Source organism: Myotis yumanensis, unplaced genomic scaffold (genome assembly GCF_028538775.1).
Source record: "Myotis yumanensis isolate MYYU_CA2020_CCGP unplaced genomic scaffold, mMyoYum1.0.hap1 SCAF_11, whole genome shotgun sequence".
In the NCBI taxonomy this organism is placed as follows: Eukaryota; Metazoa; Chordata; class Mammalia; order Chiroptera; family Vespertilionidae; genus Myotis; species Myotis yumanensis.
Window position 1 is genome coordinate 41,744,204 of NW_027223762.1, and position 125,468 is coordinate 41,869,671.

Here is a 125,468-nt window from a genome sequence, read left to right on the forward strand (position 1 = left end):
AAAATCATGCTCCTTATGAAAAAGAAAACCCCAAGGATTTTACTAGCTTTGTGCTAAAACTGGGACAAAACCAAATATATTTTTTATTATACCACACCATTATTAAAAATGAGGGGTTGAAATCTCTAAGTATTATTGCTGAATTGTCTATTTCTCCCTCCAATTTCATCACTTTTTGCTTCATGTATTTTGGGGCTAAGTTGTTAGGTTCATTATATATATATGTGTGTGTGTGTGTGTGTGTGTGTTATTTCTTCTTGATGGATTATCCTTTTGATCACTATAAAATGTCCTTCTTTGTCTATAATAACAATTTTGGCCTTAACGTCCATTTTGTCTGATATTAGCATAGTCACTCAGGCTCTCTTTGGTTACTGTTTGCATGATATACCTTTTTCATCCTTTTACTTTGAGCCTTATGTCTTTGAATCTAAAATGAATCTTGTTTAGACAGCATATAGACACATCTCTATCTTTTTTTTTTTAATATTCACCAGAGGACATTTTTTCCATTGCTTTTTAGAGAGAGTGGAAAGGAGGAAGAGAGGGGGAGAGAGAAACATTGATGTGAGAGACACACCGATTGGTTGCCTCCCACATGCATCCCAACCAGGGCAAAGAATTGAACCTGTAACCTAGATACATGCCCTTGACTTGGAATTAAAACCACAACCCCTCAGTGCACAGGCTGGTGCTCTAACCACTTAGCTACCAGCCAAGGGTACATCTCTGTCTTTTAATTGGGGAGTTAATCTTTTTACATTTAACATAATTACTGATAAAGTAGAATTTATGTCTGTCACTTTGCTATTTCTTTTCTATATATCTTATGTCATTTTGTCCTTTTTTCCTCTATTGCTGCCTTTATTTGTGTCAGATATTTTTTAGTGTAGCACTTTAATTCCCTTGGCATTTCTTTTAATATATATATATATATATATATTCTTAGTAGTTGCCTTGAGAATTATAATTATCATCTTAATTTATAGCAGTCTAGTTCAGATTAATACCAATTTAATTTCTTTTTTGCTTTGATTTTTTTATTGTGGTAATAGACAGTGACCCTGCCCAATAACACACAAGGCCTGGCCAGGTTCCAAGGTTTTAACCAATCAGATTAGCAACTCTTTTCTGAAGGAAATAGGTTTGTAGACAGGTTGGCAGAAAAGTGGGTGGGAATGCAGATACAACCATACTCATGTAACTTGGAGCTGGAGGTTGTAAAACAATGCTACAGACCTGAACTGGACATGGGCATGAATATTTGAAAGGAGTAGGAAAATGGGATTCCTTTTGCGGCTAGACTAAGAGAATGGAAAAGCTATTACATTAAGTAGTCATTCTTTGTCCACATTTCAGTTGTTTTTTACAGTAAATTTCAGAGGCTTCAAAAGTTTTGGGGTTTTTTTTTAATCACAGAAACACAGTTGCTGACTCAAAGTGTGGGATGCAAGGATTTACAGAGGGTTTGGGCTCATGATTATGTGAGGCTGCCTTTTCCACAGGAAATGTCCTTTTTAAAAACTTTGCCAAATATGATAGCTAAAAATTAGCATTTCAGTATTTATTGTGTGTGTGTGTGTGTGTGTGTGTGTGTGTGTGTGTGTGTCTGAACAAGTGAAGTGAACAGAAGAGGGATTAAAAGCAAGGGCTTCGGAGCTAGAGCTGGCCAGGGCCCAGCTGCCATTCTTCTGCCCTGACTCATCTTTATCCAGGAGTGAAGCAGGGCCTTCCTCCCAGGACTGTGGAGGCAAAGGATGCAACACCTGGGAAGCGCTGTGGAGGGCTCTGAGCTACCAGCCAGGCTGGGTATCAAACACTCACGACGAGCACTCCCTTCCCCGCCTCTGGAAAGCGCAGTGCCTCTTGGGCTGTCTCAGTCCTTCCATCTGACACCACCTCTGAAAGCTGCCATAGGTGTCTTGTCTCCACTCTCCCGCCCACCTGTGTATGCACCCGGATCTTGAGAAGTCCAGCCCAGAGGGGAGTTCGGTCTCTCGCTCGCTCTCTCTCTCTCTCTCTCTCTCTCTCTCCTAATTCTGTGGCTCTTCATTTCATACTGCAGCTAAGCAGTGACCCTGGTGGGCTGGCCTGGCCCTGGACACTCTATGCACACCTGATGAGATCAGCCCATCGGCCTCAGTACTCAGCACCACCCCCTTACAGGTGGTCCAAGCACAGTTATCGCTATAGTCCATGTTTCCAGACTCCACCACCACAAGCTTTCCCCTGGGGTTTTAGCCTCTTCCCTTCAGATGTTTGTGCCCAGAGCCACTCCTTTTGAGGCCAGGCATATGGAGCAGTAAAAACTGCTAGGGAGAGGAGAATCGAAGATGGCGGCATAGGTAAACACCGGAGACTGCCGCCGTGGACAACCACTTCAAAAATACAACTAAAAGTCGGAGCGGACATCAACCAGAACCACGGGAAGGCTGGCTGAGGAGAGTCTCTTCAACTAGAAGCAAAAACAACAGCATTCCGACACTCAGCGGAGGCGCAGTGTGGAAAATTTAAAGGTACGGCGGTGCGGTGGTGAGGGTGCGCGCGCAAAGCGGGCTGGCGGCTGAGGGCGCGATTGTCGTTTTCAATCAGGAGCGAGTCTCAGACTCTGGGCTACAGATCCGGGCCAGTCTCTAGGGACCCAGACTCAAACGGGAGAAGCGGGACTGTCTGGCTACGGCCCCTCCGAGGTTTGCAGCGATTGCTGGGACAGAGAGGCAGAGCCCCTGGGGACGGACTGAGAGCGGCCATAGCTGCTCCCTCCCCCCGCCCTGTTGAGCCCGCCCCGCCCAAACCCTGCGCACAGCCATTTGCCGATCGCCTCAGGCAAGGGCTGGACTAGCGCCTCCCCTGAGGACTGAAGTTTTCCCACAGCTGATTTCCACCACCAGTCGGCCTGGTGGTCAAATCCCTCTAGTGTTAACTACAACAATTAAGGCTTGGCTAGAACAAGACTGCGCACAGAGACCACAAGGGGGTGCACCAAGAAAGCATAAAAGATGCGGAGACAAAAAAACATGACAGAAATGGAGGATATGGAGCTAAGAATCGCAATTTTGAGGGCTTGCCATAAATTTGTGCAGAGCCTCATGAAAACTAATGAGACCCTCGATGCTACGATAAAGAAATTAGAAAGTAAGCATACACGGACTGAAATAAAGAATATTATACCCAATAGCAGACCAGAGGAGCACAAGAATCAAACCAAAGATTCGACAAAAAACACCCAATTGGAAAAGCAAAATGAAAAAAGAATCCGAAAGTGTGAAGATAGTGTAAGGAGCCTCTGGGACAGCTTTAAGCGGACTAATATCAGAGTCATTGGAGTGCCAGAAGATGAGAGACAGCAAGATATTGAAAACCTATTTCAAGAAATAATGGCAGAAAACTTCCCCCACCTGGAGAAAGAAATGGACTTACAGGTCCAAGAAGCACAGAGAACCCCAAACAAAAAGAATCCAAAGAGGACCACACCAAGACACATCATCATTAAAATGCCAAGAGCAAAAGACAAAGAGAAAATCTTAAAAGCAGCAAGAGAAAGAGGCTCAATTACCTACAAGGGAATACCCATACGACTGTCAGCTGATTTCTCAACAGAAACTTTGCAGGCCAGAAGGGAATGGCAAGAAATATTCAAAGTGCTGAATACCAAGAACCTACAACCAAGATTACTTTATCCAGCAAAGCTATCATTCAGAATTGAAGGTCAGATAAAGAGCTTCACAGATAAGGAAAAGCTAAAGGAGTTCATCACCGCCAAACCAGTATTATATGAAATGCTGAAAGGTATCCTTTAAGAAGAGGAAGAAGAAGAAAAAGGTAAAGATACAAATTATGAACAACAAATATGCATCTATCAACAAATGAATCTAAGAATCAAGTGAATAAATAACCTGATGTACAGAATGAACTGGTGACTATAATGAATCAGGGACATAGAAAGGGAATGGACTGACTATTCTTGGGTGAAAAGGGGTGTGGGAGATGCGGGAAGTGACTGGACAAAAATCATGCACCTATGGATGAACTCAGTGGGTGGGGAGTGAGGGTGGAGGGTGGGGTGGGAGCTGGAAGGAGGGGAGTTATGGGGGGAAAAAAGAGGAACAAATGTAATAATCTGAACAATAAAGATTTAAAAAAAAAAAAAACTGCTAGGGAACAGGTTGGGACTGAGTCGAGTGAGCCAGGCTGCAGTGTCTCCCATGACACCCATCATACTGACGTGGAATTATTTAAGACCCAATAATTCACAATATACCTATCCCGTATCATTGTGTTCTAACATGACTGTCTGCTCAGGGCTCACTGCACAAGACCACACCCTTTGGTATGAGATAAGTTTTTCCCTAAAGGAAGCAGAATTTTCTATTGTCAACCATCTTGGGATAGGAAATGAGGAGGCAGCCCTCAGAGGGAAGAGATTCAAAAACCCATTCCTCTCTGGTTCTTGGGAGAGTTGGTTTGAACTTGAAGGTTCAAGTGTAGGACTGTGCTGAGAGAAGCTTCCTCTGCCGCACCGAGGCGTGATTCTGAGTCTGGGCCATAATTGGGGGCAGTTGTCCACTACTCTCTACATTGTCTCCCCCATCTGCCACATCCTATATCTGAAACTGTAGTTCCTGGCTCAGCCACTACTCCAAGGAATTAAGGGATGGCTGTATGCTCACACTTGGGAAAAAGTGGTTCATGCAAGAGCAGGAACAGATTTGGGGAAATACCAGCCAGTGAGCAGTGTGTTGTGGAAGGATCGTGTGCATCAGCTGACTGGAAGGAGACACGGGCCTGCAGCAATCAGCACCCGGGAGAGCTCTGTGAGACATGATCATCGCTGCTTGAGCCTCAGAAGTCTTGGGGGAAGGAAGACAGCCAGATAAACCCTGAACTTCCTGCAGGAAAGCATCATGGGGATGAAGGACCATTTTAATTTTGAGGATCAACAGAAATAGCCTCTCATGGGCTGAGAATGTCTGGGACATGCCAGGTACAATGATAAAAGGGATACTTGGAAAATGGATTTTTAAAGTGGTATATTCAAACAGACAAAACACGTTTGCAGCCAAACCTATGAAAGAAAGTTCAAAACCTCAAAAATTAATTTCTGGTAACGTGGAAAACTAGATATCTTGAAAAAATTCTCGTGGTATATTTACAATAGCGTTGAAAAATATTAAGTCCCTTGGAATAAATCCAACAAAAGGTATGTAAGGTATCTATGGAGAAGGTTATTAAATTTTATAGAAAGACACTAAAGAAGACCTAAAGAAATGAGGATTTAAAACACATTCATGGATGAGAAAACCCAAAATCATAAAGATTTCATATGCCCACCTAGATTCTATTATTAACGTTTTATTATATGCACTTTGTGCTTGTCTCTGCATCTAAGCATCTCTCTATCCATCCATCAATACATCTTATTTTTTGGGTGCACTGCAAAGTAAGTTGCAGGCATCTCTCTATATACTTCACCCTAAATACTATGCATATCATTACTTAGGAGGCTTGAGGATCTTTGAACTAACCAGATAGATAGTGTGATTTCAGGCCCCAAACTATATTCAGGCCAACTTTTATTTATAAATTCTTAGGGGAGAGAAAGGCCTTTTTTTTTTCTTTTTCTTTTTCTTTTCCCTCTACCTAGAGCCAAGGCTGACAGACCTATGTTCTTGCTGCCTTCTTTTTCATGGAATCAAAATTTTCTCTTGTTCTTTCTGTAACCAATGGTATGGCCCTTGGAAGTCACTCCTTTATTTGGGTCTCCAACATGATGGTCCAGCCCGGGGACATTCTGTCCTGCCTGTGGCCATACAAATGAAGTTCCAGGTCATGGGAAATTGTCATAAGCCCTGGGGCCGCCATAACTTGATTTCTCACCTCCCCGGATTCCTGCTCCTGCTCGTTTGGGGCCTCTGGAGGCTTTCCTGACAGCATGCATTTGAAAACATCTTAAATCCAGCACTTCATGACGATTTGCATTGTGCTTTGTGTTATACAGTAAGTTTGGTTATAAATTCATACACACTATCCATACAGCTGGGTCTATCCTAGGGACTGACCCTAGATCTGTCATTATTTCCATCTGTTGCCATCATGAGATTGCCAAGCTCCGGACCAAATTCTAGAAGCCTCTCCTTTCCTTTCCTACTTCTCTGTCTCTTCCCTCTTTCTTCATGTTGGCCTAACACACAGTAGCAGAGTGAATGAAACACATTCTAACCCTCTGCATAACTAACACTCACAGAACCCTTAGCTCCAGAAGGAGTTATGGGGTCAAATGACACAATGTCACCAAAACCTGCTCCTAATTTGTGTGGAGGAAGGTATCTGGCCCTTGAGTTGGTGTCCAACGACCTCCACAATGAGTTCACTCAGGCATTCAAACTGTACACTCCAGCCCAGCCCTGTCTATATAGACACAAAGTTGCCAACTACTTCACATCCTCAGCAAGGCTCAGGCATCCAGAGGTGGGAAGGACCCCAAGAATCCTTCCCTACCTGCATGTTCTGCTGATGACTCAGGAAACCCATACAGGGTATCGCCCAAGGCTCCCCAAACCCATAAAGCATAGTTACACACCTGAGCTGCTTCAGCTAAACGCTCTAATCCCACATTAGCTGAAGTCTGGTGACGAAGTTTGTGAAGGGCTAATTACTCATGGGGTTCTGCTCTGCCTAAGAAAGGTAGGAAAGAATAAGAGCAGGCGAAAGAAAGCTACCAGTAGGCACATGGCTTTCCATGAAGGTGAAATCTCTTCCCGGGTAGGCAGCCCTTGCTGAGCGTCAGGCTGGAGGTCAGGGTTCCCCTTGTTTCACTAACTAAAGGTAGAGGGGTCCTCATGGGGCACTTTCCTAGGGAAGGAGCCAGGTGTGAGCTCTACCTGGCTAACCACATCCTGAGGTCATGCGATTCATGTGGTGTGAAACCTCTTCTGGGAATTTTCTACGAACTCAGTGGAGTGGAAAGATTAGCTTGCTCTCAGATTGCCTGTCACAGCTGGACAGGTCAGCCTGACATCACATCTGGAAGCCGGGCAGCAAAGTCCAGGGCGTGTTGCAGCCTCCAGATTTGCAGCTGCAGCACCTGTCCCGTGTCCCGGTAGACAGAACGGGAAGTGCTGAGCCCGATACTCTGCATGGCTCACTCCCTGAAGCCAGGCTGGCCTCTGGGCATGGGAGGTGGTTTCACCCCCTTCTCTACGAAACTGGCCAAGCCTGCCTGTCAGCCACTGCACCCCAGGCAGGGCAGAGCATAAACAGGTGGCCTTGGGCACACCATCATGGAATGCATGGGGGAACTCCTTGGTTTGGGACCCCTGTGCTATTTGTTCTCTGAGAACAGATGATTCAGAAAAGGAGCCTTGTACTCTTCACAGAACGTGGGCATTTCCCATGTCTGAGCACCAAGCTCTATGGGCCAGAACCGGGGCCTCACTAGGATAGCAAGACCAAGCCTCCCTTTTCAAAGAGAACATTAGAAGCTGGAAAGAATGGCCTTCTAGTGTAGTAGTTACTGCAAAATGTCCAGGCTAAGTCTGAACATCAAATGTTGTGAACCACTCTCTTGAAGATCACATTTTCTGAAGCAGAAATCAGCAGATAGGAGCTGGCAGGTTATAATGTATCAATAGGTCACGAGGTCAGGGCTCAGTACATCAGCACCATCCTGGAAAATTCTGATACTATAGTAGCTGGCAAAGGAACTTTCTTGTCCATCGAAAGATGATAACTTGCTAGAGAGATCTGGGGAAAAGGGTGCTAACCTGAGGTAAGTCATAGGCTGGCTTAGGGCATCTGTTTTCCACCTCTTGGAAAAGGGCTTGATGATACCAACTACTTGGATGTGCACTGAAGTATTTAATTAATGTTTGCAAATCACTTTGAGATGCAGTTGTAGGGCCCACAGCCAAAACCAAGGCCAGCTTGTTTAGATTGGCAGTAAAAACGTTAAGCGTTCTTTACTAATTAACACCCTATTAGTATAACAGCAATACCCATGTAGAGTTACTCAAGATCATGTTTATTTTCAACATGCTGTTTAAGTTGGTTTCCAAGTTAAGGAAATCTGAACTTACCTGATGGTGTGAGGTAATGAATAACTGAAACCTCCCTTCAAGCCAAATTCAACCAACAAAGAAATATGCTAAGATGGGTGCTTGCCAGGAAATGCCAGTCAAACAGGTGCCTATTGGGGAAATATGATAACCAGAAATCCCAGGCTAATGTTTCTCAAACCAGAGTTCCCTTGGACTCCCGGAATGCACTTCCCAAAGAAGAGTGAACACAATGAGGGCGCCCTCTGCTGGAATCAAAAAGTATTTTTAATTATTTGCTTGCCAACTTGACTGGTGTACAGGAATAGAATTTGAGAGGATTAGAAAAGTTCAAAGGAAGCTTATTAGACTGCCTTCATTTTTATAAATGGCGATTAAATCCATCCATTATGATAAAGTAAAATATACAAATATAGGTCTCTGTTCTGTAGTTACTTGGAAAAATTTAGAGGGGAGCAGAGGTTGCTGTTTGAGGCTAAAAATCTAGCACCAGCAATGGCACATGGATCAATTGTACTTAATTTGGCACTTATGTTCTCATCTTATTCTATTTTGCAGGTAAATGTATCTTAATTTAAGGCAATGACCAATTAGAAATGTCTACTCTGGATTTGGCAGAGTACCAAATTCTGCTTACATCAATTTTCATCCTAATCCAATTTGGTGGCTTAAAACACTTTTTTGGTATAAGATAAACCCTAAAGAATTTATAAGATTGAAGGTGGGACTGTCAACATAGGCATAATCCAATAAGTAAGTAGCTAATCATTGCTGGACAACAAATGTATAAATAACCAAGCATTAAGAGCCACCTTCACACACACACACACACACACACACACACACACACACACACACCTCTGAATCAATCCATCCTCAACCAAGTCAAAGAAGGTGAGGAAGTGAGCCAGGCAGATACTTGAGAGAAAAATGCTCAAGTCAGAAGGAATAGTCATCATGCAAAGGCCATAAGGAGGAAGCACTCTTGAGATGTTGAGGAAGTGAAGGGAGGCCAGTGTGACTATAGCAGAGTGAGCAAGAGACACACGGAGCCATCCGGAACCCAACCAGAAGTCTGCAGTCCAACCTGGCCCAGCTGACCCTGGCGAAACCATAGCCACTCTATGGACTTGAGTGCAGAAATAAATTACTGTGGTTGTAAGTCACAGCAAGCATTGTATGGCAATAGCTGACGAATAGATTAATCAAGTAGTCACACAATTAAGCATAGTAGCCTATGGATTAGAGAGGTAATGAGGGGCCAGATTGTGTAAGATTTTACAGCCAATAATGGGGGAGAACAAAAGGAGAATGGTATTTTGAGCCAAAGGAAGAAAGTGTGTCTTAAGAAAGAGCAACAAATGAACAAACCAGAAAAACAAACAAACAAACAAACAAACAAACTCAAAGACACAAGACAACAGTATGGTGGTTACCAGAGGGAAGGAGGTGGAAGAGGTAGCAAAGGATAAAGGGAGTCAAATACATCGTGATGGAAAAAGATTTGACTTTGGGTAGTAAACACACACTGCAACATACAGATCATGGATCATAGAAATGTACGCTTGAAACCTGCGTAATTTTATTAACCAATGTCACCACAATAAATTTAATTTAAAAAATTGGAAAAAATGTAAATGGAGTGGTCTTGGGAAATAAACAAATAATTATTTTAAAATATTTTTAAACTACTGAAAGAAAAAGACTGTTGATCCAGAATTCTACCAGTGAAATTGTTTTTCAAAAACAAAGTCAAACTAAAAACTTTTTCAGAAAAACAACAGCTGAGAGAATCCATTGCCAACATATCTGTAGAAATGATAGAAAGTTCTTCAGTTAGAAATAATATGATACCAGATAGAAACTCAGACCCATAAAAAAGAAATAAAGAGCTCCAGAAATGCTAAAAAGGAAGCTAAAGTTATTCTTCTTAATTGCTCTAAAAGATAATTTCTAGAGCAAGGGTCAGCCAATGTTTTGCTGAAAGGCCAGATGTTACATATTTTAGGTTTGCGGGCTATCTGGTCTGTGTTGTAACTACTCAGCTCTGCCATTGCAGCATGAAAGTAGCCACAGACAATATGTAAACAAGTGGGCATGGCCGTGTTCCAATAAAATGTTGTTTACAAAAATGTGTGACTGACCTGAGAGTTATAGTTTGCTGACCTCTGTATTGTGGGGTTTACAAAATATGTAAGAGTAAAATGTAAGACAAAAATAGCACAAGGATAAGAGGAAGGAATTGGAAGTACACAGTTGTAAGGAGCTACACCATTCATGCAGTGGCATAATATTACTTAGAGGTAGACTGCAACAAATTAAAAACATACATTATAAATTCTAGGGCAACCATTAAATATTTATTAAAAAGAGGTATGTAACTAATAAGCCAATAGTGGAGATAAAATTAAATTATCAAAATACTCAGTCTCAAAGCAAACAGGAAAAGATGGGGGGAAAGGAACGAAGAACAGATGGGACAAACAGGAAACAACTGTCAAGATGGCCAAGTTAAACCTAACCATACCAATAATTAGATTAGATATAAGTAGTCTAAACAGCTCTATTAAAAAGCAGATTTTGTCTACAGGAAGTCCACTTTTAATGTGAACATATAGATGAGATAAAAGTAAAAGGATGGAAAAAGATATACCAGGAAAATACTAATCAAAAGAAAACCTAAGTGACTATATTAATACCAAAGAATTCAGAGCAAAGAATATAAGTAGGGACAATAAAGGGAAACATTACATCATGATAAAGGGTCAATTCACCATGAAGACATAACAATCCCCAATGTGTGTGCACCTAACAACAGAACTTCAAAGGATGTGACAAGAAACTTTAGCACTGAAAGGAGAAATGGACAAATCCACAATTATAGTTGGAGACTTGAACACTCCACTCTCAGTAACTGATGGAAAAAATGAGCAGAAAATCACTGACAGTCTAGAAGACCTGATCAAAACAAACACCCAACTTGATCTAATTGACATTGATAGGAAACTCCATCTGGCAACAGCAAAATACACATTCTTTTTGAATGACAGAGAACGTTCATCAAGACATAACATAATCTGGACTATCGAACACACTTCAACAAATGTAAAAGAATCAAAATTATAAATGTAACCTAAGTCAGCATGGTTTTCTGTTTATATCCAGCCTAAATCTGGTTTAGGTAAAGTAGGCAGAGAATTGGATTTACCTAGGTTTGGGATTTTTCCAGGTGAACAATGTGAAGAGATAGAGGGTAAGAGAGTTTTAAGGGATTTTAGCATTAGATCGTGACATTTACACCAGGTAAGACACAAAATAAGAACATGAGGAGCAGTGAAAAGATAGTAGGATCAATGGACTAGAAGATCTAAAAAGAATTATTGGAGTTTGAGTGCTAGAAGAAGTAAACTAGACATTTAGATGATGGTCACAGAATAAATTTATATTGTAAAAGAAAGTGAGAAAAGGACCATTGGTAGGAGAGAGGTTTGGCAAGTTTCTCATAGATGAAAAGAGAATGTAAATGGAGTGAAACAAAGCATCCCAGAATATGCAGGAGGAAACAGCAGCAAAGGAGAAAGCCAATGGCCATGAGAAACCCCAGAGAGGCTCCAGGAAGAGGCCATAGCTGGCAGGTATGATGGAGGGCAGGGATAAGAAGGAGAGTCCCAATATGAAAGGGTTAATTCAAAGTGGTCCCTTCTACCTTCCCCTTTCAGCTCTACTGCCAAGAAATAGATTGTAGGAAGCTCGGCATTTTCCTTCAGGCCAAAAACTATATGCCACTTTTCTAAAAATACTGAACTTACTTCCAGGGGCCAAATAGGACTGCCAGGGTGGGCCCCAGCACTGGAGAGTAAAGCCCTCCACAGATCATTAGGGGAATTTCAGCGTAAAGTCTGGCAATGTACATGCTAATCCAGTGAGTCTGCAGCTGGGCCTGCCAACACCACAGAGCAGCCAGGTAGCATAACTACTCCTAGGAAACAGCTAGGGAGAAAAATAACACGCCTCTACATAAGCAAGGAAACCCATAACCGCTCCAGAGAAAAATCAACACCATTCCCCATTATTAAGTAGGAGTTGACAATCATCAGGTAGAAGACAAACATCTGAGCATGAAATGACAAAGATATACAAATAGAACAAATCATTTCAAAAGAAACAGGTAACTCAGTGAAGAGAATTAAATATAAAAACAAACAACTCTCTTCACTGAGTTACCTGTTTCCTTTGAAGTTGAGCATTGACCCAGGAAACAAGAGGTCACTGGTTCAATTCCCGGTCAGTGCACATGCCAAGGTTGCAGACTCAATCTTCAGTAGGGGGCATGCAGGAGGCAGCCAATCCATGATGTTTCTCTCTCTTTGTTGTTTCTATCTCTCTATCCCTCTCCCTTCCTCTATCTCTAAAAATCAATAAAAGAAATACTTTTTTTTAAAAAAAATAACTCTCTAATAACTATCCTCAGAGTTTTTGAGATATTGTATGGATGTGGATAAAAACAAGAGCTGGATGCTATTATCAAGGAACAATCAGAAAATTAATTAGGAAAAACTTAATAGACTAGCTAGAAGATAAAGCCAAAGAAATTTCCTAAGACATAAGTCAAAGAGATGGAAACTTGGGAGGGGGGGGGGTTGGGGAGGGGGGAGATAAAAAGTCTTAAAGGATCAGTCCAGAAAGTGAGTTATATCATTGAAGTTCCAGAGGAAAAAACAGAGAAAAGTGGATTAAACAAATAATATGAAAACTTTCTGAGGGCTCAAAGGAAAGCATGGTTTTCAGATTTAAGAAGTTCACAGCACTGACAGCCAAACACATCTTTAACACATTTCTACACACTGAGGGTTGGGTATATCCTAAAACAGAGAGAGGGAGAAGAGAAGGGGAATGGAGAGAAGGAGAATAAGAGAGGATGAGAGAAGGCAGGGGAGAGAAAGTGACATTCTTTAAAAATTCAAGTCAGATTGACACCAGACTTCTCATCAACAACTGGATTCTAGAAGACAATTGACCCAATTCAAAGTTCTAAGGGAAAATGATTTTGAATCTAGAATTCTATATCTTGCTAAACTGTCAATCAAATATCAGGCTGAAATAAAATGTTTTCATAGATGCAAAGCAAAGAAAAGTGTATCTGTCACAAGAATGCATCTTGTACAGCTCTGATTATGGGGAGTATAACTGACATGGACCCCACTTTTGTGCCTAAAATCCATTGACCCATTTGTCAGCCAATGACTGAATGTAGCAGAGATATGAAGGCAGATCTGTTTCTGTAAGACAGGGAACTCTCCAATATCTCTGCTAAACCTATCCGTTGACTAAGTGGCAGTCTGGAACATTTCTACCCAACCTTCTCTTCCTCTCTCCATCACTCAAGGTTCAAACTGCATCATATTTGATAGCTCTCCAGGCCTTACACAGCTTCTTCCCTAGTTTTCCTAATACAGCAACATTTAATTCTATCCTAACTGAAATAAAGAATATTATACAGACTCCCAACAGCAGACCAGAGGAGCGCAAGAATCAAGTCAAAGATTTGAAATGCGAAGAAGTGAGAAACACCCAACCGGAAAAGCAAAATGAAAAAAGAACCCCAAAATATGAAGATAGTGTAAGGAGCCTCTGGGACAGCTTCAAACGTACCAACATCAGAATTATAGGGATGCCAGAAGATGAGAGAGAGCAAGATATTGAAAACCTATTTGAAGAAATAATGACAGAAAACTTCCCCCACCTGGTGAAAGAAATAGACTTACAGGTCCAGGAAATGCAGAGAACCCCAAACAAAAGGAATCCAAAGAGGGCCACACCAAGACACATCATCATTAAAATGCCAAGAGCAAAAGACAAAGAGAGAATCTTAAAAGCAGCAAGAGAAAGAAACTCAGTTACCTACAAGGGAATACCCATACGACTGTCAGCTGATTTCTCAACAGAAACTTTGCAGGCCAGAAGGGAATGGCAAGAAATATTCAAGGTGATGAATACCAAGAACCTACAACCAAGACTACTTTATCCAACAAAGCTATCATTCAGAATTGAAGGTCAGATAAAGAGCTTCACAGATAAGGAAAAGCTAAAGGAGTTCATCACTACCAAACCAGTATTATATGAAATGCTGAAATGTATCCTTTAAGAAGAGGAAGAAGAAAAAGGTAAAGATACAAATTATGAACAACAAATATGCATCTATCAACAAATGAATCTAAGAATCAAGTGAATAAATAACCTGATGTTCAGAATGAACTGGTGATTATAATAGAATCAGGGACATAGAAAGGGAATGGACTGACTATTCTTGGGAGGAAAAGGGGTGTGGGAGATTCGGGAAGAGACTGGACAAAAATCGTGCACCTATGGATGAGGACAGTGGGTGGGGAGTGAGGGCGAAGGGTGGGGTGGGAGCTGGAAGGAGGGGAGTTATGGGGCGAAAAAAGAGGAACAAATGTAATCTGAACAATAAAGATTTAATTAAAAAAAAAATTCTATCTTAAAATCCACTTCTCAGTGGACCCAGACTAATAGAAAGTTTACCTCTTATGCCCACTTCTTGAGAAAAAGCTAGCAGCAACAAGGAGAAAAAGGAAAAGAAAAAAAACTCAGAATGAGCAATACATGAGATATAAATGGAAGACTGACCAGAGTTCGGTAAATATGAAGTTGTGCAACAGGCCTGAAAAAGGTCTTGTTTGAAGATGGATGGTCAAAGCTACCTTTCCCCCTCGTTCCTCCTGGCATTTATCCAAAAGCAGCAAGGAGAATGAGAAACAAAGGTGTAAACTCCATTTAAAGGGAAAGTTGGAGATAACTAAACCACCAGGCCATATGATAGGTGAGAGGACTGCCATCACAGGGAGTGCGAGGAGGGTGTTTGGGATGCTGCAGAGAGAAGGTGCCTTGGCCACAGCTCTCAGAAAAAGCCAGCAAAGCACCCTTCTAAAGAAGAGAGGCACCCTTGACAGTTAACCTCAGGAAACAGCTATGCAGCAGGTCTAGAGAGCAACCAGACCAGATATGAGAAAGTAGGTCTTCATGAAGGATGGTTTCAACAGCAAAAAAGAACAAGTAGATTGCTTGATGTTGTTGACCTTGTAGAAAAACGTTCTGTTTTAGGAGTTGTGGGGTTAATTAGCAATTAAGTACCCACCCCCCAAAAAAGTAAATTAAAAAATCAAGACAATTATTATCTACATATAAAACAAAAATTAAGAAAGAAAACATAATCTCAGGGCACTACAATGCTCAGCTGTGAATAATATTTGTGTAGGCACATCATGTCAACAGCAAAGATCAATCTAAGAACTGTAAGCTAGCTACCTGGGGAGGTGCAGTGGACAGGAAACAGGACAGGATGGTGGTGTAAGAGATCTAGATCCTCATCTACCATCAGAGGAAGCCAGTAGACAACATCTAAAATTGATAAAGTAAAATATAACAGCAAATACTTGTTATTCAGAAATGTGGAGATAAGTAAACGCAGGAAAACAGCAGTTGACAGAAGAGGCCTTTGGGGAGAGAAGCATGTGGAATGGGGGACGTGGAACAGGGAATCATATTTTATTATAAATATTTTAGTCAATTTGATGTTTGAAACTCTGCTGTTAAAAATTAAATTAAAAAACTGATTAATTTCTCCTAGCACCCTTGCTTACAACTCTAGTGGCTGCCTCTCTATGCTGTGATACCTTTTCCTGGCTGCCCTGAACCAATGATAAGTCTTAGAAAAAACAACAATCCCACCTTCCTACACTCTCCCCCCCCCAAAAAAACACACCTCTTTTTCTATATATGTATGTCCCTTAAAGGGTGGTGTTATTTCAAAGAACTATGCCCTATATAAAATATATGGGGGAATGAAGAAAGGGATCTCAGACAAGAAAATTATAACTGTAATTATTGTTTGAAGGAAACACATGCAAGTTAAACACCTTCCTGAACATCAATCTTAATTTATCATGTAGCTAATTTCCTTTTAGTTTTCCCCACTCACATCTCCTGGACGGAAGTCCAGCTCTCAGTCTGTTGATGGCCTCCCGTCTCCTCAGGACCTGCTCTGGGGGACTTCGAGGGGCCCAGGCTCCTCCTGGCTTTAGCCCATGTCCAGTCCTTTCTAACACACTCATATTCCCTTGGAGAGACAAGGTCACACCATCCCCGAGGGCAGCATCCTGTTCAGCACCCAAAGTGAGCAGATGGGGCTCCCGACATGAAAGCCCACGGTCCATATCAGTTCTGAGCAGAGTTGGTGGGGGGTTAACTGGAAGCCCCCCCCTCATTCCCCCAAATCGCCTTCTTTGTACAAAGGCTTCGTCCTCCTTTGCCCCTCTCACTGCTTTGTTCTTTAAGAGTGCAAAGGCCCCTGGGAGGGGTGACACCAGTTAACACAAAGGCTTGGGCTATTGCTTTTTTTAAAATGTATTTTTATTAATTTCAGAGAGGGAGAGAGAGATAGAAACATCAGTGATGAGAGAATCTTTGATCAGCTGCCTCCTGCATGCCCCACAATGGGGATTGAGCCCGCCACCCGGGCATGTGCCCTGACCAGGAATCAAACTGTGACCTCCTGGTTCATAAGTTGACACTCAAACACTAAGCCACGCCGGCTGGTCATGTGCTATTGTTTTCAGAAGGACGGTGTAACTTATGACACCGGGGAAGAAAGGGAGAGAGGAGGGGGAAGTAGAGGCCTCAAGACAAATTTCTCCTCCCTCACAATTATGGGGAAGGCTGAATCATTAAAGATGTGAATCAGATTTGTTCTCGTGGCTTTAAAAATAAACACCAAATGGCCAGCATGACCTGACAGCCTGTTCTTACCCACAGAGGCCTGTGGTCTCAATTTTAAAAAAGACAGCACGTTTCAATCCAAAACATCATGTCATTCTGAAAGGGTGAGTCCATCATTCCTGCTCTGCCATGGCAAGAGAAGGACCCGTGACCCTGGGCTCCTGATTCTGTGTCACTGTGGGCCCGGTTGGGTCATAGTGGCAACTGGAAGGGAACAGGCCATTGGTGCAGGCCAGGGAGGCCCCGAATGACAGGACGAAGATGAGCATTATGGGAATGTTGTATTGCCACCTGCTTTTTCCAACCTCCCAGGCATAGCTGGGACCCTGAGATATTGGGGATGCTGAGGCATGGAAAACATACCTGTGCTCTTAGATGCAGATGAGTGTTTCTATCCTCCAATAGCCGCCTTCAGTCTGAACTCATGAGTCGAGGATGGAAACTCACAAAATGTGATGGAGGGATTTCAGGGGCACCTGTCTTCCACACTGCCCTTCACTGAATTTGAAACTCTCTCTCTCATTTATCACTTATTCCATTTATTTTACTCTCAAAGGAAGGGGAGGCCTGGGGGCCAGCAAGAGCCATGGTGAGGCCAGGACCCAAAGGCTGGCCCCCTGGACTAGATATAGGGAAACCGTCATGTTCTTCCATCATAACAAACTTCAAAGGCAGCGATAAGACAAAAATGCTGGGTAATGACATATCTGAGCTTCCTTTCATCTAAGCATCTGGGATCTACCTAAAGCATTAATTACGCCCTTCTGGTGGAGAAGGACCCATGTGGTTGTCCCCATGGCAGGACATCTCAGCTCACTGGGAAAGAGCCCTGGGCTGACTGGACCAGGAGATGGCCTCTGCCCTGTCAAGGTAGTGGTTTTTTGGCAGATTCCCTCACCGGAATCTTGGTTTCAGGATAAAAATAAATAAATAAATAAAATAATAATAGTAATAAATAGTTGTTTTTATGAAGCACTTGCTGGGACCAGGTATTATGCAAGAGCTGCCTTTTCCCGGAGGCAGGGACTACAATGGAGCCCTTTGCGCTGATGAAAAAGCCAAGGCCTGGAGAGAATGATTGACTGTGCTAGGAAGTTGAGATGCTGCTATGTGAAAGCCAGGGCTGATAGGCTGATAAGAAAACCTTGAGACACAGTATGTGGAAGTGTTTGGAAAAGCTCCACATTACACAGAGGTGAAGGGGAGTTTCAGGCCGGGCGTTTGGTCTGGGCTGCCCTCCTGCCTTCCACCCCAGACCGCAGACTTGTATCTCTGGGTCCAGCTTCCCTGATGCTGGTGTTTGTGCAAGATTTAGTCAGACTTCCAGTGGCTTATGTGGGAGGAACAGCCTAGAACGTCCTAGATTAAAATGTTTTGTTCCGTTCAAAACCCTCCATATGGCTTCTGAACCCTTCAGTCAGGGAAAGCCAACCCATTCTAGCCTTAATCAGTTCTGGAAAAGATATCGTCAAAGTGGGAAGATAATTAAAAAGGATTAGTATGCTGTGTGTTGCTTTCTACCCCTTCCCAGGGCTTGAGACACATTCTCTGAAAGTGGAAAAAATTGGGAGTGGGATGTGAAATGTCTCTTCTGCTTTTGTTATTGAAAAGATGGTTGATTGTGTAATTAACGATTTTTAATTAGTGACATCAAGATTCCACAGCACCTGGGTATTCGTTCTCAGCTGAATGCCTGTGAATAACCAGTTAGGAGAAACGTCTCCAGGGCCCATCGCACCTCCTGCAATGGAAAAGACGTACCTCTAAGCACTCTGGGTTCTCAGTTCTTCCTCCCTCCTCACAGGTTCCCTGGGCCCTGTGCTGGGTGCTGCAGTTACAGGGAACGGAGGATGGGGAGACCCCTGCTTTGGGTGGTGAAGCATAGAAGCACACATTTGCTCTGCGTATTGAAGGACAAGGTGACGAGTAGGTGAGGGGCCATGGGACCACAGGATGGTGTCCTGGAATCCAGCAGGTGATGCTGAAGACTCTGTTCGAGCCAGATCCAAAAGGTATATTTGGAAGTCATGTGTAACAAGTGGTGTGATCCATGGGGCATGGGCAGTTTCTCTCAAGCAAGAATGTAAATGAAGGAACTGGATCCACGTGTGGTAGGGCGCCCCCTGGAGACCGCTGGGCAGTATAGCGAGCCAGGGACTGGTGGGCTGCTTCCCCCAACCTGGGTGACAGGTCTTACCCAACTCACCTGGGACCCAGATACCTGTGCTATTTTTAACATTTTTGTCCAAGTTTCTGCAAAAGCAACTGCTGTACAACTTTCTGCAAAATCAACTGCTGGATATTCTATGTAGTTAGTGAGAATTTAGGATATGAAGCAAGATTTCTTCAAAAGTAAGTCATGCCCAGCCTGTGTGGCTCAGTGGTTGAGTATTGACCTATGAACCAGGAGGTCGAGGTTCAATTCCTGGTGAGGGCACAAGTCCACGTTTTGGGCTCAATCCCAGTGGGGGGCATGCAGGAGAAAGCCAATTGATGATTCCCTGTCATTACTCATGTTTCTCCCTCTCCCTTCCTCTCTGAAATCAATAAAAAAAACCCCAAAACATATGTTTATTCAAAAGTAAGTTGTTTGTGATTGCTATTAGGGTCTTGAATTGCAAACTTGAGCAGATGAAATCAAACATTCTTCATGGGATTTTAAAATCTTTTTTAAAACATATTGTTGATGCTGTTGTTGTTCATTTAGGGCTTCACTTGGTGATAAAATGACAACAGTGGATGCTTATAGAGAGCACTTACTACATGTCCTGCTGCGTCCTAGGAGCTTTCAACAAAACCACTCATTTAATATTCACAACAGCCTATGAGGTGGCACCATTATTATCTCAAGTTGACAAGTGAGGACGTTAAATAACCGCACAGAGAGTAAATGAAAGACCTGGGACTTGGACCCAAGCAGTCTGGCTCCAGTGCCACCTCTCAGCCATTTAACTGCCGGCTAATCACCTGACGTGTTCAACACAGACCAGCATTTAGGGGCACTAAATACAGGTGTGTTCTTTACCTGGGAGCATATTCGCAAGGTTTTGTGTATATGTGCATTTTTCGGGAGAGAGTCTTGACTCTTGGCACCTTCTGGATCTCCATCACTGAGTAGCCACGTGACCTTGGGCAAGCTGCTTCTCTGTGCCTCCATTTCCTCATCTGTAGAATGAGGGAGGGGCAGTAAACTGTGAGATCTCAGGGGCTGTTTCCAGCTCCGATTATTCCATTGCTCTGAGTTAGTGTGAGAGGTATCTGAACCTACATTACACGGGCTGGGCTGCTTTGGGGAGCCCTCGATCTCTGCAGGGGTTGGGCCAGTGTCAGAACACCTCTGCAGCGGTGGTCAGGCGTCCATCGGATCGTGTGGGATCTGTTTCACAGCCACACTGAGCTCAGTAAAGTCACAGCAGCAGAAGTGGATTCATGCCTGGCTTCCTAGTGTTTGAATGCTGGGCTCAGACCTAGTCCTCCCCTCGGGGCTGGGACAATTCTAGAGACAACTGGCAGAGGCCTGAAGAACAGAATGCTGGCCTTTCTGCCAACATGGTCCTAAATAGACCAAAAAATCAATGGGAAAAAATAAGAGACGTGATCACGTCTGTACCCCGAGCTCAGTTGTGGCTCATGGGTGGTATTTACAGACAATCCAGTAAGGCTGCCGGCCCAGTACTAGAGGCCAGGTCAGCAAATGCCATGGTCAGGAGTGACACTACCAAGACTTGTGCTGCAGAGGCTGGGATGAGAGGCCTGGAGCAGCCTCAGTGCTTGGGAGACGGTGCCTCCCTTCATGTCACCAGGAAGTGGCCACCTAACAATGCAATCTGTGGGGAATAAGCTGTCTTCTTCAGCCGGATCACTCCTGGGTGATCTGGTAAAGTCAGTTTTCTGGCCCTGCAACGGGGAGAGCCAGATGGATGGTGAACTAACCAACAGGTCAGTTTCCTATCTGTATTTATCATGTTTCAGTGGCCAAGAATGAGGGGGATAGACTAGACATGGCTCACTATTAAGATACACGGTGAGTGGGTTCCATGTCCCGCTCCATTCAGTATCACTGAAAGGCTCCTCCTGTGTTTAGATCCCAGAGAAGGCAAAGGAGGCTTTGGATCTTTCCGCCCCCATTAACTCGGCACATCAACCAGCCACCCAGGACCAGATCTTGTTAAGTGTTTGTCTTCCCTGCTTATAACAAAACATGTCCCACCCAAAGCCATGGTGAGCTTTTGTTTCATAGTTATTGTGCTCAGGAACTTCACAGAGGGGAGCCACTGCTTTCCAGCTCCTCCTTAAGACTTAGGACAGCAATACAGCCCTGGGCCCTGCACCACAGAGGGTCCTGCTCTGACCCTTTCTCTGGCTACAACCTCTATGGGGATGGAGTTAGCAGGGCCAAGGGGACATGCCCACCTGGTGCTGCCCCAAGCTCTGGCTATCCGGGACCCCAGGATGCTCTGCCCAAACAGCCCCTCACCTGCTTCTAGTATCTGTACAGGCTCTTCGTGGAGCTGATATTCCCAAGGACCCAGAGTGGCCCAAGGACAGCTGTTTGTATCGGGTGGATGGACAGAGCCTGGACATGAGTGCTGTCCATGCAGGTGCACACAAGGCCATTTGTGGCAGGGGTGGACCCCGCATGGGGAAGAAAAGGGTAACAGGACTCAGGATAGTGGTTAGAGCTTGGGAATCAGCTCTCCCGACACTGCCACTCTCCTCTGTGGAACTCCAATGAGACTGGGAATTCTAAATTTGAACCTGGTCTTCCACCTCCTTATGAATGTACTAGAGGCCTGGTGCACGAATTCATGCACATCGAAAGGAAATTAATTAGAAGAAATATTTTAGAGGCTGGGGAGGGACCATGGGAGATTGATTCCAGGGCGTGTCCAGCCCATCTCGCTCAGTCCCTATTGGCCGGAACCCAGCAGCAAGCTAACCTACCGGTCGGAATGTCTGCCCCCCGGTGGTCAGTGCGCATTATAGCAACTGGTTGAGTGGTCTGCTGAACGGTCGATTGATCAGTCGAATACTTAGCATATTAAGCTTTTATATAGAGAGATATTTGTAAAGGCAGGAGAATAGAACATACTTAAAACATTTAACTTGATTTAAAACGTGTCAGTATTTAGAGATACAGTATGTAAGCTTCCAAGTATACTCTGGTCCTGCACCCCCAAAGGTTTAGGCAGTCATGCTGGTCAGGGCAACCTTAGCTGCAGGCTGAGATTGTACAAGGCAAAGACACCCCCCCCCTCTAGAGGGAGACTCCTGTGCTTGCTCTGAAGACAGAATCTTTTGAACAGATCAAACACTGGAAAAGGAGATAATAAATTTTAAGTTTTTTTAGAATGATGCTGGGAGTGCATGAGTATGACTGTCTGTGTCTGGGGATGCATGTGGTTCTGTGTATGTTGACATGTGTGGTGTGTCTGTGTGTATGTTTGGTTATATGTTAAGCATTCGTTTTAAGAATAGACGTCTGAAGCAGTGAAAATTTGTATGGTATCCCCCCCCCCCCCCCCGCCCCCGCCCCAATGTACAATTCAAAAATCTTAAATAATAAAAAATTAGTCCCCCCAAGTTCTGATTTTTCCCTGATGATTGATTATTTCCTCATTTCACAGCTGAGGAAACTGTGTCTTGGAGATGTTAAGTGACTTACCCAAGGGCACAGAGCCCACAAACCCGGGCCAGGAGTCAGCACAAGCAGCACGGCTCCAGAGCCCTGGAACCCTGCTCACTATCTAGTATGATCTCTTGGCTGGGGGAACAGATCCCAATGGGCTGGCCATGGGGCAGGTTGCCCAGAGATGGGGACTCTGGAAACCAGGCCGGGAGTGCTGGATATGTGTTAAGGCTTTTGGATAGGTCCCTGGTCTTGGGTGAGTAAGGAGGCTCACTGCTCATCCTTGATCCCTTTGCTAGTGACAAAAAGAGACGAAAGTCCATGACAGCACTGCTGGGGGCCAAAAAATAGAACCAGTGCTGCTTGGGACTGTTTCTGCAAAGTGGAAGCAGAGAAGGGAAATGTCGCCTCCTGGTGGAAATCCTCGGGAGTGTCAGCAGGGTTCCTGCAGAGTGAATCCTGGCACCTGGCTCTTGAGGCCAGGATAGGTGCCCACCACATTTCCCCAGTGTCCCTGCCCCCTGCACCGCAGCCCACCCACTGCTACCAGCTGGCTCTGAGTGCCCGAGTGGGAGCTGGTCTCCACTACGCTATATACTCGGAAGAAATTCCTCAGCGTTTCTGGCAGGCAGAGGGGACCCTGCTCCCACGTTTGCATCACCACCTTCCAGGGCAGTGAGCTTTACACAGGGCGTCAGCACACTGCCTGGTCGTTGGCTTGGTCAGTGAACACAGCTGTGAGATTGCAGAGCTGAGAAGTGCTGTTTTCAGGCAGTTTTCTCGATGACTTCAGGAGAGAAAAGATTGATGGCTTTGGGGCAGGGGCGGGCCTGGGCTCCTTGCCCTTAGGCCCACAGGAGTCAGGGAGCTTCAGGGTGCAGGGTCCCTGGGTGCAGGGTTTCTGGGTGCAGGGTCTCTGGGTGCAGGGTTTCTGGGTGCAGGGTCTCTGGGTGCAGGGTCCCTGGGTGCAGGGTCTCTGGGTGCAGGGTCTCTGGTGTAGGAAACAGGTCACCTGGAAGCAGTGGGCTGGGAGTGATGATGGGGACTACGCCTGTGGAGCAGCGAGTGGGAAGGGTGGAATGAGTGAGGGGCTTGGTCACCTGGAAGATTTGGGTTTGAATTTGGGCTTCACCACATATTAACCTGTGGGGCATGAAAAACTCCTAGGACAGAGCCTTAACTGTAAAGCGGGTAATAATGACAGGACCACCCGCAGGGTTTCAGCGGGTGTAATAAAGTGCTGTGTATAAGACACTAACGCCTGACCGATATGTGTGGATCCACAGTAAGTCCTGGGCTCCTTGTGAAGAGCTGAGAGGGGCGAATGCGCTCTTTCTTCTTTGTTCTCTCTCCAGTATCTCCTTTCTGGGGGAGAGAGAGAGAACCCTTTGAGGGCTCTCCCAAGCCTCTGATTGTGGCCTGACACCCCTTCCCTTCCCACCCCCTGCCCTCCAATCTACCCCTGCTGCTTCCCCCTCGGGACCATCTACATGTATGTTTTTGCAACTCCTCCCAACCCTCCCCCTCCCCCCTCCCATCTAAATCCTCCTCCTCCACAGAGCTGTTTGCAAACCCACATAGCGGACCTTCTCAGGGGTCTGGAGCATTTTGTTGCCTCCCTCCCCCATCGGAACTCAATTCACATGTTCAGCTTTCCATGCGCGAGGAATGGTTTCAAGGATAAAGGTGTGTGATCAGATGTTTCCATGAATGGACCCCCTCTCTGGCTTCTGCTGCCCTGGGAGCTGGCAGAACTCATGGCCGACAGAGACGGGTCACACACCGGGAAGCCAAGCAAGGTAGATTTACTCGGGTCATATCTGTGGGTGAGATAACAGCACGTACATACAGAAGTCCAGGGGCAGAGGCACCGCCCGGCACACAAACACCAGAGATGGGGGAGGGGGTGGGGGTCCGGAAGTGGCTTTGGGGCATTCTCTTGAAAATCCAAGGGCAGCTTTGGTGCTCAGAGATTTAAACAGAAGACGATACAAAACCAACCCATAAATATATATATATTATATATGTGTGTTATATATATATAAAATTGCAAAATAAAAGCCCAAGAAACGAATCACCAATCTGCACATCAGTGGCTCAAAAAGTGTTAGCGCAGAGAAAGGCAAACCCATCCGTGGAGCTGCTGCGTGTGACCGGGGCTGGCATTTCCGTAGCAGGAAGGGCATGTACATGGAACCCTATTGGAACCGTCACAACACGAGGACAAGCTAAACACACACAATGTATGTACACGGGAGACGATTGTCAGACACAGACATTTCACCAAAACCATCCACAGCTTTAGAGAACACCAGACCATCCACAGCTTTAGAGAACACCAGACCATCCACAGCTTTAGAGAACACCAGACCATCCACAGCTTTAGAGAACACCAGACCATCCACAGCTTTAGAGAACACCAGACCATCCACAGCTTTAGAGAACACCAGACCATCCACAGCTTCAGCGTACACCGCACTCTCTATCCAGACCCCACGCCCCGGGCCAGGCCAGCCCAGGCTCTCCCTGTCCCTTCTCCCGGGGGAGGGTGACCACTACGCCCACAGATCCGGGGAATTTAAAGGTGGAGCCGATCACCGAGATCAAACAATTGCTCACAAAGCAGGCCCAAGAGGCATGAGGTGGAGTTGAAATGTGGGGGTGGGGTCCCCAAAATATATTTCCCTTTTTGTAAGGGCTTTGATGTATTTAAATGTGGCCCCTCCGTCCATGGTCCAACTGTGGTCCTCCTTCTGATCCACTTTGAAAGGGAAGATGTGGCCTTTGAGCTTCTAAACGTTATACAAGGTGATTTGCTGGAGGGGAGAAGGGTTTAGGGTTCTTCTATTGTTACTCCCTACCACCACCACCTAAGCCCTCACATTTTCTTTATGCAACGCAGAGACAAGGGACTTGCATGCGACAGCTGGCCTCATCCTGCTGCTGGGGAAACGGGTGAGCCAGGAGCCAGGAGCCAGGAGCCAGGAGCCAGGAGCAACTACACGGGGACTTTCTCACACCGAGGCTCTGGCTCTGGCTCTGGCTGCCCCTGAATCCCTCCCTGTGTCAGTAACAGTGACCATTTCTCCTTCATCTTCAGGCCCCAATTTCTCAAAGCCATGACCCAACTTTTGGGGGCATCTAGAAGGAAAATGGCACCAATCATCATTTTGACAAAACCTGATACCACTTAAGCATGAATCAATAAGAACCATTACCTCCGTATTCTTTTTTCAAGCTGGGGGTTCTTTCTAACTGTGCCTAAAAAGAGAAGCCTGTCTCCATGACAATGACGAGAGGAGCTTTCTCCATTGAAGAATGACTCCCCACCCCACTCCCCACGCTGACTCCTGGCTGGGGGTGGCTTCTCACTGTGAGAGGCTCAAGAGGGTTGGGTGTGCCTTGGTGACAGGGCTGTACATGTGGGCTCTTACTTCTGGCGATATATATATCTCCCACCCAAGTGGGTGTAGGTTGGTTAACGGGACATTTGGATATAAATACTCTAAAGTGTATGCTTTTTGTATTGTAGCGTGAGTGGACCCATGCAGATAAATAACCAAAGAGCACATTTTACTAGAGTCAGTTCAAGGCCTCTGACTTAATCTCACATTACATTATCCCTCCCGGGGTAGATGGGGGACACTGGCAGTAAGATGTGCCAGCAGGTTTTGAGTTGTGAGGTGCCCTGTCCTTTTTGTGGGTGTGCAAGGCATGGCTTTATCTCCTCCCTCATTTCTTCTCAGACTCTTTGAGTGCTGTTGTCTTAGACCAGCGAGCCCTTTCACAGGGGTCGCCTAAGACCATCCTGCATATCAGATATTTACATTATATTGCTACTGTTATGAATAGCAACATTACAGTTATGAAGTAGCAATGAAAATAATTTTATGGTTGGGTCACAACATGAGGAACTGTATTTAAAGGGCCAGAAGGTTGAGAACCACTGTCTTAGACAATTTGCTTGGGCTCTATTTCCAAAGTCAGCTGCAGCTGTGCCAGCCAGCTCACGGGCTTCTGCTGACCCGCATGAAAGAAGCAGGAGCTATGCATTTTCTCACTTGTCCAATAGTCAGAAACTGAATACTCTCGGCCTGGAACTAGAACATGAACTTCACACTTGTGCAAAAGATGGCAGACGTGTGGGCTATGTGTCCACCTATCTCTATATGTATCTGCCTAGAAAAGCCCACACTTCTTTTTCCTCTTTCAGACTTTCTGAAGTGAATTGTGCTCTTAGGCAAATGGTTCTTTCAAATCCATGTAATCAGAGAAGTGGCTTTCTAGCAGTTTCCCCCGTGCTGACAAAAGTGGTAGCCATCTGTTATGACACTGACAAATGACAGCTGAGTGACTATATTGCCATATTCAGGAACGAGTGGCCCAGTGTTAGACACAGGAAGCAGGCTTCCAGGCCTAGTATATATGCACGCCAGTGGTATAAGGACAATGCTTTCCAATGGAGTTCACCCAAACACACCCAGTCCTTCAAAAGTAACATCTCCGTTTGCAGAGGAACCCTGTTTTTGTACAGAGGGGTCGAGGAAGGTTACTCTTATCTGTGTGTAACCTGGCCAAAGTAGGACAGTTCCTTGGGCCACCTGCAGGCCAAGGGGCTCCTATGGAGCCCAGATCTGGGCTGTGGCTCCACCTTGGCTGCACTTTTGCAGTTTGAGGAAAGGTCACAGGGTGAGGATAGTTCTCCCACAGCACTGCTGGGTGCCAGCCACCGAGCACAGAGAGTGGCTGGGACTACGCTTATCTGTATCACCCCTCCCTCTGCCTCCCTCCCACTCTTGCCCATCTTTCCGTGGAAATAGCCTCAAACCCTCTCCACTTCCCATCTCAGCTGGCCACAGCACAGCAGACTGGTTCCATCATCTCATTCCTTTTCTGCGGCCTATCCCAACTTGAAATGAACTATTGCCTACCGATTCTGAGCTCTCTGTACATACATTTTCTCCAGACAGATTCTGGTCCAAAATTTCAGCCAGCTTTTAACTAGAGCCAAAGACAACATCCCCACCTGTCACCCTAAAAGCCTTTGGTTCTGTTTGGACTGAACATCTGCTTCAACAGCATCCAGTGCACAGCCACAGGCCTGGAGCTAAGCACGCCACATCAATACAGACAAGGGAAGAGCAACTCTACACAAGCCAAAATAGAACCGGAAACCGAGCTACTTGTTTGAATACTAGAGGCCTGGTGCACAAAATTTGTGCATGGGTACGGTCCCTAGGCCTGGTCGGCGATCAGAGCTGATCTGTGGGGTGACCGGAGGGGCAACTGGGGAGCTCCTGCTGGCACCCGCCTTGGCCGGCCTAGCACCACTTGCTCAATGCCCCGCACCCCGCCGCTGCTGCTGGTCGCCTCTCTCTGTGGGAGGTGACTGGCCAGGTGATGGGGGTGGGGGAACAGCGCCAACCCGCTTGCCGGCTGGCCCCACCCCCCAATCGCCCTGCCGCTTCTGCCAGTTGCCTCCCTCTGCAGGGCAAACAGTGGGATGATGGGGGTGACCCCCCCCCCTCTGACACCCACCTTGGCTGGCCTGGGGCCTGTGGGCTGGGGGTAGCTCCTGCATTGAGCATCTGCCCCCTGGTGGTCAGTGTGCGTCATAGTGACCGGTCATTCCACCGGTCGTTCTTCAGTCGATTTGACATATTAGGCTTTTATTATATAGGATTTCCCTCTTTTTGTCAAAAATCTTTCTTAAGATGCCTTATCCAAATCATTTGATGGAAATGAATTCTGTGCTGGAAGCTCACTTTTTGCTCTAAGGGAAAATGTAGTGTGAGGCAGGTCACCTAACATGGTTTAGTAGTGACATTCAGAAAGGCCTCCTTACAAGAAGATTGTCCATGCCTCCAGCCCTCTCCTCTTTAAGTCCATTCTCCACTCAGCCACCAAAGGTTTCCTAAAACCTGGGGCTGATCATGACTCTACCCTGATTAGAAGTCCTGAGTGGCTCCAAACCCCTTACATGATAGAGTCTGGTTCCTCCATACTTTCTACAAGTTTCTTTATGATTCGATCCTGCCCACCTGTGAAATGAACACCCCATCTCTGCCTCCCACCTTACACCTTGTGCTCAGTGTACACATCATGGAGTTTATGCTTCTGGGCCTTTACACGTGCTCTTCCCTCATCCTGGAATGGCCTGCCTAATCTTTTGTCCTCCTAGGAAATTCCTCTTTGTTTTGAAAATCTAACTCCACTATCATTCCTTTCAGGAAGGTTTCTCTGGTCCAGAGGACAATAAACCATTGCTTCCTAATGCCACCTCTGCACCCTTGCCTGTTTGTAACTTGTCTATGTGCCTCCCTTACTTATGAGGTGCCCTCAGGCCTGGCCCATAATCCAAGCTCATACATGTGTTTTCTTAATGTACAAGGAATGGACAAATGGATAAATATGAGGTGGACTCCTGGCATAAAGTCCAAGGACAATGCCCAAATTCCAACAAGCTCTGGCATATTCATCTGAATGAGGCCTCCCTGTTGTAAAGGGAATAAAGAGAATTTGTTGAATGCAGAGTCAATCAACATATCTCTAAGCTACAACCACTCACACATAAAAAGCTGCATCAATGGTTGTGTCCACTCCACCCTTTTCTTAACATTGCTTGCCACTTACTATTCTAGTCACAATGATTGTTTTCTTTTAACGTCAGCATAATGCCTGACATATAGTGGGTGCTTAACAAATATTGTGAAGGGACCAATGAATGAATGTGAAGTCTACTTTTATAAAGAAGGCATCAAAGGATTGGCTTTTAAAGGCATTTCCTATATCACAGACTTTTCTGAGGCGTCAGTGCCCCTGATCATTGGGTTGTCCATCACAAGACCCAATCAGAAAGCAGAATGGGGGAGGGGTACATGGGGGCTGGGGTAGCAGTTGGGAATCTGCATTGGAGAGACACAGCATTGGGTTTTCCTTAGTCATATCAGTTTTCTTTTTTCTCAAGAAATAACCCAACTATGAATGGTATTTCCTGCCCAACCAGAAGTTCCCTGCATCTCCTTTGTCAGAGGTCCACACTGGCCTGGCCACAGTCCACGTTAACCAGGAACTTAACGTGCACAGATGAGGGAGAACACGGGTAATTTCCTGTCTTCATTTCCCATACTGACATTATACAGTGGAGACCAGTCACAAAAATGGGGCCTGGACTAAAACCACCACCCCTGGGGATTAGAGATTTTTTGATCACCACGGCTATTAAGAGCAAAGGCTCTGGACTCAGGCTGACTTGGATTTAAGTCCAGGCTCTGAATCTTCCTAGCCAAGCCACCTGGAACATGTTAATTTTCCTTTTGGGGGCTCAGTTTCCTTTCCCATAAAATGGGACTAATCTTACCCATATTATGTGAGGGTTAAAGTATGTAATGTATATAAAGCCTACACAGTGTCTCTATATACAGTAAGTGCTCAAACATGGAAAACTATGATTAAGAACTTTCAAAAATACTTTTACAATAATCAGGACAAAGAGGGAAAATATCCTTTGAAGACACTGTGCTTTTAAAGAGAATGGATTGTCTATTTTTTTTTAGGAGCTAACAATGCTCATTAATCAATACCCCATGGAAGAATATGAAAAGACAGTGTTAGCATTTAAAACAATAGCTGTGGCCATTACTAGGCCCCAGGATGGACATAGTGACAGGGCCAAGGACACCTAAGCCTCTCTGATTAATCCTGAAAGGTTCATCACCAGAGTGACTGAGTTGGAATCCAAAGGACCCAAGGCCAAGGTGCCTAGGGTAAGATGCCAGTTCTAGTCCATGAACCAGTGCTTCTGGGTTTGAGGGAAAGTCAGGGGACCCCTCACTGCCAGGCAGAGTGAGGTGGGTAGAGCTGCATGTGTCATGCAAAGCTAGAAAGGGATAGCATTTTTTATCATCCTCATATAACCCAAAGCCAACCGAGGACCTACCTTCCCCCAAATATCTGCCCTGAGCATGAGACAACTGTTTTCTAAGCTAAATTTGGTTTTACTTTGGAAGCTCCTGAGATACACAATTTGAATGGGTCAAGCTCCTGGCATCTTACACTGATTAATTATCTCCCATTCCATGGACAGCTTGGCTTGCCCTGTGTCTGCCAACTTTTACAACTCTTCCATCCATAATTCAGGAGGTTCCATGAAGAAAGCTCAAGGTTAGTGGTTGGGGAAGCACAAGCTAAGCCATCAGTCCTTGGGAACAGGTCAATTTGTCTGGTTACTGTGAGCAGCAAGGCAGGGACCCTATGAAAAAGAGGAGAGAGATTTCTAAACATAGTGATAGCTCCGCCAGTAGGAGATCAGGTTCCCATGAGGAAAAGGACCTTATTCAGGGGAAGCCTTGACCTGATTTTTAGTCTGAGCCTGTGAGAGCTTGTGGCCCACTCTTGCCCTCTTGCCCGAGGTTCAGCTCAGTGGGCAGCACCCTCACAAAGGCAGCCCACAACTAGGCAGTGTTGGGTAGTAGAAAGAGCACTGGACTGGAAGGCAGGAGGCCTGAATTCCAGTGCAGGCTCTTCCACTAACTAGCTGTGTGACCTTGGAAAGTCACCTGATTTCTCTGGGGCGATTGTAAATGAGGGGTTGGTCGGGCGATCTCTATGTTCCCCATCAGCGTGTGGTCCAGGGTCCTGCTCTATCCCTCCTTGGCCCTGTGCTTCCAGGGGCGGAGATGGGAAGAAGGGAAGGTGGGAGAGAGAGGATGCAGATGGGAGCCCCAGGGTGCTATGAATCAGGACTCCACCTTCTCCTTCTTTTTGCTCTTTTTCAGGAAGGATGGGGTTCGGAATTTCTTTTTCTTCTTTGAGGGAGATTTGGAAGGTGAGCCCTCTGGGGACATGGGGCCGCTGGTGACCGACTCGGTTTTGTCCTTAGAGGTGTCAACTTCTGTGTCGGCATTGGTGGTCATCTGGCTCAAGCCTTTGCTGAGAATTTCCTCTGCGGTCTGCTCGTCCTCCCTCCCGTTGACCACCACCCCTTCTGGCTGCTTTGTTTCGGGCTCTGTGGTGGCTTTGCTTGTTTCTTTCTCCTTAGCACCTTCTGGAAAAAGATCAAAAGACATGACCCATAAGATGTCATTCAGGTAAGAGCTTCCACCTGGGGTTACCAGAACTTCTTCTAGGCAATTCTACCAAGTTAAGTCCAGGGCAGTGAAAGAGCAGGCTGATGTTGTAGGAACAGTGGGTAGGCAGGGCTCTCATTCAAACCTGCACCCTTTCCACACAGCCTGGCCTGAGAACAAGCCCTCCGCAGGTCAGTGACTCTGGGCTCTTGTTGACAAATGCAAACAGGTAATGGTGTCCAAATATGGCCCAGCTAGGGGCCTTTCTAGGCACAGACAGAGGAAACAGACACAGGCAAGGACAGAGGCTGTAGGAGCGGGGCGAGCAGTGTCCTGTACAACTCAGTGGAGGCATCTAAGAATTGTAACTGGTGCAGTTTCACCAGTAAATATATGGAAATTATATTTTTTCATACCATTTTATTTCCTACATGAGGGAGGAACTTTTAGAAGAATGGAGAGTTGCCTTCTCTGTAGGCAGAGGGGGGAAGGCAGAAGGAGGATGGAATTCCTGAGTGACATGAACCCTGTGTTTCTAAGATAAGGATTAACCAAAAGGGGAAGAAACTTGGTTGGCCCAGGCTAGCAGCCATTGCCCCAGTTCTTTAACCTTCCTGGAGGGAGCCTGTTAGGATTGGCACCATCTTCTAGGCCAGAACTGCCCAGACCCCATAAACAAAACCCTCCTGTGGCCCTTTCTCCACCCTCCCACTCTCACTCCACTCTGCTTCCACTGGGGCTCTGAAATACCTCAATGGGGAGGCAGGAGGGAAAATTACAAAACCATGGCAGGAGGGAAGTAGAGAATATAGGAGTCAAGAGCATTGGGGAACTCCGTAGTTATATAATGACTGAAAGTGGGCTGGACAGTAGGAATGGGAGCTGATGGCCAAGGCCTTTGCTCCTGAAAGAGAGGCAGTTCTCAGAAGTTACCTGGCAGCAAATCAGCAGACACAACCTTCTCCCCACCCACTTTCCTCACTTCACCTGCTATTCGGCCTTATCAATCTCTGGTTCCTTGACCCCTCTCTGTCACCCCGGCCTTGTCTCCCTCTGTCTATAAGGACCTTCTCTCTCTCCTGTGTCCCCAACCTTCACCGCATACAATGAATCAACTTGAGTGTTATCTTTTCCTTCAAGTCTTTCCTGATCCCTCCCTACTTCCAAGTAGAATTGATCACTTTCTCTTTTCTTCCCCCACTATATAAACTTCCACCATAGACACTGTAAAACAACCACACTTCCTTTTTTATGCTTATCTCCCCCTCAAAACTGAAATAAATTAGGGCAAGGCTGTGTCTAAATTATCTATGTAACTAGCTCATAGAAGGTGCTCAAAAAATGTGGAACCCATGAATGGTCAAATGCATGAGCTAACAAATGAATGTGTGAATGGTTTTATTCTAACCAAGCCAACACTGTACCTCATCTTTCTTTTCTGTCCCAGCCTGAGCCTTCTAAGCTGATCTGGACCAAGCCATGTATACAAACAGCAGCCCTGAGTGCTGGCCTTTGTCTCCTGGACCTAGTCCCCTGCCCCTCCTCCTCCTCCTCCTCCTCCTGGGCTCATGTCCTCCCATGGTTCTGCAACTTCAATCCAGTTTCTTGCTATAGTCCACTCTTTTGGATGACCCACTAGGACATGTTTCTCAAGCCTAACCCTCTCAGATGACTTTGATACTTGCCTTCTAGCTCTATGATCATAACTGTGGATAAGAGGGACACCCACTTTCTGTCCATGTGTGCTTTCCTTCCCTGGTGGATGGGTATCCTCACCCCAACAGTGCTCTTCATCCATGCCCTTCACCCATACCTACCTGTCAACCTCATCTATAGCCTCAGCCCCTGGACTGTGTCTTGGGTTAGGAGAGTGGCATTCAAACTTCTCACTATCCAGAAAATGAGGCCACGCCACACTATCAATTGTTTAGGGGAGGAACAGTAAATGAAAGGGGTGCTAGTGGAGGCACAGTGGGCCTTAGACTCCAAAATGAGGTCCCCAGTCCCTTGGCGACAAGGGACAGAAACCATTGGAGAGTTTGGGTGGCCAAGAGAAGGTGCAACAGGTCAGAGCTCCAGAAATAAGCACTTATTAGGCTCCATTAGGAAAGTATCAAAGACCAGCTCTGAGAGCCTAGACTCCTCCTCTGTTAACATCTCCAACGAGTTAAGGCTGGAACTACACAGAGCTCTCAATTGGTCTTCAGTGAATTGAGGACCAGGCTGGGAAGAGCCCCAAAAAGGAGGGGCAGATAGGAGCTTGTCTTCTAAGATCCCCTAACAACAATCACTGGCTTTCTCTCTTGGGTGAGACACTTAGAGCTCTGGGAGTAGGGGACAGATGTGAGGGTGGGTGGAGTGCAGCAGAGGCTGAAAACTGAAGGCTCTGTCCAAGGATGGTGTCCCCAGGAAGCAGGGGATGGGAAAGGGGATCCAGCGAGTGGGTAATTTGGAACAAGACTCATCTTGGAAGCCAAGGTCCACATCCAGACCCCTGTGAATGTGGAGACAAAGGGCTGAAAAGCTTGCAGAGGATGGAGGAGGGGAAGAGGTGCTTCTATAGGGAGGTCCTGAGCGTGTTTGGACATTCCATCTCTCATTCCATTTCTCACCATCCCTCAGCTTCCAGATACTCATTGTCTCTTGATCTTCCAGTGTCTCTTCCAGGATGTTCACTTCCCCAGCTTTCTAACCACAACCCCTGGATAGCCCACTCTACTCCTGTCTGCCCATCAAGTATACATCGTCCCAAGGTCTGGCTCAAGCCCCTCTTGACATTTGACAATGATCTTGCCCTCCTCTAAACCTACTGCCAATATATTCATTCTACACTTGCATGTCATTTATGTTTTTTTAAGAGCCCACACTTGGGTGTGGTCCCCTCCCACACTAAATCGGGGCTGGCCCTGTGGCTTGCCGTAACTAACAGAATGCAGAGAAAGTGCCACTGAATCAGCCTCACGCTGAAGACTTGAAAAAGCCTAGCAGCATCTGCTTTTATAAGTTGGGGAGCCCAGAGCCAACATGTATAAATTATGACTACCCTGATGGAAACACATATGGCCTACAACCACATGGAGAGAGACAGAGAGTAGGTATGCATGCCCCGAGGGATGCTGAAGACAGAAGTCAAGCCAGGTGCTCTATGCATCCCTATAAGATAGTAGTCCCTAGAGTCATGCAGACTCTGGCCCATAACCCCAAAAGCGGCCATGGCTCCTTAGAGGTGCCCATGCATTCAGAACAGGGATATATGTACTCGTGAGGGCCAAAAGCACCCTACTCCATGGAATGGCCAGGAGCTGACCCCACTGCCCATTCGCGGTGGGGCTTGTTTTTTCTGGGTGGCATGCTCTGTATACGTATCGGTGTGTGTTTTTGCATGTGTGTCCTATGTATGTATATCGTTCAGGGGAGTCTTGTTTAGGCATGGGACATATGAAATTGGTCATGACTTTTATAGCCAGGAAACCTCCCAAAGGCAGGATTGTGAGTTGCAAAAAAAAAAAAAAAAGAGGGAGGGGGAATAGATTTCTTTTGAAAAAGTCCTCCCTCCCCCATTGCAAGTGTGGAGTGGGTTAGTAAGCAGCCTCTCTATACTTACTACAGAGACAAGTATTCAGAATCGGAGGAAACTCCTTTGATGAAGGCACAAATGGGAAGAGAAAGGAAGACATTGTGGAGACAGGTTGACAACACCAAGATGAGACACAACGAACACAAACAGCTGGGGGACATCCACTTGGGACTCTGGCCTCAAGCAGATGGGTTTCCTCTGGCAACCCTGGGCCTGCACTTGGGCAGCCATTGGCCTCTAGAGGGTGCTAAGGGGTTGGTGCATTCTAGCAGTTTCCACAACGTGGACATTCTACCCAGGAGGGAACAGATTCCAGCAGGTCACCAAGCTGCCACTCCCTGCATGGTGGTCCAGCCCTCTGTGGTGAGGACTCTGGGGGTTCAGGGAAGAGTGTTCATGCCCAGGTGTGATTCTGGGAGCTCATTAAAGACACTTTTATAACCAAGGTGGTATGGACTGTTAATACTATTACTATCTGTCATATATATTATTAATCATAACCACAATTAAATCATAACCACAATTATTATCTGTCATATACAGTGGGGCCTTGACTTACGAGTGTCCCGACTAACGAGTTTTTCGAGATACGAGCCATCTCTCGGCTGATTTTTTGCTTTGAGTTTCGAGCTAAAATTCGGGTTACGAGCCAGCTTCAGATACCCCACCGCTAGTTGGCGCAGTGAACGTCACAGTGAATGCCACAACATCAGCCCAGCATCACGTGTCTCACTCGTTCACTTTTTGATTTGACATACGAGTAATTTGAGTTACGGGCTCCATCACGGAACAAATTAAACTCGTAAGTCAAGGCCCCACTGTATATTATTAATCATAACCACTTTTACTCTTTCAAAGTATTTTTCATCTACAACTTCCCTTACACATATAAGAACCTTAAAAAAGGGAAATAGTAGCCCCATTTGACAGACAAGGAGACTGAGGCACAGAGATGACCTGATTTTCTAAAGTTAGTAGTTGAATTATTATTAGTTAGCATTGGAGTTGGGCCTAGAACTCATTTCTCTAAACTAGTAGCTAGTGAAATGGTTCTCGACCTGGGCTACACATTAGATTCACTGGGGGGATCTTAAAACCCCAGGCTTCCCTCCTTCCCACCCCTAAGCTATTTAACTCAGAACCTACGGGTGGGACCCAGCAGGCATCAGGAATGTTAAAGTTCCCCAGAACCCCCATGATTCCCAAGTGCAGTCAAGGTAGAAAATGACCTCATCAGCCTCACCTGGGAGCTCCTTGAAAATGCAGTCTCAGGGCCCACCCCAGTTTTGCTGCACTAGGATCTTCATTTTAACAAGATCCCTAGATGGTCCCTGGGCACATGAAAGTCTGAGCCCTGGGCTGGTGCACCTAGAAAGGCCCATCCGCCAACCCAATCTGAGTTAGAAGTGAGAAGGCTCTGAGTCGGTCGTGAACTTATTCATCATTGCTTAAGCTGGAAGCTGTATGGTCACAGCTTGTGAATGGAACAAGCTTCAGTGAGTAACCCCTATTTCAGATTCCCTAGAAATGGCAGAGGGGAAAGCTTTTCGGGTAGGGGGGGGCAACACCTGTTGAAAGGCAGGTGCCTGTAGTGTGCACGCCTGCCCCGCCTTCCATGCAGATCCCTTTCTCCGCCTGTGGATGCCCCTTCCTCCCTCCTGGCTGCTCAGCTGACTCACCGTCTAAAGTCTTGGAGGGAGAGACCACGGGGCTCTTTGTCTCCGACTTCACTGGACTCTGTGCTGGAGAAGCAGGTGCAGACTTTACAGGTGAGCCAGGCTCCTCTGCAGCAGTTTCTTTCTCTCCTGAAAATACAGAAAACCACCTCAGGATAGGGGTCAAGCAGAGGAGAGATGGAGAGATGGAGAGATGGAGAGATGGAGAGATAGTGAGAGAGAGGGAGAGAGAGAGAGAGAGAGAGAGAGAGAGAGAGAGAGAGAGAGAATATTTTTAAAAATTGCTTTCTTTTACTTGGTCCTCATTTCTCTCGGCTGGAGTTAGCTGCTCTCCTAACCGTTTGTTATTTCTGCTACATCCTGGGGGAGTCAGAGTCGTGTTCTGCTTCCTCCATCAAAGCACATCCACCTATTGAATATGTTGCCCCTGGTGTAGACAGCGAGCTGCAGGAGAGTTCCCACCATGATTGGGTGGTATGTAGCTCATTTTTATTTATTGAATTTACAAGTTCAGTGCCAACAATGCCTAGGGATAGAAATCACCATATTTTTCCACCTACTTTTTCAGTTGGCACATTAGAACTCTGAGCAAGCCAGCGAGGTCCTTCTGGTGCCTGCTTGGCACCTGGGAAGATGTCTGACGCTGGGTGGGAAGGGAGACGGTGGAGGAAGACCCTGCCCTGAGGGAATGAAAGCTTAGCTGGTAGACAAAACCAAGACTTGAGTTCTGGGTCTCAGACCCCAAGTGCCCCTGAAGCAAAGAGAAGGGACAGCTCAGTGTGGGGCGTGGGGAGAGGCAGAGTGGGCTTCCTAGCAGGAAAGACTTTGAGATGGAGCCTGAAGTATAGATAACTTTGGATCAGGCTGGCCTGGAAGGGAAGCCATGCCAGGAAGGAACAAGGGCATGAACAAGGGCATACAAACTATCATGAGAATGAATATCTATCTGAGAATCAACAGAGAGAGTTGGGCTTAACTAAAGATTCTGAAATAAAGGAGTGAGAGAAAGACATAAAGAAGTCAGCGAGTGGAGAGTTTTGACTGCCTAAAATGTTTATGCCAGACCTGAAAGAGAATGAACTATTGTCACTGTTATAATGATCTATTATAGCCAACATTTATCTGGTGGTTACAGACCTACACCATATCCACAGGCACTATTCTAAGCATTCTGCAAGGATTAACTCTCTCCACCCAGCTGAGAGGGTCGGATGAAATCCTGAAGACACCGTGTAACTGTTAGGCATTGAACAATGAGGGTCATTATTGTGATTAATAGTATGCTAATAAGAATATTATTTGGTGATTGGGAAGGCAGATCAAGTTGAGGATATGATGAGAAGAGAGAGAAACAAGTGAGGATTAAAATGAAACCAGAGGCTAGATTGAGCCCGGGGCCCTGCAGGCAGTGGGAGGAAGCCTGGGTTCCAGGGCTGCCCATTGCTCTGCTCCCTCTCAGGGCTTCCCTAACCTCTCCCCTCCCCTCCACCTGGAAGAGCCTGAAGCACTGGATTCTTTACCTTCCAGTTCTAGTTTCTTCCTCTCCACCTCTTTCTTGTATTCCTCCAGCTCCTGGTCAGTGAGTTGGCTGAAGGGGTTGGGCACCGTCTCTTCTGACTCATCTTTGGTGTCCGCGTCACCCTTGGCCATCAGCTGGCTGTCTGTAGACTGAAAGTTAACCACAGAGTGTGTGTTGCTCTCTGAACGCTGGGGCCGGCCCGAGCTTCCTTTCAGACTCATGTGGCTGCCAGTGGCCTGGCTGGGACAGCGTGGCATGCAGCTCCTCGGAAACAGCACAGGGCCTCAGGGTAGGACTTGTGCACCCCTCCCTACAGCTACCTCACCCCCAGACCCGGATTCTTTGCCACTGCCTAGATGAATGCAGAGGATCCACCCTCTTCCCAGAAAATAAAATCAAAGGATGCTCCCAAGCAGAAGGAAGACACACCTTTATTGCAATCGTGCCTGTGGACGCTTGCAAGCCATCCCTATGCAAGTACAGTCAGCAGCCCAAAGTCAGTCAGCCAAATCCAGCAAGCAAAGCTTGGCTCAACCCGCTTCATGCCAGCTATTCCCACCATACCCCCCTTCCCCCGCCCCCCTGCCCCCCGCCAAAGCAGCACAAGCTGCAGCACACAGCAGTGAAACACACAACAGCTTCAGCGTTCTCAGTCCAAAGGGTTGGTCCTGTTTTGCACACAGTCATAAATGACAAGGGGACCAAGGTCCTGAATCTCGTATCTTCAACGGCCTGTACTGAGGTCCCTGTGGGGACATTGGCAAAAGCACCGTTTCACCACCTCTGGGGAGCCCCTTGCTCTGGGGCGCTCACCAGCTGGGTAAGCTTGTGTAAGCTTCAGGGACCCTTTGACCCCACTAGCTCAGGACAGGTACTGAAGTTCAGCTCCACACTCCTTTTTCCTAAGCCAGCACCCTCACCTTGGCCTTCGTGACTGCAGTGCTGTGACGCTGAGGAGGAGCCAAAGCCAGGAAAGCCCAGGGGAGGGGAGCCCTGAGCAGCTGGCTGGCACCACGCACGTCAGGCCATCCTTCTCATGAGCTCCTTCCAACGGAGGGCAGCCCTGGCCAATCTTATGGAATCATGGGGCTCACAAGAGAGGCCAAGACAGGATTCCAAGAAGAGCGACTCCAAGGAGACCACTTGGTATAAATGGCAGAGTTTTTCACAATTTTGCTCATTGTCTTGAACTCTCACCTCCCCCCAGTGTCATGCAATAGTTCCATCCTCGACCCTGTGGCACATTTGGTGTTCCTCATTTTGGCTGAGTTGGGGGGCGGGGGGAGTGGGATGGAGATGATTTGATGACATAACCTTCACATTTTTGCCAATGGCCACCCACCTTATGGGCTGCAGCCTGACCAGAAATCACTGCCTCACCTGTTCGCTCAGCAGAGAGGAATGATTCCTGTTTCCCCCTTTTTTCCTGCCAAGGAAGATGCCATGCCCACCGCTAGTTTGCAACGAACAGCAATTATTTCCAACATGAGCCAGAATTCTGACCTTGACCCCCTTTGCTAAGCACTAGACAAACACTGTTCTATCTCAAGCACAGAAACGACGACTTTATACTTTCTCACTTTATGTGGGTTTGTGTGCAACTACCTGCCCCCTCCCTTCTGTAGGAGCACTGGTCCTTATATACACGCCTCCCCTCTGAGAGCATCTGAGCATCGTCCCAAAGCTACAACCTCACGATGCCGTATCCATGCAGAGGCCAGAAAAGCTCAGGGCAGGCAGGCCTGGGAGCTGCCAGCCACATTTCTGTGATCCCCACTTTGCAAGATGCTAATAGAGGGCAGAGTGGAGTTCCATGGGGGAAGCATGGACGTCAGCAGGCTGGGCAGTTGCTGCCCCACCCAAGGCCCACAGGGTGGGGCAGACACTGTCCCTGGTCCTCACAGCATCTGTTTTGCAGCAAGAGCACCAGCACCCAAGATCACAGGGGAGTGGGCACGAGGACTCAGGGGTCCTGCTGCCCAGCCCCAGGCACTGCAGACTCGGAAGGCAAACACGTCTCCCCTCCAGACAGGGGCCGCCTCTGCTGTACCGGGCTTCTGCTCTTCTCAGCGATGACGCTCGCCAGGAGCTGGGACTGGGGCCCCGCCGACTTCACATCCTGTCGGTTTTGTTCGCGAATCTGTGTGGAAAGGGAGGGGGAGAGCAGCTCAGTGTGCAGTGTCAGGCTGGGGACTTTGGGAGGGGCATCCCCAGGGCCTACTGGTGTCCAGTGTGGGCTGTGACTTGGGTCTGAACAGGCCCTCTAGCGGTGGAGAGCCTGTCTCCCCTATTTCCAACACAGCCTGTCCACTCTGACACGGTCTCCTTGTCTGTTTCAGAGTGCATGAGCGGGTTAGGTACAACACCCGTCTCATTGACTCGGAGAAGGTACCCGAAGGAGGCGAAGAGTGAAAGGAGCCATCTTCAACCCTGGAGGGAGATTCTCACATTTTAATATTCCTATGAAGCCCCTTAGGGGTTTGTTTAAAATGTAGAATCCTGGGGCCAGCCCACACCTACACAATCTGAATCTCTTGGGGGAGGCGACCCAGGAATCTGCATTTTAGACAAGCACTGCTGAGAGGCCGCGCCCACACACTGAAACCCAGATCTGGGAGTGTATCTCCCAGTGTATGGCGGTCAGCCATAACTGCAGTTCTTCTTTTTTTTTTTTTTTTTTTTTTTAATATATTTTATTGATTTTTTACAGAGAGGAAGGGAGAGGGATAGAGAGTTAGAAACATCGATCAGCTGCCTCCTGCACACTCCCTACTGGGTATGTGCCCACAACCAAGGTACATGTCCTTGACCGGAATTGAACCTGGGACCCTTGAGTCCGCAGGCCGACGCTCTATCCACTGAGCCAAACCGGTTAGGGCCATAACTGCAGTTCTTAACATGACATTAGAAATGTAAGTGAACTGTAAAGCAGAGGTGGGGCAGTAAATACCAAGGATTTTGAAATCTTGGCCAAAAAGATAATAGCATAAATAGTGTAAACTTAATTAAAACTCAATTTGTGGGCAGATCTCTTAGACACATCTAATGCCTGAGGCAAGCACCTCTCCTGGAGGAGGGTCCGACAGGGCCACCTCAGTACAGCACTCGGCACAGTGCCTGGGACAGAGCCAACAAACAGCAGTTTCTTTCCTGTGAGAGGCAGCAGGGGTGTTGGTAAGTCAGGTGCATCCTCACCCCGCCCCCACTCTCGAGGGAGAAGGGATGGAGAGACAGCTAGCTAGCACCCTACCTTGTTCCGCATGTCCAGCACTTCTTGGGGGTCGGTATAGAGAGGCACAAATTGGTTTGGGTTCTCGATCCGTATTGGCATGCCACTGCTGGATTTCTCCACCTCGTCAGCCTTCATCCACTGGACACACACAAGGTCAGGCGGATGAGCAAAGAATAAGGCCCACGTGTCCTCCCCAGTGGTCGGCCCCATGGGATCTGGGCCCACTGGCCCACATGTAAGGTCAGCAAGCCTCTACATACATGTTATCTCCCCTCTGTGACGTCTGTCTCCCAGAGCAGGAGGGCAAAGAAGGCCCCAGGGCAGGAGCCGTAAAGAACACGTACGAGTAGGGGTCAGCCCCTTGGTAACCAGCGCTGACAGACAGGTGGCCACTGGAGCTTAAGTATTAGATGACTCCATGTTAATTTGCAGGGCTTCTTCTTCTTCTTCTTTTTTTTTAAATGAAAAGCTATTCTATTTGGCTGCCAGCTACTTTAATGTTAATGAAAAATCAAATTAAGAGTTAGGATGTGTGTGTGGCGGGGAGGACAACGTAATAGAAATGAATATCCCACCCACCTACTGGGTTTGCATCAGATGTGCACTTCAAATGTTGGATACCCATCCTTGAACTTCCCAGGATTCCCTTCTTGATGTGGGAGCAAGAAGCAAAAATCAATTGCTCCTCGCTTTTGTGCTGCTGGGGGTGACCTGGTCCAGCCATCCTCTGGACCCCAAAACTCAGTGCAGGGGTTCAAGAAACAGGTGACCAGAGGCTCTGTGGGCACGAACAACTGCTCCAAATAGTAAACCCTAAGGGGGGCTTATAGACCATAAATGTAACCAGGCACTCTCTACCCACCCTGTCTCCCCCAGCAGGGCCTCCCTCTGCCCGCCTTACTGTGGTCTTGGGCCGGGGGCTGCCCATGCTCCTCTGGACCTCGTCAGCCACGTTGACCCGCAGGTAGGTGTTGGGCGTGTTGAGCCAGCGGGTCTTCTCCTTTTGCTGCTTCTGGGCGTGCTGCCGCAGGGCGGGCACCGGGGTGCCGTCCTCCTCGAACACGAAGGCTGTGACTGTGGCCGGAATCTCCACCTCACTTTTGTGTTTGGTTTTCTCTTGAACAAAGGGGTGGCGGTATGTGTAGCCTGTTCTGTAGCCCTAAAAAGGACAAAAAGAGAACCACTTCATGTGGGGGAAATGGTGTGTATGCACCTGCGCGCCCACCCCCTCCCCAGGCACTTCACCCCCTTCTATCTAATGACCGGGTTTAAACCTAAATCTCCACAGCACAGCCTGGACCTCCTGCTTCTCTGGTGGGTCTCGGAATTGGTCCTCTCTTGGTGCCCCAACCTCTCCCTTCCTCCACCCCAGCGAGTCCTCTGATCAGGGCTGAGAAAACTGCTGGAACCTTGTGAGCGTGACAGGACTCCTTACCTAAACACAGCTCCAACCCTGCGCTGCCGCAGTGGGTCCCAAGCCTGGCTGCACATTGGAACCACGTGGGAGCTTTAAAAATGCTGATGCGGGGCCCACCTCAGCCCTGCCCGTTTCGTTGGATGTGGTACCATCTGGGCTACAGGATTTTTAAGTTTCCCAGCGGGTTCTGACAGTCAGCCCTCCCTTCCTCAACGCAAAGGCTCCTTAACTATTTCCTAATGTCCAAACTCTGACTACAGGACATTTCTGTCTCCTAAGCAAGACCATGTCCCACGAAGGCGGAACCGAGTGCCGCTCAGTGAGAACGAACACCCGGGAATCTTGGCGGCTGACGGAGCAATTCTTAGCTCTGCCTGTCTTCTCTAACTCTGTTTTGCTCTTTTTTGGATTACTAGTAAAACCGGATGTTTTAAATTACATTGAATGGCCACTCGAATCCCTTCCTTTGTAAATTGTTTGTGTTCTCGGTTCATTTTTCTGCTGAGATGTTTTTCTTTTTCACACTGATTTGTACTAACTCTTTACAGTGCATTGACTATCATCGGTGTTGCAAATATTCACCCCCGTAGTTTGTCGTGTCACTCTGCTTATGGTGGGGGGAGTGGTTTAGAAAACTGCAAATTTTGAATTGTAATGTAATCATAACAGTCAGTACCTGTCATCATGACCTCAGACTTTCCTGCCATGCTTGACAAAGTCTACCCAGGACAAGAGCATCAAGAATGTTAATCTGTTTTTTAATACCTGTAGGAGTTTTTTTATGTTTTAATTTTTGATAAATCAGGGATTTGTCTTGCTGAAAGGAATGTGGTAGTAATCCACCTAAGTTTTCTTCTCCAAGTGGCTAGCAGTCTAGGTTTTTCCCACTGCTTTATAAGACACCTGTTTGCCCTGTTAAACGCTTCTGGATTCTCGAAACTGCCGCACTGACTTGCCTGGCCGTTCTGCACTACCGCTCCTCCGTTTAGTTACGCTTTACCATGTGGTGGGACGAGTATCCCTAATTTCTTTTTTTATAGGATTTTCCTAGACATTCTGAATTTCACCTGGAAGACCATTTCGCTAAATCCTCACACATTCCCTGTTTTTAAAGGAATTACACCGAGTTTATTGGTTAATTTGGAAAAGTGACCTCTTTTCCCTATGGAAGCTTTCTAACCAAAAAATAAATTATAGCTCTTCACGGGTCCTGGGGCTAAGCCTCAACAGACTGGCCTCGGAGGACCATGGCAGGAGACTCACCAGGTTGTCCAGCATCCTCATGAGGGCCTCGAACTCGTGTTCCCCCAGCCGGCTCTTCTGCATGGGCCCGAAGGTGCTCCCCGCCCACTGCACAGAGCCCACCTCATGGGGGCGGTGTTTCTCCTGCTCCAGGAGGATGAGGTTCTCCACTCCCCCGGCGCTGGACAGAGCGGACACCTGAGGCAAAGAGCAGAGGGCCCTCCATCGTGTGTGTGAGCACGCACATGTGTATACACACGTACAAACACACACACACACCCCTCTGCACACTTACCTAAGCTCATGTGTGTAACGGAGAGTGGGGATAAGGGAAGATTAGGAACAGAAATGGGCTGGGAAGCTGAGCTGTATTTGGCTTTTTCCTCCCAGAGGAAAAGCCACCCCCAATCTGTTGGGCATGCACCCATTCCAGGGAAAGAGCTATTAGAAGTTCCTTTCTTAATGCCACTTCTTAGAGATTATAGAGGACGTAGCAAGTGTTATACCTTAAGTATAAAACAGTATAGAAAACTGAGAGTGACCTGGGTTACAGACCAACTTCAGACTGTGGTTGTTTCTGGGGAAAGTGGGAGCATGGGATTAAAAAGGGCTCTAACGATGACATAAAGTCTTGTCTGTAATATTTTATTTCTTTAAGAGGAAAAGATCTGAAGCAAAAAGGCTGTTAGTATTTGTTAAATCTGAGTGGTGGGTATCAGGTATATGCTATTATATTATTCTCTGCATTTTTCTGTGTGTTTGAAATTTCTCCCATTTTTTAAAAAAAAGTCACTTGAGAGAAAAAGGCTGGCTTCCAGGCCATGAAATATGAGTGCAGCTCAAGGGACTGAATTAACAGGTCAAAGGAAGAATTGTGTTGTCCACGATGGGATCAGCCAGTCAAGGAAACCCAGAGGAGACGAGGGAATGCTGACGGCGCACAGCCGGGCGCTGTGCAGGGGGACGCAGCTCTCACCGGCGGACTCAGAGTGTTTGTCCCACTGTCAGGCTCCATGGGGAGGGGATGATACAGGTGGTCACAGACTTTGAGTGTCAGGGCAAGAGGTGTGTGTATACAGCAGGTGATTTTAGAATGATCCTAAACACATTCATCGATCTAACTAATTCCCTTATTTCTAAGTCCATGCTCATCTAATAGTACATTCTGTTTACTCCTCATAGCTGCCACTCGGATATAATTGGTTATGATTTGGCTTCCTGGGCAAGTTCAGCTACAGAAAGTAGCTGAGCCAGGAGTTTTGTGCTGTGTATCAATACACTAGATTCTAATTGATATTTGATATCCTGTGTAAGCCTGCTTATTACAGAGGAGCAGCTTCTACTTATAAGCCTTCAGAGTTTCAGTTTTGGTGACAGTTGTATTTTTTTTACTGAAAATGAAAGGAAACAGCTTGCTGATGAACACAGGTCTATGAGCCCATGAGGACCCAGACATGCCCTGGAGTGTTAAAGTCACCAGTGTAACAAATGAGACTTCTTGGAAGCAACCAGGCCACCTTCCCAAGGAGACACCATCACCCTGTAAAGAGGAGGAAGCTAGAACCCTAACTTTCCACGCCCTTTATATCCAAGACGTGCCCAGTGGAAGGCTCTATTTTTAACCCTGGGAAGACAGAGACCTTAGAGGTCATCTATTCCATCCTCCCTCCAACAGTAAGAGTCACGGTCTGATTTCCCGAGAAGGTGGCCAGCTCCATGCTTGGGAGGCACCCATTGTACAGCTGTCCAAGTGTTAGAGGGTCGCCGTGAGTTGACATAGGTGACAGTGAGCTGAAATCTACTAGTCCCAGTTCTGCCCTCTGCTGCCATGTTTGCTAACTCTGAAGTCCCTCACGCCCAGCACGCAGGCTCAGCACACGGAACGAGCCCTCACAGGTAGTGCATTCCACCTGGCTGATCAAGTTACCTAGTTCCCTGAAGAGAGGTCCTTTCCCACCAACCCTTACTGCCCCGAGAGAGTACAAGGCGGTATCATATTTAAGAACACAGACTCAGGCCCCAGGCTGCCCGGGTTTGAATCCGGGCTCTGCCACTTACTTACTGTGTAACTTTGGGCAGTGATTTGCCCTCTCTGTGCCTCAGCTTTTTTTATCTATAAAATGAAAATAGTACTACCTATCTCACAAGGTTTATTGAAGGTAATATTTGTAAAGCACTTAGAATAGCACCTGGTAAGATGGAATGCAATGTAAGAATTTATGACAAATAAAGTATGAGGTTTTAACATGGAAGGTTGAGAAGCAATATCCCCTGGTACACGTCATTCGAGGAGGAAAAGAGAACTGCCCACATCCTTGCAAGAGCTGCCTCCTCCCACCTCTCTCATCCTCCATTGGTTTCCATGGCGATGGGTAGCAGATGGAGAACTGCCCGAGCTTCTCCCCATCTGCCTGTGAGCAGAACAGGGAGCTGCCTCTCTCAGCTGGGGATGACCCAGTTTCCTGGAACCTCAAACTATTGGGGAGCAAAGAGAATACTGTCCCAATAGAACAAAAGAGGCTCCGAGTCTCGAACCACTAAAATGGCCACAATCACAGTTGCTTGTTTGCCAAAGTCACTGAGGGAGAAAACTAGACCCACAAAGGAGAGGGAATTTCAATGCTGGCTGTTCAACCAGCAGTGACCCGGCCAGATGCTGGATCCCAACAGCATCTGCACTTTGCCAGGTATCGTCCATGCCTTACACCTCGGGGCTAACCTTGCTGGGCTCCCTTCCACCCCTCCCAGCTTCATTCCTCCCTCTAGAAGCCTCCCTGCCCCACCAGTTAAAAGAAGCCACTGGAGCTTTTCCTAGGTTATCTGCCTTCATCGCCTGATGCGCGTAAACAAGGTCACATCACACCAGTCTTGACTGAAAAGAGTGACAGCTGGCAGAGCCAAGAGAAGCAGCTAGTGAGCTGCCAACAGTGCCATCCTGCCTTTGGCTAAATTGCACAGTGCCCATTTCTGAGGGTCTGGAGCCTGGAAGAGACACCCTTCACCATTGGGGGGGCGGGTAGTTAACATGAACATCTCTCTGCATTCATTCTTAGGGCTGTGCTATCTTTGCAAAGAGATAAGAACTGTTTCTCATGGCAGCCTCTTCTTCAGAAGGAAGGTAGGGAACTCTTAATGAGCTCGGGTGTGGGGTAGGGAAAATGGGCATATCAGAGGCTCTGCCAGGTTCCTGCACCAGTCAGGGTCAGAGCTCAGGGCCAGTGTCACCGGTTAGGGGGCAGGGGGGCCACGACATCAGAAAGCACTGCTTTGGCTACAAAATTGCTTCTAAGTGTGAAACTTGAAATGAATAAGGTGGTGCCAAAGCAAAGAAATAGGGCCAGGCTTTTAGATGGCTAGGCTCACAGACCTCCCTGAGTCACAGCTAATGGCGGGGGTGAGGGGTGGCCTTTGCCCACCGGCCACTGTCAGAGCTGCTCCCCAGAGTCCCCAGAGGACCTGCTCACCTGTATCTCACATGCAGCCTGCAGGTGGAAGATCTTGTAAAACGCCTCCTCCACAGTGTCACCGAGAGCAACCACGCCATGGTTTCTTAGCACCAGGATCTGTAGAGGAGCAAATGGCCAATTAAAACTTTAAGCCTTCTAGTTAAGAGAGAGAGAGTTTCATTTTATTCAGATCAAGTTCCATATCCAATCCCGGAGCACACACCCCTGCAATTCCTTGTTCCTTCTCCCTACACAAACATCCAAATGTAACATCACATGTGATTTGAACCCTAAACAATCACCCTGAGAAATAGATGTTTTTTAATACTGAGACTAAGTAATTTGGTCGATTTCTTTGGGCAAAATCTTTGGGGTTTTAGGCCTTGGAGAGCTTAGAAGTCTAAGAACTAGTATTTGTGTTAAAGTAAATGGAATTATTTGATGTCCAGTATGAGGATTCAACCTCAGAAGCAACTTCTTGCCCTGTGAGTTAGTGAACCTGGGAATCAAAACCCGAGGGGGTGGCTCTCTAAGAGGCAGCTCTGCAGAAACAGGTGGGGAACCTGAGTCCCTGATGGCCAGTCACGTGACCTCTCTGGACATTGGCTTCCCTCTCCATAAACTCAGTGAGGCCTGGGCAGCTCTATGAATGAGGCCCTAGTGATCTTCTAGTCTAACCCACTGGCTTTATGAGAGCGGAAATAGAGGCCTGAAGAAATGGAAAGTTTCCCAGCTAGTTAGAGGCAGAATGGGAACTAGCCAGAAAGCAGCCAGATTAGGCTGACTCACTGTTGGTGCGATGTTTCTGACTCGGGGGCGGGGGTGGGGGGGGGTGGGGGGGGCGGGGAGGCAGGCAGATAAAAGGAGGGGAAAACCCAGAAGTAAATTTATCCCAAGAGCTTGACTCTCCAAGGTCCAGGTGCCAAAAATTCTTCTTGGTTGGCTTTATGCTCGAGAACTCTCTGCAATCAGCCAATGCCCATCTGGGAGCTGGGGCACAGACCCATGTATCGGATCTGTCCCTGCAGACCTGGGCTGAGGCCTGATCATCACATCCTCTCTCGCTGAAAACAGCTGGAGGTTTCCCTCTCAAGTGCCAGAGAAATGGAAAGAGGTGATGGCTCTTGCCCACTAAAGATGCTGCAGAGAACAAATGCCCATCATTCCCACTCTTGTAGCAGCTCATGGAGGTGAGCAGCTCATCCCTCTCCGGGCGCTGTTCATGAGGCTTTAGAGCAGTGGTTCTCAACCTGTGGGTCGCGACCCCTCTGGGGGTTGAATGACCCTGTCACAGGGGTCACCTAAGACCATCGGAAAACACATATATAATTACATATTGTTTTTGTGATTAATCACTATGCTTTAATTATGTTCAATTTGTAACAATGAAAATACATCCTGCATATCAGATATTTACATTACGATTCATAACAGTAGCAAAATTACAGTTATGAAGTAGCAACGAAAATAATTTTATGGTTGGGGGTCACCACAACATGAACTGTATTAAAGGGTCGTGGCATTGGGAAGGTTGAGAACCACTGCTTTAGAGCAGTGGTCGGCAAACCCATTAGTCAACAGAGCCAAATATCAACAGTACATCTTCAAAATAGACTCGCCCAGGCCGAAAACCAACTTCTGCGCATGGGCCACGAAATTTTTGTGGAAGAGCTACACTCAAGGGGCCAAAAAGCCACATGTGGCTCACAAGCCGCAGTTTGCCGACCACGGCTTTAGAGAATGTCAGGCGAGAGTGGCAGGGCTTTCTCCTCTGCGGCAGAGACCGGAGGACGGGGACTCTCAGATGGGAAGTGACGGTGAGTACCTTTCGAGGATGGGAGCAGGCGTCAGCAACCCAAGTTCAGCTCCTAAACTTCCTGTGCTAAGCTGACCACCCCCAAATATGTACTGTTATGAAATAGGTCATTAGACTTTAACCAAACAATAATGAGGTTCTGTTTTCCTCTATCAAGTTAGAAAAAAGTGATAACAGTAAAGTCTGGGGAGACCACAGAGAAGCAGCATTCTCATACACTAGACGTTGCAGGGCAAACAGAACAATTTGGCCAACGTGACTTGGAAATTTTAAAAGGTGCATCTGTAGACCTAACTGGTTTGGCTCAGTGGATAGAGTGTCGGCCTGTGGACTCAAGGGTCCCAGGTTCGGTTCTGGTCAAGGGCATGTACCTTGGTTGTGGGCACATCCCCAGTAGGGAGTGTGCAGGAGGCAGCTGCTCGATGTTTCTCTCTCATTGATGTTTCTAACTCCCTATCCCTCTCCCTTCCTCTCTGTAAAAAAAATCAATTATATATATATATATATATATATATATATATATATATATATTTTTTTTTTTTTTTAAAGGTGCACCTGTAGAAATTTACTCTAAGGAAATAATATACAAAGATAGATGGGAAAGGATTTTCATAACAGTGTTGTTTATATCAAGAGAAAATTCAGAGAAAAAAACCCTTCCAATGTTCAATCATAAAGGACTCTTCAGGTAAATGGTGGCACAGTCATTCGCTCAATGAAATATATTCTAATCATTTAAAATAGTGACGTAGAAAACATTTAATATCATACAAAGGTGTTTACTGTATACTGCTAAGGGGGGGAAAAAGGAGGATATATTATTTTATGATCCTAGTTTTATAAATATATGTGACCATATTTGGGGAGTGTACCAAAATCTCAGGGTAGTGCAATAGAGAGAATTTTATTTCATTTTTTATGTATAACTTTTAAACATCATCCAATGAACACGTGTCACTTGTAACATCATCTTTTGATAATCCCCCCTGAAACATCTTCCCGGAGCAGCTGAGCCAAACCTTGCAGGTGGGTCCAAGGCACTTCTGCAGGTTGATCCGATCCGCTTCCTGCTCCATTTCACCATTGAAGTTGTAATAGGCCATGTCCCCCACCAGCAGGGCGTTGTGGGAGACAGGCAGGAGGCCCCACTTCATGGCTGACACCTTCAGAGAGAGGACAGAATGGTTAGCGCCTGTAGCTCCCCCAGCGCCTTCCCGCAGAGTGGCACAGTCAACTCTACTCTAGGGATGGGTGCGGGGACCCTTTGACCCTCCACTTGGCTGTGGTCTTGATTTCTGGCTGCTTCCTCTACCATCCTTCCATCACAATTTTCACAGCAACCACGTCAATATATCACCTTCTAAAACTGCTGCAAAGAATGACTCGAGAGAGCTATACCACTGCCAGCCCCCTGCATTGCTCTTGTCCAAGGACTCTGGGAAGAGGCAGGGGGTGGTGGAGTTGGCAGCAGGCTGGGGCAAAGCAGGGCCCAGGGTCCCCTGGGGTGGGTTGGTGGAGACCCTCAGCCTTGAGGTCAGTGCAGAAACAGCCACAACTCCTCACCTACAGGGAGGCCCATTGTAGAGCCGCATTTTTCTAGCAACGAGGCAGTAAGAGTGCCAGGGGACAGGGTTAAAACCCTATTGCAACCCCATGCCCCACGCTCTGCCTTTTATTTAAAGCCAGAGGTTTGGAAGAGCCTCTTGGCCTCCTTCACTCATTTTGCCCCAGGAGTAAGCCCAGGCTTGGCATACTTGGCACAAACTCATCATCCAGTCTTGGCCCAAATTCTGGAAGGCCTCTGCTCGTAATGAATGGGTTTTGCTGAGAAAACCAAAAACCAAAAACCACAGGCCAGTGACAAGTCTGCTCTGCCCTGTAGGTGTGTGGCCTGTGGGGTGGGCACGATGGGGTAAAGGTTGAGAAACCAAAACTGCTTGCCTGCTGTCTTTCCAAGCGACGTTGCAGCGTCCTCGGCATACATGGAGAAATTACCCAGAGACCCCGAGGGAACAACCTGCTTCTTGGGGGTGTGTGTGTCTTTATTCTACTCTCTCCCAGTTTTCCTTGCCCCATCCCCAGATCTCAGCCCACTCGGGCTATGAAAAGTGGGCAAGTCCAGGCTCCCAACATCTTATCTTCTATCGCGATCTCTCCTCACCAGAGCCTGGGCTGGGGAAAAGGAGTGGGGGCAGGCGCCAGCCCTCAGTCCAACAGGGTGAATAGAGAGACGGAAGAGGAGGCATCACCTGGTGCGTGGTGCCAGTGTGCGTAAGTGGCAGGGTGGGGGGTGCAGTGGGGCAGACATCACACATCTTCACCTTCTTTCCCCAGACCAAGACTTCTGCAGTCAGAAAAATGGAGAGGTCTAGGAACCCCACAATGGGGGGTCCTTCTCCTCACTTTGGTGTGAGTTCCCGGAAATCTTTCCAGATTAAATGATGGGATTGTTACTAGCTTGGGGGTCTTGTGTCTTAACTCAGGGGGCATCTCAGAGAAGCAGGTCCCATGGGTCTGCTGCCGGCCTCAGGGAGCGAAATGCTGGCTGGAGAGCCGACACTCACCGCGGCCGTGGCCGGCGTGTGCAGGTGGATGATGCAGCGCACGTCGGGTCTGGCTGCATAGATGGCCGAGTGCAGACAGAAGCCCGTGGTGTCCACCGGGAAGCAGCTGCTGCCCTTCTCCACCACCTCTCCCAGGATGTTCACCTTGATCTGGGCCAGGGAAGGAGAGAGGCTTACGGCTACAGGACAGGCAGAGGCCGCTCACGTCTCTCCCCAGAAGTGAGCCAGCACATGGCTACCCACTGGTGTTCATTCATCCACCACATCTGAGCAACGCTGTGCTCGGTGGTGGGGGAGTCTCCCCCGCGCCGCCCCTTCCCTGCCACATACTTGCCCCTGCCTCTGACAGTATACTAGCTAAGGCAACACCTCCTTCTCAGAACACTCCCCAAAGCACCCAACACAAACCCAAATCCTGAAATGAGTCCCCTCCTAACACCACCCTCTTACTGAGGTCCCCAGAGTGCAATCTCCCTGCAGCTGGTATAGCCCAATTCTCCGACAACAGGTGTGCCCTGGCGTTATTAACAAGCTAGAGTTTAGTTTTAAAAATCACAACAGCTTTGGCCCTTGAAATTGTACCACCATGACATTCTGAATGCAGCACACTGGGCAATTCCACAGACTTCCTACCATCCCATTCCAGAAGGCCCAGCAGACAAGGTGGTACCAAAGGAAGGGACAGGCTACTGGCATCATTTGTTTAAGCAGAACCATCAGGAAGATGTTCAACAATCCCCTCTTACAAAATTCATGTTCTACGAATGAACATGACTTCAAAGCGGCTGACCGCTGGAAGTAGCAGCAACACTCCCATCTCGGGTACCTCCCTTCAGCCCAGCTCCCCCATTTCCTCAGAGGTGTGGCCTGCTCAGAGTTTCCTCTGATCTCATGCAATCCTTATATTCGCCTTGGATGTGTGATCTGTTGTCACTTTAAGAACCTCTATAGCCTTGCCTTGGCCAGGTGGCTCAGTCGATTGCAGCATCATCCCATACACCAAAAGGTTGTGGGTTTGATTCCCAGTCAGGGCACATACCTAGGTTATGGCTTTGAGCCCTGATTGGGGCATGTATGAGAGACAACCGATTGATGTTTTTCTCTCTCTCTCCTTTCCTCTCTCTCTAAACTCAATAAAAACATATCCTCAGGTGAGGATTTAAAAGAAACGAATCTACAGCTTAATATAATAGCCACTATCCCATATAGTGCTTTTGTCCAAATGAGAACAGCCCCCTCTTGAGGACAGCACCAGGGGCACAGGTCTTGGTGTGTGGATGGCTTCCATTGAGCAAATTTGAAACACAAGCCCAGTGGAGCACAGGTTGGTTTTCACCCTTCCCCCTCTCACCAGCCAGGCTCTCTTGTGCAGTGCATGACCTGTACAACCATACACAACAGCACTAAGTCTACACACTCACCCTGAACATCTCATGCCCATGACTCTCAAAGCTGTATCTCTAGGCCATAGCTCTTCTGAGCTAGGATAACCAAATGCCAACTGACTTCTTTCCTGAACATGCCACCAGCTCAAACTCAACCCCACACCCCCAACCCAGCTGGTTGCCAGGCCCACTAAGGCTGCTGGACCAAAATTTCCTTCCTGGCTGATTGTCACAGCCCTAACTGGTTGTTGTGATGACAGTTTGCCTCCATATAGTTGTCAGAGGGCAATTTATACAATGGAAACCTGATTGCATCACTCGTCCGCTGACAATGCTTGAGAGGTTCTGCCTGTCCAGCAGAATAAAGCTGAAGTGCCATAAGAGGCCTGCAGTGCCATTTATCACCTTCCCTGCCTTACCTCCAGACTCAGCCACTCACCTGTCCTCCAAGTGCACTGGGATGTGGTATGCATTTGGGCTTGGTGCATGACGCCCTCCTGCTGAGGACACGGTCCCCTCTGCCCAGTGCTTCCCTGCTACCCTGGTCTCAATCTGCTTATCCATAGTGAGCTCCTGAGGACTCCATTCCCTCATCACCATTTCAACCCAGAAGTTCCTCCTTTGCCACCTCTACCTCCTACAGCACCCAGTGAGCCCGGTGCCTCTTCCCCAGGCTCCCCAAGCTTCCTTTGTCCCAGGGCGCTTTTCAGTTGGAGTTTAATCACTGATTGCCTCCCCTTACCCCCTGACTCAATCATGAATGCCTTAAAGACAGAGCCTGTGCCGTCCTTGTATTCATAGTCCCTGTCTGCTCTCCCATGGCCTCCTTGGGTGGCCTGTGCAAGTCACTTATCCTCACTGGGCACCAAAGTTCTCTCCTGCCTGTAAGGTGGCCTTGGCAGTCCTCGAGGCCCAGCCCTGCCCAAATATTCTGTGACTTTGTCTGTGCTCTTTAAACTGAGTACCTGGACTCAACATCTGAGTGTCTCAAGCCTGGCGGCATCTGAGTGGCATGCTCCTCCCCCAGGTGCGACAGCTGGTACATCCGCTGTAGCCCATGTATCTAAGAAACATGGGGCCCTTTCTGCTTCTAAGACAGTCCTTTCTACCGCTTTCCTTCTCACACCCAGAAATCTTTCTTGATTAAAATCAGCTTCTGGAAGTTTCTCCCTACCCCACGTAAAGGAGCAGAACTGAAAGAGGTCCCCGAAGCTGTCTCTAATGGCACCAGCACTAGCCAGGTCTTGCATTGCTTTGGGACAAAGCATTGGCTGCCATTCTAATGTAATGTGTCTCCCAGGCAGAAAGGCCTTCCTACTCCCAGCCTTTATGATACAACCACAGGCTCAGAGACCAGGCCCATCTCTTCCTCCTATTGCACTTGCTGCCTGCACCTCACATTCGGTCTCGTGGTGGCATCATGCTCTGGGCACTCCATTTGTTTTGGTGCCCATGTGTCTTCTTGTCCCACTGGATTGTAAACTCAACGAGGGACAGGACAGCAGTGTATAAATTGGAGATGACCTATCACTGTAGGAGCTGTCATTTCAATAGGAATGAGCAGTGAGACGCTGGACTGTACTCACCAGGCTGGATGCTGTGACTTCACTGCAGGAAACTCCCTTAGGGCTAATGAGGAAGTGGTCCTGCTCCTTGCTGACTCTCATCTGGAGGAAAGACACATGTTCTCAGGGGTAAGAAGGGAGTGGGTCATTTCCAATGACATTCTGCTTGAATCCCCTCTTTCCCTGAATCTGCTACACCCAAATCTTCCTCTCAAGAACCTTTACCTCCCCACCTCCTACCTCGAGTCATGAGAGAACTTGGTCTTTATTTGGAACTAAAGAAATGGAGCTATAAGAAGAATCTCTTGATGGTCAAGGCTAGCCCTAGAAATAGGATCCAGGAGTCCCCAGCTCCTCATCCAGAGAAATGTCCATTGGCCAGGTTATTTCAGGTGACCACAGTGGTTAGAACCCTTGGAAGGGCTCAGCATGGCACCAGCAGTGCCATGTCCATGCCAACAGTCAGGAGTTCTCCCTTTGGATTTTGTGGGGGCCACACACAGTGCCCCACCCCACTCCAAGACCCTCTCCTCACCGTGACGTAAGTGTCACTCAGCTGGGCCCAGCCATAGAGGTCCAGAAGTCGGTAGACACTGCTGATCTTGCACCGCATGAGCCGCTCCCCCTTGGCCAGGTTCAAGGGGTCGGCTGTGTGGAGGTCATTGATGGGCGTCATCAAGGAGAAGTCTGCACGGGGAGAGGGTGAGGACACGGTAGCTCGCAGGGTCAGGGGCTCCCATCTGCCCCTCCTTCCTAGCCCTAGTCCTTTCCAAATCCTCACTGGCACTACAACTGCACAAGATACTTCAATAGGCAGGGAAGTCAACATTCTTTCACCTTTACCCAGGTGAGAAAATCCAAAAGTCCTCTGCTTATTTGGGTAAAAATCGTATTGCTTTAGGTAAAAAATCATGACAAGGCTTAAGGTCACCGAATGAAGGGTTCTCAGAAAGCCAAGCTTACCACACATCCTAAAGATGGGCATTAAATAAAAGCAAGAATAAGTTTCAGGGTTTAAATATGGGTATATTTCATCAGTTAGTTTTCATGAAGAAGTTACTAATCCTTATTGTACTATTTTAACTATACTATGCAATATAACTTTTTCTCTGATTTGGAAACACGGCAAATAGAACACCAAAGTCACCCAGGAAGTAAATTCCTCAACTTTTTCTGACAAGTCATAAACTTCCGGAAGTCAGTGTGGCTGTGTTAGGCTGAAGGGCTTCAGGCCTTAGCAGGCCTCATCTGCTCCCCTCTGGATGTGTCTTTTGGTTCTTTATGGTTTCTCTTTGGGAATTTTGGGGGCTATGAACGGGACTTGGAAATGGACCTAGAGGGTCTGATAGTCTTGTCCTCAGGGCACCCAAAGGGTCTAGGAGTTGACGTCCAGCCTGTCTCATTAACCACGATGACTGCTGCCTACAGGCCTCAAGAAGGCAAAAGGGGGTGTCTGAGCCCCAGCACTTCGATTTGCCAGTGTCCAGGAACCAATAAGAGAATCAATAGGAAAGTGTTCTGACTTAAAATGACATCTGGCTGGGAGCCTCCTGATGCTGCCTCTCCCAGCATCCCATTAAAAGTTTAATGGATTAAAATGCTCTTTGGGAACTTCTGCCATCTCTGTAAGCCTCGCTACTCCACAGTGTGATGTATGTCCTGGACCAGCCTGCCATTAGTTGAAATAATCAGATGGTGTGTGAAGATGAGGGTGGACTGGGTGCTATTGGCCCAACATAAAGCAAGCATGGCAAGCCTTGAACACCCACATCAGGAAAATGCACCCAAAAGGGTGGTACACCTCCAGGGCATGTGTCCAGTAGCTGACAAGGACAGAAGTGGTCCAAAGATCCAGTTCAACAGGCAAGAAGAACAATAAAAAAAACTCCCAAGTCAATAATTTCTAATTCAAATGGACCTGTCTGGGATCCCTTCCTCCTCTCTGTGCATCACCCTGACAAGAAATTGCCTATTAGCTTCACCCAGGGAGCAAGAAGGGAGGCATATCGAAAATATAAGGTCCCCAGACAAAGCCGGGGGGGGGGGGGCGGGGTACTATTTGGGGGAGGGTCTTCAGATCCAGAGTTCTTTGGGTCCTTCTCTTACAAATAATGATGGAGTCCCACTGATGCTCAGGAGGCCAGAATGGGTTTTAACACACCCTATCGCATCCTCCACATCCTGTATCAGAGGCTCCCCGAAACCCCCGCTGTGAAGATTATTCTGCCCACAGTCTTGAGGGCAGGAGAAGGGAATAGAGGGCTCCACAGGAGTCCCCATCCTCTGCCTCCAGGGTCTTAATGAAAAGAATGCTTATTCTGACGAGCTTCACAAAAGTTAGGATCGCTGCCCACCAGGTTTATGACTCAGATCTAGTGGAGCCATTTATTCAAATTACTTAAGAAAACATAAAAAAAAGATGCAAAACCCACCAAACCTCCTGAAAGCTAAGACTAAAAGACATACTACTGCATTAAAAAAGAAAGAATGAAAGAAACAAAGAAACAAAGAAAGAAAAGAACTTCTAAGGCAAATGGAGTGGGACAAAGAACCTCTTGAGCTTGAACTCATGACTGCGATTTCCCTTCTCTGCACTCCCTGACTCAGACACCTGGATGTACACTAATCAAATTTCCAGTCATCCAACTGTCTTCCCGACAGACAAGAAGAATGCTGGCCAGCCCGGTTTCTCTTTCAAATGGAAGAGTATAAGGACAGAGACATGAAAATGATGAGAGAAAATATGATGGATATGGGAGACAAATACCAGAGAGCTAGCATATAGATAATCAGCACTGACCTAATAGAAAACTTCTGGACTGGAAAACAGCATATATATATATATATATTAAAGATTTACTGTATTCGGGAAGGGGGTGGAGTCAATAAAAAGAAGAATAGCCTGGGTCAGTTTTGTTCAGTGGTTAGAGCATTTGCCCGTGGACCAAAGGATCTCGGGTTCCATTCCCAGTCCAGGGCACATACCTCAGTTGCAGGCTCCCCAGCCCCAGTAGGGGTTTGTGTGGGAGGCAACCAATCAATGTGTTTCTCTCACATTGATGTTTCTCTCTCTCTCTTTTCCCCCCTCCTCCCTCCCTTCCACTCCCTCTAGAAATCAATGGGAAAAATATCCCCCAGTGAGGAAGAAGAAGAAGAAGAAGAAGAAGAAGAAGGAGAAGAAGGAGAAGAAGGAGAAGAAGGAGAAGAAGGAGAAGAAGGAGAAGAAGGAGAAGAAGGAGAAGAAGGAGAAGAAGGAGAAGAAGAAGGAGAAGGAGAAGGAGAAGGAGAAGGAGAAGGAGAAGGAGAAGAAGTAGAAGCCTACAATTATATGCTTCCTGACAACATTTCTGAAATGCCAAGGTAAGGGGAAAATCCACATACATCTAGAAAAAAATTTCTGGTTGCCTACAAAAGAACAAAAATAGGTTGTTTCAGATTTCTCTACAATAGCAATAGATGCCAGAAGACAATGCTATAGGAGGTTTACAAAAAAAACCCAACACCACACTAAAATAAAGTAACATAAAACTGGTTAAAGTAAAAGAATCATCAGAAGTATGCCAGTCAAATATAAACAAGGATTAAAGAGAGGTCATAATATTATTATCAAAGTAGAAGTCAAGGGAAAACAATATTCTTTTGGACAGAGGGCTATTTTGTAGGTCATTTTACATAGATTAAAGGTTTAATCCAAAATGAGGCTATAGCTATAAAGAACACTCATGCCTTCAATAACATTTCATCAAGATGTCCAAAGCAAAAGCTATCAGAAAAACAAATAGCAATGAACAAAATTTAAATATAGTGGAAGGCAACACAACTGTCATTTATTATAAAATCAAAAACAATAAATGAAGATATAGACTAAATACTATGCCCTAGAGATAGAGTCTATACTCATATATCATTTTTAAGTGATATTATTAGGCCACAAATAAAATCCCAATAAATCCCCAACACAGACATTAAATAGGCCACGTTTTCTAAACATAATGCAATAAAATTAGACATTATCAACAAATCTTTAAAAGAATGCAAATTCAACCATCTGAAAATGAGAAAATACATTCCCAGAGAGCTCTTAGAATAAAAATAAAATTATAATAGTAATCTCCTACCTAGAAATTAGCAATAAAAGAAATACAATGTATCAAAATTCATGGAATAAGACCAAACTTATACTCAGAGAAAAAGAATTCATAGCCTTAAATATCTTTATTATTGGATTAAATATAAAAATAAACCACCCATTTTATTCTTCTCTAGAAAAAATATAAACAACAAAATAAACTAAAAGAAAGTTATGGGAAAGTATTAATGAATATAAAAAGAAAAGCAATAAACTGGGAACAAGAAAATTAGTAGAACCAATATGAAATCCAAGAATTGGCTTATGTGAGAAGATCTATGAATAAACCAATATCTGGATTGGCCAATAAAGAGAAAGTGTTAATATACAGCACCAGGAATGAGAATGGGAGTCATCTCATTCACAGCAGAAAGTTTAAATGATAAAAATAATATTGTAAATCATACTAATAATTTTGAAAAGCTCCACAAAATGGATTATTTAATACAAAATATATGACCAAAATTTACTCAAGAACCAGCCAAATAGATTTTTTAAAAACCACAGATGAAACAGAAAAAAAAAGTTTATAAAAATATTCCAGATTTAGATGGCTTTCCAATAGAATAATAAATATTCAAAAAAATGAGACTTGCCGAAACCAGTTTGGCTCAGTGGATAGAGCGTCGGCCTGCGGACTGAAAGGTCCCAGGTTCGATTCCGGTCAAGGGCATGTACCTGGGTTGCGGGCACATCCCCAGTAGGAGATGTGCAGGAGGCAGCTGATCGATGTTTCTCTCTCATCGATGTTTCTGACTATCTCTCTCCCTTCCTCTCTGTAAAAAATCAATAAAATATATTTTTTAAAAAATGAGACTTCCTATCTCCATTAGGGCAAAGAAAATAAAGATTGCCCAAAAAGCAAACTGCTGACTAATCTCATGTATGAATATGGATGCAAAACTCCTTGATAAAATTCCAGGGAATCAAATCCAGAAGAGTCTTTTAAAAAGAATATATCAAGACCAGGAATGATTTATTTTAGGAGTGAAAAAGGAGGTCAATATACAGAAATCTATTAATATAATTCATCTCATCAATAGTTCAAGGAAAGGAGAATCAATAAATGCTCAAAATGCATTTTATAAAATTCTACATCCATTGCTGAGAAAAACCCGATCGAACCAGAATAAAAAGATATTTCCTGAACATAATAAAGAACAACCATCTCAAGCTCTTGTGGCAAAAGAATTTCCATTAAAAAGTCCGAAACAAGACCAGGATGCTTACTCTCTAACCTATTACTGAGCATGTTCTGCGAGTTCTAACAATGCAATGGAAAAACTGGAAATATAAACCAAAGAGTAGATGTTGGAATGAAGGATGCAAAATGACCATTACTTGCAAATTATGTGATTTTTCTATATATAAAACCCAAAAGAATTGAATGAGAAGATACTGAAATTTAAGAGTTTGATAAGGGGCTAATATATATATCTCCAATGATTCCCCTGGGTTACAGCAAAAACAGAAAGAAAATTAAATGGAGAATCTTTTGAAATAACAAAGTTACATAAAATTGTCAGGATAAACTTAACAAGAAATTAATAGCAACTATATGAAAATAATTCCTAAACTTTCCTGATGCACATTAAAGAAAAAGTGAATAAATAGAAGACATATATCATTTAAGAACAAATTTAAAATTCATTTATGCAAATATTTTTTATGGGTTTTTAAATTGATTTTAGAGAGAGAGGAAAGGAGAGGGAGAGAGAGATAGAAACATCGATGAGAGAGAAACATCGATTAGCTGCCATCTACATGCTCCTTACTGGGGATAGAGCTCGAAACCTGGGCATGTGCCCTGACTGGGAATCAAACCGGTGACCTCTTGGTGCATAGGTCGATGTTCAACCACTGAGCAACACTGGCTGAGCCATGCAAATATTTTTAAGCACCTACTATGTTCAGAAATGTACCTAAGTCCAGGACACTATATTCTAGGACATATTAGGGAATAAGACATACAAATACCTTTTCCCCTGTGGAATTTACATTCTAACATAAATTATAAATTTAAAAATTCTCCACCAATTTAGTCTATCCATTTAAAGTAATTCAATCAACATCCCAAGAGAAATTTTTGAGGTGAAGGGGAGACTTGACAAATACTTTTAAAGTTATTTTAAAGAATCAACTGGTACAAATAGTTGAAAAAAATTGGCAAATGAGTAATTAAGGGTATTTGACTAAATGATAAACCATAAGAAAGTGTTTCTAAGCATGCACTCCAAAGCAGAAAACAAAGGAAAATAACAATGGATTCAACTATGTGGAAATTAAAGCGCTCAACAAGACAAAAACATACTAAACAAAATTAAAAGCCAAGCAAGACACTGGAAAAAAACCTGCAATGTATTTGACAGATAATGGAGAAATAATCTTACTTTATAAAGATTTGAAAATCTATAAGAAAAGAATATGTGAGTAGGAAAATTGGCAAAGGGTGGGTATGACAATCAATTTACTACAAAAGGAAAATCATGTCCAATAAGTGTATGAAAATACATCCAACTTCGTTAGTAACTGCACATTAAAACACAAATAAAGGATTTTTCATCATCTGTCAAATCATGAGGATGAAACAGATGGTAATACATACTGTGGATCAGAGTGGAGTAAATGGGCACTCTAGTGCATGCCTGCGGGGAATGTAAATTGGTTCCATCTTTCTCCGGGGATATTTGACATTATGCATTAAAGTCTATAAAACATGCATACACTTCAATCTAGAAATTCAACTCCTAGTGATTTATCTTAAGAAAAGAATCATAGATGTAATCAGATTTATCTACAAGGTTGTATATTGCAGCAGCATCAGAAGCAGAGCCAGGTACCTCTCTGGCTGCTGCTCAGCTCCCCCAGGTCTACTAATGCAACTGCAGACTCACCCCGTAGCCTGGCAACCAAATTGCTTCTTGCTGCTCCTTTCTCTCGTCCCCACCCCACTTCCCCAACCCGCTGCTCCTGGCAGCTCCCCTGCTCCCCACATACTCATGGAAGATGTTGGGAAGACTGCGTGGGAGGTGCTGGCCATGAAGTCCGCGATCTGCCGCAGGGCCCAGATGTTGGAGGAATTGTTCCCCTTCTTCATCTGCTCCTGGATGAGGCCTTCCAGCTCCTCCCTGAAAGACTAAAAGCAGGCGCAGAGGCGCTGGTCCCCCAGTGCATCTCAGGAGATCACGGGACCCCCTTCCAAGTGCCCGCCCCACCCCAGGTCAGCAAGGCCGGGGCCACACTTGGGATTCCTGGGCCCCAGAAGACATTGGGCAATTTCACTGGGATTTAGGATCCTCCCCAAACTGCTATTGGGGGAGCCACAAGGAGATGCTGAGAACGGATCCTGCTCACTTTGACCTGTGGGCAGTACTCGGATTCCAGGTAACTTCCTGTGTCTAAGTGATAGTCAAGGTTGGCAGGACTTCAATTTAGTAACTGAGACATGTTAAAAAGCAGAACTAAATGAGGAAGCATGCCCATCTTCCATTAGCTGTGCCTATGGATTTTTTGAGCCTCTCAGTTTCAGAAGGATTTGATGACTTCTGAGTTCTCCACTTCTGGTTTCCCACTACAGTACTCTCAGCCTGGCTTTTCAGAACCCGCAAGCTATGAACAAAGCATGTCTGTCCACCAGGTGGCAGCAGGGAACACTCGTGTTGGTGATTCTATAAAAGGGGAGAAGCAGCCTGAGCTCCTCCCATCCCCATCTCCTGCCTGGGAATAGAGTCCCATCCTCTCAGGCTCCAAACCTGCCACTTCTCCTCCCACACCTGCCACCCTCCTAGTCACACTCTGGGGTTTTTCCACCGCCCCAGTGCTTTTAGCACCTGCCATATTCCTTCAGGCGCCCCAACACAGTGTCACCTGTCACCAAGACCGCGGGCCATCCCTCGGTGCTCCTCTGTGAGGCCTGAGCATTCACTGTGTGCTCTCAGCTAGGGTCACACATGCCCATGCAATGCCCTGGCTCTCAGCTGGGGTCACACATGCCCATGCAATGCCCTGGCTCTCAGCTGGGGTCACACATGCCCATGCAATGCCCTGGCTCCCTTGGGGCTGAGGCAGAGCCCATCCTGGCAAGCACCTGGAGATACCAGCTCCACCCCTGAGCTTCCCAGCCCTTGGGATCATGCACTGTTTCCTGAGGACCCTTAGCTCTACCGCCCTCAGACTCCCATGCTCTTCCTCCCCCCGGCCCAAGAGCGTGTGCCCCCTGCCACTTCAGTGGTCCATTAGGCCCACATGATGTCCTTGCCTCAAGGATGAGCTGAGTCCTTGCCAGGCAGACACCAACTGACCTCCTCTGGAGCTTTGGTGGGATGATCCTCACTTGCTCTCCCTTCCGGGGCCCGTGTCCCATAAGCCCCTGAATTATTGACTCCCCCCACCTCCTGGGACTTCCAGGCTCTCTTCACCCCTGCCCTGGGCATGTCAGCCTTATTGCCCCAACTGTGAGTCCTTTCTGGTGTTCGGGAAGGGGAGTCTCAAGTCTTCCACGTGGCGCCCTCTGCTGGCCTCCGGTTTACGCACATTTGTTCATTGTTAACAGCTTTTGGCGAGGAAGGAAAACTGGAAACTGAGGCTCAGAAGGGACACTGGAAACGGAGGTGGGGCGCTTGTCTCTCAGACGCACAGATCCAAACCACCTACACCTAAGCCAGGTTTTGCCACCCACTGGCGACCAGAGAGAACCAAACACCCTGGTCTGGCTCAGCTTGAAATCGCTAGGACCCTGAGCGCGTGAAAGAGGAATTCTCTTCCAGGTTCACCCAGACGCATCAGCGCAACCCCCTCGCACGCCCGCGGGGCGGCCTGGGGCAGACCCCACGCACCGGGCTCTGCAGGATCATGGTCACGCGCTTCTTCTGCTCCATCAGGTTGAAGTCCTGCCGCAGGTCCGCCGCGCGGTGGCGAAGGCGCAGGTACTCAGGGTCGTCCTCAGAGAAGCGGTCGAAGTAGTGCTGCCCCTGCGGGGGCGGCAGGGAGGCGGCCTCGGGGGCAGGCTCCTCGCTCATTGTCCTGTGGGTTCACTATCCACCCCTGGAACCCTGCGGAGAAGGAAGAGGGCGGACGGGTTGGAGCTCCCAGTCGGGGTGCGCGGGTCCTAAAGCAGAATTCACAGTGGGATGCGGCTATTTCCAGGAGGCTGTAGGCGGGGCCGCGGGTTAGAGGGCAGGGCACGCCGACAAGTGCCGATCCTTAGGGGGCGCTACTGCATCCCTGGACTAAGTGAAAATAAGGCACCCGCCCAGGTGTCCACCACCCTTCCCCGACTAACCCGCCAGCCTCACATGGCCACCGTCCAGTTGAAGTGGACAGTCCCCCCAGTGCCGGTGAGGATGTCTGTGACGCCTACCTTACACAGAGTAAAGCTATTTACTGGGAATGAGCACTTCAGCTAAAACGGCAAGCCCCTAAGACACCTCCTAAAAAAATGTTGGCGGGAAATTCACAAAAGAAAACTGAAAAGAGGAGGACCATGGAAAGGTGGGGATGCTTTTCTGCACAACTTTGACTTGCTCTGGCCTCTGTAAAGGATGGAGGATGCAGGGTTCCTGGAGCAAGAGATCTTCTTCCTGCATCTCCCCCCTCCCCCCACGCCTCCGTCCCCCCGCCCCCCCGCCCCCCCCCCCCCCCCGCCTCTCCCTCAAGCCAAATGCCCAAAGAGAAACATCTGCAAAGAACACAGATGACCTACTGACAGTTGCCTTGTGGGTTCAAGCCAATCCCACGTGGTGGGGTGAGCTAAGAACCTGTCACCTAGCCTCATCCCTGGAACTTGGGGCGTAAGAAGAGACAGACTGCAAGGTCAAACATAGTGGGAACGCATCAGAGCCATGCAGACAGGCAGTCACCACCCAATTCTTCTGGGCAGACGGCGCTGCAGACCAAAATTCTCCCAGAGGCATCGCCCACTGCTCCCCACCCCTTTTAATACTCTTTGGTCCTTTCACAGCCTCCCATCCTTTTAAAAATAGCAACAAGCAACTCCCCCAACAGTAGGTGCATTGGATGTGCTCCTAGAGACCCCTGGGCTCCTTCTGACTGCAGGTTCCACCAGCTGCAGAACCACCTGACTCTCTGCTTCTCTGGGACCAGCACAGACTAGTCCGGAGCCTTCCTGGCCTGGATCCTTTCCATCCTGGCAGGAAAGGCTGATCTCTCGGCTCCCCTGTGGAGTGGCTGCAGTTCCCAGGCATGGGTCTGAGAGGCTCTGAAGTAGCTCTCCACGCCCTGAAGCACCAAGAACAATGGCCTGCACCACTATGCCCCAGGCCTGCCTTCGCCTCTCAGCTCAGCCCAGAGGCGCTCTGGTGGGTGTGGGGTAGGAAATGCAAGCACTGACTCTCTCACCATGACAACAGGGGCCCGCTCAAACCCTTTGACTTTGTGAACCAGAGGTATCCTTCTATGCTCCTCCCTTCTCTCCCCACCCCACTTCCCGCAGTGCTTCCTTGGTGATCAATGTTGTGTGAGGAGTTGACTTAGTGGTTAAAAGCGTGGACTCTGGAGTTCAGATTCCAGCTATGCCAGTTATCAGCTGTGTGATCTTGGGCAAGTTGCCTAACCTCCCTGTGCTTGTTTCCCCGTCTATAAAACGGGGATTGCAACCACTTAGCTACCTCTTTATGCTGTCTGAGGATCCCATTAGTTAATAAATATGAAATACGTACTTGAAATAGTGTCTGGTGCATAGCAAGTGTATTAAGCATTCATTTAGAGGCTAGAGTCATCATAGCATTAAGAACTCCGGTAATGAGAGGCTATGATTCGAGTGTAAACAGGTGCACACTAAATAACTGTAATTATATGTTTTAGTCCAAAAATAATTCAATCTTGAGCTATATGAACAACAGGAAGAGCATGCAGAAAAGACTGGTGAGGATGCCTAGTTCTCTGACCAGACAGGGGGTCACGTCCACCTGGAGATACAGGAAAGAGTGAGCAGGATGCTGAAGATCGGAGGAGCCAGCATTTGTTGTACTGGCGGGACAATGTAAAGAGTTATCTGGTGGGCATTTGTCCCCAGTTTCTGGGACAGAGCTTCAAAAACCCTCAGGACTTCTAAAATGTCCAAAGACATTGGGAATGTCTTCTGTTATTCATAATGAGCCCCTTTCGCCAAACCTGAGTTTATGCTCATGAGGGGACTTAAAGTGGGCCCTTAGATAGTTTCAAGGGAGGGACTGGCCACCAGGAAAAAAACAAACCCTTAATTAGAGTGTTGCAACTTCACCCCAACCACACAGGAAGGGAGGGGGAGGGGCTGGAGGTTGAGTTCAATCAAGTGGCAAATCATTTAAACCATTTTGCCCTATAAAGCCCCCTTCCCCAATAGTGACCCCGCCCCCCATTAAAAATCTCTGACACAGGCTTCCTGGTTGGTGAGCACATGGCCAGGCTGAGCTGTGACACACTGGATTCCATGAGGAGAGGGTAGGAGGCTCTGCACCACATCACCAAGCCCCAGACCCTGCCCTATGCGTTGCCTCCATTCGCTGTTCCCGAGTTGGATCCCTTATACTAAAACTGTCATCAGAATCACAGTGCCTTCGGTGAGTTCTGTAATTGTTCTACTGAATTCTAGAAAGTGAAGGGGAGATATGGACATCCCCACATCTACATCCTAGTCGGTGAGAAGTGTGGGTGGCCTCTGAAGCAGGGGCCATCTTGTGGGCAGCCTTGCCCTTTAGCTTGTGGCAGTTACCTTGTGTGCCCTTTGACTCTGGGTAGTGTCAGAACCCAGTGGCTTCGTAGGATGCCCAGTGAGTGTCAGAGAACCGGTGTCAAAACGGCACCAGGCCACTTCTATTCATGATTTATTTTCATTCCCAGAGCCACTCTATGAGACAGACATTATTGTTCCAGTTTCATAGGTAAAGAAACTGAATCAGAGGTTAACTTACTTGCCCAAGATCACAGAGATAACAGTGGAGCCCGGGTTCCAACCAGGACTGCCTCTGGCTCCTGATCCACACTCCTCCCCTCCAGTGGTCCCAGGCACCTGTTGGGCTGCCATGTGGAAGAGATTTAGGCTGCCTCCTTGGAGCCTCAGGAGCCAGAACCAGAAAAGCCAGTGGTGGCTGCAGGCAGGCAGGTTCTAGTGGAGGGCGCGAGGGAGAACTTCCCATCAGCAGGACTTGCTCAGTGACGGGAAGATGGGACAGGCTGCCTTCTCCCAGGGGAGCTCTCTCCTTGCATCAGGGTGACTCTGGAAGCTGTAGAGGGGCTCCTGCCCTGGCTGGAGGGTTGGCCTAGTGACCTCTAAGGTCCATCAGATTCCATGGTAGCTCTTCAGTGAGCAGGATTGGGGGAGTGCACGCAGGACCTCAGTGTCTGGAAGCTCATGCTGGTGAGATAACCCCCAGCTAAAAGTGTGTCCCACCCTCATCACCACCAAAAGCCACCGACTAATTACCGGGAGGCGGGACCAGCCTTGGCCCAGGCTGTGTCTTCTCAGCAGTCAGCCTGTGCACCCTGCTCCACTCAGCAACACCGTCCACATCTACGGGATTTCAAACGTCTGAGTGGAACCTGAAACACACAGAGATGACACATATGACTCTTGTACCTGCTTTCGCAGCACCATTAGGTGTGGGTTTACTTTAAGGACTGCTGGGAAGTTCTTTTTTAAAAAAATATATTTTATTGATTTTTTTACAGAGAGGAAGGGAGAAGGATAGAGAGTTAGAAACATCGATGAGAGAGAAACATCGATCAGCTGCCTCCTCCACACCCCCTACTGGGGATGTGCCCGCAACCAAGGTACATACCCTTGACCAGAATCAAACCTGGGACCCTTCAGTCCGCAGGCCGACGCTTTATCCACTGAGCCAAACTGGTTAGGGCTGGGAAGTTCTTTAAAATGAACTCGAAATGGATTTTTATTTTAAAAGCAAATTATGTCCATAAAAAGCTAAAGAAAGCTTCATTGTCCTTATAACTGAGGTCAACATTCCTTTCAGAGAGAGAAAATGAAAAATCCTTTTGCTGAGGGTCAGCCAGGGAGGCCCAGTGGAGGGAGTGGAAGGTGAGCCCACGAGACAGAAGCCTGAAGAATATCACACCCCAGGCAGGTAGGAGGGGTTTGATGTTGCCCAGGCCAGGAACTGGTGGATTCCAGGCAATTTCATCCCGAGTGCAAGGAGACCAGGGGCCCCCAGCTCACACCCGGGGAACGGGTTCTAAAGAACTACTGAAGGAGGAATGTAAAGTTGTTAATATCTTACAAACAAGGGCGACTTACTACCCAAAGCATCCTGGGAATCAAGGTCTTCAAACAGTTAATCATAGAAAAAAAAATTAAGGCAAGTGACAGTAGTCCATTTTCACTTGTTGTTCAGACCCATAGATGCTTGTGTCATCCCTGACCGCACTCTCACCCCACCATGACCCTGCCTGTCCTGCCTCAGTGGCCAGATCAGCTCCATCCCTGACCTGGTGCTGCCCAGAGCAGAACATCTGAAAAGACTTGTCTCACCAGTGAGGGGCAAGGCGAATTCGTCTTGGTAGGTATGTTGTGCCTAAGGGAGCCCAGGACACCAGGGCGCCCAGGGCTCAGCATTCCTGTACCTAGGTGGCCCCTGATCCCAGTCCCGATGCTCAGGCCTCTAGTTAGGGACTCTAGATAGAGACCTCCAAACGCTATTCCCTATGCTCTGCATGTCAGTGGCCAGAAGACCTTCCATTGGTCTTATTTTTAGTTAGAACAGGGTCACGGCCACGGCTTAATGCTGCTTCTGTTCAATGCCCACCAACGTGGATGCCCTCCCTTCCAGGGCTGGCTGGCCCCAGGGTGGGGTTGCTGACATACCTCTGGATGCTATTCTTTGGACGGGTGGCCATTGACCCTCCCTCAGGAACAATCCTGCAGCCAGGTAAGCTGTCTTACCTGAAGCACAGCTTCCTCCCCTTCCCCAGGTATCCCTTTCCACAGAAGTGTGAGGTTGTCCCTTAACCTGCTAAGGTTTTACTTTTTAGAGTCTGAGCTATTTCTTATGTCCACTGAAAGAATTAGTCCTCCGCCCCCAGAAGTGATTTGTACCATTCATGTAAGAAGACAGACATCTGACCCCCAGATAAGTATACACCGTACACAGAAGTTCCCACTCCAGTCTCCCCAGTGGTGAAGTTCCACTGTTAGAGCTTCATTTCTTGGTTTATGGGTTTCCCCCTGATTAAAATGAAAACAGCCCTGCGAGTTATTATAGGCAAATGTGTAATTTGTAAAACACTCTCCTGTGGTACCCAAACTGTCAAATCTCTGATCTCGGGGTCAGGCTGAGCAGTGGCAGGACAGGCACTGGATCAGCCAGTCTTAATAGGGAAAAGGGAAGAGAAGGAGCGTGAAGCCAGGGCCGCTCAGGAGGGTCCAGCATCTCGGGAAGGGCCGTTGTCCTAAGTGAGCCTCTGGGGACGCTGGCCTGTCAACCCTCAAGGCCGGCATTGCCACCCATTTAGCCTTTAGTTCCCCCAGCATGTGCTTCCTGAGCCTAGCTCGCTCCAGCTCCCAGCCACCCAGGCCATGTGGGCGGAGCTGAGAAGCAAGGGGAGGGCACCCCATGCAGTGAGAACAGCAGCATCCACCCCCAGGGCACCTGACCCCTCCTGGAAGGCAAGCTCCTGGGCTGCCTGCTCTCAGTGTGCAGTGAAGCTGGGCTGGAGATGGAAGAGTTAGGATATGGGATTCCAATTCTAAGTGGCTGTCCACTAGACTAAACCTGGACAAGTCACAGGTGCTTAGGGGCTTGTGCCCACCTGGATGTCCCACAGCCACCTTGAAGTCGACCTGTGGCCAACCCTGCACCAGCCAGCCCTTTGGATGGGTGGCCCCTGACCCTCCTTCACCCAGATGAACAACCTGCAGCCTCCCTTCCCCAGACAGCCTCTCCTCTCTGCCCCTCACCCAGCTAGCCACCCACCAAGGGTCCCTGAAGGCAGCCTCTGACTCTTCCCTCTTCTCACCCTGCGCACCCACTGTCACTAAGTTCTCTGGTTTTATGTCCTAAATATCTCCCCATCCAGAGCACCACATCCTGGATCAAGCCCACATCCTTTCATGGTCTCTACCCAGTCTTTCCTCTCTCATACCCCCATCCAATCGGTAGCCAGAGTGGCTGCTCTAAATATGCAAAGATGGCCCATGCCTGTCACTGCCCTACTAAACACTCATCTGGGGCCCCCATCACCTGGGGCAGTGTTCCTTTACCTTTTCACTTTTTCAAACCAAACACATGGTCCATGTTGAAAATTCTACACCTCTCTTCCTACCCCCACCCCCAATTCTGACCATGGGACTAGGGGACTGTGGCTCTTGCTCTGGCCACTCCCTTCCTCTTGAGAACTGCCACACTGTAGAATGAGGTCTAAGATCTTAGCTGGCACACCAAGCTCCATGGGCCTCTCAGTGCCCGCCCCCACCCTCCCAGCTTGTCATTGGTTCTCCAGGGATATTCCCAGGACCTGGAAGGCACCAGGCTGGTTCCCACCTTGTGGGTGGTCCATGCTGATCTCCACCTGGAGCACTCTCCTCTTTGCCTCTCCCTTCAGCTCTAACTGTTCTCTCCCTCCAATACCTGTCCCTTAGACTCTCAGGTCACCGACACTCCCCTCTTTCATTCCACCTAGAATCCAATAGTAACAACCTACTACCAAGAGCTCCTAGTGGGCAAGGCCTGTGCCTTCAGCATTTCTCTATTCCCCGTGTTGCCATAGGACCTGGTGCCAGGTCAGTCCCAAATAAATGTAAGTTGAACTAAAACTCAACTACCAGTGAATTGGGAGAAGTTAGGCTGGTTCAGCAAAGCAGCACAGCCAGGACCTGGGGTCCCAGAGGTGAGCAAGGCCCCAGGGGGGCTCACAGCAGCCCCTTTCAGGGTAAGGTGCTGAGTGTTAGTGGAGGCTGCACGGCAGGTGCCCTAGTGCCTAAATCAGCTCCTCTAAAACAAAACGTTCAAACTACCAAGTTCAACTCCACAGTATAACATCGATAATGGGGAGACAAGAGAAGATTATGTTATATACCAACATCATGCACCATAACCCCCTTGACTCTACCCGGTTCAGCCCTGCCCTTGATCTGTCTATCTCCCCTCTTCCCTCCGACAGCCCTGCCCTGTCCCTGCCCAGGACCCTCCGCTCTTTGCTCAGGGGAGCCCCGGAGCTCCCCCTCGGCCTCTCCAGTTTGCATCCTCACACTCTTGACCCTACTCGGCAAGGGCTCTGTTTGGGATTCGCCGTCCTCAGAGAGCAGCTGGGGATGGCAAATCATGAAAGATGTCCCTGTCACGGGTCATTTTCTTCCCTGTCCCTCTGAAGACCAGGAATGTGGAATCACTGGAGTATGACAGCGCATTTCTATGGGTCATTCCTTGTAGCTATAAAAGAAACAGAAGGTCTAGAAGGGGAATAACAGATGCCCAAGTTGCCTGACTTTTTGTTAAAATCCGTGTAAGCTTGTGAGCACCAAGGAAAGGCGGGTGCCTGACTCCTGCCACATCAGCCAGAGGTGTCCGGGCAGAAGCAGACAGGCTATCACCCAGCAGCCCGAGTCCCATGTGGAAAGATGCGCCAAGTTGTCATTTCCCAGCTGCTCCCACCACTGCCCTGGGCATCCACCCCTGTGCGGGTGCCAGCCTCTGATGACCCTGGTCCCAGTCCCCTCGTCAGCTCCAGACAAGGGTGGCACAGGGTTTGCGCCAAGCTTTACTCTGGAAGTCAGAGTCCAAACTCACCGATCCCTGCGTGACACTTCCAAGCCTGAGGGAGGAGCTGGGCTCGGCCTCGCTGCTGAGACCTAGCAGTGTCAATGAAGACTGTTGAATAGAGGACTGGACCACACCCCGCCTGCTCCGTTCAGATAAAGAGAAAGCTCGAACCTCTGGGTGGTGGGATTATGGGTGAAGCTTATCATCAGCTTCTTCACACGCCTCTGGCTTTTTCAAAGTTCTACACTAGGTATTAACTGCTGTAATCATTTAGGACAGAAATAGTTTAAAAGAAGAAAGGGAGAAGAAGAGAGATGGTCAAGCCTCCCTCGGCCCATCTCTGGAAACCCCCTTGGCTGGAAGAATCCTTGAACCTGCTGACTGCTGCAAGCCCAAGAAGCACTCATTTCTGAGCCTCTCACTTTCCTATCAAAGGCCAGTGAATAGCCTATGTTAATAGCCTTCTAGCAAAGGACCCCAATCCTGATGGTTGGTAGGCATTTTTTCCCATTCTTCTGTTCTCCAGCAATTGTAGGCCGAGCATTCCTTCTCACCACTTGGAATCATCTCCTTCCCTCTCGCCGGCCAAGTACAATCATCTGCTGGGTATCTACTGGTGTCCAGAACTGGAATTGAGCATGAGAAGGAAGATTCCCAAAATAAAGGAGATTTGGCCCCTGCCTGCTAGAGGCCCACAGTCTGTGAAGGTGAAAAATACATATATTTCCAACAAGCATTGATTACATTCATTTCAGAAGACCTCTCACATTCAGTTTCAGTCATACTGTGTATATATATTTAACTGTTAAGTTCAACACAATACGGGAAACTGAAAACAAATGAAAGTGCTCACTGTTTTTTAGAACAGGAGACCAGAAACCTTGGGTCCACATTCATGAGGGCCACCGTCCTGAGTTAGACTCTTAATGAAGACATTATTTAATCAATGAAATTCATTAAATAAATGAGGTGTTGGTGCTGAGCTGGGCCCTTCCCATCCGTGCTGCACCCTCCTGGTTTTCAGGGGAGGGAAGTGAGGCTCCAGGCACTGGGGTGGTTTGATCGGGGCCACAGAACTAGCGAAGGGCAGGGCCAGGTGTGATCCCACCTGGGTCCAGCACCTGTTCTCTCTTTTCACTTCGCCACACGTTCCTCCCCTCGTCCAAATGAAGATGAGCAGACGGAAATCATGGAGGGTTTCCATGGAAGGCAGATGGGAGGTGGCGAATGGAAATCAGTAAATGGCCAGAGCCCAAGGCTCAGGCACCATAGTCCTGGAAGAAGCTCCAAGGATTTAGCCAGCTCCTTAAATAAGAATTCTGGTTCCTATTTCTGTCACAGGGACACAAAAGGATGTAATTCACAATATCTGCTCTCAAAAGGCCCACGATGGAGTCGGGGCAGGAGGAGCTCATAGAGCAGCGGTTCTCAACCTGTGGGTCGCGACCCCTTTGGCGGTCGAACGACCCTTTCACAGGGGTCGCCTAAGACCATCCTGCAGATCAGATTACATTACAATTCATAACAGTAGCAACATTATGAAGTAGCAACAAAAATAATTTTATGGTTGGGTCACAACATGAGGAACTGTATTTAAAGGGCCAGAAGGTTGAGAAGCACTGTCATAGAGAGATCATTGCAATACTGGGGTGGAGGGGGAGGGGGTCGGGGTGAGGGGGAGAGACGGTGCTTCAGTAGAGGCTCATGAATGGTGGGTTCCATGGAGCTCTCAATCTTAGGCTCCAGCATTAAGCTTCAACCCACTGGTCAGATACTTCTGCCACCAATCCTAAAACCATGTGGACTTCATGCCTTCAATGAAGGGGAAAGAAAGAGGGATTCAGGAAGCCCTGGTGATGCAGAGACAGTGCTGAGCTAGCAGGATGGCTGGGCTCAGCCATCAAATACTCAGTCCCTTCAATGAAAAGGTCAGCCCCACTCGCACACAATGTGGGTAAAAGCTCATCAAAAAGGCTGTCTAATTGAACTGACAGGTTCTCTGATCCACTGGTCCACACCTCAGGCTGTCCTAGAACCTAGCTAGTCACAGATACTTTTAAGGGTTATCTTATCTACCTTTTTCCTTCAGGCAGACTATACCTACAACCCATGGAGCTACATTTTGGAAAGTTTCACCTTGGTCAAGTTCAAACATAAAACAGTTGATTCTGCTTTTGGGCCTAAACTGTGAGCATATGTCCTTCAATAGGTAAGAAAGTATAATCCACTGAATCATGTGGCAGAACTACCCTTGTCCCCATCCCATCCCTAGCCAACAAAGTCAGGAAACAGCTATTGGATGGTGTGGACTTATATGTCTAATAGAATAAACCATATCCTAGGCCACAGAGGTAGAAATAAATGCTCTTTTAGCACCTTAAGGTTAAAGTTGTTTTGTTGTTGTTTTTATTTGTTTTGTTGGGGGATTTTTCTCACTAAATGGGAATTTGAGAAAATTAGGAGAACACCTTGCATCTAGGACTGGAGAGAGTCTGAGGCTATCCCTCCCCTCCTCAGAATGAGAAAGCTAAAAAGTTACAACTCCAATGAGCCCCGGGACTTGCTGACTTGGGGGAGAGAAGGGAGGCAAGTCAGTAGGCCCAGGAAGGGGGGAGGGGGGAACTGGAGAAAATATGTTAAAGGGCAATGATGTCTAAAGGCTCACATGGGAACTCTGCTGGCCTCGGGAACATCTATGTGGGAACACCCCAAAAGCCTGACAAGCGAGGCTCAGCCTGTCACCAAGTGTCAGGAACAAGAGGGAGAAGATAGGAAGCATGTTGTCATACGTTCCACTCCTCTCTGTGATCCTCCCTGTGATGTTGTATGGCTTGGATCTGATCATGAAGATATTAAGGAAAGAACTATTTCAACCTCTCTGTATCCGTACGCGTGTTTGCACATCCATGTGGCAGGGATAATGCCATGTGTTCACCAAACCCACTTCCTGTTCTTCCGGGACACCCACATTTCCCAGCCACCCTTCCATCTGGATGGGGCCACATGGCATGTAAGCCAACGGAATGTAAGCAGAAGTGATGTGTGTCACTTGCAGCCGAGGTAATAGACAGCAGAGGTGCTTCCTCCACACTTTCTCCTTTCTTGCCTCCCTGCTGGGTACAGAGGATTCAGTGGAGACACTGGGACCCTTGGGTTGATGCAGCCAGCAAATGGAAGGAGCTGGGTGTGGCTGAAGGCAGCCCACCGGTGGGAGATTCTGAAGTTGTTGCAGCAGGTAGCCTGCCCTGGAAACATATTCACACTTTTTCTTTAGCTCAAGATAGTCTTCTAGTAACTCTACGGTTATTTTTTCTATTCCACTTATTCCAGAGTCTCCTTCAGGATCACCAGTTTATCCACATGTCGAATCTCTGTTCTCTACGATTTTCATTTTTCCTCTTATTAAAAAAAATATATACTTGACATACCATATTATATTGGAAACAGAAGAACCAGTCCTCCCATTAGTTTTATTATTGACATTTTCCTTGCATTCTGACAGTTTGTCAATGTCATTTCCAACTTCACTCATTTCAATTCAGCAAAATAACATGGATTTTAATTATAATATTGAACATTTTATCTCTTGCACACTTTCCTTATTGTATCTTCATTTCCACCTCAGACCTTTTCATTTTAGCCCATTCTTTCCTATGTCTGCCCTCCTATTTCTTAGAAGCCATTTATTAAGGATACCAAATAGTTTTAACTTTATTAAGGATACCAAATAGTTTTTTGACATTTTTCTTCTGGTTCCTAAAGCAGATTATTATAAGAGGTAAGTGCTTCTTTTAAGTCTTTCAGATCATTTATCTTTCCGTCAAATGTCTTTTCTCAAGACAGTTCTAATTGTTTTTCTTTTTCTTTAGTCTCAAATTAGATGAAATCAAGTCCCCTAAACTACAACCTCCAGGGAAAATAGCTTCTAGCAAAAGGTGATCAGGATACACATGACTTCTGGAAATCAAAGGTGGTCCACACACAATGAATGGTGACTTTTAATGCCTCCGGGCGATGTGTGCCCTGGGCTGACCATGGCAATTACCTTAATAATCAGTCCACTGAAGATCAGAGATTTAAAAGGACAGCTATCATGGACACCAGCTGGATTTCACAGCCAGGTTATAAAGTGGGTGTTCCTTTTCTAGAAAACTGAATGAAGTTCAATCAAACTCATTTCAAGGTAGTGGGGAAATTGGTCTATTAACATCAGACCCAAGGATATAAATACTTATGTGAACCCACATATATTAAAATATGGCCCTCTGCTTAATAACTTCCTGAGATTCCATAAAACTCCATTTAGAAATGAGAGAATAAAAGTAACCATCGAGGTAACAATTTGAGGGCTATCAGATGCTGGAGACTCAGTCAGCCTTGTTCCGGCCATCTCCTACTCGAAGAAATCACGTGGGAGGCTAGTCACACAGGGGAGCAAAGTTCTCAGAGGTGAATTCAGAGTCAGCCCAGGTATTGAGTTAATACTGAGGGGCGAAAATAAAGTAAATATTGGCATCACTGTATTTCTTCAAATCTAAGATGTATTGATTGGATTGATTGATATATCATTATTTTAAATATTACTAATGTGGACCAAAAAACGGGATTCTATGGAAATTAATATGACAGGGTGATGTGATCATAAATTCCTAACTTGACAGGTCATGATGGGTGGTCATGCCCCAGGACGATACCTTCTTTAGTGAAAGGCTTTAAGTCAGCCCTGCCCATTATTCTCACACATCTGGGTTAACACACTTTTGAAATATCAGAAGCAATCCCCTTTAAGGGGATATTAACCCTCAAGAGGTCACATAACCTTAACTATCCTGTAATCCAGCGGTTCTCAACCTGTGGGTCGCGACCCCTTTGGCGGTCGAACGACCCTTTCACAGGGGTCGCCTAAGACCATCCTGCAGATCAGATATTTACGTGACGATTCATAACAGTAGCAACATTACAGTTATGAAGTAGCAACGAAAATAATTTTATGGTTGGGTCACAACATGAGGAACTGTATTTAAAGGGCCAGAAGGTTGAGAACCACTGCTGTAATCCAGTCCCACCTTGCTTTCTCCAATCTTCCTGGGGTCTCCTCCTTAATTTCAAATGCATAAAAGAAGCTGCAAAACTTATTCTCCAGAGCATTTGAGATCTTGTTCCCCAGCACCTGTCGTCAGTTTGGCTCAACTAAACTTATAAACATTCTCAACAGATTTGGATGTTTCTCACGTTGACACAAAGAAAGGAAAAACACTGGCAAGTGTAATTATAAGTCATCATTAATTGGAAGACATATCCCATTTTCAGAGACGTTGACATGTGGGGGAAATGTGTGCCTTAGAATGAATGAAGTATGGGAACCCAACTGAGAAGTTAGTGTCACCAACTTTGGGACTTCCTTTCACAGGGTGGGGAGGGTGCAGGGCATCCACTGAGTCAGGAAGCCGAGGGATGAGACAGGAGAAACAGGCCATGGGCTTTAGGAGGGTCCCTCGACACCCTGGCTCAGGGCTTATCAGCAGACAAGGTTTGCTGGCTGACAGTCCTGCTTCTTCTAGGTACAGTGTCCTGAGAGCTATGAAGCAAGACAGACTGATGTGCCCAGCTTCCAAAAGGTTTCACTCAGGAGCACAATCTCATAGGCAAGAGCAGAGTAGGATAAAAGACAGCACACTGAGATGAAAATGGAGAAGGATCCACTACCTGAATTTCTGATTGGCTGAGCTGATGAAAACCATGACAAGAAGTATTCTCCAAGACTAGCACCTAGTAAGTGCTTAACAAATGCTAGTTCCCAATCCCTTACACTCTCCCTCCAAGAACCCTCCCATATTTGCCATTCGGATCTGCCCTGCATTTTTCCAACGTCAGGAGTAGAGAGATTTGAGGCAAGCAAAGGGAAAATTAAGAAATATTGTGGAGGGCAGAGCTAGCAGTGGCAAATAACTCAGTAGGAGTCCAAAGCTATCTCATTATAGTAAGGGCCCAGGGAGTTGGCTCCACCATAGAGCACTGTGTCTAAGAACGAAGGCTCCGGAGACCAGTAAGGGCCCAGGATGGAATTCCAGCTCTGCATATTGCTAGCTGTGTGACCTTGTGCAAGTTATTTAACTTCTCTAGACCTCAGTTTCTTCATCTGTACAATGGAGAGAGAAAGAGTACCTCCTCTGAGGATGATGAGGTAATACACAAAGGCACAGGCCTGATAAATAATAAGGGTCAATAAATGTTAGGTGCCACTATTAAATCATTCTGCATGCGGTCTATGGACATTGTAACAATTGCATTTTACAAATCACAGTCTGGATTCCATCTGACCAGCAAGTATACAGCTGGGCTGACTGCCTCATCAAATGTGCTCAAGGGAATGTCAATGAATCTGTAAAACTGACTTTAATAAGATTAGGCCGGTCATGTTTGCTGCTGACTTTCTGTATTAAAGACACAGGTAGATTGTTGGCTGATAAGCAGTTTTAAATGGTGGGTTCCTTTTTTTTTTTTTTCATCTGAGCAGGGAGTCTGGAGCTTCCAGTGCTGGTCACAGCGCTAATTGCCTCTCTAGTGAACATGCCTGGACAGGGCTGCCGGTTTTTCCAGCTAATTCCCTGACCCCCTTGACCTGGTCATGTATTATGGGAACAGAAGGTTGTGCCCAGCCAGCTGACATGTTTGTGCCTGGGGAAGGGCTTCTGGCCCTTCGTGGCAGTCAAACTTGCAACTTAAGAGAATGGTGTGAGATTTTCAGTCTGGGAAAGGTGAAGGTGGCGAAGGACTGCAAACCAACATCATGAAGGGTATATGCAAGGGGAGATCCCACTCCTCACCACTCAAAACAAGGGCACTTAAAGCAAATTGAATGAGGTTTTGCATACTGGTTAGTAACCAAGTGGAATGGGTTAGCGGGGGACCCGTGGTCAGCAAACTGCGGCTCGCGAGCCACATGCGGCTCTTTGGCCCCTTGAGTGTGGCTCTTCCTAAGCCTTAGGAGTACCCTAATTAAGTTAATAACAATGTGCCTACCTATATAGTTTAAGTTTAAAAAATGTGGCTCTCAAAAGAAATTTCAATCGTTGTACTGTTGATATTTGGCTCTGTTGACGAATGAGTTTGCTGACCACTAGGTTAGCCCAAGGCATGAGACAAACTGAAAGTGTATAAACCGTACTACACATCCATCTAAAGAGCTCCTTTGACAGTAACCCCCCACAAAGCTTGTAGCCATGACAGTGTTAAATGAAAAGGGGTTGGGGGTAAAATAAGTAACCACTGGGGGGGGGTCCCCCAACCTCTCTGCACTGTGGGGTGGGGACAGGACACCTTGGCCTTCTTTATGCCCAGGCTCCCTGGGAAGTGGATAAAGGACTCTGGTGCCATCTTCTCCACCTTTTAAACCCACCATGATTTCAGAAGCATTGTGACATATGGGGGAAAGCACAGATTCCAGTACCGACTGCCTGGTTTGTATCCGGGGTTCACCTCTACTGTGAGACCTTAGGCAAGTCACTGCACCACCCCAGGCCTGTTTCCTCATCAGTAAAGTGGGAGTAGCAACCCCAAGGGTTGTTGCACTCAAATGGATTCATGCAGGTAAAACACAGGGCCATGTTTGTCATAGAGGAGGCATCAACAGTGCTTTGTTAAGTGGCAGTTTCCAGCAGTCTGGGTGAACCGGAGCACCGAGCTGGACCGGCTGAGGAGGGTGAGCACTGGCAAGTGTCTCAAAAGAGTGGTGGCCGGGAATGTTCCAAGAGAGTCTGTGGTGGGTTGAACGGGTGGAGGTAGTTAGATAGGCATGGGCAGAGTAGAAATGATAGGCGGGGGCAGAGGGTCACCAAGGCGGAGAGCCTGGGTGCCTAGCAGCAGGCAAAACTACAAGCCTTTGCACGACCACTCCCTTCAGCATGAACCCCTGGAGATGACATCTAGGCCTCAGCTGTGTTTCAGCTCCAGGCGCAGAGAAGCAGCAAAATCAGACAGAGCAATGCCATGGCTGACCTCAGGACCAGCTGCATTGACTAATGATCCCGTGCCGTGGTACCCACCCATCCGTGGAGACCACGGCCCTGAGGGGGCACACCTGGAAAGCTGATGAATATTCTATTGAGATCCTGCCCTCTCCTCCCCGCCCCGCCCCCCCCAAACCTCCAGATAAAAGCCCTTAAGACAGGGCCTCTCCAGTGCTCTCTCTCTTTTTCCTTGAGCATGCCCACCCTTTTCCTCCCTCCCTCCCTCTCTCTTCCCGCCCCCCTCGCCCGCCCCTAAGCTCCAAGTTGTTGCTTCTATAACTCGTTTCCTGAGCCTATTTCTTTTACGGCTCACTTCTACCTCTGTGGCTTTCGAAATAAACTTTCTCTTATAGTTTGAGTTTTAGCTCTGAATTTTTCTTAGCCAGAACTCAAGTACCGAGGTTGCTGAACTGAGGTCTAACACCTGGTGCCATTTCGCCAGCAACAGAATGATGGCCCCTCAAAAAAAAAAAGAAGAAAATAGAAAGGAAGAAAGAAAGAAAGAAAGAAAGAAAGAAAGGAAGGAAGGAAGGAAGGAAGGAAGGAAGGAAGGAAGGAAGGAAGGAAGGAAGAAAGAAAGAAAGAAAGAAAGAAAGAAAGAAAGAAAGAAAGAAAGAAAGAAAGGTTGGGAGGAAGGAAGGAAGGAAGGAAGGAAGGAAGGAAAGAGGGGGGGAAAAGAAAGAGAAAAAAAGGCCATGTCTTAACTCCCAGAATCCGAGACCTTATTTGGAAAATAGATTTTGACCAATGTAATTAAGAAAAGAATCTCAAGATGAAATGGTCCTAAATTACCCAGGTAGGCCCTAAATCCCATCACAAGTGTCCTCATAAGACACAGACACAGACACAGAGAAGGTAGCCTGACACAGTGGAGACTGACGCAGAGATTAGAGTGAGAAGGCCGTAAGTCAAGGAGCTCTAGGAGCTGCCAGAAGCTGAAAGAGGCTGAGAAGGATTCTCCCCTAGAGCCTTTGGAGGGAGCAAAACCCTGACCACACCTTAATTTCACACTCTGACCTCCAGAACGGTTTCAGGTTCTATAACCTTAATGTGCACACAAATCACCTGAGGACCATGCTAACCCAATAACCTTCAGGTTCTGGGTCAGCAGGTTTGGGGTGAGGCCTGAGGGTCTGCATTTCTCAAAAACTCCTGGCTACTGCTGCCGCCTCTGCTGCTGCCTCGGGTAGCAAGAGTTTTTAGAGCAGTGGTTCTCAACCTTGTGGGTCGCGACCCCTTTAGGGGTCGAATGACCCTTTCACAGGGGTCGCCTAAGACCATCAGAAAACACATATATAATTACATACTGTTTTTGTGATTAGTCACTATGCTTTAATTATGTTCAATTTGTAACAATGAAATTGGGGGTCACCATAACATGAGGAACTGTATTAAAGGGTCAGGGCATTAGGAAGGTTGAGAACCACTGTTTTAGAGCATATTGTCATCAGCAGCACCATGATGACAAAGGAGACCCCTGGAACAAAGGTTTGAAAGTTGTAGATCTAATCAGCCACCTGCTGGGCCACTGTGACCGTGGAGGAGCCCAGCTCTCAGCTGCGGGATAAAGAGTGAATGCCAGGCAGTAACTGGTTTGGCCCAGTGGATAGAGCATCGGCCTGCGGACTGAACGGTCCCAGGTTCGATTCCGGTCAAGGGCATGTACCTTGGTTGCGGGCACATCCCCAGTAGGAGGTGTGCAGGAGGCGGCTGATCCATGTTTCTCTCTCATCGATGTTTCTAACTCTCTACCTCTCTTCCTTCCTCTCTGTAAAAAAATCAATAAAATATATTTTTTTAAAAAAAGAGTGAATGCCAGTCACTGACCTCCGGTGGCATGTGTCCCTGGACTCAGTCGATGTTTCTGAATTGAGCAGCCACTCGCTGGGGCACTGCTAATGGCTTCTGACGGCTCCTGTTCATCACTCTCTAACAGGGTCAACAAAGAAATGGTCTAGTCCAGTGGTTCTCAACCTTGGCTGCACATTAGAACCACCTGGGAATCTTTTTAAAATCCTGATTTCTGGGCCTCATCCTCAGGAAATTCTGTTTCTTTGTTACTAATGTTGTGGCCCCACCCCATCACAAAGAAACAGAATTTCCGGAGGATGAGGCCCAGAAATCAGGATTTTAAAAAGATTCCCAGGTGGTTCTAATGTGCAGCCGAGGTTGAGAACCACTGGTCTGGTCCTTTCAGAGGAAGGAAAACACACCGAAAAACAGAACAATTGCTGGGGGAATGAAAACTTTGGTGAGAGAATCCCAGTTTCCTAAGTTGAATAAATTGGATAGAGGCTTATAACACGGTGTTTTTGCCCCAATGTTTTATTGGAATGAAAAACACTTGTTCCAAAGAGAAGACAAGGGTGCACCTCTCACGTAGCCTGGGCTCTTACGTGAGCGGGGACTGAGAAGCTCGGTTTGGTAGACGAGAGAGGAGAGGCCACTGGCATAAGTGCCCCGGAATGAGGGTGGGAGAGTCTAGTTTTTTTAAAAAAAAATTTAAAGCTGATCCACTAAATCCAATGTAGGAATGGGAGGAAGAAGACACAGACGTTCCTTGGCCTGAGTTCTCACTACATTCATTTTCCCCCTGATTTCTTCCTTCAGCGCCCCTCCTCCAATCCAGTCCACACACACGGTTAATTTCTAAAATGCTTCACAAAAGCATCCACAACTTCTCGTTGTCTGCAGCCAAGGTCGCCAGGCTGTGCCGTGTACCCACTCCAACGGACGGGTGGCGCTGCCTTCGGAGAGCTTGAGGCCTCCTCTGCGCTCAGTGGGGAAGAACTTGGGGATGGGTTTCCAGTGTGTGCCGTGGGCTCAGGGAGGGGCCATGGCACCGTGCCACTTCTTTCTAGACAACAGGATAAAGTCATCTTGGCTATTAAGCTCTCAAACTAGCACTGAAATGCCCACTCTTCCTCCTCATGACATGCCCACCCCAGACAGACAGGACCACCCTTTCCACCCCACACCAGCCCCCAACTCCACACGTGACCTGGCTCTCAGGCCACACTTCTCCTTGTCCCCTGGTCAAGGTCTTTCCATTCTCCACCGGCTAATTCACACCCTCTTCTCGGCTCCAGTACCTCTTGTTTGTCACCAAACTGGCACTTTTTTTTTTTGCTATTACTCATCTCTGTATGTGAGTCAGGACCAAAATGATTAATGCATGAGTGTCCCCAGCTTCCCCTCCCCACCTGAGCTCCAAGAAGAACCTGCCGCCTTGGTTCTTTGTGGCTTCATAATGCAGAATTGACAGGGGAGGGAGATGGGAAAAGAACAAAAGGATGTGACCTTCAAGGAAGCGGGTGGGTTTTTAAAACCTCTGTTGAGAGAGGAGCAGTCATGGGAAGTGCGAGTTCCCCGGGTGGCACAGAAAAATGGGCTTAGAGAAGACGTTGCTGTGGTCTACATACTCTCCATTCATAGTCAAGGAATGCAAGGCCTGGAGTTATTACAGAGAGCTTCTGGTTACCTAAGTCCATCCTTGATGCCAACGTCCCTTGCTCAGAATGGACCTCATGGTACATGGCCGCGTAACTGTCCCTTCTATGCCCCCCATGCTCTCTCCTGGCGTGGCTTGAAGGGCCATTTCCTGCACCTGTCTGCCAGGGTCGGGGGCGGATCCCTGTGTGGCAGAGCTGGGAAGGCCCTTAGAAGCACACCCAACCCCCTCACTTTACAGATAAAGAGCCTGAAGCCCAGAGAAGGAGGGCCCATTAGCACCTCAAATTCTGTGGCTGATAAGTGCCTGCCTGTGTGAGAAGAGCGTCTGGAGCTGAGGACAGAGTGTGACCACTAACACCACTTCCCCTCCTTCAGGAGGGGGCACCTGAGGTGGGGGGGACCTCGAACCCATCCAGCTGGACAGGTATCGATTGAAGACACTTGATGTAAAAACACGTTAAACATTCTAGGAAAGCCTGCTACGAGCGCTGCCCTGTTGTGAATTACTCTATGATGAAAAGCATCCTTACACAGACAGTCACCTCCTCTGGTCATGGGTGAAGCCCTCTGTCCTGTCTCCTCTTTCTCCTCATCCCCCTTCTTGTACCATCTCCTCACCCACAAACACCATCCCTGCAGGCTTGCCTGTCTTCCCCGCACAGAGGCAAACCATGTGCAGAAAAGGGCAGGTGCACGTTGGGAATGTTTGTTTCTGATGGTGGGAGTAGCAGAATCTCATTAAAGACCACTCTGGCCTTGTTGGCCTAATTTTCCCATCGGCAAGGACACACGGAACGTCTCACTTTCTTCGACTGTCAGGGTCTCAAGGTACTTGAAAGACAGCCTGGCCTGAGTGGCTCTCAGCCTAACCATCCCTCAGGCCTCCCTGCCGCCCCCTGCAGGATCCATGCCACTGGTTTCCTGCTGCGTTGGGGACAACAGGAGGCACTGACCCAAGATGCAGGGAGACACCGGGCATTTCCTCCCTCCCTCTCTGCCTCAAGTGGCATCTCCTCCATTGCCCCAGCTCCTGCCAGAGAGGCCCATGTTCCAGCTCCCACAGTGACCCTGGCCCCTGGACTGGGATGACACCCACTCTTTCCCCCTGAGACCAAGAGGCTATGTGCTTTGTCCAAAGAAAGACACACTGATACTTAGTTGTCAGTGACTGGGCCGGGTTTCCTGGCTCTGCCCTCCTCGTCTCTGCAGAAAGTGCTTTGTGCTTTTAAGCCAAAAGAGTTGCAAGTCATTGGGATCCACAAGTTTGAAATACATGACTTCTAAGGAACAACCACAGTCATAGAAACACAGTCCTTTCCTAGTCTAAACATGCCCTCTGGATGTGGGGAGCAATTTAAACCTCCTCTCTGGGAGACGGAGGTACCCCAATTAGAGTAGCTCAGGGGGGTGACCATAACTAGGTCACTGCCTGCTTCTGTGCCTCAGTTTCTGCATCTAAGGAAACAAAAGTGACACAGAATTACCATTTCTAGAAGCAGTTAAACATCTCTTAAAATATTCAGCAAATCCAACTCCTCAGATTTGGGGGCCAGATGGTTTCTCAAGTCTGCAAAGTCGGTTTAATTTAATACTTAAACACGCCATATATTTTAAACACACAGTGCTTCTGCTAATTAACACTTCATAATTTCTCAAGAGTCCCGCAGGCAATTGTTACAATTTGGAGCTGGTGAAAGATGGTGTCGAGAAAATGAATCCTATTTCTTTCCCAAATTGCAGCCCTGGGATAGCATATATGCAGCACCTCGCCTCTCCCACCCTGTGTGAATGGAGCGGTGGGAGGATGAGGTGACTCCCCTGGGGTTGGATGACGGGAACGTGTGAGCATAGCACCACCTCGGGTCCTCCAACAGGGCCAACGGGCCACGATGAGTTACACAGGTGCACATAAGTGAAACAGTGACCTAACAGGAAGACATGCACAGATGTGCACACATATATGCACGCACAGCACTTGTAAGAAAAAGCCGGTCAGTGGGGCAAAGTGACCTGAGAGTGTGTGTCTGAGCCTGAAAAGCAAGGCCAACCAAGCCACAGGTGCAGAGTAGGGGCCAGGCCGCTCTGCCCTAGTCTCACTAGGCTGCCTCCACACCCTCACCCCACTCCTCTGAGCCTGAAGTTTGACCATTTAGAGGTTCGTTTGGCTAGTATGTCTTCTCTGTTTAAAGGCCAGCCCTCCTGGGAGAATTGATCAGATATTTGTTAATCCCGCCTACCTCCGCGTGACCTAAGGAGACAGCTTTTTTCCTGGAGTTTTTCAGAGAGCCGGGGCTGATGGGTCGGGGAGCCGAAGAGATCATGGCGCATTCGGGAGCTGCACTGTGAGCATGCAGCTGCCTTCCTTTATTGTCCAGGGGCCGTGGACACCCGGGAGAGGAGGAAAGGGGTACTTAGAGGCTGATGGGGCACAGAGTGGGAGGGGGTGGGAACGTCTGCTTACCCAGGGTTCTGCCTAGGACAAGCCTGGATGGACGGGCTCCCACCGTGCACACCACTATAGCCTCAGGATGCTGCTTCTCTGGGGGGAAAGGAGGAGACTGAGCCAAAGGTTGACATGGAGTCAGGAGACAAAAATTACAGGGAAGACTGAGAGTGATTGGGGGAAAGCTCATTGTATGGAACCTTCTTCCTCAACATTGTAAAAACAACAAAAAATAGACTGGAAGCTCTAAGAGAGAAGGGTCCTGTCTGTCTTTGCTCATGACTGTATCCCTGGCCTCTAGAAAAAACAGGCAGTGCTCGGTAAGAATCGAGGGAGACGGCACAGACGAAGTGCACTGAGATGACACCTCAAGGCCCTTCTAATAGACTCGTTTGACATCCGTGGCTACACACGCTCTTGCCGGGGTTATGGATGGGCCTCCAGGGAAAGGAAAACCCCTCTGAGACCCCCACAGAGCTGTGCCATGAGGTCTGCGGGCTTTCTGCTGTTCCCCGGGGTCGCTGCCTTCCTTAGGCAGCATCTGGTACTTGGCCAGCCCACATGTCATATCGGGCAGCTCAGACATCTTCCCTGGTGACGCCCATTATAGGAAGCAGATGCCACACCATCCGACCTTAACATGGTGCTCAACAGGCAACAGGTTCTGCACCAGAAGACACTGGAGGGGGATTCTTTGGGGGCATTTCTGCCCTTCATTCTCAAGGGACCACGGGCAAAATGAAACTGCTGATCTTCTGTCGGACCCAATGACCCAAGGTGATGTTTCTGGCCATATTTTCAACTCTCCCCTCCCCTTTCATAGGGTTCAGAGGATTAACTGGCACAGGCAGCAGGTGACAACCTAGCCATGACTCTGTAGAAGTTAGGACAACGCTAGTGTTTTGTAACCAAACCAAGAAGCACTAGAAAAATACGTATGAGGCCTGTGGATCTTTACAGGTTGCAAAACCATATTGTCAACCAATCAAAAACAGCCTTGGATTTAGCCAACAACACTCCTACCTAAAGCCCATCTATAAGAATCCAGTTCCACACAGAAGTACTTTGCACAATGCTAATTCTCCAATTAATTTATTTCCAATTGAGAAGCATTTGAATGTCGTGTGTATCTGGACCAATCAAGATCCTATATGCATGAGACAGAAAGCTTTCCTGATCCCTAGATATATTGGAACCACACACCATACCTCACACCATGCCTAAGAGGGCATTTGGGGGGCGTGGGGGGGTGTCGTGGGAAAGAGCTGGACAGACTCCAGAGGCCAGCTAGCTGGATCTCGAGCTAACTCACTGTGTGGTCAACAGCAAGCCACTGACCCTCTCTGGGCTTCCGTTTCCCCGTCTGGGAAGCCAAGGGTGGGACCAGGCAGCCTCTAAAGTTCCTTCTGGGTCAGAGGTGCTCTTTGACAGTGAGTCTGTGATTTGAACAGGTCCATGTGGGAAACAGAGCCCCTGGGCCCACCTTCTCCACAGCCGTCCTCAAATGGCCCTCAGGGCCCTGGCTGGTTTGGCTCAATGGATAGAGCATCAGCCTGTGGACTGAAGGGTCCCGGGTTCCATTCCGGTCAAGGGCACATGCCCGGGTTCCCTGCTCAGTCCTCAGTGTGGGGCACGCAGGAGGCAGCCAATCAATGGTACTCCCTCATCATTGATATTTCTCTCTCTCTCTCTCTCTCTCTCTCTCTCTCTCTCTCTCTCTCTCTCTCTCCCCCTCCCTCCCTCCCTCTTTCTTCCTCTCTGAAATCAATAAAAAAAAATATTTTTTTAAAATGGTCCTCAGGGATGCGGGAGGTAGGGACGGAGAGGAGGATGCTTTGCCAGCCAGAGTCAGAGCGTCAAGGTCCTGGGAGCAGGGAGGTTGCTGCTGAACAAAGAACTCGGCCTAGGAAGCCTCTCTAAGGGAGCCCACTGTTTGCCTGGGGGAGTCAGTATCTTTCTTTTGGGGAGATAAACAAAGGGACATGGAGGGTCTTAGAACGCCACAGCTCATCCCTGGTGCCTGGGGAGGGGGGCGTGCAGGAGCTAAATTTGAGCCGCACCGCCATGATCTTCACGAGACGAAAGAGTCACTGAAACATCCCTTGGAAGGTACCGGGTCCTGGCCTCCATCTGTCTGTTCATACGTGTCTGAATGCGCCTTCGCCTGCTTCTTAATTCCCATCTCATCACAGTCACTCTTGGCACATGAGTCCCACAGACAATTTCCAATCTATGTTACCCAGCCTTCAAGAATTCCGTGCACTGACATAGACACACGTACAAATTAGCTGCTTTTATAAGCCCCTGGTCCAGGGGCCATCTTTATTAGACATACAATGGGCTGCAATTTTGCAGAATCTTTTTTTCTGTGCTTTTCCAGCAGCAGATGTTGCTTCTTGCAGGAGACGGGAAATCACTGCTGGCACGTCTTCTCCCCTGTGATCCCATCTGCTCCGTGGGCTGCTTTATAAGGAGGCGTTAATAATGCAGGGGAAGGAAAGGGCTGGACAGCCCATGAATTAAACACCAAGCCACGGCTCAGACCTGCTGCCTTGACATCAGGGCTGGTGGGCAAAGCAAATGGATCAGCTTTCAGCCTGGAGTCTCCTGGTTTGCATCAAGGGTGAGGGTTTGGACCCCAACGCCTTTTCTGAAGATGCCATCTGAGGAGTGCAGGCCTGAGCCAACATCAGCGGATTTTCATTTCCTCCCAGCAGCCTGGCCACACAAACCACGGCTCGCCGAAGGAGGAAGAGGTGCCTTCCATTCAGCCTTCAGGAGGGCTAGGGGTGAGCATGCATTTCACTGACATCTTATAACATGTTGTCAAAGAGGTGTTGCAGGTCTGGTGAAATACATCAAGGGTCAGAGGCAACGCAGGTGGAAAGGAAAGGCAGATTCTGCACCTGGGTTCCCAGTGTGCAGGTTACATAACTGAGGCCACTGTGCCACCCAGGAAGCTTGCAGCGTTGTTAATAACAGTCAGGTTGGCGAGTTTTCAGAAATGGGTTGCTGCTCTGATAAAGAAAGGATCGCCTTTCTCGTCCCCAAGTCCCTGTGCTCTCCACAGGCACACAAAGCCCCCCTCCCCGGGAGCAGATGAGCAGACTCCGTCTCTGTTGTCAAGGAAACCAGTCTGTTCTTAGCTCCAGAATTGGAAAGCCTGGGCCGGGCCTCAGCAGTGCCTTCTGCCCACTCCTCCTGACGGGGCCTGCCATCTCTTCCCCACCAGGGACACTGAAGGCCTTTTCACAGAATCGCTAGCATGGCCGGTGGAGTGGGGTTTCATCGACAGAAGCCAACCAGTGGGCAGGTGCACGGGCTGCGTGAACAGATCTATGAAAAAAATTAGCTCATCTACATGAAAAGGGAGAGGATGACTGGCCAGGGACTGGGACAAGTACCAAGTGACTGATCCATGTTACTGGGAATGGCTGAGGGAAGTAGGATTGACCACCCAAAGCCAGCCCCTCTAAGACATCCACCCTCACCTGTCTCCAAACAGGAGAGTCAGCCCACTGGCCTCCACCAATGGCTCTCTACTTGAGGAGGAGTGGGGCCCAGGGAAGACTTGGGAGGTAAAGGGTTGGGGTAAAGTGCTCCCGGTGGGTGGGGGTATTTGGAGAATCAAGGGTAGAACAAGGTCTGGGATAAGGGGAGAGGAGAACCTCAATATTGCCGCCATCTGAGAGGGAAAGGAAACTGGGAGAGACAGAGGAGTGAACCAGCTGCAGGCAGAAGGGGGGACAGGACACCCGGCGTCTTCAGGGATCTCATGCTCTGTGAAAACCAGGGGAGCAAGTTAAGAGCCCTGAGGTGACCCCCATAAGGACAGTCTCCCTAAAAAAAAAACATACCAGTCCATGTGCTTGATCCTGTGAACTCCCTGAGCCCACGCTGTGTCTGTAACCCTTTCAGAGCTGAGCACCCTCAACCTCGAATGGTACCTATGCGGTTACCTGTCTCATCTGTCCTTTCAGACCAAGAGCCCAGGGGGTCCGTGTCAGACTCATCTCTCTATCCGCCACAGCCCTGGAAGGACAGCTTGCCCACACCAGGATGGAGGAGGGTCTGCCGAGCTTTCCTGAACGAATGAATTCCTATTCTAGACATCGTGAAGTTACCTACAAAAAGTGCTCACCTCTGTGATGTGATTATGAGAAAGAATTTTAAGATTTCTATCACTGGAACTCAGAGTATTAGTTGGGTTTTCATGTTTAACCGTGCTTTCCCCAACTGTCACAATTATTATTATTGTTATTACTGTTAGTGACGGTGTTGATTTTGTCAGCACAGAGAAGCTGAACAGAAAAATGGGGGAATTAAGAGTGCCCTCTGCATTTAACCCTGAGAGATGTGCCTAATGATGGACTGAAAGAGAACATGACCTCTTGGCAGTAGGACTAGACTTTAATCTGACCATGTAATCGCACAGCAAAACTCTGTCACACACCTGGGTCCGTCCTGGAGGGATGTCACAATCCCGGGGACCTCACTCACGCGACACAGAGTCTAAACAGCTCAAATCCTTTGCTTGAACTTCTCAAACACCATGAAGAATAGAGTTGCCATCCATGCTTTTGAAAACCCTCCTTTTCCTTTCTGATCCATTGCACCCACAGACACAGCCCCCACATGCCTTTTCCTCAAGCCTCAACGCCCCCCAAAAAAAAAAACCCCACAAAATCTCTTCTGCCCCAGCCAGCATTGCCTTATTCCTACTTCCCTCATCCCCCTTCCTCTCACTCTTTCCCAGGCAGCCTCAACTTTATTGTGCACATTTAAAAGTTCATTCAATTTGCCTTTCCCATACCCCAACCTGCCCATCTCTTCTCTCAAACCCTGTCTCTATTCCCACGCCCCTTTCATCCCAGAAGCCAGAACAGGCCTTACTAGGCATCATGTCTTAGTCCTCCTCCCTTCCCGCAACCACCAGGGTACAACTTGGCAAGGGAAGGAGCTGTGTACACAAAACCAGTCTTCTTCACCTGCCAGGGGAGCAGAGAGGCTGAGCACAATCAGGCAGACGGTAATGACTTTCGTCCCATCACCTAAGGAAAGACTGTGTCCGGAGAAGGAGAACTGGACAGGCATGAAGGCATGAAAGAGACTCGCGGGGGCAGTAGCTGGCTGCAGCTGGGTTAAAGGCCGCCAGCTGGGCAGATGTTGGGAGCACTCGCCATCAGGCAGCACTGAGCTATCACTGGCACAGCTAACTCCAGTTTACGCAGAAACGCACGATCCGTTAACCAGGTTTCCACAGAAACGGCATGGGTTAACTCAGGTTTCCACACACAACTCCTCACTTTATGATAAAATTTAAACTGGTCCTGCTCCCATTGAGTAGATAGAAACCTTCTGATGGCTCCTTGACTGTGTTGACCTACAATTTTATGTATTTTGCAAAATGCCCCTCTAGGTTTCATGATATATGCATGGCAGACCCCTGAAGGCTGCCACCACGTTCAGTTGAAATTTCTAAACCATGTCGGGGCTGTGTACTGAGATCAGTTATTTAGCTTATTATATAACTACTAGAACTTTTCACGTGCCTTTCAAGAAGCTGCCTAGTTCAGAAAATCTTATTAATGCTCTCCTTATTTTAGACACAAAGAGAATCTATTTCTTCCCACTCCTGCTTTAAAAAAAAAAAATTGAATGGATACTTAAATCTCAGCTTAGAGGGAGGCAGAATCATTAGTCCACCCAGGATGCTCATTAAAGACAATTCAGGAGAGAGTGAGACCATACTTATTATAAAAAGGATACTTCAGGCTTGATACTGTTTTGAAACATTCAATTCAGATCCCATCGCCCTAAGAATTCTTCAGAGTATGATTCAGCTTCTCACCTCCATGTGAGGCCAAAAGGGAGCACGTCTGGCAAACACACCGCAGTTTGCCTCTGATCCTCACTCCCACCCTTTAGAGTGAAAATTATTATCCCCATTTTACAGAAAAGGAAACTGAGGCCCAGAGAGTTAGAGTAACTTGCTCAGGCGCACACAGATTATAAATGGTAGAGCTGAGCACTGGACCTGGGTTCATCTGGTTCCAAAGTCCAGGGTACTATGAGGCCTCCAGTTGTTCTGTAGCTTGTTTATAAAAAAAAATTACTTGGGAGACTTATTTATAAATAAAAACCAAAACCCAGTACAGAATGACCAGAATGTTTTAAATGATTACAAATATTATAAGAAATTTTAGTTTAGGATAGAGTCTGGCCAGCGATTTATAACTCCCCCCCCCCCCCCTTCAACTTTTCACCACAAACCAATGTCAACTCACACACAAAATCAGATCATAACTCATAAGAGCTCCAGGAATGAAGACTGACAACCAGACCAGAGCCAGTAGGGTGAATAAACATTTGCTCATCACAACACTTAGGAGATTGAAAGGAGAGGCACCAATAGTGACTGACGCAGGCACTGGTCTTCGTCACTCATCAGCTGGAAAGAGGCCTTCTTGCTCCCCTCTGCCTGGCTCCTGGCTCCTGGCTCAGGCTCTGTACCCTCCAGAAATTCAGCAACCTTCCTGCTATGCTGTGGAAAGCCCATACCTGCAAATGGTATCTGAGGGGGGCAGTCTTGCAGGACTGAGCCCTTAACTTACAGGGTCTGACTCAAACTCCTAGGTAATGTCAGAATGGAACAGGATGCCCAGCTGGTAGCTGGTGTTAGAGAATTGGTCCATGTGGAAAATAACTCACACATTTGTTTCAGAAATACTGTAAGTAGAATAAAAGAAATGTGTTTTCCTTTTACTCAGCAACCCTCACCACCAGCCCTGATGTGGAAGAAGATGGTGAAACAAAGGGATAAATTGCCCTGCCGAGAAGTAACAAAAAATCAGAAGTGGGGAAGGTGGGAGATGCAGGGACAGGCAGGGGTACTGGGGCGAGAGCACAGCAAAGAAGAGGGGCCAAAGAAACAGCCAGTGAGCAATGCCCAGCAATGGAGAACGGCCAATCCACTTTGAGAATCCCTGACGTCTGACATTGAATTTAAAAGTGGTTTCTGGCACCCTACCATAAATACCTCCTGTTTGCCTAATCCTCTGATTAAAAGTCTGACATGCAGAAGAGCCTTGTGTTAGTGGTGCTTTGGGAGAATGAAGGAGAAAGGACCGTGTTTAGTGAGGGCAGATGTATTAACTAGGAGGGCAGCTCCTCTGGGAGGCAAGCTCTCAAATCTGTCGGACGGACGCCGCTCTTCACCGGTAGTACCTGCTTCCTCTCCACATCTGGGGATAGAGGAGGAGGGCAATTTCCCACCCTCTTCCAGTTCCGCATTGTCATGTGATCAATGAAATGTGAGCAGGAGTTCACCCAGGAAAAAGCATTTTAGATCCATCCCACGCTACTGCCACTAGCAATTTGCAGGTGGTGGCAACTCCATCAGCCTAAGTCTCTGAGTAAGGAAGACACAGGACAGGGCCCCCCCAACCCCACCCCAAACCAACGGACGTTTTTCTTCTCATTAAGTGTGTAAAATCTCAAATTTTGATTTACAAATAAGGTTGTAAAATTCTGAAAGGTTTGTCAGTCTTACTTTTAATCAGGTGAAGGAAGGAAGGAAGGAAGGAAGGAAGGAAGAAAGAAAGAAAGAAAGAAAGAAAGAAAGAAAGAAAGAAAGAAAGAAAGAAAGAAAGAGAGAAAGAAAGAGAGAAAGAAAGAAAGAAACAGGAGTAGAGGCCTCTCCAAAGCCATGGCTGTAGCTTACTTAAAGTCATCCCCGTAAATGGCAAAGATAACACAGCTGTTAAGAAGGGGACAATGGCCCTAACTGGTTTGGCTCAGTGGATAGAGCATTGGCCTGTGGACTGAAGGGCCCCAGGTTCGAATCTGTTCAAGGGTATGTACCTTGGTTGGGGGCACATCCCCAGTAGGGAGTGTGCAGGAGGCAGCTGATTGATGTTTCTAACTCGCTATCCCTCTCCCTTCCTCTCTGTAAAAAATCAATAAAAATGTATTAAAAACAAAAAGAAGAAGAAGAAGGGGACAATGCCTTTCAAACCAAGGTTTTAGTTTGCCAGGCAAATTGAGACATTATCTTTAAATACTCTAAGGCAGGGAGCTGGTATAAATATTTCAAACGAAGCAAGAAATTATTCTGAGTTTATTTTTTCTGATAAGAAACTTAGCTAAATGCCTCAGAAACATAATACAAGCACCTCGCTTGCATGTGGATATTTTTAATAAATCAAAATGAGCTTAATTTGGTAATTTAGGGTCACAATAGTACCTGCTCACAAATCATTCAACACTGACAATGAAAGCATTTGGACTGAACATTCCAAGCAAAATGCATTTGACCATTTTAAGACTCTGAGTAAATATCGAAGAGAAGGAAAGGCTAAAGAAAATTTTAATAGCACTGTTAAACATTTTGTGAAACTATAAGCACACGGAGAATAATTTCCTGTCCAACACTGATCTAAATTGCTGAGTTGCTCACTCAGTCGACTTCATCGAAATTGAACTCTTGGAGAAAAGAAATGAATGCTGTTGTTAGATGTTGCCAGTGGTTCAACTGAAGGAAAAAAAAAACAAACATTCAGCAAACAGTATGTAGAAAGTAGAATGGGAAGCAAAACCAGGCAACATCCCAGCGAGCATGGAAGTTACGATTTGGTGCAGGGAACAGGCCTTGACCAGCTCCTTCCCTTGCCAAGTTGTACCCTGGTGGTTGCGGGAAGGGAGGAGGACTAAGACATGATGCCTAGTCAGGCCTGTTCTGGCTTCTGGGATGAAAGGGGCGTGGGAATAGAGACAGGGTTTGAGAGAAGAGATGGGCAGGTTGGGGCCTGTTCCCTGCACCAAATCGTAACACCCACACAGGCAGGCCTCACAGACACTATGGGTTCCGTTCCAGACCCTGCAATAAAGTCGTTATTGCCATAAAGTGAGTCGTAATCTTTTTGCGATGGAAAGTCATGCCTTCAGTTTGTAAAAAAAAAAAAAAAAAAAAAAATGCAACATCTGTGAAATGCAATAAAGCAAACAAAGCACAATAAATAGTGTATGCCTGTAGCGGGAGAATTCGGACTCTTAGTAAAGCAGGTCAGAGACAGCTTTCTTGAGGAAGTGATACTTGAGCTGACACTGTAGGGAAGAGTAAGTGTCAACAGTGAAGCAGGGAGGAGAAAGTCTCGCAGGCCAGGGCACCACATGTACACAGGGCCAGTGGCACACCAGAGCATGGAGAGGATGAGGAATCAAAGGGAGGCCAGTGGGGGCGACACGTGGGAGCCAAGCAGTGCTGGTGGTGGCCATTCATTCAGCCATTCACTCGCTCATTCATTAATCAAACATTTATGAGATGAGAGTCTTCTATGTGTCCCAGGCACCAGGGGAGATAGAGCAGTGAATAAGACAGGTAAAGATCCTGTTTTCATGGGATGTACATTCTAGATGGATAATACATAGCGGACTTTCAAAAACTCAGATTGGTAAGAGCGGTGAAGAGAATTAAAAGAGAACAACCACTACACTTACACTTAAAAATGGGTAAGATGGAATGTATGTGTATTTTACCACAATAAAAAAATACTGAAAAAATAAACTCTAAACAAATGAATAAAAAAATGTGGTTGATGTATTCACCATTTGGCAACCCACATGGTAATAATTATTTCAAGCAAGAAACCTCCTTGGATGCTAAAACTATTGGGCAAAACTAGGCTGAGAAACGGGATGTTTTGCACCGTCTCAGAGTGTATTTCCACAAGATACTTAGTAATTGCAAGAGATAAACAGGAACTTCGCAGACACCACCTTAACCAAGTCAAATCCATGTGGGCCTCCTGAGAGGGTGCCTGGAGGAGAACAAGCATCGCCTCTCTGGTATGCCTGCCAACAATGCCTCATCTGAGCCTAATCATGAGATCACATCAGACAAATCCAAACTGAAGGACATGCAGCCAAATAACTGGCCTGGGTCCTTAAGAAACGTCAAGGTTACGAACGTTAAAGAAAGAGTTAGGAGTAGTTGTTCCAGACTGAAGGAATCCAAAGAGACATGATCCTGGATAAAATAAAATGGGCCAGAAAGATTTTATTTTGTTTTGCTATAGAGAATATTAGTGGAACAACTGGCAAAACTTGAAGGAAACAGATTAGATCATTGGACTGTACCAATGTAAATTGCCTGGTTATGATCATTGTATTTGGTCATGTAAGAGAATGTCTTTGCTTTTAGGAAACACACACTGAGGTGTTTAGGAGTAAATGGGCAACATCATGTCTGCACTTTACCCTTAAACAATTCATAAAAAATTATACATGTGTGTGTTAGATGTATATTACACATGTATATTATGAGTGAATATATACATACATACATATATATATATATATATAGAGAGAGAGAGAGAGAGAGAATATCCTCTGAAAAAGTGATACTTAGGTTGAGTTATTAGTGACAGGAAAGGGCAGTTGGGGCAGAGGAACAGCGAGTGCAAAGGCCCTGAGGCTGAGAAGCACTTGGTGGGTGTGAGGAGCCGAAGGAAGTCCAGTGCGGCTGAAGCTGAGTGGGAAGAGAGGACTTTTGACTTTTTTCTAAGAATAATAGGAAGCAATAATCAATTTTTTAAAAGAGGACAGTAAGGTCCAATTTGCATCTTGAAGGCCCACACTGTCTTCAGCATGAACAACAGAGCAGGGGGTGGGGCACAGGTGGGCATGGGGAGACCAATTAGAGGCCATGTGCACATCCAGATGGGGTGATGGGGCTTGGACACCATGGCACACCAGAGCACAAGAGAGACAGAGAAAGTGCATGGGCGTGGGGATGTTTAGGAGACAGAAAATGAAATGGAACTTGGTGGGGACTTGAACATGCCCTCTGGTTCTCTTCTTTCAAGCTTTGGATCAGTTCATGGAACTGAACCTAAGATTTCAAGGTGAATTATTCAACCCCACCCTTGCTATAGGTTTGGGTTTTGTTTTGTTTCTTATGCCTGCATTCCTTTTCCAGACAATTCCTCAAAATACAGAACTAGAGACGGAGCAAGTTTGCACTTTGGGGAGGCCTTATGTGTATGGAAATGGTACTTAGACACAAAAGGGCGGGGACACAGGCCGCATCTCTGAGGTTAACACGGGTTTCTAATGTCCCTGCACAAAGCAGGGAAATGCCATGTGCTGGGGGCCAGGTCCCCTTCCACAGCCGGACCACAGCCTCAGAAGCCCTCCCCCCCGGGAGAGCAGCTGTCGGTGCCGCCTGGAAGATGGTCTGCCCGCACCCCCCTCATGAGAAAGCACAGCAGATGCTCTGCTATAATGTCCCATCACTCCAGGGAACAGCACCATTTTTATGATTAATCAGTTGCATATTCTCAGGGACATATGTGAGGTGAGTATCCAAGGACAACGAAAGGCCCTGCAGAGAGAAAATAAATTGAGCCCAGCCCCTGTAGCTGAGAGTTGGAGAAACAGATTGATTGTATATATTACTTAAATATCTCTCCATGCAGACGACTGCCAAAACAAGGACCATTTTCATCTAAATTCAGCAGGAAACAATTTTTTGAAAACCTACAAGTTATGTAAATGGTGGGGAAAAGTTGTCAATAATAAATATCTCCTTGACAGAAGTCAAATAATAAGGAGCTAGTGAGCCTGCATCAGTGATGATCACTTATAAAGTAGCACCCAATAAATTAATAAAAAAAAAAAAAAGCTTTTGTGCTTAAAAGGATTCTTCCAAGAAGGAATCAAATCAAGCGGGAGTATTCCAAGTTGCTTTGCAACGCCCTGCTCAGATGCCAGCCCCTTTGTGAGGTTTTCTGATCTCTCAAGCTGAATTAACAGGCCGGTCCTCTGAGCACTCTCGCACTGCTCAGTGGGTAGTGGAATTATTTATCAGGGTAAGTCTCTCTGATGATTCTCATCCATCTCAGCACCTCGCATACTGCTCAGCTACCTTCTCACTCCGGGCCTTAAAGAGGATGCAAATATGGAAAGCATTCGTAGTTATTCAGCTGGCAGCTGCTAACATGGAAGAATTAATTCATGGGGCCAGGCACTCACTTATGCGCTCATTCCTTTAATTCCCACCGTATCCTTAACGAGGTAGGGACCTCAGGGTGAGGAAACTGAGCAAGAAAGGAAAAGAGATGTGTCTGTGGTCACATGGCTAGTCAGTGGGGATGATCAGGATTCTAATTCAGGCAGTCTGACCCTGCCCTCTCCCAGAAGAGTTGGGAACTCACCGGCCTGGGAGTCAAGATACCTGGGTCTCCTATGTATTTGGTAGCGTATTAGCGGTGGCCCTAGGATACGCACTGAGCCCCGCTGGCCTCTGGAATTTCCTAGTAATCCCAGAGGGCCAGGTCTCATCCACAGTCACCGGCAAGTCAGCAACTGTCCCCGACTGGACTTCACACCGTTGAGCACACCCTGGGGCTGTGGCATTAGCATTCTAGCCAAATGTTTTTGATGAGATAAATGTTTTTGGATGGATTTACTTGGGCACCATTGCTTTCCTGGTGCCTTTACTCATCTCATAGCGTTTAAAGACTATAGGACACTGGGCTAAGTGCTTAAAGACAGCAAAGATTTAGCAAAGAGTCCCTGCACTCCAGAAACTAAGAGTCCAACAATGAATTCAAACAGGGGAGCAGTCTGGAGATTGAAATCCACAGCTCTATGCCATGTGCTCTCCCATCATGCCACCTGTTTTCCCATCATGCCACAGCACAGTCACTTGGGCAAGAGAAACTCATCTTTTGCTGCATCATCCTTTCCTTATGCTTTCTCAACACATTTTTTAATTTTGTTTGTTTGTTGTTGTTGTTGTTGTCTATGCACATCTCTTTATTTTAACATTTAAAAGAATCACATGTTCATTCTGACAACTTTACCAGGTGTGGCCACCCAGTAAGTTACACACCCACTCAGGTACCTGGGAGGCTACTGCACAGCTCCTGACCTGACCAGGTTGGGTCAAAGGGGCCCCTCTGCCCACAACCACCTGGGAGTTCACCTTCCACAAGGACCCTGAGTCCACAGGCTGCACCTTGCTCAGGAGGATAAAGCCAGTGAAGTGAACACGATTCTCGTGGCTCCGTGCGCGTCAGTGTCACGTGGATTGAAGTGGGACTTCCTATACCAGGGGTGGGCAAACTTTTTGACTCGAGGGCCACAATGGGTTCTTTTTTTTAAATTTATTTTTTAAAATATATTTTATTGATTTTTTACAGAGAGGAAGGGAGAGAGATAGTTAGAAACATCGATGAGAGAGAAACATCGATCAGCTGCCTCCTGCACATCTCCCACTGGGGATGTGTCCGCAACCCAGGTACATGCCCTTGACTGGAATCGAACCTGGGACCTTTCAGTCCGCAAGCCGACGCTCTGTCCACTGAGCCAAACCGGTTTCGGCCCACAGTGGGTTCTTAAACTGGACCGGAGGGCCGGAACAAAAGCATGGATGGAGTGTTTGTGTGAACTAATATAAATTCAAAGTAAACATCATTACACAAAAGGGTATGGTCTCTTTTTTTTTTAGTTTTATTCATTTCAAACGGGCCAGATCCAGCCCGCAGGCCGTAGTTTGCCCACGGCTGTCCTATACTTTGCACTAAGGGGATTACAATTTGAAATTCAACTTTGTTTTGTACAGTGGGTTAACTACCAACATGGTACAAAGGCACTTGCTCCTCTCAGCTGCTGCCTTTGGGTGTGAGGCCACTGTGACCTATGCTTCTGTGAAAATTATAAATGCATACAATTTTAATGGTTTAAAAAACCTTGACATGTTTTGCTGATAGGAAAAAACAACAACAGGTGTTTTGACATCCTCGATTGGTTCCCTCCACCCGGAACTAAGGAAAGAGCTTATATTCACAGCTGAGAACGGTGAACGGCACAATCGCTACAGTTGTTTTTCCCACAGGCCTCTGGGCCCTCACTTTGAAGGACATCCCTGTTCTCGGGTGTGATGATCTGACTGCCTTCTATTGGGTCCTTTCCTCCTCCTCCCCCATCTCCAGCGGTGAGATTAGAAGTGTCACATACTCACGCAGAGATCAAAAGGAACCTTTTCTGGAATTTGTCACACATCTCCCTATCTTTGAGGTTATTGTGTGCTGCATTCGCCAGACTCAGCTAGTATTATGCTGCACAAACAAGCCTCCCTTCCCCTGGCTTGTGTGCTCTCCCTGACCAAGCCAAGTAAACGAGAAAGAACCCAAAGGAGAGGGAGATCTGGTTGGCTCCTTCTCCTTCAATAGGCTCCTCCTTGCAGGTCCTACCTGGGAATGGAGGTGCGCACTTCGATTCCCCTGCTGATTAGAATGTGTGACCGCAGCAGTGACCCTTGCAGGTCCCTGTGACTGACAAGGTCTCCTGAGCCACTAAGGTGGCATCCATGGTCTCTGAGCAGGTGGGAGCCTCTGCCTTTTCATTGCTTGAAAAGTTGGCCAGAAGAAGGGTTAATATTTCTACAGTGCATTGTGAGTGTATTACTTTACACAGGGCAACTCTGTAGTTAAGGAATTGGTGTTGTAGAGAAGAAAGCTCCAAATTCCATTAAAGCACATTAAGGAAAATGAAATTAGCTCGGGAGTGCAAACACACATCAAGCCATTAAATAATTTAAAAGGCACTTAGGGTAGCATGGTGCCCTACAAGGATGGACACTCAAACTGCCTGAGTTGTGCTGAGCTGAAGTGCTTGGCAGGATTAAGCTTGGAGGCCGATGCTAAAACCCCGCCGTTGTCTAGGAAACACTCTTGTGAAGGACAACGGGAACAGATTTTTAACGAGGGCGATCTCCTGGTCACTAATGCTATGGGCAATGGCGTGTGGGGCAGTCACTGCCAACACGTAGGCAAGATTCGCCTTCCCTTCTTCCTTCCTATCAGAACCTCATTTTTGTCCAAAATACGCGCCCAATGATAACAACAACAAACAACCCTGCATTTTTCAGCCTTCCTTGCAGTTAGGCGCAACCCTTTGATACATTCTTAGTAATGTGCAAGCAGAAATCTTTGGGGAATTTCTGGGAAAGTCGAATCTACTGATAGAAATGCTATCCCTTCTCTCTCACCATGTCCTCCTCCTTCTCTCTGTTTAGAAGGAAGTTGGAACATTGGAAGTGAAGTAGCTGGTCTTTCAAGAGAATGAACATGAGCGGCTAAGCATGGTAGAGCAGAGAGACAAAAGGAGCCGGGTATGTTGGTGCCACCATGAGCTGCTGTGCCGACCCTGACTGCTGACCTCTGAACTTTCTAGGTGAGGGAAATAAAACCGCTATGGGACTAAGCTTGATTGGGTATCTATTTTGTGAAGCTAGAGGCAATCTTTAATTAATATAGTGTTCCCTGTCCAGTAAACTTTGGAATTGGTAGAGCAAGTGCAGGTCCTTCTTACAAGGACCTTTTGCAACCTTTTGTATCCTAGATGCTTGATGATGCTTTGAGAGAAGAATAGATACAGTGACTCCCAAATTCTGTTGACCATGGAAATTTTTATTTCATCTTACATTTCTTGAGAATGGTGTTCTTCCAGATGTACTTTGGGAAGCAGCTCTCTCTCTCTCTCCCTCTCTATCTCTCTCTCTCTCCTTCGGGCCCTCAGGAAACAACATGCCTTTCTAGCATGTACAAGTATAAATTCTTAGCAAAAGTTAAAACATAAAATCATTATAATTTTGCATAGTGCACTGAATTTGAATTGTGTCTCCCCGAAATTCATGTCCAACTGGAACCTATGACTGTGACCTTATTTAGAATACAGTCTTTGCAGAAAGTTAAGACAAAGTCATAGGTGGATTGGGATGGGCCCTAAATCCATTGGTGGTGGTCCTTCTAAGGAGAAGGAGATTTGGACATAGAGAGGCACAGAGGACACACAGACATGGAGGAGAAGGCCATGTGATTATGGAGGCAGAGACGGGAGTGGTGCAGCTGCGAGCCAAAACCACCAAGGATGGCTGGCACCCCGGAAGGCAGGAAGAGGCCAGGTAGGATTCTTCCCTAGAGGCTGCAGAGCGAGCATGGCCCTGCCCACACATGATTTCAGACGTCTAGCCTCCAGAGCTGTGAGAGAATACATTTCTATTTCTATGCATTTAAGAGACTAAATTTCAATCTGTCATATTTTGTTAAGGCAGCCTGAGGAAGCTAATAGACTTTGTAAAATTGTGACAAAGTTTACATTGTAATTTTTCCCCTGTATCTAGGGATGAAAATTAAGGATGAACATGGAGCCTGGCCATCTAGGGCACCTGCCTCAGCCCCACCCATCTCTCTCATCATATTTTAGATTCTCGTAAGGAACTTCTCCTCCTGTCTCTTTTCCATGACATCAAATAATATCCTAAAAACTCTGACATTAAACAATGGACACTTGACATTTAGAAAGAAATGCCCCAAAGAGCAGCTTTTCAGGAACTACAGGTTTGCCAGTGATTCTGTGCCTCGACCTGGGCCGGTGCCTTGTCTTCTCTCGGCTCCATTGGTCTGATCTTGTAACTCAGGGCTGGACTGGAAGATCCCTACTCTCCTTTCCGCTTCGACATGCTGGGGTTCCAGGGGGAATGTCTCCCATATGTGACATCTGACGCATGTTCCTCAGAAACATAAAGACAGAAAGGCCCTTGCTAATGCTTAGGGCTCCTTTTGAGCTTTTGGGATGTATATAAGAATCTCGCTTCCTAAGGTCATTCTTTGAACTGAACTAGAGAAAGGAACACAGTGTGGTGTTTGTTGTAGTGTTTGCCTAAGGAACACAGTGTGGTGTTTGTTGTAGTGTTTGCCTTGGTATATGGAAAGTTCTAGAAGAGACAACTGCTTCTTAAGAGGAGGCTATAATGGAAATCAGGAGGACAATTGTGAATGTGCGTCACCCCTTCCCACCCTTCAGAGAAACTCACACTTATAAAGCTAGTCAATTGTTCACATTACAAAAGATGTTTTTATTTTATAAACAAGGTTACTAAAGATTTCCTTTAAAATAAACAACATAGCAAAGTAATGGCTTACCCTGCTCTTCTCAACCTAAACAACCCAAGTTCCTTCAGATGTCTCTGTATGAACTAGCATCCATCTACCTGGCCATGCAGGTTGCTGTTCCCTGAACCCCAGCCACTTGTAAGTGTGATGTCCAACACAGAGCGCACCCCTTTCAAAACTGACACACACAAAGGAAGCTTAGGAAAGGAGTATATCTTGGAGCTTAACTGTCATTATCTCACTATATCCCACAAGTTACAGAAAATGCGGTGACGTAATGAGACAAGTGTCCCTGCTTTTTTGCAAGGACACACTAGACACAATGTCTTCATAGGGTACATCACAATATTGTAATGATCAGACATAAATAATTTTAATGTTTTAGATGCTTGTAACCCTGTCAAAGGTGATTTGAGGAAGCCAAAGAGACTATAAATTCTGTGACACGCACACCCTGTGGACATTCGCAACTAATTTGTGCTTAGCAAGGACACAGAAACCTTAAAATAAGGTACTGTCTCCATAATTCTCTGCATACCAATACACTATTGACTATTATAGTTAAAAAAAAATAACCCAAATAATGAATTAGATTTTTTAAAGACATAGCTATGTAGGGTTATAAGTTATAAAGTTTGTTTACTCAATCCATAAAGTTTTATTTATTGCCTATTATGTGTCTACCTTTTTTAATCCAAAAAATTAAATTAACAATATCATGTGTCTTACAGGGTTGTTATAATATTTAGACTTTAAATACATAAAGATACAAATGTATATTGTTGTCTTAATCAGCTTGGGCTGCTATAACAAAATACCACTTCTGGCTTATTTATTTCCCACAGTTCTGGCAGCTGAAAATCCAAGACCAAGGAGCTGACAGAGTCAGTGCCTGGTGAGGGCCCGTTCACAGACAGCCATCTTCTCCCTGTGTCCTCACATGGGGAAGAGGCAAGGGAGCTCTCTGCGTACTCTTTTAGACGGCACTAATTCCCAATACCATCACAATGGGGATAGGTTTCAACATACAAATTTTCGGGGGATATAAACCTTCAATCTATAGCAAACATTAACACACTCTGACATGTAGGAAGAACTCAGTAAACATTGGCTACTACTATCCTTATGGAGCCAAGTAGAAAGATTCGGGATATATATGGGAGGACTGAGCCAATAGGATTTGCTGACGGATTGGATGGGAAAGTAAAGGAAAGAGAAACCAAAGACAATTTCAAGATTTTTGGCATGAGCAACCAGGAGGATGATGTCATGCAAAGAAAAGTGGGTTTGAAGAAAGAGGTTAAGAACTCTAATAGGGTCATTTTAAGTTTGGTTGGAGATGCCTGTAAGACATCCATGTGGAAATGTCAAGGAGACAGTTGTGTATCCACATCTGCAGGCTCACCACTCAACACTACTCAGAGTGAGATCCCAAGACCAGCAGTATCGGCATCACCTAGGACAGCAGTTCTCAACCTGTGGGTCACGACCCCTTTGGGGGTCAAACGACCCTTTCACAGGGGTCACCTAAGACCATCAGAAAACACACATATAATTACATATTGTTTTTGTGATTAATCACTATGCTTTAATTACGTTCCATTTGTAACAATGAAATTGGGGGTCACCACCACATGAAGAACTGTATCAAAGGGTGGCAGCATTAGGAAGGTTGAGAACCACTGACCTAGGAGCTTGTAGGAAATGCAGAATCCTAGACCCCACCCCAGACCAATGGAACCAGAATCTGCATTTTAACAAGGTCCCCATTTGATCTGAATGAATGTTAAAGTGTGAGAGGCATTGAGCTAAAGTTCTGGAGAGATAGAGACTTTATACTCCTCAGGATATAAATGAAGTTAAAACTAAAGCCTGAATGAACTCCCATAGGGAGCTGGGTGGCCCAAGTGGAGTCATGAAGCTCTCCCACACTTAGAGGTCTGGTAGAGGAGAAGGGAACCCCACAGAGGAAGAGGAAGAAATCCAGAGAAGCAAGGAAAAACCAGGAGAGTGAAGCCAGGAGAGCCCACCATGTTAAATGTTGCTGATGGGTTAAGGTAAGAACAGGGAAGAGGCCATCAGATTTGGCAACAAAGAGATCGCCAATGACTTTGACAAGAGCAGTCTCAGTAGCATAGAGAGGACAATGGGGAAGAGGAAGTGAGACGGTGAGCAAAGGCAAGGAGTTTTGCTGAGAGAATAAGAGAGAAATGGGTTAGTATCTGAGATGCATAGGTAGGAGATACTGGAGCATGCCTGAATGCCAATGGGAATGTTGTAGTTGAGAGAGGGAGAGAGAGAGAGAAAGAGAGAGAGAGAGAGAGAGAGAGAGAGAGAGAGAGAGAGAGAGAGAAAGGGAGAGAGAAAGGGAGACGGAGAGAGAAAGGTGCTGCAAAAAAGAGACCAATTGCTGGAGTGTTGTTTTTGAAAGATGAATAGGAAGGGGGTCTGAAGCCCAAAGGATGGCCCCAGATAGAGGCAGGGCCACTCTGCTCATTGTTTCTGTTTCTCAATGAAGTCCAAGGCATGTAGCAAGGTGCGTGGGGGTGGGGAGAGAAGATTTAAAGAATGAGGGACTGAATTAGTTAATTTGGAGAGTGAGAAAGTCAACACCTTAGGATTTCCAGGGAGCGCAGGGAGCATTTTTGAGATTGTTGGCCAGGTGTTTGAGAAATCCCATGCTTTCCCACCACCACATGCTTCATTTCTCCAAAAATGTTCTGTTCTAAGGCATGAGCCATGACTTATGAGAAAGTGCATCTTCTCCATCAATCTTCACTATTCCTGTAAGCAGTTATTATGTTAAAGGTCACCATCAGCAGAGCAAGGCTAGACAAGGGGGTCATCGAAGAGCCACAGCAAGATGATTAAAAAAGGACCGAAGCCTTCTGTCTCCTCCATGAGGTCTATGGCTGGCGGTGATGCAGGACTTCTAACGACATGAAAACACAAGCTATCTCGAGAGAGGAAGTCTTTCCTTCTCTTCTCACAATTCACAAGAACTGCTGGGTCTCTCGTGAGACTAGTACTTTGGTAAACAACACCACATACTGTTAATTGCCTTCAAGTGAGTTTTGAACAAGCCCTAAGTCAATAAGGCCTCCTTGGTTACCTTCCTTGCAGCTTGGAAACCAATGTCATTGAACAATCACACAATTCTTTGCAGCCTCCCCTAATTCCGCTACATAAAGCCCATTTCTGTGATCCAAAAACCAAAAATCTAAAGCCTGGCTCTGCCCTGAGCTCACTGCTCTCTCACAGCACACACCCCGCATACTCAGGGCCTGAGCACAGTGTAGACAGCCTCTTTGTGCCCTATACTCACCTCCATTTCCAGTGCTTCAAAAACCTCATTGTCTTGGGAGCACACATCTAAAATAGACTTCCCATCAGCCCCCACCCCTTGTGGCTATCCTCTACCTCTCTCCTGGTCACTCCCCTCATGCACTGATGACTCCATCATCTTTCCCTCTATCGTTACCCTTTCTCATTCCTGATGACTTCAAATACACACCACACAGGTATCCATGCAACACCCAGGCTCACATTTCCTTGGCTTCTAACACCAATCATCTCTCCATTCACCCCAGCCCAGGCACCCACTCCTGTGGTCATATAACCTACATCTTGATGTCACCAATAAGATCACCATGTCCAACATCTGGATTTCACATCCTACCCCTGGACCATCCCCTTCCAGCCCACCCACTCTGATACCACCCCTCTAGAGGCAAATCTCCAATGCCTCTGAGACCTTCTGTTCACTTTTTCACTATCTACCCCCAAACTTCACTCTTCACACCCTCCTTGTCTAGGCTAAATTAGTTAGTCTGGCTGGGTAACCATCCCTTGCAAAACACCTCTGACTCCTCTGTGCCTCTCCCCTCCACTGTTTTCACCTCACAGAGCCCCACCTTTGGTTAAATGTTACATGACCTTGCTCCACGTGTGCATCTGAGCTGTTGACCCCTGTGTGGACAGGACTTATTTCAAAACTCCCTGTACACATTTCAAATGATTTCTTACCATTACCAGGCAACCTGCCCTTCCTTGGTGTAGACCAGTGATGGCGAACCTATGACACGCGAACTCATTTTTTGGGTTGATTTTTCTTTGTTAAATGGCATTTAAATATATAAAATAAATATCAAAAATATAAGTCTTTGTTTTACTATGGTTGCAAATATCAAAAAATGTCTATATGTGACACGGCACCAGAGTTAACACTTGGAGTGGGGGAAACGAGTTAAGTCGGCTCGCGTGAATTGCGCGTACTCCGCGGGAGCCGTCTTAACTCGGTTCATAGATTTGCGGTGGAGTGCGGGAAACGTGTAAACTCGGGCCGATTGTAACTGCGTATTACCAAATATTTGTTTGTTTGCCGTTCACAAAGATACCTACCTGCGTATGCGAACCGTTTCATACCCATTGGGGTAATAGGTATCATAAAAATCCCTGATTTTGCGCGGGAAACCTAAATAATTGCCCGCGCCAGCTTATATTTTGGCGGGAAATTCACCCCACACCGGAGTGTTAAGTTAGGGTGTTTCAAATTGCTGACACGCCGAGCTCAAAAGGTTCGCCATCACTAGTGTAGACTCTTTAAGAAGATCAATTCCCACCTTCTCATCTCTCCTCAAATCTCCCCACACTCTCCTCACCCCTACTCTCAGCCAATGATGTTGTCTCCAATAGTGTAATGAAATGCTTGAAATCAGCCAGCACTACCTCAGCCTCTGACCCAGTCCCACCAACCCACCTGTGTCAGCTGTATGTCACTTCCCCAAAGGAGACTTCCCTGGCCACCTCTGGCTAAAGCAGCCTCCTCTGCTCACTCGCCCTCTTGTTACCTGAATTTACCTTTTGCATAACAAGCACCAGTGCCTGGCACTGTCTGTGTGTTTGTATGTTTAGCATCTTTCTCTCCTTACCAGAGCCTGACCTTCTGGCTCACCAGGGCATCCTCAGCACCTGGAACAGTAGTTGCTCATAGAGGGTGGTTAGTAAATGCTTGTTGACTGACTAATTGACTGACATGCATAGGCAAACCTTACAAACTTACCTACCACTGTGATACAGTGCTCATCATTGCTAGTATACCTCAGTCACAAAGAAATTTTCATTGTTGTAAAGTACATATAACATAAAACTTACCAGGTCAGTGAGATTAAATATATTCATAATGCTCTACAACCATCAGCACCATCTATCTCCATAACTCTTTTCACCTGGTAAAATGAAACTCTATACCAGCGTTCTCAACCTGTGGGTCTCGACCCTTTTGGGGGTCGAACGACCCTTTCACAGGGGTTGCCTAATACCATCGGGAAACACATATATAATTACATATTGTTTTTGTGACTAATCACTATGCTTTAATTATGTTCCATTTGTAACAATGAAAATACATCCTGCATATCAGATATTTACATTACGATTCATAACAGTAGCAAAATTACAGTTATGAAGTAGCAACGAAAATAATTTTATGGTTGGGCGTCACCACAACATGAGGAACTGTATTAAAGGGTTTTGGCATTAGGCAGGTTGAGAACCACTGCTCTATACCATTAAACAATGATCCATGTGCACCCCACTCCAGTCCCTGGCAACCACCATTCTACTTTGTCTCTATGAACTTGACTATTCTAAGTCCCTTATGTAAGAGGAATCATAGAGTATTTGTCTTCCTGTGACTGGGTTATTTCACTTAGTGCATGTCCTCAAGGTTCATCCAGGCTGTAGCATATGTCAGAACTTCCTTCCTCTCTAATCCTGAATAACATTCCACTGTATGTGCAAACCGCATTTTCCTCATCCACACTTGCGTCGCTTCCAGGTTTTAGCCATTGTGAATGGTGCTGCTGTTAACAAGGCTGTACTCACATCTCTTCGAATCCCTACATCAGTCAAATTTAAATAGACATTTTCTTAAACATATTTTATATAACCTCCCTTTCACACACACCCCAAATTAACAGTAGGGCTGCTCTCTGGGCCAAATGTATCTATTTGAGAGAGATATTACTGAACTAAAAGTATAAAGAACAGAATTTGGAGTAAGCAAATAAAAAATAATGGAATCAATAGTACAGCTGTCCTCCTCTGTTCCTCCCTCCGTCCCTAAGGAGCAGCCTCTCATAATACAAACCACAAAACCCTCCAGAGAAGAACTCCAGAAGCAGCCTGACCAGGAGGGAAGGATCAGACACCCCAGCGCCTGACTTCGCCCTCCCCCAGTCCCCTCATTCTGCTCACCCTGCCCACCCGCTGCTACGCTTTCACTCCCCCTTCGAGACTAAGAAAACATGCTTCCCCTGTCCGCCTTAGCATGGCAGAGCCTCGCTGACATTTAAAAGACAAGAAACAAGCGAAGAAGAGATACTGTGACATTCAAACACATGAAAAGATGCTCAGTGTCATTGGTCATCGGGGAAATGCAAATTAAAACCACAATGAGATAATACCCCACACCTCTCATAATGGTTAAAGTAAATACACACACACACACACACACACACACGCACACACACGCACGCGCACGCAATACCCAGTGCAGAGCAATTACAACTCCCATCCAGGGCTGATGGGAATGCAAAATGGTGCATACAGTCACTTTGGAAACCTTTGGCAGTTTCTTACAATGCCATTAAGCACACATAGGACAGAGAATTATAATCTTGTGTTTACACAAAAGCTTGCATGTCAATGTACACAGTGCCTTTATTCGTAGTTCTCCAAAGTGGAAATTACTCAAATGTCCTTTAATGGGTGAATGGCTAAACAAATTGTGGTACAGCCATCCAAATGAAATTATTCAGCAATCAAAATAAGTGAACTATTAATATCGTAACAACATGGATGGATCTCAAAAATATTATGCAAAGTGAAGGAAACCAGACACAAAAGACTTTACTATACGATCCCATTTATATGGCATTCTAGAAAAGGCCAGACCAAAAACAGATGGGCAGTTTTCAGGGGTTGTGTGTGAGCAGAGGGACATGAGGGAACTCTTTCCGATCTTGATTGCGGTGGAGGTTACACAACTGTATATATTTGCCAAAATTCATAGAACTATACATCTAAGGAAGGTGAATTTTACAATATGTACATTATATCTCAATAAGCTTGACTTACATAAAACACAAATAAATAAATTTTAAAATAACCTTTTGGACCTACACCCGAGTCTCTGTGCAGGGAGCCCAGGCTCCAGCTGTGGTCACTGAATAGTTCTTCCACAAGGCTATTAAAAATGACCTTTGTATAATACTGGGGAATACCATAGGAAATAGACCAGCAACACAAAAAGCCTCAGAAGAAGTCATTTTTTAAAACCTAGTTTCTGATCCTATGGTAGCCTTCTCGCCTTGAAGGACCCCATATGATGCAGTACCTTGCCTGGTGACCCCAGGCTCCTTCCAAGCTGCCAGCTGGGAGCTGGGCCGACAGCCATCTCAGCCCCTCCTTGAATAGAGCACAAAGGACCTTACTCCAAATCCACAGCCATCCGGGGCCCTCTGATGGGCAGAATTGAAATGCGTGACATCCTGAAAGGCAGAGCCCACCCTTGCTGCCTTGTCTAAGAGCCTCACGCACACCACCTCACAAGTAGGGCAACAAAAGCATCACTAAACTGTGTGCTGAGGACAATGGGAATGACCACATGGGAATGGAGCCCTTGTCCTCCAAGTCTGACTAAATGAAAGTGGGGAACTTCAAAAAGGAGGGACACGCAGGTAATTTCAGATCAGCATGGGGGCCTGCTATGCAAATAGGAGCCTCCCTTTCTTGGCCAGCTCCTCATTTCCCAGCAGACTCGATCTTCCTGTAAAATCCTGATGAGCCCAATTCACAACAATAAAACAAGGTTTCGTTGCCTAACTACAGCGATAGATCTGCTTTATAACATTGTCAACTTAATTAAGTATTGCTTCCTGGGTGTCCCAGTTGCAAGAACTATGAGTTTTTGTCCTGTTATTATAAATCAACCTAACAGATGTGTCCTTTGACAATATTCTCCAGCTATTTTTGTTTGGGGTTTGAAGTTGACTAATGTTTAACATCATGGTTAAGAGGAAAAGCCCCGATTTTAATAAAACAGTAAACAGAACAAAACAGAAGAAAATTTTTAATTATGGAAAAATGTGGAAGTATACAAAATTAGAGAGCACACTATAATATACCCTTCGTACCCACCATCTGGCTTCAGAGTAGACTGCAGTTTGCCCGAGAGAGTCCGGGTTATGCCTCTTATTCCAATGTAATTGCTAATGACACCTCCTTTCACTCTAAAAAGTGCCAGTTTAGATGATAGATAATAATTCCCAATTCAATAATTATCAGCTTATGGATTTATCTTAATTCACCTCTAACCCTACTTATCCCCCAACAAAAGTGATGGTTTTGAGATAAATACTAGATATTATATCACTTCATCCATAAATATAATAGACTTTTAAAAAAAGATTTGGGGAGATATTAATTGGGGAACTTATATACATATATGCATAGCCCATGGACACAGACAATAGTGTGGTGGAGGCCTGGTGTACAGGGCGGAAGGGGTCAATGGAGAAAAAAGGGAAGACATCTGTAATACTTCCAATAATAAAGATAAATAAATAAATAAATAAATAAGTAAAAATAAATTCTTTGACATCCTTAATTTTGGTAGATCTCCAGTTCAGAGCTAAATATAACAAGTACAGGCTTCAAAGCCGACAACGGTTTCACAGCCTGTGACTTTAACGGAGTTAAGCTATATATAGCAGGATCCCCAAACTGTTTCAGTCTTGCTGATGATTGCTAAGACTGAAAAATGAAGCAATAATCTCCAAATTAGATGGAAACATAGAGGCAAAGGACATTTCTTGTGCAGATTTAGTTTCTGAACAAAGAGCCTTTGGCACCCTCAGATCCCTCCTTCTCATCCAGGTACAGAAAGCCAGCAGCCTCCCCCTGTGAGGACTCACTCTGTTAGCTCCCTTACTTTCTCTGGTAGGCCCTTACTTTCTAGGTAAATCAAGTATCGGCAACTCTGCCATGTGATCTTCCATCGCACCTGGGCAGTAACTGTGACCCAGGTCCCTACGAGCAGTTGACATCTTCCCTTAATCCTCATTTTTATCCCAATCTCTTTTAGACTATTAGCCAAACTCTTCTTTCTAACTTGCCACTTCCACTTCTCTGGAGTCTCTGAAGAGACACAAGTGAGCTTATCAGAATTGTACATGAACTAAAAGTCCATCACCTTTGAGTAGGGTAGGAGGTTTCAATGTTTCTGAACTTCTCTAGCTGGGAGAAGGTATTGCACTCAAGTTGATAGTATAGCAGCTAGTGGAAGGCATTTTCATGACAAAGAAAAGCAAACTTCACAAGGGTTTGCATTTAAATCATGGCCATGCCAGTAGTTTGTTTTATCACTACCATGCATTCCTTGATTGAACATTAATGCCAAAGATGGCAGGCCTAGCCCACCTATCCCTAGGTTTCATTCTCTCCTGGGTCCCCATTCAATGGATCATAAAGGAACACAAATACATAACCCCACAATAACAAATTGAAGTCATTTATTGCCAGAGGAAGGATTTCAAGAAGTTTCTGGAGGACAAAAAGCAGATGAGGAGCTGGTGACTAATGTTTGAAATCTCAGCCTGGATTTCAGGCAGAGGATGCTGGGGCCAAGGAGGCAGGTGATGTGTCCGGCAGAGCCCTAAAGGTGTCCCAGCCTCTGAGATGGCAGGGATGATGGAGGACAGGAAATAAAGGGACTGAACATAGGGACACAAATTGCAGGTCCCTAAATGGAGCAGTAGACCCTTCGCACTCCCTCTCCTGCCTCCACATGCAGTGGTCCATAGCCAAGCACGCAGCTGTCATTGCCTCTCTATCTGAAGATAGTCTGCATTTGCTGCTGGTTCTTACCAACTTGACCACGGGATGGGTGTTCTTAGAGAAGCTGCACGCCGTGAAGGTGAACTAGAACAGCTGAGATGGTGCTGGTGCCCCCAGCGAAACAGAAACCTTAGGACTTTACCCTGGGAGCCCTTTTCACCTACTGGCCCAAGCTTGGATGGGTTAATGGAGCCCTGAGAAGGATATGGAATCCCAGCATGTTATTGTGCAGCAATTTCAACCCGCCAGATAATGAACACTTCAAGAGTTTTCAGCTTTTAGAATTACTTTATAGACAGATCATGGAAATCATCTATGACCATGGAACAGATGAATGTTTTATCAACGTTGATAATGCGAAGGTAAACGTTCAGCTAGCAGCGGTTCTCAACCTGTGGGTCACAACCTCTTTGGGGGTCGAACGACTCTTTCACAGGGGTTGCCTAAGACCATCGGAAAACACATATATAATTACATATTGTTTTTGTGACTAATCACTATGCTTTAATTATGTTCCATTTGTAACAATGAAAATACATCCTGCATATCAGATATTTACATTACGATTCATAACAGTAGCAAAACTACAGTTATGACGTAGCAACGAAAATAATTTTATGGTTGGGGGTCACCACAACATGAGAAACTGTATTAAAGGGTCCCGGCATTAGGAAGGTTGAGAACCACTGAACTAGAGGAAAAGAGGACGCGGGCACGGAGAGGCGGTGGTAATACCCTTATCCTACAGAGTTGAGAGTTAAATGGCCCAATCAACAGTCCATGGAATGAAAATCTGGTTTTAATAAATGCATTGTCTGGAATAGCAAGGATGGACGGTGGTGAGGAGATGTGAGGTGTAAATAAGCTAAATCCTTGACTTTCACGGCAGAAAGTCACTTAGTGATGATCAAAGTTGATAAATTCATAACAGCAGTAGCATCTGCATATTATTTTGAGATACAGAGGGAGCTATAGCAGAATAGAAAACAGCTAAAAGTGGTTTGCCTGTGGATAAAGGATTGGGGGTGGGGCAGGAATTGCTGCTTTTTGTTAGCAGCTCTCAATCCTGTTTGATTTAGTGAATTCGCACTTTGTATGGGAGCAGAAGAATGAAGAAAAATAATGGTATGTTTTATGAAATACGAGAAAGGAAGTCTCCTGCACAGGACTGTTGGAACAGTATGGGATGGGTTAAGCTGGATACTGCATAACTATGGTAACAGATGTAGCTAATTTAGGACACAAATGAGGGTGTGGGAAGGTTCTAAGAGAAATGTGCTAAGAGGGAAGGAGAATAAGTTCTCAGATAATCAGTATGGATGCTCTGCCATCTGACACAAGTAAAGGAGGAAAGAACCAAACCCGCCCTCACTTTTCTGGTGTCTTTTCACCACGGATTTTTAAAAGTAAAAGTCAAGAAATTCTTATACGGGCTCCATGCTGAGCCAAAAAAGCAAACATGATGAAATTCATACTCAGTAAAATCATATGGGTGGGAAGTCATGTCCACTGTTAAATGAAATCCTGTCTTCATTAAGGTCCCATGCATTTCAAAAGTTTAATAACTTCATTTGTTCTTGGAGAAAAACAATTTACAAATGACATTCAGATGCACGTGTATTGACTTTCCCTTCCATAAACTGATTCACAGTTCAGCACTAGCACTTAACTACCCTTTCAAAGCCCCACAGATAATGATCAAAGGACCATGAAAATGGGAACGAATCTGCATCACTCCCGGTCACCAGGAAGGGGGCCATCCCCACGGCAGAATCCGTGAGGAGTCGACATCTTTGCAACATCAATTCTCCCCATCCAGGAACATGACATTTGATTTCTGGAGTAAATATTGGGAGTTCAGATTTTCTGTGAAAATTGTCCATTTGCTCAAGATTTTCACATATGTTAGGATACAACAATGCATGGTGTTCTCATGATTTCACATCTCTTCTCCCCTCTCCTTTGTTCCACATATCATTTCTGGTATTATTAAATTTTTTAAATCTTAATTAGGCTTGCCAGCAGTCTGTCTATTTGGTGAGCTTTTTTGAAGGACCAACTTGCAGACAAGAAGTGGGAGGAGGGAGTATAAGGTGAAAAAAGAGCCTGTGAATGGTATGGAGGCTGATGGGGGGGGGGGCGGGGAGGAGTGTGGGGGGGGCGGGCGTTAATGTCCAGAAAGATGGTGGGTCAGTCTACCTAGCGGGTGGAGTGAGAGGAAGGATGATGTGAGCAGTAGAGGTAGGTAAGGAGTTTGGGCTTTATCCTGAGGGTAGAGGAATGAGGAGATTCGATTTTGTTTAGGAAGGGTCGCTGTGGATGGATGGAGGGAGGTTGGGCTCAATGTCAGAGGAGAGGGGGGAGGCTCTGGAACAATCCAGAGTTCCAGCCAGCAGTAGCCTGGCTGTGAGAAACAGAAACCCAGGGAAACTGGCCCAGGCAGGATAGAGGGCAGCCTCATCAACATAGGCACCAAATCTTGGGCCTATGGAACCTGCTAGAACTGGAATCACTGTGGCCAGCGCGAGGGAGCCAGTGGCTTCTTCCCTAAATTGGCCAGTAAAGTTTCCCCTCATGTCTGGTGTTGGTTGGCGGGGAGGGGGTGGGGGTGTCATTTTTTTTTTAGTCTCCTCACCCTGTTCCCCTCCCCTGTTTGGTCTCATAGGCCAAAGGTCCATGCCTGCTCCAATCAGGGTGTGTGTGGATGGGCTGGAGAGTGTCAAATGGTCCTTAGAGCTGCCACTCACAGAAGCCAGAGGGATTTGCTACTTGTCTTGGTAAGTTTTTCCAGCCACTTCAAGGCTGGGCCTGGGGAAGTCCATGGCAGATATCACCCGGAGCCCTGAAACTGGTTTCCTGGTAACCATAGCCTAAACTCCCTGGCTTCTAGGTCCTGCCTGGGTTGCAGTGGGTGAGGTCCTGTGTCACATCAATACATTAGGAATGTTTACTGCTGGGCGAGTGGCATTTATTTATGTACTTACTAGAGGCCTGGTGCACAACATTCGTGCACTGGGGAGGGGCCCCTCAGCCTGGCCTGTGTCCTCTCGCAGTCCAGGACCCCTCGGGGGATGTCCGCCTGCCAGCTTAGGCCCGCTCCCCCCTGGGGCCTAAGCCAGCAGGTAGACATCCCCCAAGGGGTCCTTAGCGCTACCACAGAGGCAGGAGAGGCCACTGCCACTGCACTCACCAGCCATGAGCCTGGCTTCTGGCTGAGCGGTGCTCCAGTTGTGGGAGTGCACTGACCACCAGAGGGCAGCTCCTGTGTTGAGCGTCTGCCTCCTGGTGGTCAGTGCACATCATAGCGACCGGTCGTTCCACCATTTGGTCGATTTGCATACTAGGGTTTTGTTATATAGGGTATATCTTTATTTTTAGCTACAACTGTTGAGGTAATTAGAAATGACCAGGCTTTTAAGCTGGCTATGTTAAAGCCCTACTTTCCTGGGGGCTCCCTCTGCACATGTTCAGATTGGGGGTTCAGACACTCAAGGTGGAAGTGCTGATAGGTTCCTAGAGCCCTGCCCCTTCCTGTCCCCACCAATCATACCACAACCCATCCAGGCCTGGTGCAGTGAGCCCGAGGAATAGTCTAGGACCCAACTTGCCCGGAAGGGACCCTTGTTGAATCATGGGTTGGCTGATGTTGGTTGGCACCATCTGTACCATATCTTCCAGAGAGTCCTTAAAGAATCTGGGCCCATTGTTCTCTCCCTGTCTTCTGAAACTAAAATGGATCTGTCTTGATCTTGCTTTGCCTGGCACTATCTTGGTTTTAGTGCTGCAAGTTCTCATCCCAGGAAACCCATCAGTCCTGGGCAATCAAATATGTCTGTGTGACATATATATGTTTATGTCTATGATAGATATACTGGTATATCAAAATCTACCAAAAACATGATTATAATGGGAGACTAACATATATCTTATAATCTTAGATCACTGAGGTACAAAGAAAAATTTTAAATAGATTTGAATAAAATCAATAAATGTGTTTTAATCCATACAGCTAAACATTGTACTACACAGAGAATAGGCTTTTCTTTCCTTCTCATTTCATAAGATTGGCTAACCTTTCATGGGCACTTTATCTTGCTGAAGACAGAGGCAGGTTTGGGTATTACTGCCTTAAAATCTTTTCAGGGTACAACTATGGCAGTCAAGGTACATGGAGTCAATTATTGGGGCTGCAGTTTCTCTTCTAGATATTCAAAATTCTATTCCAAGAATCATGGGTATGGCCTGGTACACAGTTCAAAATACAAAAAAACTGCATAGAAATCCCTTTTGAAAGAAAAAATTTTCTCATGGGCCAAAGCTTACCCTAATTCACTTTTATTAAAATGTAACTTAAATATTACACTCTTAAAGGCCAGTTCTAAATACTTATACTTTATAGCTTTTACATAGCTAAAATTGAAAAACAAAGATGTAAATAAATACAACTATCAAACTTTAAAATGTCAAATTAATAAAATGAATTCACTGCAACACCTTTGGGGTTTAACAATAGAAAGATGTAGTCTCAGGTGAACTTACTACATGTTATCATTTTCTGGATTTTGACTTCAACAATCCAAATGCAGACAACACATAAAGCATGCTGTGCAAAACAATATTAGTAACATCAAATATGTGGCTAATTTAAGAGGATACTATCAAAACCATCCTGGAGTGACTACATAAATGAGGTGTCATTTCATACTAATAAAAATAGTGATAATCTCTAACATTTGTTGAACCTCACTCTATGCTCCAAGTCTTTTACATGTAATACCTCTAATCCTCACAATATCATATAAAATCAATACCACATATTTATCCACATATTATCATAAGAAGAAACTGAGGAACAGAGAGGTTGACTAACTCACCCAAAGTCTCACAGTTAGTAAGTAGAAAAGTGGATTTGAGATCAGGCAGTCTGACTCCACTTAACCATTGCACCAAATTACCTATATCGTTGCTTTGGATTATCAGAGGGTTCCTAACTCTGCATTAAATAGAAATCTAATCCAATTAGTGCTGAAACCAGCAACAGTAACTTTTCCATTTTCTCACCACAACACCTGCTGCTAATAAATTGCTGAGACACTGTCCATATGCGGGTAGAGCTGGCATGAGAGCTGTTTTCCTTGCCAATGCATCCGTGGTCGCCAGGAATAGTTCTTTTGAGTCTGGCAAGCCTGTGCCCTGTGCAGGCTCACCTCTCTCCCCACAGACCCTGTTCCCATTCCCCTCTCCTCATCTGTGCTGGGACCTGGCTCACATGGGAAGATACCGAGGGTCAGGCCCAGCATTGGTTTGGGGGTGGCCGTCAAGATGACCCAGAGCACATTTTCATTATTCATTATGTAAGGTTATCATTGAAATGAAACCACTAATTTTAGAGAAGACACAGATCCCTCAAAGGACATAGATCTTCAGAACCCAAGGGGCCTGAGAGACCTGTGGTGTGATATCATGAGCTCACATGGAGGGACATTATAAAAACACAGCTGAAGGCAACCCACCCTTGTGTTTGACAAAGACATGATCATTCCAAACACTGTATCATATTTGGAAAAAAAATTGTTTATTTTGTGTTTTTATGTTCTGGACATGTGATGTTTTGTGTTTGTACTTTTCCTGCACAGCTCTTAACATAATATGCAATTGCATATTTATTGGAGAGATTTATCATGAATGTCTCTTTCTTGCATTTGTCTGTAAGTGCCATCAGGGCAGGGACCATGTCTTACAGAACGTGGAATGTTTGTTGAGTGAACAAGTGAAGGAATGAGTCAAAAAATAAATAAAACACAAGTCATGGGCTGGTCAACTTCCCTTTTTGCATCAGCTACTATAAAATTGACAGTTGGATTTGTTCCCCCCTCATGAAAGGTGTAGAGGGTCTTATGCTTGTATTTTTGTATTAGTTTCATTCTTAATACCATTTTATGTCTTTACCCTTAGTTTCCTGTTTGTCTTTCCCATCTACTTCTTAGTTTATGTTTTATGAGTCCCTGTAAACTGCCTTAAATCCCTTGTGGAACAAGGTAGGTAATAAATATATTTACCAAAGCCTTTTTATATATATATATATTTAAAATCTTAACATTAAACTCTGCCAACAAACACATTTAATCACCTATAAACTCTTAAGAACAGCTGAGGTTTGCTAATTCCACCATTATACTAATATTTAAAGCAAATTCGGCCCGAGCCTAGAAACTACATGTGTCATTCCAAGCAGTGTTGTGCAGTGTTTGTGACAAGTACATTTCTAACAGGGCTAAGCAATTTGGTGGAGAAGAAAGAACACAGGGCTTGCTACAGAAATGTTATGGATTTTGGATCAAAGAATGATTTATTGTTAGTGGTGTTCCAAGGTGTATTGACAACATACTAATACTGAAAAGTTTGCTTTCACTGAGCCCTGTTGGGGTGGGGCTTTGGGCAAGATCCAGGTCCACAGGCAACGAGAAATGTCTGATCACGTTGCGGAATGAAGGTGCAACATTATAAAGTGAACACATTAAATGGCCTCACCCCCTTTTGAAAAATCTCTAACATTTGTTATTCATTTGCTAGTGGGCAGACGGCTGCAAGTCTGCAACTTCAGTCCCCTTCTCTGGTCGTATTCATTTAAAGTGCCTTCACTTCAAATGTTGACCAACGGTGTTCCCCTTAAAATGAAACATCATTTTCAAATCCCCTTCCTGAGGACACCCCTCCCTGCCCAAGTTAAATATCTCACGGATCCCACATGCCGAGGGTGAAAGGAGGGGACTCCAACCATTTGCTCCCCTCCTTCCAGGTTACTCACAAAGCACAAAATGTGCATTTTGGAAACCGAGGTTTGATTTCTGATCTTTATAAGGCTCATTTGAGTCCGTTGAATTTTAGATGACAAACTGCTAGAGGAGGGAAGAGTGGGTGTAAAGAAACAGACGGGTAATCATCATGTGTCACAGATAAATGACAATTTTTTAAAAAGAGTTTGATAGGGCGTGGGCTGGTGCTTTTTCTTTCTCTCCCCCTTCCCTTGGAGGGTGGGGGTGGGCAGGGGTGATTAGAGAAGAAAAGGAAGGGGGAGTAAAGGCAAGACAATAGGCTGGACCCCAGCGCCTGATCAGCATCCTAAAGCAGTCTGCCCCTCCCAGCCTTCCCCCAACACCAGGTGGGCTGTGGTCGAGATTTCAAAACAAGCAGACGCCGGCCCCCCGCCATCCGGACCCAGGGTGGCCACCACCGGGGTGCAGGAGGGAGGAGAGGCGAGGGAAGATGGAAGCTAAGAGATGAGCAGACTGGCAAGACCTCCTGGAGACGCATAAAAATCCAAGCCGACTGGCACCCACTCACTCGCCAGCCCCCCTGCTCCAAATGCAGGCGGCTGCCGACGCCCCACCTGCTCCCCGCAGCTGCGGAGTGTGGCGCCCGGGAGGTGGCCAGGCCCGGGAGCGCGCCCAGCCCCTCCGAGCGGGGGCCCCGCAAGGCTACCCCGGAGGGTGGCGGCCGAGCGGGAAGGGGAAGGAGGGGCGACCGGCCCGGGAGGCGCGCACCCGCCCGCCCTGCGCAGAAGAAAGCCCCACCTGTCAGGCGTTGTGCTCGGGACCCGCAGGTCCCACAGCCCCGGCGCAGAGGCCAGCGCGCGGCAGCCCGGCTTCCCACAGAGCCTCCAATGTTACATCATCAGCAGACACCTTCAGGCTTGAAACACAGCCGCGGGGAAGGGCTGCACCGAGACGCACTCACTGCCAGGCGCTCGCCGGTCTGGACCAGTCGGGGTGGAAGGATGCTGTGGGTCTCAAATGCCAGGACCATACACAAAACCCGGGCGAGCCGCGGCGCCCCTTCCGGAGATGGGCTTACCTTCTGCGCGGCGTTGTTTCCATCTCTGGGCTCCCACCGTAGGCTGTAGTTTTTGTTTTGTTTCGTTGTTGTTGTTGTTTTTCTTCCCCCTTTGGATCTGCTTCATAAACGCACCCAGCTAATGCGCAGAGCGGCGTGGTCTCGCCATCCCGCAGCCCCGCGCCGTCAGGGCTGCCTGCCTGGAATCCCACCGGCGATGCAGCTTCTGGCGTCACCGGCGACTGCCCACAATAGAGGCTGCCACTCCTGCCACCAGAATTAAATCCCTTTCCCGCACGAGGCCGGGAGGAAAGGAGAGATCGCCGGCGCTGCGCGCTGACAAAAGGACGTTTGGCGGTGCCCACAGCGCCCCCTCCTGCGGGCCCTGCCGGGCCGCCCGGGCTGCGGTGCTGCAGTGCCCCCGCCCGCAGTGCCCCCGCCCGCGCTGCCGCAGTCCTGCCGCCGGGCCTCTGCCCACGTCCACACCCACACCTCCAACTGCCCCCGCAGCCAAGAGCTAATATGAGGATTCTGTTACAAGGAAGAAAATCTGAAACGTGACCTCCCTTAGAGGATACCTCCCTGGGATTTAGAAAAAGAAAAAGAAAAAGTCTTACACTTGGAATATTTCTTGTCTAGGGGGGACAGCTTGCCTTTAGAAGATAACACTACTATTGATCTTAATAGCAATTGTCTGACCATTTGAATCCCAAGCCGAAAGTATCCCTATCCTAAGTCTGTTTCTGAAGAGAACAACATTGTTGCCCTACCCTCTGGGGGTATGAGTCCACTCCCTCCAGTTCTCACTACCTCCTCTTCTCACCTCTCTCCCCTCCCCGCCCCAAAGGAAACAGGTATTTAGTGAATGGGGAGCTGGATGAAGAACCAGAATACTTGGTCACAGTCGCAAACCTGCCATTAGCTAGCTGTGTGACTTCAATAAAGTTACTTAACCTCTCTGGGCCTTATTGTCTTCCTCTGTGAAATGACAGTACTTAAAAGGCGTCTCGCATTTCTAGTACTCCTGGCAGTATTTCTCAGAGAGTAGGGACATCAAGTGGCAGCGTGGGACTTTAGACCCCAATAATCTCCACCAGCTCCCCAAAGCTCCCCTAAATCAACACTCACTGCAAGTGTTTCTAAAAAGGTGATTTTAGGGCAAGTTCAACTTCCAGAAAAGCCCGCGGTCACTGCCCCCAGCAAGGTTACGGTCCCTCTGCTCCTTCTAGGTTCTGGGACACCACAGTCCTTAGATGCCCCCAGAAAAATCATCAGACTCCACCAAAGTGCTGCTGCAGAATCAGAATCCCCAGAGGTGAGCCCAGGAATCGGTATTAGTGACAAGCATCCCTAGTGATTCCTTTGCATGCTAACACTCTATGCAAGCTGAGAGAGAGAGAGAGAGAGAGAGAGAGAGAGAGAGAGAATGCCTGCCACAGCAACCCTAGAACAACTGGCAGGCATTCCATTTCAGATGCCAGAGTAAATTCTGTCTTTCTGCTCTAGCTCCTCCAATTCCTCCATCCCCCAGTCTCTGCTCCTTCCCCTCTCATTTCATCCTCAGAATCACTAAGTCCACAAGCGCTCTCTCCATTCTCACGTCAAAATCTGCTAGAATTACAAGCAACTCACCCACCGGGACCCGAAGTCTGTCTGGCCAGAACCAGGAAGAGATGTATTTATTGACACACTTTAGTTCTCCGTGCATGATCGTTATGGACTGGTAATATCTGGGAAGTCAGGAACCCCTTCACCAGAGCCCCGAAATCACAAGTATGGTGGGCCCTTTTCTGAAATAAAACCCCAAAAAAGGAGTAGGGAATTTTTGTTTAGTCCACAAATAGCAGGTTTCATAAATTTCCATCACTCAAAAATGTATTTTCCTGGGGTATAATTTCATTTTCAAACTAATAATAGCAAACTCTTGTTGGCTCCTGCCACTGTTCTCGGGGCTTTACATGCATTTTTATTCACTTAATCTTCTGAGGGTGGTACTATTATTGCCCCATTTTATAGATGAAGAGACTGAGGAACAGAGAGGTTAGGTAACTTGCCCAGGGTTGCACAACGAGTGGATGGCTGAGCCAGGATTCAAACTCAAGTACTATGGCTTCAGAGCTTATGAGCCCTAACCACTACCCCACACATGGCCTCTTGGAGGAGACAAAATACTGACTTTTAAAAGCCGAACTAGTTCAAGACATTGATAAAATTGATACTCTCCTTTCCCCAAAAAAGTTATTCTGCTCCTATAGCCAATAGAGTCTAAAAAATAAAATATAAAAATCCCCCCAGTTTCTCCCAGATGCCATCTGAATACACCTTCTGAATATTATGAGTGCTGGAAGAGTGGCACCATCCTGTGGCTTCAGGACACATTCAGATGCCAGACAGAAAACAAGACTTTATTATATTCATTTCCATAGTAATTGCCTAGATGGAGTTTTAGTTGATGTTCCTGAAGTTCTCTCTCATTCAAGTCCAAACTCACTTTGAAACCCAAGGAAAGAAACTATCACTATAGTTGGCTCCACTGACTGTGCTGGGAAGATCCCTGGTATTTGGAGTCCCCGCTGCTTGGCTTTTAAGCAGGGGCAGCACAGCATAGGAGACTCCATGTCAGACCCAGAAAATCACATTTGGCTAGCCACCAGTGGCCAGTTTAAAATCAGACTTTTCTGACTGATTTGCAATAAAATTATTCCTAATCTCTTTACAAAACTGTTTCTGGCCAGCAATAATTTGTAAAGAGAGCAGATGGCAGTGTAACAGACACCCACAGTGTTCTCACCTCTTGGTGTTCATGCCCTGAGTAATTCCCTTCCCTTTGGTGCTGGCAGGGCCCGTGGCTTGCTCCTAACTAATAGAATACAGTACAGGGGATGGGATGTCATTTGTGTGATTGTGTTACATAAGATTCTTCACCTTGCTAGCTGACTCTTTTGATTGCTTTCTTGGCTTGAAGGCTTTAAGCAAATAACCATGTTAGGAAAACTTAAGTGTCAAGGAACTGAGGGTGACATCTGGCCAGATCCTTCCCCAGCCAAGCTTTCAGCTGAGACCCCAGCCCAGGCTGCCACCTTGATTTCTGCTTGAGAGAAACCTTGAAGGAGAGGATCCAGCCAAACCATGCTCAGGCTCAAGTCCTGCCCCATAGAAAGTGAGAAAATAAATGTGTTGTTTTAAGTTGCTAAGCTGGTGGTAATTTGTTACACAGCAGTAGATAACTAATAGAGTGTCTCAGCCCTCAGCAGGCCCAGCCAAACTTATCTCTGGCTTTCCCCAGGGTGAGCCGAAGGAACTGACATTCCAGGGGGTCAGCTCTCAACCAGTGACCACCAAGAGTTCATGGATAAGGAGACTGGGTCCATGATCTGAGGTGTTGGGAGGTACACCTCTGGGGCATGTGCCTCCGCAGGACTGAGCCTCAGCTGCCCACAGCAGTAACCTGCTCAGTCATGCATCTTTCATAGGCTGCTTCCTTCCGGGCATCACTTTCCCTCTCCCCTGTGGATGTTTCCTTCCCTCAAGTAATCCATAAATCATGGCCTACTTTTAGGGGAATCCGATTTAAGACAGGAGATGGGGCCCAGCCAGCATGACTCAATTGGTCGAGCATCAACCTATGAACCAGAAGGTCACAGTTCGATTCCAGGTCAGGGCACATGCCCAGGTTTCGGGCTCTATCCCCAGTGTGGGACGTGCGGGAGGCCGCTGATCCATGATTCTCTCTCATCGTTAGTGTTTCTCTCTCTCTCTCCCTCTCCCTTCCTCTCTGAAATCAATTTTTTTAAAAAAAGCCAGGAAATGCGGGAGAAACTATGCTTTCAGAGCAAGAACGATGGTAAATTCTAAGTCTAGAACTCCCGAAGACCCCACTCTCCCAACAAGCGGAGGTTCAGCCACTCTGTGGCCGTGGCCTGCTGTGGAGAGAGAACTGGGCGTCCAAGGCCTGGGGCTGCAGCCTCCGTCTCAGTGACTCTGTGGCCTCAAGAAAGACTCTGCCCCGAGGTCTCACTTCCCAGCTGTAAAGTGAGGGAACAGTGCTTACCCTCTTTTTCGGGCTGAGTTGTGTCCCCACAAAATCCCTATATTGAAGCGCTAACCCCTAGTACCTCAGAATGTGACTTTATTTGGAGTTTGGTCTTAAAACAGATAAGTAATGAGATAATTAAAGAATTTTAAAAAAGGTCATAGGAGTGGGCCCTAATCCAATGGGTGTCTATAAGAAGGAACATGGACACAGACTGGCCCAGAGGGAAGATCACATACAGACACAGGGAGAGGACAGTCGTCGAAGCCATGGAGAGAGGCGTCAGAAGATTATACCTTGACCCCTTGATCTCAGATACATTTCTGTTGTTCAAGCCATCCAGCCTGTGGTACCTTGTGATGGCAGCCCTAGAAAACTCAGCCAATCTCCCACACTCAGGACTGCCGGGCAAACAAAATGGGACACCAAATGAAAGTATTGACAGTCTGATTACTGATTAAAATGAAATAACCAGCAACTGTAACCCCAGCCCCCGGAGGGAAGAGCCAGGCAGGGCAGTGAGTCCCCACATGCAGCTGATGGAGAAGCCCCAGACTCTAGACCAGCCGGATCCGGCCCGTTTGAAATGAATAAAACTAAAAAAAAAAAAAAAAAAAGACCGTACCCTTTTTTGTAATGATGTTTACTTTGAATTTATATTAGTTCACACAAACAGTCCATCCATGCTTTTGTTCCGGCCCTCCGGTCCAGTTTAAGAACCCATTGTGGCCCTCGAGTCAAAAAGTTTGCCCACCCCTGATCTAGACTCTAGTGCAGGGGTCCTCAAACTACGGCCCTCGGGCCACATGCAAATACAAATATTGTATTTGTTCCCGTTTTGTTTTTTTACTTCAAAATAAGATATGTGCAGTGTGCATAGGAATTTGTTCATAGTTTTTTTTTATAGTCCAGCCCTCCAACGGCCTGAGGGACAGTGAACTGGCCTTAAAAAGTTTGAGGACCCCTGCTCTAGTGTCTAGGCCAGTGATGGCAAACCTTTTGAGCTCGGCG

At 46.8% G+C, this 125,468-nt stretch overlaps 1 protein-coding gene across 4 annotated transcripts; it reads right to left on the bottom strand.

Annotated features, from left to right (window-relative positions):
• Positions 1–24,268: 24,268 nt before the first annotated feature.
• On the bottom strand, positions 24,269–120,748 carry ADD2 (adducin 2). 4 transcript variants are annotated; one of them, XM_070429430.1, is made up of 17 exons: positions 120,446–120,748; positions 67,538–67,653; positions 63,951–64,166; positions 62,113–62,251; positions 55,522–55,673; positions 55,008–55,088; positions 52,037–52,186; positions 50,492–50,635; positions 47,675–47,773; positions 44,232–44,408; positions 42,453–42,710; positions 41,570–41,689; positions 40,370–40,459; positions 38,321–38,468; positions 36,804–36,929; positions 31,230–31,525; positions 24,269–24,299 (listed from the first exon to the last, which is right to left on the bottom strand). In XM_070429430.1, exons 3-17 carry the CDS (start codon positions 64,131–64,133, stop codon positions 24,294–24,296), a joined length of 2,169 nt encoding a protein of 722 aa, XP_070285531.1. In that variant the 5' UTR covers positions 64,134–64,166; positions 67,538–67,653; positions 120,446–120,748; the 3' UTR covers positions 24,269–24,293. The 4 variants fall into 4 exon arrangements, with proteins under 4 accessions (XP_070285531.1, XP_070285528.1, XP_070285530.1 ...); XM_070429427.1 differs by having other exon boundaries at positions 24,269–30,730; XM_070429429.1 differs by lacking the exon at positions 120,446–120,748 and adding an exon at positions 117,466–117,485 and having other exon boundaries at positions 24,269–30,730.
• Positions 120,749–125,468: the final 4,720 nt, after the last annotated feature.

Bases quoted from the DNA above. Each gene is read 5' to 3' on its own strand.
- ADD2 (XM_070429427.1), bottom strand. From the start codon at position 64,133: ATGAGCGAGGAGCCTGCCCCCGAGGCCGCCTCCCTGCCGCCCCCGCAG. The intron at 55,089-55,521 runs GTGAGGAGAGGG...TCTTTCCTCCAG, and splicing joins TGAGTGACACTTACGTCACG to ATGAGAGTCAGCAAGGAGCA. The intron at 42,711-44,231 runs GTGAGTCTCCTG...TGTCCTTTTTAG, and splicing joins TGAGGATGCTGGACAACCTG to GGCTACAGAACAGGCTACAC.